Below are 144,179 nucleotides of genomic sequence, written 5' to 3' on the forward strand. Positions count from 1 at the left end.
TTGAGTGAGTCATATGTTTCGTGTGAATTAGAACTTGTCACAAATAGTCATTTCAAGACCGCACGAAGCGTTATATAAGGAAGAAGGTAATATCAAACCCCTCAAACCATTCTCCAAATTACAAAACCCTAAACCAAAACCTTACCACTTTACCCCTCACAAACCGGTAAAATACAACACTGGTCTTTTACCGGAATACCCTAAAGAACTGGAAATGCATTCTTTCAATTTCATTTTCCTTTGCTGCATACATTTCACAAAACCTAGGTTGCCTCCAGAACTTAGGGAGAGAATCTTTCTCTTAAGCAATGAGGTGAGGAAAAAGTGGCGCCAAAACGAATAAAGGCCACCATTATGTGGAGTTTCCAAAAACGCAATGAAAAGAAGAGCAAAAAGGTATGAACGATGCTTAGGATGCGGAAACTGGTCCCACGAAGGAAGATGTAGAAAAAGTCAAACTCAGTCTCAACAAGAATATACCGAACTAATGAGGGTGGGGGATATTAGGCTCAAAGCCGAATGATCCATTAGAGTTGGGAGTTATGTTCAGAGCAGGATTGAGGAAGAACTTATTCACATCCTCGATAAAACTGGTCTTTACGATCTGACCTTAAAAGAGTCACTAGGTTTGTTTAAAAAAATGAGCTTCACAAACGGGAGAAAAAGCTGACCATTGAAGACATCTTAAGATTCCCGAGAAATCAACAGAAGTTGTATTCACCATCCTCATTAACCGAAACCCTTGAACCACCACAAAGCACCCAATCCTGATTCAGACAAAACCAACCCGAATTACCTTCTGATCTATGCAACCCTTCACATAGGTGGAGATTTGAACTTGTTACAAGCTTATTTTTCACAGGTCACATCATGACTAAGAGTGTTCACATACATACATCACAGGTATGATAAGATCTATAAACAGAGTAAGAGTGAACATTGTGAGAACGTGACGTTTTGCATAAACAGAAGCTCATAAAAACAAATCATCTTTTTATATATCACTACATATACTACTATGATTTAAGATTGGTTATATTATTCCCATTTCCTTAGAACTCTTTTGGGGATTTCTGAAGCTATGGTCCTAACTTGCTATTTTAGAGAATATTTATAAGTAGCTTGCTTGAGGACAAGAAAGGTTCAAGTGTGGGGATGTTTGATGTATATAGAAATATACAACTTTTCAACATCAAATAATCTCTAAAAACTGCAACTTCTGTCAAATAACATAGCTCAGAAGGCTACTTATCATAATAAAATGCAAATTCAGGTAATCCCAAGCATCAAACGAAGAAACAAGCAAAAAGACAAAGAAAAACGGAAGAAAACACAAGAAAGACAAGAACCCTCCCCCATGCTCCAAGAAACACGCATCCATGCTTCTGATCACAAGAAAAGACAAACACTGAAGCCAAAAGCACGGGGTCGTGCCTCCTCAACCACGGGGTCGTGGTCACCTTCAGATAAGACAAAATGAATTTAGGCACATCTCAATAAAAATCACAGGGGCGTGCCTCAGAAGCACACCCCCGTGGTGAGTCATCATGTAAGATCTGACAACATGCAATTGGGACACGTGGACATGGGGTCGTACTCCTCCCTCCAGACAGCCTATAAATAGAGGCTTAAGTTGCACTCACTTGGTGTGCTTGAAGTAGATCTCTAAACGGGTTTCTCTTATAAAAACACCCACATTAAACTCATATTGAATATCTTGTGAGGAGTTTGAAGGCTTGAAGCTTATCATCATCATCCATCATCATCAACATCATCATAATCCATCTTCATTAAGAAGGGAGATTCATCCACCTTTGGTTAGCTTGTTTTAATTTAATCATGTGTTTGTTATCATCATCTCTTTTTATATTCATAACAATGCTCATTATGAGCTAAACTCCAATTACCATCTATAATTTATGAAGAAGCTTTGTTTTACTTGATGATTATGTGAAACATGTTGTTTAGATTGGTATAGTACATGGTTATTTTGCTATTATCCATTGACGAAGAAATGTTTTATCACTTTAACTCGATACATCATAGTTGATGATTTATAATCATTCATGTTAACTCATGTTCTTGGAAATTAGAAGTGGTAAAAAGAATACTTTGATACCTTATTCAAGATAAAACATGGATCCTTGTGTTGTACTTAGAAATGATGAGATATAAGCTATGATCTATTTCTCTAGTTTTGATAAATCTGAAATAACATTGTTAACACGATTGCTTAGGTTATCATGCTAGTTAAAGAAATCATATGTAAATGGAATGTGTAATTATAATCTAATTAAATCAACCAAGGGGAGGTTGTGTGAGTTAACAACAACCACTCGAAATTCTTAGGATTGGTATTTGAGAAATCGAAGTCTATCATAATCGTTCTACTATACCAAACTTCTTGTCTACTTAAATTGATATTCTCGTGGAAGTATGACATCAAAAATGCGCATGCTACTTTCTTTTATGTCATAGAATATGTCCACTTAGAAATGAGGGACTATTCTATCATATATTCTTAGGACAAGTTTATCACATATTTATTTATAATCATCAAGGAATAATGGAGTGGATTCTTGATATTAGATGGTAAACCTTCATATAATTGATTACTCACTTAGAAGTTCTCTTCTTGTCACCTATATAATATATATAAGTATTTCCATTTTATAAAAAGTTTAAAATCAACCTCAAAATTGATTAAACCCTCTGATTAAAGTAAGACGAAGATTCATTAAACATTTGTGTCCACGGATCGATACTTGGTTCTTACCAATACTATCCTACATATACGATAGGTACACTTGCCGATTTTGTGTGTGTCTAGTTTTAGTAGAAATCACTTTTATAAATTTAAAACACGATCTTGTGCAAAGCTTAAATCTCCAATCAGCTATAATATTTTAACGCTCCGCACGCACACATCAAAGTTATATGACCTTAGTGTAGAAAGGGTCCTATAACACCGAACATTTATGACTTAACTACAAAGTCATGGAGGAAGCCCACATCCGAGCCCACCAAAGAACCCAAGCCCGAATCTTCCAAACCCGAGTCTCCTAAGCCCGAATCCTTCAAGCACTACAAAAACAACTCTCCCCACTACCGCAACAATAAAAGAAAGTCCAATTCCCAAAACTATGTCTTGGCCCAATCGTAAACCCAACCCACCAAGAAGCCCTACATAGGACCCCACCCATTATGTGATACGTGTAAATTTCACCATTCGCCTAACCTCAAGTGTCGTTAATGCACCCATTGCGATCGATTTGGTCACATCTTTACCACATGTCGTGAACGCCACCAACTTGTCACACCCCGACCAAAGGAGGCGGAACATGTCGGGGCGTAACGTATTGATTGGACTGTAACAACCCTAAAATTAGAGCTAATTCTTTTTTTAAAAAGGGTAGGCTTATTGTTAGATACCGAGCATAATCTTGGTCAAATGGTCAAAGTGTACCGTATGTTAATAATGTTGGCCCGAACCGCCAAAAAAAATAACTAATATAATTATATAGAACACGGGTCCGACCCGAACTGATCAAACAAAAGCGAGACTCGTTTAACCCAAACGAACCCGAACTTGACAATCGAAAAATTATACAAATCATCATCCTATTATTATTTACACTTCACTGGGCATCCAAAATACATGAACTCGAATATCAAACGACTTCTTATATCACCATCCAGTCACCAAACCAAACAAAACGAGCATCGATAAACACTATCTGTGACATGTTATATACATTATGTGAAGCCATGATTTATAATTACTATATTTAAAAATCGGTATCATATTATTTATTTAAATGTTATTATTTGAATGTTGTAAAAAAAATGATAAAGAAAATAATGAAAGATATTATAAGATCTTCAAATCAAATATCAATCCCTGCTCCCCTATCAAAACTATCAATCATCTCTGCCCCAATCAGTGTTCATGCATAACTCCATCCAAGAAATCTTCTGCAACAACATAATCTTTCATCTCATCTATTAATCCCTTGCAATCATCTTGGAATTTCAATTTTGCTCCATACCTTGTTATCATATTGTTCAATCCATAATCCACCATGTTATAAAAAAAAGTCCCATCCCGGAACTCCACTCTTGCTGTCGGATTATCCTCCGAACCGGAGCAACCTCACCTGTGGAAACTGTCCAATAACCTGAAGCTTGAGTCTGTGCTCATCATCTACGCTTAATCAATATTATTCTTCAATGTAAACATTCAAACTCTCTACTCTCTCTTGACGAATCAAACCAGCAGCCCAAGAACACCAAGAAACCCAGCCCAAAGTATTTTGTTTTGCTCACGAATTCAGTTCAAGAACTGGAGTTTAATCCTACTTGTGAAACCCTAAAAAGTTTGAGGTATGGCAGCCCGTATTTGTTATGTTTTGTGTTGACTCTAAGCTTTGCAACCATGTGAAACCCAACCCGTAAACCATAAGAAAACAAATTAATACGTAACCTAAAACTATCATGAAATTCATGTTAAAATCGGATATAACATAATCACGAAGTTAGAATCTATAACAACTAGATCGAAAACTCAAATTTTGAAACCAAACTAACGGGTCACAAACTGAACCATTTAAGTTAATTAATATATCCAGAACATACCGAGAATATGGCCGGGTTGAAACAAAAAAAAATCATACCGAGTGCAGCCCCAGAAGAGATGGCAGTTTATGGACCATTCGGTAACTCGTTTAAGAGTAAATTAGCTTGAAAACCAAACAAATATGTGAGCATGTTAACTTCTGGACACCTAACATTATTCCCATATGTTAAACGCGTTTATTCAAGTCCTAAACCCTTGAAAAATACCAGCTCCAGCTGATAATAATAAACCATGTATTAAAAACCTTTTAAGCCGATACTTTTGTAACTCATTTAATTAAGAAACGAGCCCTGCAACCTAAATATTATTATGACTCCTTTTTACATTCCTAAACATAATATTTTTGTGGTATATAATCTAACCGTAAACTATTCTATGAGAAATATTTCTTTAAAAACCGAACTAGAGGCCAAACGAGCCAAAACCGGGTTCGTACTCGTTAGTACAGCTCTGAAATATTTTTGAAACCAGTGAAGTGTTAGAACAACTTATTTTTCTATACTATTACAGGTCCAAACATACTTGATAGCCAAAAAAATGAGTTTTGTTAGAAATATACCATAAAGGTGCTAACTGGCCCAAACCTAACCGAAGCCACTGTGGGGTTTCAAGCACCCAAATATTAGTATAAAACTTTTAACAAGTCGTTACTATTTGTTAGAACAGGTCCAAACATGTTTTGTGATGAAAATTGAGTATTAGATAAATATTCGTGGCCAAGGGTATTGTTGGAAGTTAACATTAGCCTAGATTAAATAAGACTTAAGAACAAAGGAAACTGATATGACCAAGACCATGAACCTTTTACAATTTCATAATGTGCAACCCTTAATACCGAAGCCAACTTGTAGACGTTCGGTAACTCGTTTAAGTGAAAACTAACTTGAAAACCAACCAGACATGTGGCCTTATTAGCTTCTGAATATTTAACAAAATTTCCAGAATTAAGTTTACACATTAAACTTGGTAAATACCAAACCCAAGAATTAATAATAAATCGAGAACTAAAAATAAACCGAACTGGCAATTTGGTGACACATTCGGTAAGAAATAATCTGTGCAACCAAAGTAATAATATGATATCTTTTTGCAGCACCAAATATAATATTTTAATGATATATGATCTGACCCAAAATCATTTTGCATGAATTGTCGTTTTTAAAACCGAACTAAAACCCGAAATAGCCAAAAACCAGGCTGTTAGCGAAAATGCAGCCATGAACATAATTTTAAAACCCATGAATTTCCAAAACAACTTATTTTTATGTATCATAACAGGTCATAACATGTATGATGACCAAAAGTGGGTATTTGTTAAAAAGGGTATTTTTGGTACTAAATTGTAACAAGTTAAATCGTAAATTCCGGAAAATATGTAGCTGAACTTTTAAAACAGAATATTATAGTTATAAATAGCCAAATATAGGCTATGATATGTTTAAGGGAAAATGGATTTACAAAACGGGCCTGCTTGCAAGCTTAAGAGTTTGTTTCATTTAAAACCGAACGGGGCGGCTTTTAAATACTTAAATGCTTCAAAAATAAAAAAATGAATATTTTTCCAGAAAGTTATAATTGAAATACTTTATTATAAAGTTGTAAATCATTTTCAATACATACAAAATCCTTTTTCTAAAGAATTAGCGTTTAAATGCGACTTCCGGTTAGACCGACGTAACCGAACGAACTTTTTTTTTAAATATAAAGTTATGAAGTTTCTGATTTTTGGCAGCATGTATAAGTCTAAGAAATCATAGTTTGAGTTTTTACTTAATTTACAAAAAACTATCTAAGCCTTTAACTCGGTTTTTGCCAAAATAAACGTTAAACGAAGGTACGAGGACGAAAACCATACAACCTAAAAATTTCTGAGATATCAGACCTGAAAATAACTCATTTTTATGTTATATATAATTATGGAAATGACAAGTTTCAGTTACAAATGTATCCGTTTATTTAAACTATTCTTTTAAGACATTTCATTAAAAACCGACAACACCGTTGATAACCGGTATTGTCAACGTTTGTAAACACAGGACATGGTTGTTTAAATATGTATCATTAGACTTTTGATATCAATGAAATGTATATAAATTCTATGGTCATATGGTAACCCAAAACCTAACTGAAGGCCTGAACTTTCCAAAACTAGAAACTTTATCGAAACCAACCAAGTGAACCGAAGTAACTAAAACTCTTAGAAGCTAAACTATAAACTTAAACATAAGCCATCAATCTATAAACTAGTACAAGTGTAAAATTTCCATAAATGGGTACTTAATTCACCGCGAACCAAACACTCTGGCCGACACTATGAAGTTAACTGGTACCGAAACCCATAATTAGTTTTACATTGTTTTTCCAATAACTTATTGTTAATTAATGTATACTAGGTGTACTTGGTGGTTCATAGCGTAGTTGCAAGCTCGTAGATTATCTTTCATTTACATATATTGCATACGGACTGAGGTGAGTTTCGTGCTGCCCTTTTTACTTAAACTTTTTGGGCTGGATACATGCTGTTTTTACTTACGGTGTGATATTTATCAAGAAGTGTTTTACTGCTAAATTTTTGTCCCAACTTTTACACAATCATTAGCCCTAGGGAATGGGCCGGAGGCTTGTATGGGTAGTACTATTTGGGAGATCCCATGCACAGTGACCCTATGTTGGGTAAACCACATTGAGATTTGCGGATCGTTGCGGCATATAACCTACGTGTTTGATTATTGCTTTTAGCAGGGTGATAGTCCGGGACAGTTTAACTTCTAGTATGAGTTGGGGATACTCATGCTAGATGCAGGTTTGATTGTGGACTTGATTGATGTGCACCATGCTTTATATTTACATACACGCAAACTTGGGCGCTTTTATAAATGAACAGTTTTATGTGTACGTAAGCTAAACTCACGAACTCACCAACTTGTTAGTTGACACTTTTTAGCATGTATTCAGGTACCTTGTGAATAGCGGTTTGGATTAGTATTGTAATGAGTATTACTAAGGATAGAGCCGTTTGTCAAACATAAGCAATAAATTTTAGATGCCAAGAAGATTTGTAGAACCTAACACGGGATTGCAGCAGTGTCAGAGAAGAGATAGTTGTGTAGTTTCACCTTGTTTAAAATACATAGTACAAACATTGTAGCTTATTTTTATTAATGATATTCCGTTGCTTACAATGGTAACAATTTGTCTATAAAATGATCAGGCCCTCATGGCTCGGGTGTGACAGATTGGTATCAGAGCCAAAGGTTTCAGCGAATTAGAATTCATTAGAGATTTCTAAGATTTAACCGAAATGCTTTAAGGATCCCTACCCTTCAAAGACCTTGAACAATTAGGTATATGATAACACTTAAGTTTGATCAATATAACTCTAAGGGTTGGCTATTGGAATTGTCTAGTTCTATGATTTGGCTTATAGAACACTAAGGCATCATCTATAGGATTAACTACTAAGTGATAACCTGATTGATTTGAAGGTGTGCATACATGATAAACTGTCATTTTCTTATGGATACTTGTAAGACCTTTATGCACACGTGATCAGTATTATTGTATATAGGGCACACTAATTTTGATTGGAGCGAGTTATGCTCGAGAGTATCTGCTAATGCCAGAAGGCTACTATATTGATGGAGCGTGTTATGCTCGAGACTATTTGGGGGCTTCGACCCCATTTTTGTGTTAAGTATCTTTTTTTACTTAGCGAAGAAGACTACGTGATGTACCTTTTTTGATATCTATAGAAAGCCATAGATTGAGTAACATAGGAGCCCATATTACATTACTAGGAGTGCCATAAGAGCTTGTTGCTTAGGGAAATAAAAAAAAAACTATAACTATGAACAAAAATTCATATAAAACACCTAATGGGAGAAAACTAGAGTGACCATGCAAGGCAAATTTATAATTATGGGTGATCAACGTAGTTATAAATTTGCATGTGCGCGTGAATTCTGGTAATATTGTTATGGTAACCAACACTCCCAACGAACTATTACAAAATATCATGAATATATATGTACAACAAAAAAAAATGGGCACGCCGATAAAACATAAAAGTTCTTTTGAGTTATCAACAGTGACGGTATGACGGTACCATTCGTTTGGAGCTTAATGAACTCTTCGTCACTTTATCGGTCCCTCTCCTTATCTCCTTAGTGACTTCCGATTGAATGTATTCAAAACTTGCCAAGATGAAATTTCTGCTTCTTTGACACATATGTGTTGGTTGACCTTCCGTCACACACGACTTCTAATCCAACACAACAACCACATCGGGAAGATTTTTAACATTATAATAGACAAGCCTAGCATCTATGGAAACATTGCGACTTGTCAGGAGTGTGGAAGATGTGATTTATTTTTCCTCTATTTTATTAATGTAGGAGACACCTTCCACATATCCTATCGACAACCCATTCAATTGTTGATGCGTCCCTAAACTCTACGGCTACGATCAACAACTTTCAAGGAACTAACCTGACATTCTCCATGTTGAAACCATTCTATTCATGACAGCTACTTCATCTTAACTCATATTATATAATGAGGATGATATTATACATAGGATATAATGGTTAGGACTTGGAAAACTTGATCAAATACAAGTAAGCATCACCAACCTCATTATATACTCTAAAACTATCCTCAACCTATAACTTCTGGTTTATAGCCAAGTTTCCTAACGTTCACACGCCTCGATAATGATAAGCCACCTATATGTCAAACAAACACACCTTACGTGAGAACATTCTGACTTCACCTTCATACACATTAGACACATATAACATGTTCAAAGTTTGTAACATTTGTACATAATCTGCTACTTATGTTACAAAAATTACCCAAGGGGATATACGGGGAATTGTCTTCGATAAGCCACTTATACATAGAACTCAAAACGGCTTATTCTAATGATATTTATAACCGCTAAACAATCCAATAACACTAAGTATTGACTTCTTATGTATTCACTCATGTTAACTCTATCCCAACCATTTCGTGTTAACACTTAGTCTCCGATGATCATTTTCATCAAGGATGGTGTCGCGCCACCGAACCCTCAAAATCAAAAAAAATGAAAATTTGGGTATTACTTCTTTGGAAAACTAATTTCTTAACTTTCACATTGGGAATGTACACCTAATCCTTGGTATTTTTTTTTTTTTGTCATTTCCTTTAACTGTGCGTTTAAAATATGTTCCTTTATTTCAATATCTCTATAGCTATTTCAAAAAAAAGGATTTTTCTACTTTTAACTATTAGATGGTAGTAGGGAACATCTCATGAACCTCATGACACACTACTACCTTGTAGGTTTGAATGTTGAAATCTTAAATTCCCATTTTGTCATAGCAAGATTTATTGATTAACCTATAGTGGTGAGGTAATCCGTATGCAATGATATACTATAAGTGTCTGGAACTTGCTAGCTATTATCCAAACCAAGACTAAGGATCATTCCAAATCGCATTATTTTCATAATTAACCCCGGAAACCTTAACTCTTCTTAGATACATTCTAGCTTTGCTTTATTTCTAAGAGTTTATCTTCATATCCTTATAGGGCCACTAAAATTATCTTGATGTCTTTATGTTAACAACTTTGATTGTAAACTATTTTAATTCTTCAAATTTTGTTAGAGATAACTAAGTTTTTCTTAAAATTTATAAACCAGATATAAAGATTTATTAAAGCTGATCAAAACATTAATGAAATGATTATAGAAGTTCTTTCGGAATTTTGTTAAAATTAAGTAAATTTTTTGGATGATTTACAAATTTAGTGCCGAAGTTTAAATTAACCAAAAGTCTGGTTCTTCTTGTTAAATGTATTACTAGTTGTTTTAATTAGGGTTTTATCCACGTAGTTTGCTAAAGCCCATGGGCCCTTTATGGGTTATAGTTAGGGTTTTACTTGTGTATATATAGGTGGTTCCCCCATTGTATTATTCATACCTTCAAGTAATAAACATTACTTTCACTACAACCATCTTCTTTACATGGTATCAGAGCAACGGCTCTCGATCCAAACCCTAGCCGCCATCTTATCTGTTATAACACTCTCACAGCCGGCCCTATATCTGAATCAAACTCCACCCGGTTTAACTTCTGCCCAGGTCATGAAATCTTTTTTCGACACACTTTTTATCAACACCGCCTCTTCCATCGTAACCACAACCATCCGATTAGCCGACCCTGAAAATCCGACGTTGTTCGGCTGCCGCACGCGCCCCCACACGCCACCCCGAAAACCGCCGCTGCCACCCACGCGCCGCCGCGTGACAGCGCGTGACCCCACCTCCGGTCACCGTTTTTCTTCCAGGTTATTTTTTATTACTTTCCAGACCTTCCTATGCTGTTAGTTTTTCGATCCGGTAATTTTCTGTTTTCTGTTTCAGTTCGAGTGTGTGTATTCGTTCAGTTAAGAAACTATCAGATCCAATGGCTGAGAAAAAGACTTCAGAAAATCAGATTGCTCCAGGTATTATTAATTATTCAGTTGTTCTTTGCATTCCGGTCAAACTTGACTCAAAAAATTGGGGTTCGTGGAGTCTCTTTGTCCAAAAGGGTCTTGAAAGTATGGACAGAGACGACCATCTCACTACACCACCCCCGGACCCGATTACCAAAGAATGGAAAATTGATGATAGCGGAATCCTAATGGACCTATGGAATGTTATGGATACACAAATCCTTACTATTGCTCAAAACTTTTCCACCGTAAAGGAAATGTGGGATCACCTCTCTTCATCCTTTTCGGCTAAAGAGTCTATCTCTCATGATTATTCTGTGGTTCAAGCCTATGGTCGGGCCGAGAAAGGTGATTCTACATTTACCGACTATTTCACACGATTTTGCAAACTCCGAGATGAGCTTCGCACTATGTTTCCACCCACTACTGATTTGAAGATTCAGGAGGAGCGAAACGCCAAGATGGATGTCATGACCTTCATTGCCGGGATATCACCTAAGTATTCAAGCGCCCGACCCCTACTGTTGAGCAACTCCGCTGCTACATCTTCAGTTGCATCAACCTTTCATCTGTTACGGGAAATGTATAGTCCTGGTGCAACTCCACCTCCTACTGATACATCGGCTATGTATACATCTACTGGTAGGGGTACTGGTCGAGGTTCTCATATGACCCACAAAAAGGTATTGGACGGGGCGGTGGTCTTATTTGTCACTATTGCAAGGAACCAGGTCATATGAAATCGGACTACCCGAACCGCCCTCCTGGAAGTCAGCCACCTCCTCGTCCCAAAGCTCGTTTGGCTGCCGCTGGTGAGACTTCAGATCCAACCGCCAATCCCACCTACACAGTTAGCGAAGAAGACTATTGTCGTCTCCAGCAGCTTCTAGCCTCTCAGACTCCTGCTCCTGCTCCTGCTCCTGCTCCTGCTCCATGTGCCAATACGGCCAATTCAGGTACGCTTCCTAATCCTTCTTCATCTTGGATTATTGATTCGGGTTCCACTCATCACATGACTGGAACTCGGGTATTCTGTCCAATCTTAATAAAATTTCCCACCAACCTGTTCGACTGGCTGATGGGTCTTCCTGTCCTGTACTGGGGGTTGGATCCATTAACACCTCGTCCAACCTAAACCTCTCGTCTATTCTAAATGCTCCTAAATTTCCCGATAACATTTGTTCGGTAAGCTAACTTACTAAACAACACAATTGCTCCGCTAAATTTTATCTTACTCACTGTATCTTTCAGGAACTAGGGACGAACCGTCTGATTGGCACAAGTTTTGAATCTGGAGGCCTCTACCGCTTAACCTTCCCGTCAGGTCCTACATGTTCTACAGCAAATGCTTCAGTCAAGGAGGACCACTGTCGGTTAGGTCATCCTCTACAGCGGTTATGAGGAAAATGCGACCAGATTTACCACTTTCGTCTTTTATTTTTCATTGTGAGTCGTGTCAACTTGGTAAACATACCAAGCGTCCCTATCCCCCTAGAGTGTCTAATCGAGTCAGTTTTTGTTTTGAACTTTTGCATTCTGATGTATGGGGTCCTTGCCCTACCAAATCTACATTGGGTTTTGAATATTTTATTAGCTTTATTAATGACTATTCTCGCACCACTTGGATTTATTTGATGAAATATCGTAGTGAGGTTTTTTCCATATTTCGAGAATTTAATGCTTATGTTCAAAACCAATTTAACACCACCATTAAAACTTTCCGATCTGATAATGCATAAGAATATTTTTCCACCGACTTTTCTTCATACTTAAAAAACAACGGCATTATTCATGAATCATCATGTGCATACACATCTCAATAAATTGGTGTGTCCGAAGGCAAAAATCGTCACCTATTGGATGTTGCTCGCACAATCATGATCCAATCACGTGTTCCTCATCGTTTTTGGGGAGATGTTGTTCTCATGGCTGCATATCTGATTAACCGCATGCCCACACCCGTTCTTCATGGTAAAACACCGTTTTCTGTACTATGTCCCAACGGTACTCCATTTCCTCTCGCACCTAAAGTCTTTGGTTGCGTTGCCTATGTTCATGACCATCGTCCGAAAACAATCAAACTTGATCCTCGAGCCCTTCGTTGTATCTTTGTTGGTTACTCACGGGTTCAAAAGGGGTATCGGTGCTATAGCCCATCTCTTCACCGATACTTTACTAGTACCGATGTCACTTTTAATGAGTCCTGTCCTTACTTTCCCGAGTGTTCCACTCCTATTTCTGACCCGTTTCCTGACCTCGATACACCCACATCTCCCTTCCTCCCCACCATTCCTGTGTCGATTCCCTCTACCGATCTAATCTCTACTTATTCTGACCCACCGACAAAATCTCCGCCACTGCTTTTCACGTATGCTAGGCGAGGTAAGGTTCAAACATAAGTGACACTTGATTCACATCCAGGCCACGACCCCGATATACCCTCAGATACTCCGTCTACATCAGAGCAATCCACACCACTCACTAATACATCCTTACCCGATCCGACAACCTCTGATACACCCGTTTATGATCCTCCTGGTGAACCACTACCCGATATACCTATTTCTTTTGGCAAAGAACCCCAGAAATGTACTCGTTACCGGATTCAGGACTATGTTGTCTACACCCACCTATCTCCTGAATCTCATGCGTACACCACTACCCTTGATTCCTACCCAATTCCCAAAAATGTGATGAACGCACTCGCTCACCCAGGATGGCGACAGGCTATGGAAGATGAAATTGGGGCTCTAAAGTCCAATCATATATGGGATCTTGAGACACTTCCTAAGGGGAAGCGTGTTGTTGGTTGTCGTTGGGTGTTTACGGTTAAACTACACCCGTACGGCTCCTTACACCGTTTAAAGGCTCGGTTATTCGCAAAAGGGTATTCTCAGGCATATGGCATTGATTATGATGAAACCTTCTCACCAGTTGCTAAAATGCCACCTGTTCGTATTTGTATCGCTCTTGCTTCCATTAATCATTGGCCGCTCCATCAGCTTGATGTCAAGAACGCCTTTCTTAATGGTGTTCTTGAGGAGGAGGTATATATGGAGCAGCCACCGGGGTTTATTGTTGAGGAGGAGGCCTCGAAAGTTTGCAGACTACGTCGTTCTCTATATGGTCTTAAACAGTCTCCCAGCGCATGGTTTGGTCGATTCTCTAGTGTTGTGGGACAGTTTGGGATGACTCGTAGTGCCTACGATCACTCTGTCTTCTTTAGACACCAGAAAGGAAAGAGATTTATCGTAGTTGTTTATGTGGATGACATTATTATCACAGGTGATGACGAGGCCGGGATCACCGAACTCAAGCAGTTTCTTCAGTCTTAGTTTCAGGTCAGCGACTTAGGTCGATTGAGGTATTTCCTTGGCATAGAAGTATCTCGCTCTCCACAAGGAATACTTCTCTCCCAACGAAAGTATGTCCTTGATATGTTGACTGAATGTGGCTTACTGGATTGTAAACCTGTTGATACTCCAATGCTTCCTACAAAGAAACTTCTCCCAAATGAAGGAGATCCAATGAAAGATCCTAAGCGATACAGACGGTTGGTTGGTAAACTTAATTATTTACCGTCACACGACCGGATATCTCCTTTACTGTCAGTGTTCTGAGCCAATTTATGGCTGCACCATACACCGGTCACTGGGATGCTGCCCTTCGTGTCTTAAGATATCTTAAGACCCACCTAGTTTGGGTATATTATACTCCGATCAGGGTCATTGTCGTGTGGGTGCCTTCACAGAAGAAGGAGATGGTCGGATATCAGGGTTCTCTGATGCAGATTGGGCAGGTTGTCCAATTTCTTGACGATCTACCACCGGATATTATGTATTTGTTGGAGGGAATCTTGTATCATGGAAGAGTAAGAAGCAACACACGATTTCCCGGTCGAGTGCCGAATCAGAGTATAGAGCCATGGTAGATGTAACATGAGAGATGACATGGGTTCGTCGTCTTCTCATAGAGCTCGGGGTTGTTTCTAATGACTTGATGAGGTTATACTGTGATAATCAATCAGCCATTCACATAGCCAAGAATCAAGTATTTCATGAAAGGACAAAACATATTGAGGTCGACTGCCACCTTATCAGAAATCGAGTAGTAGGCACACAAACTGATCCTCCATCCATTCAACCGTTTAATGTGAAGACAAACTTTCAGCTTGCAGACATTCTAACTAAACCGCTCCGAAAAGCTCAGATAGATTTCATTTGTAACAAGTTGGGCATGATTAACATCTACGCTCCAACTTGAGGAGGAGTGTTAAATGTATTACTAGTTGTTTTAATTAGGGTTTTAGCCCATGTAGTTTGCTAAAGCCCATGGGCCCTTTATGGGTTGTAGTTAGGGTTTTACCTGTGTATATAGAAGTGGTTCCCCCATTGTATTATTCATACCTTCAAGTAATAAACATTACTTTCAATACAACCATCTTCTTTACACTTCTTAAACTCTTTTTCCTCATTGGAGTTATCTATTAACTTTTTAATGAAAATGACTTAACGTCTTTATCCACATTTTTTTCCGAGATGACGGTTTAATGACCGTTTCATCCATACATTCCTATTTAAAATGATTTAACGTTATAGACTTTCTGTAAAAACAAGGCACACAAATTATTTTCATAACTTATGAAATTCGTACATACTCTTTATAAATTATTATAAATATAGTATATCTAATAAGTATATTTTCAGAATTAAGTCTATTACACCAGTAGCTGGAAGAAAAAAAACGTGACTAGAATCAACATCCCCGTGATATCTTATTCACTTTGCCTACTAGACAACTTCGTGCGACTTTTCTAAGGCTAAACTAGCCTAAGTGGAGGAAGTTGCTGACACCTATGACGAATCCTCGGTCTAAGTCCAACTCCATGACTTCATCTCTATAAAATTGTTTTCACTCCTATGAGCACACTTCATCTTTCATCCCTTCTAAAGCGTAATGTTATATCTACTAACCTCGTGGTACGAGGTTGGTTCCCAATGGGGCATGAAACCAACCTTAGAAAGTATAATACTATAGTATTGTTTCATTTCTCATTGGAATACATCATATTTTTGTTATATATATATATATATATATATATATATTTGCGTACTCACATCCCTTTTTCCTCATTGAAAACAACGAATTTCATTAGTTTTTGTTTTCAATTTGTATTCTCAAAATGATACTTCTCATAGGGCCGCGAACAACTAAATAGAGTCCATCCTGAAAATCATTGTGAACATCATTAAAATTCTCTTTGCTTCACTTAAATATGCTATACCATATTGAAAACTCTTAGTTTTATTCTATTTTTACTACTTGGAGGAGAATCAAGAACCTAACGATATGTAGCGGTTCGACATGGCGTTCTGTAATACAACCGTTTAAGTTTTTGGGAAGAATACTAATTTCGGCCAATTTCTTAAATTACCTTACTCTTGGTAGAATCCATTCATTGTTTGGACCAAATCCTCGGAATGTGAGATGATATTCTATTAACGCGTCAGAATATAACATTTTCTATATCTGTAAACTCAAAAATTTAGTCTACTGAACAATTCTCGTGACAGACTAAATCACTCATTGAATCTATCCAATTACCCCTTGGAGAAAATCTTGTAATGGAACCTGATATGAGAGTCTACATACCGGTGGAAGCTTGTATACCTACGTTTTAACCACGTCATTCTAATCAGATCTTGAGGAATATAATAAACAGGGCGTCTTCAACTTGATCTTTAATACTTTTCAAAACCTCCTTCTGGGCAATAAAGTGCTCTAGAGACAAATTATTACCTTGTTACTAAACCGTTAAGTTCTTGAATACTGCAACATTACATCTCATTGAAGTCCTTTATTTCCGTATAAGCCAAGATGACAAATCGTATTTCAATTGGTTATTATTAATCCTCTAGTTGACATCCATACTTTATATAGCCTACTGGTAATTTCCTAGTATTAACATACTATTCGACTGCTGACAATTTCTCATACTCTTAGACTTGGTACCGTCTACGCCTTGGTGAAATTAAAGTAACAAGTAATGCAAAAGTATAAAATGAGGAAAACACATATTACCCTCAGGTATATAACCGACGCTGAATTTCGAAGATGAAATTCCTATAAGATGGGAAGACTGTAACAACCCTAAAAATAGAGCTAATTTTTTTTAAAAAAAGGGGAGGCTTATTGTTAGATACCGAGCATAATGTTGGTCAAATGGTCAAAGTGTACCGTATGTTAATAACGTTGGCCCGAACCGCCAAAAAAAATAACTAATATAATTATATAGAACACGGGTCCGACCCGAACTGATCAAACGAAAGCGAGACTCGTTTAACCCAAAAGAACTCGAAATTGACAACTCGAAAAATTATACGAATCATCATCCTATTAATATTTACACTTCACTGGGCATCCAAAATACATGAACTCGAATATCAAACGACTTCTTATATCACCATCCAGTCACCAAACCAAACAAAACGAGCATCGTACTATCTGTGACATGTTATATACATTATGTGAACCCATGATTTATAATTTCTATATTTAAAAATCGGTATCATATTATTTATTTAAATGTTATTATTTGAATGTTGTAAAAAATGATAAAGAAAATAATGAAAGATATTATAAGATCTTCAAATCAAATATCAATCCTTGCTCCCCTATCAAAACTATCAATCATCTCTGCCCCAATCAGTGTTCATGCATAACTCCATCCAAGAAATCTCCTGCAACAACATAATCTTTCATCTCATCTATTAATCCCTTGCAATCATCTTGGAATTTCAATTTTGCTCCATACCTTGTTATCATATGGTTCAATCCATAATCCACTATGTTATAAAAAAGTCCCATCCCGGAACTCCACTCTTGCTGTCGAATTATCCTCCGAACCGGAGTAACCACACCTGTGGAAACTGTCCAATAACCAGAAGCTTGAGTTCGTGCTCATCATCTACGCTTAATCAATATTATTCTTCAATGTACACATTCAAACTCTCTACTCTCTCTTGACGAATCAAACCAGCAGCCCAAGAACACCAAGAAACCCGGCCCAAAGCATTTTGTTTTGCTCACGGATTCAGTTCAAGAACTGGAGTTTAATCCTACTTGTGAAACCCTAAAGAGTTTGAGGTATGGCAGCCCGTATTTGTTATGTTTTGTGTTGATTCTAAGCTTTGCAACCGTGTGAAACCAACCCGTAAACCATAAGAAAACATATTAATACGTAACCTAAAACTATCATGAAATTCATGTTAAAATCGGATATAACATAATCACGAAGTTAGAATCTATAACAACTAGATCGAAAACTCAAATTTTGAAACCAAACTAACGGGTCACAAACTGAACCATTTAAGTTAATTAATATATCCAGAACATACCAAGAATATGGCTGGGTTGAAACAAAAAAAAAATCATACCGAGTGCAGCCCCAGACAGATGGCAGTTTATGGACCATTCGGTAACTCGTTTAAGAGTATATTATCTTGAAAACCAAACAGATATGAGAGCATGTTAACTTCTGGACACCTAACATTATTTCCACAAGTTAAACGCGTTTATTTAAGTCCTAAACCCTTGAAAAATACCAGATCCAGCTGATAATCATAAACCATGTATTAAAAACCTTTTAAGCTGACACTTTTGTAACTCGTTTAATTAAGAAACGAGCCCTGCAACCTAAATATTATTATGACTCCTTTTTACAGTCCTAAACATAATATTTTTGTGGTATATAATCTAACCGTAGACTATTTTATAAGAAATATTTCTTTAAAAACCGAACTAGAGGCCAAACAAGCCAAAACCGGGTTCGTACTCGTTAGTACAGCTCTGAAATATTTTTGAAACCAGTGAAGTGTTAGAACAACTTATTTTTTTATACTATTACAGGTCCTAACATACTTGATAGCCAAAAAAATGAGTTTTGTTAGAAATATACCATAAAGGTGCTAACGGGCCCAAACCGAACCGAAGCCACTGTGGGGTTCCAAGCACCCAAATATTAGTATAAAACTTTTAACAAGTCGTTACCATATGTTAGAACAGGTCCAAACATGTTTTGTGATGAAAATTGAGTATTAGATAAATATTGGTGGCCAAGGGTATTTTTGGAAGTTAACATGAGCCTCGATTAAATAAGAGTTAAGAACAAAGGAAACTGATATGACCAAGACCATGAACCTTTTACAGTTTCACAATGTGCAGCCCTTAAAACCGAAGCCAACTTGTAGACGTCCGGTAACTCGTTTAAGTGAAAACTAACTTGAAAACCAACCCGACATGTGGCCTTATTAGCTTCTGAATATTTAACAAAATTTCCAGAATTAAGTTTACACATTAAAATTGGTAAATACCAAACCCAAGAATTAATAATAAACCAAGAACTAAAAATAAACCGAACAGATATTTTGGTGACACGTTCGATAAGAAATAATCCGTGCAACCAAATTAATAATATGATATCTTTTTACAGCATCAAATATAATATTTTAATGATATATGATCTGACCCAAAATCATTTTGCATGAATTATCGTTTTTAAAACCGAACTAAAACCCGAAATAGCCAAAAACCAGGCTGTTAGCGAAAATGCAGCCATGAACATAACTTTAAAACCGAAGAATTGCCAAGACAACTTATTTTTATGTATCATAACAGGTCATAACATGTATAATGACCAAAAGTCGGTATTTGTTAAAAATGGTATTTTTGGAACTAAATAGTAACAAGTTAAACCGTAAATTCCGGAAAATATGAAGCTGAACTTTTAAAACAGAATATTATAGTTATAAATAGCCAAATATAGGCTATGATATGTTTAAGGGAAAATGGATTTACAAAACGGGCCCGTTTGCAAGCTTAAGAGTTTGTTTCGTTTAAAACCGAGCGGGCCGGCTTTTAAATACTTAAATGCTTCAAAAATATAAAATAAATATTTTTCCAGAAAGTTATACTTGAAATACTTTATTATAAAGCTGTAAATTGTTTTCAATACATAAAACATCCTTTTTGTAAAGAATTCGCGTTTAAATGCGACTTCCGGTTATACCGACGTAACCGAACGAACTTTTTTTTTTAAATATAAAGTTATGAACTTTCTGATTTTTGGCAGCATGTATAAGTCTATGAAATCATAGTTTGAGTTTTTACTTAATTTACAAAAAGCTATCTAAGCCTTTAACTCGGTTTTTGCCAAAATAAACGTTAAACGAAGGTACGAGGACTAAAACCATACAACCCAAAAATTTCTGAGATATCAGACCTGAAAATAACTCATTTTTATGTTATATATAATTATGGAAATGACAAGTTTCAGTTAAAAATGTATCCGTTTATTTAAACTATTCTTTCAAGACATTTCGTTAAAAACCGACAACACCGTTGATAACCGGTATTGTCAACGTTTGTAAACACAGGACATGGTTGTTTAAATATGTATCATTAGACTTTTGATATCAATGAAATGTATATAAATTCTATGGTCATATGGTAACCCGAAACCTAACTGAAGGCCCGAACTTTCCAAAACTAAAAACTTTATCGAAACCAACCAAGTGAACCGAAATAACTAAAACTCTTAGAAGCTAAACTATAAACTTAAACATACGCCATCAATCTATAAACTTGTACAAGTGTAAACTTTCCATAAATGGGTACTTAATTCACCGCGAACCAAACACTCTGGCCGACACTATGAACTTAACTGGTACCGAAACCCATAATAAGTTTTACATTGTTGTCCAATAACTTATTGTTGATTAATGTATCCTAGGCGTACTTGGTGGTTCATAGCGTAGTTGCAAGCTCGTAGATTATCTTTCATTTACATATATTGCATACGAACTGAGGTGAGTTTCGTGTTGCCCTTTTTACTTAAACTTTTTGGGTTGGATACATGCTGGTTTTACTTATGGTGTGATATTTATCAAAAAGTGTTTTACTGCTAAATTTTTGTCCCAACTTTTACACAATCATTAGCCTGAGGGAATGGGTCGGAGGCTTGTATGGGTAGTACTATTTGGGAGACCCCCACGCACAGAGACCCTATTGTTGGGCAAACCACACTGAGATATGCGGATCGTTGTGGCATATAACCTACGTGTTTGATTATTGCTTTTAGCAGGGTGATAGTCCGAGACGGTTTAACTTCTAGTATGAGTTGGGGATACTCATGCTAGATGAAGGTTTGATTTTTGACTTGATTGATGTGCACCATGCTTTATACTTACATACACGCAAACTTGCGCGCTTTTATAAATGAACAGTTTTATGTGTGTGTAAGCTAAACTAACGAACTCACCAACTTTTTAGTTGACACTTTTTAGCATGTATTCAGGTACCTTGTGGATAGCGGTTTGGATTAGCATTGTAATGAGTATTACTAAGGATAGAGCCGTGTGTCAAACATAAGCAATAAAGATTAGATGCCAAGAAGATTTGTAGAACCTAACACGGGATTGCAGCAGTGTCAGAGAAGAGATAGTTGTGTAGTTTCACCTTGTTTAAAATACATAGTACAAACATTGTAGCTTATTTTTATTAATGATATTCCGCTGCTTACAATGGTACCAATTTGTCCTTAAACGATCAGGCCCCCATGGCTTGGGTGTGACATAGACAGTAGCTCAAAAGACACTAATTAAAGCGACAATAATTATTTAATTTCATTAACATTAAACAAGTACACAAATTCAATAATAAACAACAATTACATCATGTTTTGTATTTTAAATAATATCCTAAGGTAAAACTAATTTCTTCGATATTGAACAATGTAAATTACTTGTACCTGTAGCATGTATAAAAATAAAGTTTGTCAACACGAATGTTGGTGAGAGTACATAAGTTTTAGTTGAGATATATATATATAGATAAATCACAATGCATATGTAAATGATGAGTATTACGAATCTTATGAAAATGTAAACAACTAAATAGATGTGGACCTGTTTTTATTGATACGAAATCAAAGTACTTGGGTAAATGTATGATCATACTAGGTGAGGATAGATGAGGATGAGATACCAACCACGAAGCATAAAATAAACAATTAAGCACATAGAGCAAGCAATAATCACATATAAACATATATTGAATTGTGTTTTGAATAGATGTGAAAATAATAATGAGTAATTTAAATAGGGTATACATGCCACCCCCAAAATTTAAAAGATGAAAAGGGAGAATATGTAAACTCACCTTAGATAATAAGCAAATAAATACGTTAAGATTGGTAGAAGAATAAGTGTCGCGCTCGAGAGGTAGCAAAGTCAAATCCTAACAAGTGTAATAACGGGAAAATACTACAAATTAACAAAATGACTAAGAGAGAAACGAAGTATGAACGGGTATTGAGAGTATAGCATATTTTATTTAAAGTTTATGATTAATAAAGGTTACTTATAAATTAATATTGTATAAAATATAATTGTTTATAAAATATTCGTACTTATATTATTAAAGCGATAACAATATATTTATAAAAAAACGTCATTTGTTTATAAATTACTTAGCCAAATTATTATTATTATTATTATTATTATTATTATTATTATTATTATTATTATTATTATTATTATTATTATTATTATTATTATTACTTTCAGGTTTGATTAATCTTTGATGAATAACCATTATTTTTTGTTATAAATAGATATATTAACGGGGAAAGAAGGTTTATTCTTCGATCGTTAATAACTCATTTGTTCGGTTTATTAAACGAACGGTATAAAAAAATATTAATATCATCTTTGTTATATGTATAGTTTTACCTATATATGTATATATATACACACACATATATGAAAGAAAACAATAACCCGAGGTTCGGTTTATTAAAATAATGTTTATTTAACGTTGTAAACAATTAATAAATTAAAAAATTGATAAAAAGAAAGATTAAAAAAAATATAATTCAAAAACCGGGCCTGGGGGACTCGAACCCCTGCCCCAGGCCGGTTCAAGCTTTAAGAACACATGTGCTGGCCATCAGGTCAGCGCCTTAACTTGTTACAACAATAGAACTGGTAATATAAATACACAGTACACAGTTTATGTTCATCCCCAATTCAAACCCTAGATTTTAAATTGGTTTAATTGTTTGATGTTTGTTACAATGGATTTGGGGTTAACGTTACTTGATTAAAAAAACGAATCCAATACATATAAAAATTACCGGAAAATATAACGGATTTAAAGTGTACGGGTCCTAGGTTTCACGTCGTCAAAAACGAATGAATCTCGATCTTACGGTGCTGCTAGGGTGAAATTGGCATAGGGTTTAGGGTGGCGCTTGTGTGAGGATGATGTGGGTGCGTTGAATTGAATTATGAACATGTATATATAGTGTTTTAGGAATCATTTAGGCAGCGGTTCGTAATTAGTGAAATAGCTGTCAATTCGTCATACATTCTATAATTAAAAACGTCGGTATAACGCGTTTAAGGTAAGCAATTGATTTGGCAAGATCAATTTGCCCGAAAATTGAGGAACAAGCAAGGGGGGGTCTACTCAACAGTGATGATGGGGAAAGAAGAAGATGGATTAAAATAATATTTTAAAAATTTTCAGAATGGTCCTTCGGGTTTGGATGGCTAACAAGTTAGGATAGAACATGAAAAGGAGTGATTTTTGCACAAGTTGGATAGTTCTAATATTTTATTAAATAAACGAAACATTTACGAGCGGTGTAATTTAAATAAATGATCAATAACCAACCAAACTAATAACTTATTGGTTTTAATAAATAAACAAACGTCCGGTTAATAATAAACGGTCAAATTTCGGGCTTGAAAAATAACAAATGTTACACAACTAATTATGCAACCATTTACCTCACCTCTTACCTAAACCCAAACTTTACCCTATGCCCAACCGTTTACTCAATCACCCTCAACTATTAGAGCTTGTTACAATTGTGGAGACCCTAGCCATTATCGCAATGCATGGCCAAGACTCGCACTTATGAACCAAATTCAATCCTACCCAAGTCAACCCACTCAATATTAAGCTTACCAAGCCCAAGTAAATCAACTTCAACCAATCCAAGCTCAACCCGTCCAAGCAATTCAAGCCCAACCCATTCAACCAATTCAAGTCAACCAAATCTCAATCAACCAACCTCAAGATAACCAAGCTACTCAAGGTACTAAAGGACAAGTGTGTTACATCAACGGTTCCCAAGTATAAGCCTAACCCTTATGAAGATATGTTATGCAAAAGACGTTTATTTTATTCAGTTCTTTTCATTTAAATCTAATGTATTGACTTAAATCCTCAGTTTTGTTATGAACGAGAAATATGGTTATTTATAATGGTATTCAATCTATCATTTATTCCTATTATGTCGTTTATTGCACTATTTATTATTACACAATTTATTATCATGATTTAAGTGGTCTGGGACCAGTTATTTACTGGGACCATGTGCATGGTGATGTGCATAGTTATCTAATAGTACCGTATTTGTATCGTAAACTACCTATGACCGATTTCCTACAAAGGTTTTGGAAATTGGGACTATGAACATGTGTTGTGCATAGTTATCTAATAGGAGTCACATGTACAAATTTTTTCAATATTTTAATACATGGCTACCCAAACCCTCCAAACTCACCACATTCTCACGGTACTCTTACCCCATCTTATCGATTTTATAATCTTTGTTTCAAACCTCATCTATTATTTTATTCATAAGTCATGTGATTCGTATGCTGTGTGAACCTATTTATTATTACGTGAATTTTGTCGTCATCTCAAGTATTTTCTCTACATCGTTTGTGTAAGTTACTTATATAATTTCAAAATTTCCCTCTATATATTTATTTCATTTTGTTGTTATTACTTTCGATGGTTAACTTCAACTATTTCGTTATTATATTTTTATTTTTTTTATGTTTTTTCTTTCAAAGATTATTTACTAGTTATTTATGGTCATTAAATTTCTTGTATTTATATAAATCCATTGCTCTTTTTCAAATAATCCCATTTAAATATTGATTTAAAAAAAGAGCTTTCTTTTACCTTATTTTCGAACCCGCACAACGGGATGAATTATGTGCATCATGCGACGATCTAAATAATTATGAGTGCACGCATAATTATCAAAGTCCTCGCATGAAACTCATAGTGAATACAGTTGTGTGACATAACTCGGAACCTAGGGTGATTTTGGGTAACAGTACAAATATCGATGTGATAAGGCCATGGTTTATACACCGTTGTTATATCCTATATATAAGTTTCCTTATCATGTTTTCTGTTTGTAGCGTTTTTTGGGTCACTTTAAAGTCTGTGTTATAGTTTTTTATTAAACAAAAAAAAATCTCTTGACACTTAATTTCTTTCCTTATGTTATGATTTTTCTATAATTTCGGGACGAAATTTTCAAAAAGTTGTGAATACTGTAACATTCGTCAAATTTCAAACTCGAAAACCCGACCCACTTTTTTTTACTATAATTATTACCCGGACTATCGTTATTCATCATTAGTTTATTAATCATTTTGATAATAAATTATTACCCGACACTCGTTTTGATTTTGGTTATTATTAAATCGTTATAACTGTTTGACTAGTACGAAAATCACCCCTAATATTTGTTTTTACCACTTCTGTCTCCACACTAAAACATCAAGGACCAATATGCAAATTATAAATATTATTTATTTATTTTCTTTCCCTCTCTTCTTCCCTATCACCGTCGGCCAACAGCCCCCCCCCCCCCCCCTTCTTTCTTGTTTCACAAAACTCGGCATAATCAACGGATTTGACATTACCAAGTTGTTCATTTACCTTATACGATTTGCACCGACGGTCAAATTATAGAAAAACAATAATGAATTGACAGCTAAATCATTAACTTTTGAACCACGGCTTTCTTGATCTCAAAACACTATATAAACACGACTATAATGCAATTCAAAGATACCACATACTCCTTACATCATCACGACACTAAACCCTAACTCAATTTCAATCCACTAAGCCGTAAAGGACCTGGTTGATATCGAGCTCGAGCCGCGGAACCTATTTCATCAATAACCCTTATTACGTAATCAATCCTATTTTAGTTCGTTTTTAAGCGATTAACAGTAACCCCTTATCAGTTTTAATCACCAATGAACAATTGATCTCAATTCAAATCTAGGGTTTATATTTGGGTTAAGGAAGAACAAGACTGTATGTTTATATTTAACTTGTGTCATACAATAAACGAGTTAGATACCTGCCCCAATGGCAGGTGCATGTTTCTTAGTCTTGAACCGGCCTTGGGGTGCGGGTTCGAGTCTCCCAGGCCCGGTTTCGGTTAATTTTTTGTTAATTGTTTTGTTTTTCTTTATTATTATTAACCCTCCATTTTCTTTTAATGATTTAATAATGTATGTATGCTTTATATATATATATATATATACACACATATACATACATAATAAAACCCGTTATCAGTCGTAAACCAAACCTTTATTACTTGTCAAAAATAATTTCCGTAACATATACATAATAGCTTTTATTTATATATATAAATATATGTATATATTTCTTTTCTCAGGGCTTAAAAGTAAGTAATAATAATACTAATAATAATTATAATAATAAAAATATATGTAGAACCTATTTACATAAATATATGTATATATTATAGTACTTTCTTATAAATATATGTATGTATTTATTTTCATTTTCTCAAAATGTAAAAAAACATTAACATCAATAATATTAATATCAATATTAATAATATTAATTATTATTATTATTATTATTATCATAATAATAATAAGTATATTCATTTCAATAATCCCTAGTAGCATTTTTACCCTTAACGAGACACAAATCCGTCATAAGCTTCCTCCTTAATTTTTTTCATTATAATTGTTTAACCTTAATCTCGTTATTAACTCATTAAAAATAGGAATTATTGTCGGTGAACCTCGTGGAACTCAACCGCTTCCATCTTAAATTTTTATTATCTCATTCTCATCAATTCCATACTCTAAGGTGAGTTTACATAACCCTTTTTCCATCTTTTGTATTTTGGGGGTAGCATGTATACCTGTTTCAACTTTACTCATGTTTTACTTATACATTTATTCAAAACATGATTCATTATATGTTTATGTGTGATTATTGCATGCTCTATGATTATGCTATATGTGCTTAAATGTTTATTTTATGTTTGGTGGTGGGTATCCCATCCTCATCTATTGTCATCTAGTATAATCATACATTTCCTCAACTATATTGATTTCGTATCAATAGGAACGGGTCCACATCTATTTACTTGTTTACATTTTCCTAGAAATTGTAATGCTCAGCATTAACATATGAATTGTGGTTTTTATCTATATATATCTCAACTAAAACTTATGTATTCTCACCAACATTCGTGTTGACAAACTCTATTTTTATACATGCTACACGTACAAGTAATTTACATTGTTAAAGATCGAAGAAATTAGTTTTTACCTTAGGATATTACTCAAAATACAAAAGCATGATGTAATTGTTTCTTATTATTAAATTTGTGTACTTGTTTAATGTTAATGAAATTAAATAATTACTGTCACTTTAATTAGTGTCTTTTGAGCTACTGTCCAATCAATACGTTACGCCCCGGCATGTTCCGCTGCCTTTGGTCGGGGTGTGACAGGACCTACCTTGGATCCACAGATTCTCGATAGGGAGATTTTAAAGGTCGAGATGGTTGCCATGACCACCCCTAGATTCAGAGTCATCTGTTGAGATTGTGCGAGACGATCCGAGAGATCGACCTTTCGTTGAGAGCCATCCTCCTTCCTTAGAACTTAAGGATCTACCCGATCATTTGTAGTTTGCATTCCTGGACGAAGAGAGGAAGCTACCTGTCATCATCGCGTATGCCTTGACGGAGGTCGAGAAGTTGAAATTGTTGAAGGTGCTGAAAGCGCACAATGAGGCGATAGCATGGAAGATTATCGACATTAAAGGGATTAATCCCTCGTTCTGCACTCATAAAATCCTCATGGAGGATAATTTCAAATCCGTTAAAAAAAAGTCAGTAAACTCCTTGATGCGGGAATCATTTTTCCCATCATTAATAGCGCATGGGTGAGTCCGGTCCAAGTGGTTTTGAAGAAAGGTGGCATGACTGTCGTCACCAATAAAAGGAACGAGCTTATTCCCACTAGGACTGTAACCGGTTGGAGAGTCTGCATCGACTACTGCATACTGAATGATGCCACTAGGGAATATCACTTTCCTCTACCATTCATTGGTCAGATGCTTGAGCGTTTGGCAGGTCAGCAATACTACTGTTTCCTGGTTGGTTTCTCCGGGTATTTCCAAATCCCGATCTCTCCCGATGATCAGGAGAAAACCACATTCACCTGCCCCTATGGCACATTTGCCTATAAATGTATGCCCTTTGGACTCTGTAACGCTCCAACTACTTTCCAGCGATGTATGGTGGCGATATCTCACGACATGATCGAGGATTCCATGGAGGTTTTCATGGACGATTTTTCTGTCTTCGGTAATTCTTTTGATCATTGTCTCTCCAACCTTGATAGGATGATGGCTCGTTGCGTCGACACCAACCTAGTCCTCAATTGGGAGAAATGTCACTTCATGGTACGCGAGGGGATCGTTCTGGGACATAGGATCTAGAGTGTGGGGATCGAGGTCGATCGAGCTAAAATTGAAACCATTTCTAATCTTCCCCCGCCCACTTCTGTGATATCCATCTGTAGCTTCTTAGGTCATGCAGGTTTCTATCGCTGGTTCATTAAAAAAATAACACTTTTTAATATTCTAGTAGCCCTTTATTTGTTATATATAATAATACAATACAATATGTACACCATATGTGTATTTAAACAAGAATTATAAGCTTAATCCAACATGAGACAATAGCGTTAAGATTTTGTTCTAAAACCCGTAAACCGAGCTTTAATTTCCTCATAGTCCGGTAGTTTAGGATGAACATGTCTCGTTCGAGGTTTAGGTTCCTCAACCGCTACCGATATCACACGTGGCAAAGCACCATTCTTTCTCCGTCGTTTTTCAACATTTGGATGAACCGAAACATTCTCCTCGTTCTCTTTGTTGCCATCATGTACTTGTTTATCATTTGTTGGGGAATCATGAACAATGTCGGAGTTTGTTCCCTTTTTGTTGGGATCGTTTCTCACGTAAGGCGCCCAATAGTTGAAGAATGACCTTGATTTGTTTGAATCATCGGAAGAAGTTGAACTTCCATTGGAACTTGTACTTATTTCTCGGCTTCTCGTCGAGTGTAGACTTGAGGTTCTTGACAAATAATTCCAAAGTCGCCGACGCATACTTTCTGCTTGCTTTTGGAGATCAGCGTCTGATTCATCTTTTTTATGAGCATTGTTGTCATCGTTTATTGTTTCTTGGATGTCGATCCTCCACCCATTTTCATGTTCGGGCCCGCGGAAGTCTTTGTTTTGATTACCGGCTCTTATGGACCAGTCCTACCGGGAAAAAAACATCAAATGTTAAAAGCTAGATAAATTGAGTTCGACAAGGTCTAAAATCAAATTATCATAATATCATTGACCTAATGTGTACTCCACACCTTTTAACTCCCAACACAAAATATAATGTCATTTTTTTTGTCTTATGCAATTTTGTATTATCTAATATGATTTAGTTACATTAGAATCACCATTAAAGTTTTTCAATATATAATAATTCCTTATTATCTAAAATGATATAACTATATTAAAATCATTATCACCATTGATAAACATCTGTTATCAATTACGCTCTAAATGTGTTTTACTAGTGAATAATTTAATAAACGTTTTATTTAAGAAATTAGTGTATTGTCAAAAATAGAGTATTACGACTCTAAAAATGTGTTGCGGTGTGAAGAATTAGAAACACAAGGTACAGAGGTACACAACACCTTTAATTATGTTTAAATAAGTTCCATTATTGAAATAATACAATTTCTAATAGAAAATCAAAGCAACTAGAAAAGCATGTAAGATGAATACATAACAACACAAATCACATTTTTCATGTTACAAGCATCTCTAGAAAAATAATTTTTCTATTTAACCTCAGTTATTTATATTTATTTACTTATCAACGGTAACTCACACACCTCTCAACGTACATGTAAATTTACACCATTTAACCAATAATAGGATTTGAACTCTTACCATTTTAAAGAGGACCTCAGTTCAACAACTTGGTACTGTTGGGCCACGTGCCCTTTCGATAATTATTTTTATTAATAATCAAGTCTCACCAATTTACAACTAGAATACAATGTTTTCATGATCAAAAGAGTAATTGCACCATATGATCTACCGATCTAACTAATACGTCTCTTCTAGGTTCAAAACCATGGCAAAAAAACAATTAGAACTTACACGATGAGATGAAAACGGTTTGTATAATCTAGTATCTAATGACTCGGGGTCCCATTCTACACCATGTTCTTGAGCTATCTCTTGCATCAGTCGAATTTTCATTTCCTTTGTCGGACGACCAGGATTCAACATATCGATAAACTGAAAGACATAAAACATTTTTTTTGTTTTTAGATTAACCCTATATATAAACCATGTTTTAAATCTTAACCAGAATCGACCTCTTTGTTGACGTTATATTTAAACGTTTTCTCGTATCTCTCCGAAAATAAGGTTCTAAGTTTACGTAGTTCTGGCAAATCACCAAATCTTGCAGCCGCGTATATCAAAGACGAAATCGCTTCCTTGCATTCCTCCGGACATTCACTATGAATGAAAAGAATTGGGTTTGTGGTTTTAAAGTGCAAAATAAGAGCCAAACTGCATCGATTAATAACCGAGTAATTGATTAACGAATGTGTTTTTTCTTACCTTTGGTCGTTTATTGTTGTTAGTTGGTCTAAGATGAGTGTGCAATATCGCCCAACAAAATCATAGCATAGTGTTCTATTTTGGTCGAGATATAGCCTCCCAGCCTGTTTTCATCAAATGCTAAGGGTTACCCAAAGGATATATAGCTAACCATGTTTAGAGTCAAGATTTGATATAACCGGTCCTTGTCTTGGAGAACAAAAGAAAAGCATTGTATATAACTAGACTCGGATTGGACCAGGACTAGGTCGTGGTCCAGTCCAAATTTGATTCAGTTTTATTATATGTTTAAATAATTTAGACCGTAGTTTTGATAAACAATGGTCTTTTTCTAATCAAATGTTTAAATTAGAACAAATAAAAATAAACAAAAATCATTCAAGAAATAATTACCCTTCTATATGCTTCAGAATCGTGACCGATTCTCAAAAGCTCGGCAATATCACTCCTTAAAAACTTTTGCATTGCATCTCGCCTTCTCTTGATGATCTCGATTCGCATCAATGTATGACCGATGTTTAGTTTGCTAATGTATAACACATGCACAATCAAATATGTATTATATTCATGACTTACTTATGTTATTTTAATAACAAACTAACAATTTTGAACCAAAAACAAAAATTTGATTTAAACAATATAAATCAGCCTGCCTCGTTTGGTTTGTCATTTCCTGAAACCAAAATCAATTAAACCGGACCGTAAAAATCAAAATCCATCAAATAAATACTTGCCATTTCGTGTCGAACTTGCGTTTGAACCATGCCTCAAACATGTTTGCGAAGAACTTCATGAGTCTTTAAATCGATGACTTCCGGGTGGGAATGATAGTTTCCGGTGAGAAGAGAAGGAAAGTTGAAGTTGTTTGAATCGGACTCAAGTTAAAGAAACAAATTGCACACGGAGAAGAAAGGAAGCTTTGCAATGAGCAACAAATATCAAATGAAGCAAAGAATATATATATAATCGGTAAATTATATGGAATTCCTTAACACATTCGCATATTGCGTCAATATAAAATATGGGTTTGTAAAACTATTTCTTTGTGATAGTGAATGACTATTTAAAACAACGGGAACACAAGTTATGGCAAACGTAGGTTTATTTATAAAAATATTTTATATAAAAAATATCACAGGTTCTGGCTTCTTAAGAATTTGTTTTGGTTTAAATCCATTTTGATCTGAATCAAACAAAGGGTTTTTTATAACACAAAATGTTTCAGTCCAAATTCATATTGGCCAGAACCTATTTTAATCCCGATCCAAAGTAGGGATCTAAATGACGAAAGTTGCTCGAGATAAACATGCTAAAAATTTGAATCGAGTTGAGTTTTAACGAGCTTGAGCCTCCATTAATGGAGCTTACTTTATAAACGAGTTTGAGTCTAAATTTCACTTATCGAGTTTGATTAGGCTCGCGGGTCTAAACAAACCTGCTATTTATATATAATTTTATATATTTTATATAATAGTTATTATTATATATAAAATTATGCTAAAACTAAGTTATCAATATATTATATGTTATATATAAACCTAATAATAATTATAAATTATAAAAACAAATCAATAATTTAACAAAAAAAAATCAGGCTTAATCGAAAAGTTGCTCATAAGCCAAATCAAGTTATTAGAAAATTGATAGAATTGGCTCATTGAGTCAAGTTCGAGTATGGACGAGCTTGAAGCTCGTCATAAAATAGCTTGCCCTCTTTAGAGCATTATAGAGCTAAAATTTTGTTTTGTTTGGGAGAGTATGAATCTCACAAATATGATGATGAAAAATCTAATCGATATTATTATTTGTTTTGAAATAAGTATAATATTATGTTATGTGCTGTAAATATGGTTGAAGTGGTAACCATTTCATGGATAAAAAGCCAAAATATATTTTATTTTTTACCGTCAAAGTAACAACTTTTCATCATATTTTCTGTATTTTTTTAGATCTCTTAACATTATTTTGCATATTAGAAACAACACATTTTTTATTTTATTTTTATCATAAAAGTCCTTTAAATGTAGAAAAAACAAAACCTCGGTCGGATGAAATAATGAAAACATTATTTTACAAATTATGATAATAACAATAATAAAAGTCATTTGTTTATAACTTCTTAAGGAGCCGAGCCTGTGTCAAACTCGAGTTTAATAAAAACAAGTACACTATTCATGAGCCTAGTTCGAGCTTAAAAAAGAAAAGCTTTAATAAGCCGAGCTTGAGCATTAGAAAAAAAAAGCTCGAAACGAGCTATGCTCTAGCTTTAGAAAAAAAAGCTTGAAACAAGTCAAGCTCGTGCTTTAGAAAAATAAGTCAAAACAACCCAAACTCGAGCTTTAGAAACATTGCTCAAAATGAGCCTAGTCGAGCTAGTTCGGCTTATTTACACCCACCCATATGAATATGTAAAATTCATAATTGGTTTAGAATTTAACACGTGGAGGAAATTTAATATGCAAAATACTTTAATGGACTTTTTGTACAACATCTAAATTGTTATAAGAGTGTCGGTAAGACACTTGCAAGTGGTGGATGACATTTTCAAACCAATTATATGCATATGTCTCCCTAATAGTATTTTCGAATAGTATTTTTAGTATTATAAATATTGTGTGATTGTAAGTAACGTTGACATCCAGTAGAATTGAGAATCTCATATTTCTTTACTCTCTTTTCTTAGTTATAATAAAGTTCAATTATCGCTTCAATAATCTTGTTATTAGAGCTAATATTATAACACGTTGTCAGCACGAGCCGCTTATATCCTAATCAAGAAAGGTAATAGACACAAAGGTATCTACATAAGCATCATAAACACTTCTTTAATTATGTACATTGAAAATATATCTATGCATATACATATACTAAGTAATAACAATAATGTGTATAAACATTGTTATTAAAATTTGATAATCATTCTAATTTTTATATGCACACTAATATATCATTTAAAAGTTAGATTTATTTACACTAATAATTTTATTCTTATTATTATGCATAATAATTATATATTTTATAAAATAAACTGTATTTATTATCTTATTTATTATCTTACTTTAAAATAATTAATATTATATATATATTCACACACACACATACAAACGGTAATGTTACCGTTATAAAACGGTAATATAGCCGTTGTAAAACGGTTATAAATTATCACTATAAATAACCAATTATTAACCCCATTTCATTTACAACAAACATTCTTCTTATTAAATTTATCCAAGATAAAGTTTTCAAAATGATTCACCCGGTTTTGCTGTTGGTCACTATAATGCTTATACTACTTCTCATTCTAATTTCAATCTGCCATCTAAAGATTTCGGCATTTTCTTTTTCTTTTATATGTTTATAGCTCTACCAATGTATTGTATCACATTGTTGATTGATATATATGGATTCTAATATTTATCTTATTATTTGCTCTATTATGTTTAGCAACAAAATGTCAAATATAGCAAAACTCGAATTCCCTGCACTCAACATTTCTGAAGAATATTATATGTCTTGGACAGCAAATGTCAAAAGACATTTAAAATCTATGGATGTGTTAGAAACAATCCAAGAATACAATGATTGCTCTGACCAGGATAAAGCAAGAGCTGATGTTTTCATCCATAAACATATTGATGAATTACTACAGCATGAGTATTTTAATTATGATAACCCATATATGATATGGGAAGATTTGAAAAGCAGATTCGGTCATCTAAGGGAAGTTTTACTTCCTACTTCTAGAGATGAATGGAACAGTCTTAGGTTCCAAGATTTTAAGAGGGTAAATGATTACACCTCTGCTTTATACCGAATTTGCTCAAAGCTAGAATTTTGTGGGTATCCCGTAACAGAGGAAGAAAAGTTAGAGAAAACTTTCTCCACGTTTCATGCATCAAACATAAACTTGCAAACACATTATCGTTTGCAGAATTTTAGGAGATACTCTGATCTAAATGAATTGCTCCTTGTAGCAGAGAAAAATAATGAATTATTGATGAAAAATCATCAATCTCGTCCCACGGGTTCATTAGCAATACCAGAAGCACATGTTGCTCACAAAAGTTCTCATAAAAATTCTGGTCATAAATGGAAACAAAGTTGAGGACGAGGTCGTAGACGTGGCCGTGGTCATTTTGACAAAAGACATTTTAATGATCGTAAGCTTTCATTCAAATGGAACAATAATTCTTACGGTCGTGGTCGTGGTCGTAACCAGAGAGCCAATAATTATCATGTCCCACACAATACCAATTCCAACCGCCAAAATAAATGGAATGAAGCTGGTAGGTCCGAAAACAATGGCACTTCATGTTTTAGATGTGGAAGTACAAATCACTGGGCAAAGGCTTGTCGCACAGCTCCACATCTGTGTGAACTGTACCAAGCCTCTCTAAAAGGAAAAGAGAAAGAAGTGAACCATGTTGATAACTTTAATAATATCAATGCTGAGCTGAGCGTTGAAGAATTTGAGGTGAAACTTTGAAACAAAGTTGCTTGACTACTATAATTAGATGCAATTATTAAGTGTGTTCTCATTATCTTTAATTATGTAGTTCCTCTTTCATGTACTACTTGTGTTTCAATTAAATAAAGTTCTTATTAAAATATCATATGTCTTCGTTATACACTTATTATTTTTTCTTAATATTTTTCAAGATTTAAAATGAAAATCACCGGAGCACAAGATTAAACAAATGAAGAAGATATATGTATAGCGGATAGTGGAGCCACGCATACTATACTTAGATCTAAAAAATATTTTTATAAACTGAAACCAACAAAAGGGATCATCAATACAATATCAGGTCCTACAAACTTGATAGAAGGAGTGGGAAAAGCTAATTTAGCATTACCAAATGGTACAAAGCTCAAAATAGAAAATGCTTTATTTTCCCCAAAATCAACAAGAAATTTGTTGAGTTTCAGAAACATATATCATAATAGATATGATACTCAGTCAAGGACTGTTAGTAATGAAAAATATTTGCATATCATAAGCAAAGATCAAATATTGGAAAAATTGCCAATGCTCCATTCTGGTTTGCATTATACATATATAAATGTGCCTCAAGCACATATGGCAGTCAAAGAAAATTGTTGCGATTCTGGTATCATAAACTTATGGCATGACAGATTAGGCCATCCAGGATCCACAATGATGAAAAGGATCATTGAAAATACACATGGGCATCCACTGAAAGGTCAAAAGATCCACAAAATAGATAAAATGCCTCAATGTACATCTTGTTCTCTTGGAAAATTAATTACAAGGCCTTCGCCATTAAAAGTCGATAAAGAAACACCAATGTTTCTTGAAAGAATTCAAGGTGACATATGTGAACCAATTCATCCACCATGTGGACCATTTAGATACTCCATGGTCTTAATAGACGCATCCAGCAGATGGTCTAATATCTCTTTATTATCGACTCGTAATGTTGCTCTTGCAAAATTTCTTGCTCAAATTATCAAATTACGTGCACATTTTCCGGATTATACCATTAAAAGAGTAAGGCTTGATAATACGGGAGAATTTACATCACATGCTTTTGATGATTATTGCATGTCTGTGGGGATTTTTGTAGAACACCCTGTTGCTCATGTACACACACAAAATGGCTTAGCCGAGTCGTTGATCAAACGCCTAAAGCTAATAGCTAGACCATTAATAATGAGGACATAACTCCCTGTTTCTATTTGGGGTCATGCAATTATGCATGCTGGATCATTAATCCGTGTGAGACCAAGTGCAAATAATAAATACTCTCCCACACAACTTGTTTCTGGAAATGAGCCAAATATCTCTCATCTTAGAATTTTTGGGTGTGCTGTGTATGTTCCTATTGCACCGCCACAACGCACAAAAATGGGTCCCCAAAGAAGGTTGGGAATATATGTTGGATATGAAACGTCTTCCATCATAAGATACCTTGAACCTTTAACAGGTGATGTATTTACAACACGTTTTGCTGATTGCCATTTTAACGAGACAATGTTCCCGGCATTAAGGGGAGAAATGAAAAAGCAAGAAAGAGATATATCATGGTGTGTGCCATCATTGTTACACCTAGACCCAAGATCAAAACAAAGTGAGACAGAGGTCCAAAAAATAATACATCTACAAGAAATTGCAAATCAGTTACCTGATGCATTTACTGATATAAACAGGGTCACAAAATCTCATATACCAGCTGCTAATGCTCCAGCTCGAGTTGAGATTCCAAGCAAGCAAAACCATAATAATGCACCTCATGAATCTCAAAAACGTTTAAAACGTGGAAGGCCAATCGGTTCAAAGGATAAAAATCCTCGAAAAAGAAAGGGTTCTGAGAAGGATACTGACCCTAAGGAAGGAATGATTGACAAAACCTTCCCTCAGGAAAGAATAAATGATATAACATTTCCTCAGGAAGAAATAAATAATTCCAATAAAGAATTGTCAATAAACTATGGTAAATCACATATAATGTGGGATCGAGATGAAATGGAAAATATTGATGATATATTTTCTTATTCTGTGGCAAGCGATATCATGGAAGAAAATGATGACCCTGAACCAAAATCTGTAGATGATTGTAAAAATCGACAAGATTGGAACAAATGGAAAGATGCTATGCAAGCTGAATTAAACTCACTAAACAATCAAAAGGTTTTTGGACCTATTGTCAGTACACCAAAGTCAATGAAACCTGTAGGATATAAATGGGTTTTTGTGAGAAAACGAAATGAGAAAAATGAAGTTACAAGATATAAAGCAAGACTTGTAGCTCAAGGTTTTTCTCAGAGGCCAGGAATTGACTATGAAGAAACGTATTCTCCTGTTATGGATGCTATTACGTTTAGATATTTAATCAGCTTAGCAGTCTCTAAAAAGTTAGAGATGCGTTTTATGGATGTTGTCACAGCTTACTTGTATGGATCACTAGATGTGACATCTATATGAAAATTCCCGAAGGATTTAAACTCCCCGAAGCAATAAGCTCAAAGCCTAAGGAAATGTATTCCATCAAATTACAAAGATCCTTGTATGGACTGAAACAATCTGGAAGGATGTGGTACAATCGTTTGAGTGATTATTTGATAAGCAAAGGATACACAAATAATCTTATTTGTCCATGTGTCTTCATCAAGAAGACAACATCAGGATATGTGATCATAGCTGTGTATGTTGATGATCTAAATTTAATTGGGACACAAAAAGAAATTAATGAAGCAATTGCTCTTTTAAAGAAAGAATTCGAAATGAAAGATATTGGAAAAAACCAAATATTGTCTTGGTTTACAAATTGAGCATATGCATAATGGGATACTTGTGCATCAGTCAAATTATACTGAGAAACTCTTAAAACGTTCCAATATGGACAAAGCAAATCCTTTAAGCACACCGATGGTTGTTAGATCACTCAATGTTGACAATGATCCATTTCGTCCTTGCGAAGATAATGAAGAGATTCTTGGTCCCGAAGTACCATACCTCAGTGCAATTGGAGCACTTATGTATCTTACTAACTGTACAAGACCTGACATTTCTTTTGCAGTTAATTTATTGGCAAGATTCAGTTCATCCCCTACTAAAAGACATTGGAATGGCATTAAACATATTTTTCGGTATTTAAAAGGAACTGCTGATTTAGGTTTATTTTATCCTAACGATTCAAAAGAAGGGTTAGTTGGTTATGCAGATGCAGGTTATTTATCTGATCCCCATAAAGCAAAATCTCAAACTGGATACATATTTAAGAATGGAGGAACTGCGATTTCATGGCGTTCTCAGAAACAAACACTCATTGCAACATCTTCAAATTATGAAGTCCTTGCATTGCATGAAGCTTCAAGAGAATGTGTATGGTTAAGATCTATGTCACGACACATATTAATTTCTTGTGGACTAGAGAAAGATCGAATTCCAACTCCTATCTATGAAGATAATGCAGCTTGTGTCTCGCAAATGAAGGAAGGGTATATCAAAAGTGACTGAACAAAGCATATACCACCAAGATACATTGAGTATACTCGAGACCTTATTAAAGACAATCAGGTTGAGATGAGATATGTCCAGTCCAGCAACAACTTAGCTGATCTTTTCACAAAAGCACTTCCCACAGCAACATTCAGGAAACATGTTCATGATATTGCCATGTGCGGACAATGTAACGACCTGCAATATGAGGGGGGGCTATATACTGCACTATTTTTCCTTTAGCTAAAGTTTTTCCCATTGGGTTTTTCTTTAGCAAGGTTTTTAATGAGGTGGTACTTCAAGACCCCGAAGTTTTGAAAAGGTGTCATCCAAGGGGGGTGTTATAAGAGTGTCGGTAAGACACTTGCAAGTGGTGGATGACATTTTCAAACCAATTATATGCATATGTCTCCCTAATAGTATTTTCGAATAGTATTTTTAGTATTATAAATATTGTGTGATTGTAAGTAACGTTGACATCCAGTAGAATTGAGAATCTCATATTTCTTTACTCTCTTTTCTTAGTTATAATAAAGTTCAATTATCACTTCAATAATCTTGTTATTAGAGCTAATATTATAACATAAATTATGATTATGCCCATCAAACTTGTGAACAATAAGAACAGTAACCCAATGAACCTAGGGGTGTTGAAAGTCGGATATCAGGATTTTTGGATATCCGAACTTCGTATATTCGGACCTTTTGGATAATGGAATTATTATACGAATCCGAAATTTCGAATATCCGATCGGATAATGAACCGGGTATCCTAAATATCAAAAAAATATAACAATTATAAAAATATATCCGAAAATTTTCAAAATCACTATCTGAATCCAAAAATTCGGATATATGAATTTTTAGATAAAATTCGGATTCGAATTTTCAATTAATTTCATATACGAATTTGGATTTTTGTTTAAACACTCATAAATGAACCTACATTATTGCTCACATCTATACATACTATTAAAGCAAAATGAGGTTTCCACTTGTCAACATTCTAACCCCTCCACCTCAATGCCATGTCACCATTGCCTTTCTTACTAATGCAAACTCATCCACTAACATATATTTAAACCATAACATTTTTTAATTTTTTACCCTAATCATATTTTTCTCTCTTTCTCTAATACTCGGATCTTCTTTCATGCTTTCCCATATTCCGGCCAATCCAAATCTATATTTTTATTAATCATTTTCCGGTAAGTTTCTATTATATATTAAACTTCCGATTCCGATTGTTTATATATGTATTTCCGGCAATATTATATCTTCTTCCAGTTATTGTTTCTTCTAATCTTTTATTTTTATTTTCACTTTTAACTGATTTTATTAAAATCAGTTTAGGTTGTAAATAAAGAACGGGGATGTCTATAATATTTGGACGTGTTTACATTTTTCCGGTATGTATTGCCGGTAATTTTTTCCGGTTATGTGTTATACTTGTAACAATGATTGTTTTATATTTGTTGTATTTTTTTATTTTTCGTATTCTTTTGTTTGACATGTTGTTAATCCATGTTGTGGGTTAATCAAAATCGAAGATTTCATGGTTAAAAATATTTTTTATTTTTCGGTAAGACATTCAATTTTTCCGGTTACAAATTAAAAATCAAATGTTCCATAATATCAACATTAATATTCTACTTTATAATTTCAGGTCAATGCCAAGACTAATAGATCCTCATTTCTCTTGAAATTCTACAAAAAAATCCGACATTCCATGGTCATTCTCACAATATCGTTTTTTCGGTAACACCTTTGTAAATTTTTCCGTTATTAATTATAATTCAAAAATCCATAAAATCAATATTAATATTCGATTATATTATTTCAGGTTATTGTCTCACTCATATTATCTAATTTCAAGGATTGATGATGACTTTATAAGATGTATTTTTTTATATCGATGTATATTTATTTTTTGAATAGTCATGTATATTCATTCTCATTAATTTGTTCATATATATCGGAGATGTATTTTTTTCCGGCGTGTGTTAATAAAATACATATTTAATTATCCCATTAATACAAATTATTTAGTTTGACTTTCCTTAATTGTTTAAATAACCTAATTAACATCATAATTATCTCATAATTTGACTTTCTATAATTGCTTAAATAACTTTCCTTATTGTTATTTATATACTTTAATTATCACATAATAATTATCACATAATTTATATACTTTAATTATACATAATTTACATAATAATAAGTTCTCATAAATTTGAATTTCTAATTAATGTCCATAATAATGGTTTGACCAACATTTACATGGAATATATATCAACATGTTTCCGATTTACAAGTTACCGTTCATACTGTTACAAATTCAAAATTCGTTCTAAATGTTAAAACAACTCATAACTTCAATTCTTTATTTTTGTTTACCGTAATAGTATTTAGTTTTAGTATATCATAAAAAAATTAATTTGAAATTAATTATCCATAATTTACATAATAATAAGTTCTCTAAAATTAATGGTCCAAATCGGTAGATAATAATAAGTTTACTAATTTACATAAATAAGTAAATGAAGGTCTCGAATTTCTCTATGGTATTGCTCTACATTTTTGGTACATTATTTAAATTTGAATTTCTATTTATTCTCGATAATAATTGTTTGTCAAACATAATTGTTTATATATATGTATGACTAACATAAGTAACTAATTTATACCAAATTCAATGCTTTGAATTTGGTAATTATAAACATTTTTGGTATATGATTAACCATTAATTTATAATTATGGTCCATATTAATAAAAATGATTTGATTAAAATATATTATTTATATATATTTAAATTTTGACTATATTGTTACACTTAAACAACTTAATCTAATTGTGTTTATAAAGGTTAATAAGTTAAGGACCGTATACAATATATACAATATACATTTAAATTTTTACTATAGTGTTAAGGACCGTCATAAATTACAAAAATATCTCATTCACATTATGTTTAATTTAGACATTATTAAAATTATACTTTACAAGTTCGTTATTATTTATATTTATCTTATAGAATTATATTCTAATATATATATTCTAATATTATATTCTAACAAGTTTGTTATTATTTACAATAATTTACAATAGTTGTCAAATGTTAGAGATGTGTTTATAATTTACAATATTTACAATAAGTAATTTTAATTTATTTCCCCCAATTCAAATTAACTTTCCGGCAATTGTATGCATATTTGGTATATTATTTAGGCTTTATTTTATAATAAAGATAATTAATAATTATTTGGCTATAATTTTCAACCTTTATATGAACTTTACAAAAATAAGTTATAGACTTTAAAGTAACAAATCGAAATTTAAAATTATCTTCCAATCTATGTCAATTTTAAATCCAATATTATAATCTCTACAACTACTACGAATTATTTCGTACTTTCGTTTTAAATATTACTCGGGTCTGAAATATATTGTTAGTTCAAATACTATCATTTGGAACCATATTGAACTATGACCCGTGTTTGAAAAAAATTAGGTATATATTTTGCAAGTTCTTATGTTATTGTTTTTATATTTTCAACAGTGTGTAACACTGGCTCTAATATAGATATCAATAATAACAATTATTTATTCCCATAAGGAAAAATTAAGTATGTATTTTACAAGTTCTTATGTTATTGTTTTTATATATTTTTTTTCGTAAAATAACTATTTGTGAACATGGAATGTTTTCAAAATTTATTCATATTATTCCCATAAGGAAAAAGAGTTTTCTAAATAATTCGGTCAGAAAGTCACAACTTCTCAAAATGTGGCATTTAAAGGACAAAATATTACCAAATGTAATGAGGATTGACATTAACTTTTGTAATTATCTATATTTTATTAGTAAAAGAAATTATCTCTATTTTATTTTTTTTCAAATTAACCAATTTGATTTTAATTTTTGTAACTATTTCTAAATTAGTAGTATTAATCAGTAAAACTAGAACTGATTTGATTTTAATTTTGTGATATGTCATTAACCTTTGTAATTATCTTTATATTATTTAGTAAAAATAACATAACACAAGTTTATTGTTTTAATATATTTTTATTATTCATAAAATTTAGCCATAACCTTCAATTTAATATATGTAACTTCAAAGTTTAATTAGAAAAAATTTAATAAGAAAATGTACATTTATATAATTCCGTTTTTAAATAATATCTTTAATTTATGCTTAATATATATAACATATTTTAACCTATTTTAAATTCAGAATTTGACCAATCTTTCAATAAAGTTTTAAAGGCTTTAATACTTTCCATAATTTTAAACCAATTTCAAAATCTTTCCATAATTTTTTGAAGTTTTCAAATTAACCGATTTGATTTTCATTTTTGTATTTTTTTTAATTAACATATTAGTAGAATTAATTAGTATATTTATTCAAATTCGGTTTTTGAGCAATGCTAAAAGTCAAACTGTATAACATATTTATCTAAATTTCATATAAATGGTGAGAATCAGAATTTGATATATATATATATATATATATGTTATTTTTGATATTTAGAAATAAATATATTAATAGATTTAGTTGAATGTGACATTAAAATCAAAATAACTTTAAATATTTAGTAATGCTTATTAAAAATATTATTTTTATTTAAAAAATGAATATTGAAAAATTATGATATCTTATAATTCATGTAAAATTATCATTTATTAATAAGTACAACATTTGCATTTCATTAAATTTATATGATGTTACATATATATTATGTTTTTAAATATGTTCCACCGTATGTAACACGGGTACTATCCTAACTTATGTTTAATATGTGTGTTTTTTTAATATGATAGTGAAAAAATGTTATGATTTTGTTGATCAGTTTGTTGCATTTTTTTTAAAAAAAAAGCATATGAATTTTTAAGATTATAGTTATAAAGTTATGTTAAATTTTATGATTTTCTAAAATATTTTTTTATAAAATTTTATAATTGTCTATATTTATATGGTAATTGTTACATTCACACATTTTGTTTCTAGTTTTACATAATCCTCTAGATATTAATTTTAAATAAACTCATTATAACATACATTAACATTTTCGTTTCATACTTAATCAGATTGCATGGTTTGCTTTGTTTTTCAAGTTCTAAAGCAAAATGCTTTTGTTTTTTGATGGAAATTTTTGAAGTTCATGTTGGGATAATACGATTTAACATTTTCATGACTTTGCTAATATAAACAAGTTTGTGTAACTATTAACTTTTTATGTAGACAATCTTACTCTTTAATATTTTGGTTAGACCAACCTAATGTTAAATATTTGTTTTCTCCAATATGTTATTTATTATTATATGTATTCAATAATTATTTAACATAATTTATCCACAAAAGAGTTATAAAAAATGGATGAGAAAGCTTTGGCTAATTCCTGAATGATATATATTATCAATCAACTATATGTCGAACACACTTGAATGAAAATATACATGTTATTGAATACTGATAAAGACTTTATTTTAAAGATCAATTAACTATAGTATTATGAAAGACTAAATTTAGGTTTTTGATTGTCATAATAGTTTGTTTTATAACATAATTCTATAATATACTTATAAAAAGAAATGTCTTATATATTGTTTATCTTTTAACATTGATGTGTAATAAATGTTAAAATTGATGTGTAAACAAACACGAGTATTATCTTAGAGTAATAAACATTACAGTTATTAATGTGTAATAAATGTCTTAGATATAGTTTATCTTTTGAATCAACATTGAGATAGAAATTTTGTTGAATCAACATTGTAGAATTGTTTTATTGATTTGGAGACTAATTTTCTTTGTTTGCTTATTATTGTACTGATGGTATAAGTTATAAAATATTTTAACTTTTCATTTATCTTTGTTAGTTTTTGTATGTTTTTGTATTTGATTTAAATAAGTTATGATGTCTTATAATTCATGTAAAAGTATCATTTCTTTATAAGTAAAACATTTGCATTCCATTAAATCTATATGATGTTACATATATATTACGTTTTAAATATGTTTCACCGTGTGTAACACGGGTACTATCCTAAATCAATATTAGAATCTAATGATATGTTTCTTTTAGGAGATTTGAATCATTTGAAGCTTGCTAATGTTAGAAAAGAAATGACACATTTGAATTTGAAAAATAAAGTTAGTGAGAAGGTAAAATGGTTGTTAGAGTGTGAGAACTATGAGTCAAATTTTGATGATCTTCTAAACTCTTTGGAATCTGAAGATTAAATTTAAGGTAACACTTATTCAATAACTTAGTTATGTATTTGATTACTCTAAATTTTTTACTTTCATTGTTTACTTTGTGTTTTCTGTTTAAGTTATTAGTTTAGTTCATAACTAGAAACTTTCAAAAACGTACAATAAACTTCCATAATCGTTTATTTTGTTTGTCAGGTTGTGAATGTAATTTGATTTTTTTGGTGAAATTTTGAAGAAGTTGATGGTTGGTAAATTTGACTCCGACATGTTTAGATCTTCTTTTGGTCAATCCTTTTTATGTGTATATTTAGTTTGTTTTAGTATTAAGCTTGTATTAGGACGATCTGAATAATCAATAGTTTGGTTACTAAGTTATGTTTATTATGTGTGTTTGTTTAATATGACAGTGAAAAAATATTATGATTTTGATGACCAGTTTGTTTCCTTTTTTTTAAAAAATGCATCTGAATTCTTAAGATTGCGGTTATAAAGTTATGTTAAATTTTATGATTTTTTAAATGTTTTCTTGTGAAATTTTATGGTTGTCTATATTTTTATGGTAATAATTACATTCACATATTTTGTTTTTAGTTTTACATAATCTTCTAGATATTAATGTTAACGTAAACTCATTATAGCATACATTAACATTTTAGTTTAATACTTAATCAGGTTGGTATGTTAAACACTGGTTGAAATTAGATAATACAGTTTAATACAGTTTAAAAACTAATCGGGGACTCGATTAGACAAAAAATTTTGAAGTTCATACTAGGATAATATTGTTTAAATATTTTCATGACTTTACTAATATAGACAAGTTTGCATAACTATTAACTTTTTATGTAAACAATGCTACTCTCTAATATTTTGTTTAGGTCATCTTAATGTTAATATATGGTTATCTACTTATGAAAATTTATGGTTGTCTATATTGATTTTGTTATTTATCTATTTTCAACCCGTGTGTAACACGGGTACTATCCTAATTAACAAAATAAAAAAAATGCATTGACCAAAAAGGAGACAAATTAAAAATTCTCAAGATTCGGTCAAAATTTAATCATCTTCTTTTATTCTAGTCGGGATCTTTCACTATGGGAATCATCTTTCTTTAGCAAACAAGTCTTTTTATTTTTAATTTGTAGCCTGGCTTGTTCTTTTATTTTTGTATACGGGTTGATAATGATCCTCTTTTTCTGGTTCTTATTATCAATCAACTCAAGTTGAGTGGGAGTATATAAATAAGCTCCAAATACGTAAGCAGCTGACTTTGTGCAAATTTTATTAGTGATATTAAGGCTTTAGAACGGAGAAAATAGCAACTTGTCGATATGTCATATGTTCGAGTGGTTAAGGAGACAGACTCGAAATCTGTTGGGCTTTGCCTGCGCAGGTTCGAATCCTGCTGTCGATGAGAACATTTTTCATTTTCTTTTCTTTAATTTATATTCATTTTTGTCAATAATGATAATAATATCAACATAATTTCCTTTGTATATTAAAATAGTAAAGGTCAAACTGAAGTTCGCATTGGACATGTTACATATGCAGACAATTTAGCAAACCTACTTTAAAGTTTGAAGTACCGTATTAAAGATTGATTGTGAAATTTTATACGACAATGTGTAAATTTTGCGAAAATGGTGGTAGTATTTTAATACAAAGTAATTGTTTGATTTAGGCAAGTTTTATGAAAATCACGTAACAATTCGATTCATATTTGTTGATTTGGGCTTCTTTTTTGAACCAACAACAAAGTTCGACCACCTGGGTACACCAATTGGTAAAAGGCCACCCACCCGCAATCTCATAAAGCACTAGACACTGGTGATCCTGTCCGCCATCAACTCCAGGGAAAATCACAGCACGAAGGCCCATCATAACAAAACATATGGCTCGCACACGATACGATATTTTGTAATGAACCGATGACCTCGCCCGAAAAAAGGTAACGTTGCATATAATAAAGAAAATATAACAAAGTTAATGTAACATTGTAAAAAAATATATATAGTAATATTAGTTTCATGTTTAAAATTCTGTTAGTAACATGCACCCCACGTTCCCTCCATTCCTCTTCCAACAACCATTATTTTCAATCTTTCCAAAACACACAAACCAAACCATCATATTATCAATTCCCATTTTCTATTTCTCAATTTTCTTCCATTTTCATCGTCTTCATTCATTCTGCTCGAAATCAGAAACAGTTCGAGCAATTGAATATTAGAAATGGCCGAGGATCATTTAGACGCGAATGCTGAGCTAGACCCTGAATTAGAGTCTATATATGCAGGTGCATTACATTGTTCTTCGACTTCATTTTGAATTCAACGTGTATGGATATTTATATATTATTATGAATGTTAATTTGTAGATATGGAAATGATGAAGGAAAGATTTGCAAAGTTGTTATTAGGTGAGGACATGTCAGGTGGAGGAAAAGGTGTTTCCTCGGCTTTAGCATTATCCAATGCCATCACCAATCTTGCCGGTAATTAAGCGGGCTTTCTTTCCTTTTCCATATTGGTTTTCTTACAAATTATCAGACCCTTTTAGGTTTAGTAACCATGGCCAACTAACAAAACTCGGTTCAAAATTAGAATCTATAACCAAACCATTAGCTTCTCATTTGATCCGTTTATTTCACTTGTTCAACAGCTTCTGCATTTGGAGAAATCTTGCGTTTAGAACCGTTGCCAGCTGAGAGTAAAGCCAGGTGGCAAAAAGAAATCGATTGGATGGTGGCAGTGACCGATCACATTGTTGAATTTGTGCCTTCAAAGCAAAATACTAATGGCGTGATAATGGAGGTCACAATTAGTATCTTTATTTTCCTGCATCTGTTCTATTTCATAATTTTAATTCAAAACTATAAATCTAACCATGTGATTATAACAGATTATGATTACAAGGCAACGGAGCGATGTGAATGTCAACGTACCAGCCCTAAAGAAGCTTGATGGAATGCTTATGGTAAGAAATCACCATTTACTTATACTCCATGTCAGATTCAACAATGTTAATCACCATTTTGTTCTTTTGACTTTTAGTCACTAACCCTTATTCTTACACATTCATTCACAATTAGATCAACAGTGTTAATCACCATTTTGAATTAACTTTCTAAGGCAAATATGTGCTAAATGGTGATTCAGTGGTACAATGTACATATTGTTTGCAAGCATGGTCATTAAACTTAGGGTTTCGTTTTGGACATTTTTATGTCATAAAATTGACTGAAAATAACAAAATTCTCCTAAGTTTTGCGACTAAACTGGCACGCCAATGTATATATTGACCAATGTGGAACATTATTTACAAGTATGTTTGTATAACTTTATGACTTTTATGGTAGTTCATATGGTTAAATCCTAGTGATTGCACCTTACACTGACATTCATGAATTTCACCTCAGGCAATTCTAATACACTTTATGATTCTTTGTGTGAACATAGACATGTTTAGATAATTTTAGAGATCAAAGCGAATTCACTTACGCTTCCAAAGACGAAGTCGGATCAAAATCAAGTAGAAGAAGGGAAGGAGATAAACGGCCGACTCCACAAGTTCCTCCGGGCGGTCTATCTGATGTTACAAGAAATTGGTTACAGTTTCAGAAAGACTTAGCGAACCAAGTACTCAAAGCAGCCATGGCTATGAATGCTCACATTCTTACGGAGATAGAAATCCCCGAAAATTACATAGATACTCTCCCAAAGGTAAACATATAGGATACTGTTTATAAAAAAACAAACATTTCATTCATTTTTAAATGTTCATGTGGCATACTGACATAGTATGAGTTGATCATCATTGATGCATTTTATGACAGAATGGACGCGCAAGCTTAGGAGACTCGATTTATAAAAATATTACGGTGGATCATTTTGATCCAGACAACTTCCTTGCGGCTATGGACTTATCTTCAGAGCAAAAAATTCTTGATTTAAAGAACAAAATGGAGGCATCTGTTATAATATGGAGACGGAAAATGACAAATAAAGATGGAAAATCCGGTTGGGGTTCAGGTGTGAGTATAGAGAAAAGAGAGCAATTTGAAGATAGAGCGGAAACGATATTACTTATCTTAAAATGCCGTTACCCTGGTATTTCTCAATCCGCATTAGATGCCTGCAAAGTCGAACATAATGAAGTAAGAATACTTCATATTCCTATTTGAATATATTTCTACATGCTTTATGTTTTTTTTATGAAAATACTATAGGTGACCGTTTTAACCTACTCGGTCACATCAAGTTTCAACTCCGATTTTTCCATTTTGCCATCTCTTGAAACAAACCATACAAACTTACGAGTTGCTGAATTTACAGGATGTTGGTCATGCGGTTCTTGAGAGCTATTCAAGAATACTAGAAAGCTTAGCGAACAAAGTGATGTCACGAATTGAAGACGTGATGCGTGCAGACAGTCTTGCGCGGAATCCTTCAGGAGATCTAAAAAGAAACTCTCTAAAAGATACAGCATCAGGAAAGTTTCCGGATGCAAAAGAAGAATTAGAAAAACTTAACAATGCGAACGCCCCAACTTCTATGACGTTATCCGAGTTCATAAGTTGGTCTTCAGGACAAGAATCAAATGAAACCGCAACACTAGCAAAGCAAACATCGGCTACAAACAGTAAGAAACATTCCTACTTAGAAAGGCTCGAGATGTTAGGGGGAAGAAGTCCATCGACTCGCCAGTGACCAAGATTTATGTTAGCAAGTGAAGCTATAGAAATGAAGTTTCATGTGTAAATATTCGTAACTACATTGAGTCTGTAATTTTGTCACGTGTAAATATAGGAAATACAAAAGTACTAATTCCAAGTAAGTGTTAATCTTGTACAACATAATTTGTTAGTAAAAATATATGGTTATTTCAAATATCTTTCATTGTACTAATAATCAATGCTTTTAGAACCACATTGACTGATCGAATTGGGGACTGTTTACACAACTGATACGTTGAGTACTTATACAACCTACACAACATAAGGTTTAGAGATGGCGGCTATGTCTTAGAAACTTTCCGAAGTAAAAATTGGCAAATTTATCCATTTGCTTACAAACAATTAAGTCGATTTGGATTGTTTTTTATCTTCGTTGAGTCAAATGGGTTGGCTTGGCTATATAAGTAACAAGTGGGGACGAGTAGGCTAGATTCGGAAAACGATTACAAATGCAAGATTCACATGGAAAGTCAAACTTTTGTGTAACTCCATGATTCCATGGGGAGAGGAGATTAAACAAGCCATGCATAAAACTGAAAATTCAAGGGAAAGGTGTGTTTGTGTGGAATGTTGCTGGGCTCATCTAGTACTACCACAGTTTACTTTGACAAATGTTTCGTACAGACACAATCACAAGTTGGGGATGTAGCTCAAATGGTAGAGCGCTCGCTTTGCATGCGAGAGGCACGGGGTTTGATCCCGCGCATCTCCAAGTCAGTAATTTTTTAAACTTGTATACTTTTATCCAAATCTTAGAAGACATTTGAAATCTAAACTATCTTATACATGTTTGGCCATCAGTTAATGTATTATGTAGGTTAGATTAGATTAATCTAACTTGGGCCTGTTGTCAACTTGTTATAATTGTAGGTGTTGTCATGATAGATAGATAGCAGTAGCACTGAGCTTTGAGTTCACCAAAGAAAACATCCCAAATGCAGGTATAAGGCCAAAGAAAGTAAGGGCAGGCTAAGTGGCTAACGAATCAAACAAACGCCCATTAGGCTCAAGGATTATGTATGTGTGTAATGAGTAACCAAATAGAATAACTAATCAGCTATTTAAAGTTGAAACCAAAAACATGATAAATATGGAGATGCGGGGGATCGAACCCCGTGCCTCTCGCATGCAAAGCGAGCGCTCTACCATTTGAGCTACATCCCCGATTTTGAAAACCAAACATCACTAATATATGTAATATGTTACATAAAAATTGTTATTTTCTAGTTTCTACATACCCTTTGAAAGCGAACACACACTAATTTTGTTATAATTTCAGTAATAAATGGCCAATTTGATATACAATCTACTATCACTTTCTCCCCTATTCTGTTTCCGTAGTTGAACAACCAACTTATTCTTTTTCTAATCACTCCTTAAGTAGTGGAACATTAACTTCTAGCATTCTTGATGACATTGCATTTATTTGATAAATGACAAACAAAATATATCAAGTTTTTTTTTTGAACATATATATAATATATAATACAAAATTACAAAGTGATTATTTTACAACGGCTATATTAAGATGTAATGAAGTTGTTTATATGCAAATAAGTATGGTTAGGAAATCGGTCTTGAATAATGAGTTCCAAATACCAAACAAGAATACTTAGTCAAAAATTACGGTCATAGACAAGCGTTTGAATTTTTCGGATTGTTCATCATCATTTTTTAGGTTCATAATATATTTTTATTGGATAGTAGTGGTCTATCATTTTTAGTCTATTTATGTTTATGGTACGGATGTCAAGTAAATAAATTCGGAAAACTTGTCAAAAAGGAGGTGTTAGTTCATGATGTGTGCTTCGCATCAATAGTCATGTAGTGTTAATGTAAAAACAAAGAAAATGATATTTTAGACTCTTTAATAGGAAATTGGTCTTGTTGAATGAGTTCCAAATACCAAACGAGAATACTTAGTCGAAACTACGGTCATAGGTAAGCGTTTAAATGTTTTGGATTTTGCATCGTCATTTTACAATGAAAACACAGGTTCCGAATATTTTTTTAGTGGATAGTAGTCTATCGTTTTTTAGTCTATTAATTTTTATGGTACGAATATCTCGTAAATAAAGCTAGAAAGATCGTCAAAAAGGAGATGTTAGTCAATTATGTGTACTTTGCATCAACAGTCATGTAGTGGTAATATAAAAACAAAGCAAATGGTGTGGCTGATTACCGGAGAAAAATAGGAAAAGAAATTGCCCATCTACGTCATCAACTAATTTAGCAAAAGTCATATATTTAGACTCTTTAATTGTCATTTTCATTACTTTGTGGTGTGGCTGATTACCGGAGAAAAATAGGAAAAGAAATTGCCCATCTACGTCATCAACTAATTTAGCAAAAGTCATATATTTGTCTTTTGTAAGTTTGGCTTGTGGGATTCTTGTCATATGGATTTAATGATTTCTAATCTACTTTCTTTTAAAATAGCAACTTTTGTATTACAAAGACGGAAGTTTTAGCAATAGCCAGAACCCCAAAACAACTTTACAATGTAACAATAAATCAAGAAAAGTAAAAATTGCATAAATTTCTCTTGTTGATAGGGGTCATTAGCTCTACTTTTTATCCAAAAAAAGCACAATATTCTTTTTTCTTAATTATGATATGTACGGCTGTGTTCTGTATTGTTGAAAAATTAGATTTTTTCAAGTTTTTCAAATATACACCAACATGTTGCTTTAAGCATCACACCCATCATCTTCTTTTTCTTCTTACCCCTAGGGGCGTTAACCATGTCAGGTTGGTGGGTTATGGGTTATGGGTTGGCGGGTTGAAATGTGCAACCCGAACTCAACCCATATTATTATTCGTGTCATATATTTCAACCCTGACGCGTATACACATAAATTTAGGACAACCCGTACCGACCTGTTTAACCCATTTGTGAGAAAGAAAAATTAAAAACAAAATTGATATAATTTACGGTGCGTAGAGTAAATTAGTAACACGATTTTTGTAATTATTAAAAGCATTGAAAATGAACTGAAAATAATAAGTGTATATATGAAAATTTGAAAACCAAAAAAACACAAATAAAAATATAATTATAGTTTTTTTTTTAAATACAACATCAGCATGCGATTGTACGCTTTGTATGTTTGATGCAAATTCGAAAGAATGGGAGAAAAAGGTTGATTTGATGATCATTTGTTTTCTTGCTAGGGTTAGCATGTGCTTCCCTTTTAGTGATTTCATGTCAACATTTGATCAAACAAATTCATATTAAATATAAAAAGTCTTTTACCTCTGCACTTAGATATGTAGCAAAATTGGTTTCATTTTAAGCTTCATCAATGGAATTGAGCTTAGTGTAAACGAGCTCGAGTCAACTAGTCAGGGGCAATCATATATGAGCTTAGTGTAAACAAGTTTGAAAACAAGCTTTGAAGATATATGAACCCGAATCCAAACGAATTCGACCAGTCAATTAAAAGAGACATATGATATCCCTAGGATTATGCTACTGCACTACACACACAATTCAAGAGTTCCCTAAGAACTGGTTGAGACGGATATATAGTATGCATGCTAGTCAGTTATGTTTAGATGCAGCACGCTTTGAGAACAAACAACCCGTTTATATTTAGACTCTTTAAGACGAACAACCCGTTTATCTTATAGAGTAAATTCTGTTTGACATTTTGTAGATGTTTAACATATTCACCTGATTTGTTTTGTTTGGCGATTTGTTAGCTAAAAACCTTTTGCTTTAACTGCTTAACATGTCACAAATAGGTTTACATAAATACTCAGATTGTCTTTTGATCCAACTGTAGACCATATTGGCTTGTCAGCATAGAGAAATGCCTTCTATTTATAGGCTAGTAAGCACTGCTTGACTCAATAATCGACAAAAGCCACGTTTTGATTGATTTTGACATATCTTGCTGACAGGGGCAATGATACATACCATATTAAATTGAGATAGTCCGTCTCAACGCTATTTAAGAACTTAAGACTGGCTTAGACAACCTCATAATCAAAGAAGCCACATTTTGATTGATTATGACACTTCTTGCTGACAGGGGCGGTGATACAGACCATATAAATATGAGATGGTTCGTCTCAACACTAGTTAAGAACTTACGACTGGCTTAGACAACCTCATAATCAAAAGAAGCCACGTTTTGATTGATTTTGACACCTCTTGCTGACAGGGGCGGTGATACAGACCATATCAATATGAGATGGTTTGTCTCAACACTAGTTATGAACTTACGAGGCTTAGACAACCTCATAATCGAAATAAGCCACGTTTTGATTTATTTTGACACCTCTTGCTAACAGGGGAGGTGATACAGACCATATCAAAATGAGATGGTCCGTCTCAACACCAGTTAAGAACTTAAGACTGGCTTAGACAATCCCATCTCAAAATGGCAGGAGGGTGAGACGTTCTAGCTAAAAAGGAAACTAAATATCTAGGTCACATTTATGACGACCTGTCTTGTCTGAACCTTGAGACGATCTGTCTAATCTGAAATTTGCCCATTTATAGATTAGACCTGGACTTTAAGTTTGATGAAATGACAAATTGGCCTTTTAATTTTCAAAATTGGCAAAAATAGCACGGGAGTTTTCAAATTGTTATAATGCATTTATTCTTACCTCTCATGCATCTTTCTATGGTTTAAAGTTTGACTTTTGTCGCTAATACTACATTGTTTCATTTCATTGTTAAAAGTTGTGATGACTTTTATAAATACATTTGTTCTTACCTCTCAACATATATGTATTATCATTGGTCTGACCTAACATGCAATACAAAAATTAAATATAATATATATAGTAGAAATTCTATAAAATAATACACTTAGAACCATCAAAATTTATTAATTAAAAGAGTTATTAATTAATCGATAAATTAATAATTATTAATTTATATATTGAAAGCGTTATTGGAATTAATAAAGATGATATCGATGAAGAAGATGATGAAAGTTCTATAATGGAGCCCCCTTCGCGAAAGAAGCTATTAAAGCGAAAATCACATTGAACAATTTCTTGTTGAGCTATGAGAAAACAACACCAGAAGTTCTTACCATGCTAAGGAAAATTAGAGACGAGGTTCAAGGGGAAATTGATTTCAACAAAAAACAAAGACAACTGAGTCAATTTTCAAGAAACATTCATATTTCATATAATATGCTATATATAAGGAATTATTAATTTATATTTTATATGGGGTCTAAAGAAATTATCAAAAATGTATTATCTTATAATTTTAGTGAATTATTAATTTAGCACCCTATGCCCGAGTCGGGATCGGCAAAAAATATTATCTTAGAGAGTTTATTAAATAATCGAGTATTAATTTATCGAGTTTCTACTGAATGTAGCTCTCAAAATTACATATACATATTTCATACGAGGTATATACATGTAGCTTATACGTTAAATAGATGTAACTTCATAAGCTACATATTTATTTTATTATTAATTTGCCTTTGTTCTTTTTTTTTTTATTTCTAAGCTCATAATAATTTTTTTTAAGAAATTGATTGATTAGTCGTAATTTTATCCAGTTTCTCAAATCTATTTAGTTTTCTCATGATTCATTCACTATAAGGGTTTGTTTGTTATGATATAATGGAATGGACAATGAAATGGAATGAATGTGGTAATGGAATGGACAAATGAATGGAATAGGTTATTACCATTTTAATGAAATGTTTGGTTACCACATGAGAATGAAATGATTACTTTGCGTAGTTTGGTATGTAGGAAAAAAGGAAAAAATAAAATTAAAACGGTAGTGAGTGGCGGTGGCGGTGGGAGGTAGGTAGCGGTAATGGCATTGGTGGGCGGTGATGGGGGGTGGTGGTTGGTGGTGGTGGGGTGGGTGGTGAGTGATGAGAGATAATGGTGGTTGGTGGTGGTGTTGGGGTGGGTGGTGGCGGGGTAGCGGTGGTGGGAGTGGGCGGTGAGTGGTGGTGGTGAGGGGCAGGGGTGACGATCGATGGTGGCGGCGAGCGGGTGGTGGTGGTGGGCGGTTGGCACTAATGGCGATGGTTGGTGGCGGTGGGTGGTGGTGGCGGTAACGGTGGTGGTGAACGGCTGTGGTGGTGGTTGGTGGCAGTGGCGGTGGTGGTGATGGGTGGTTAATGTTGATGGTGATGGGTGGTTAATGTTGATGATGGTGGGTGGTGGTGGTAGGAGGACGGCGGAGGTGATGTAGGGTGAAAGAGGGAAGGAATGAAAAAAAACATGGGGGGTATAGATGGAATGAAATTGAGGTGTTTTAAAGGGAATGGAATGGACTAGGTAATGAGTTATTTCATTCATTTGATTAACCAAACACGCTTTTCTCCATTCCCTCACAATTCATGCAATCCGCCCACCATTCATGCATTCCAAACGCTATCTAATAGTATTTAGATAAATATAGATATAACTACTTACACTCATGATAAAAACTCAATATAAATGTTATATTATATATGTAACTATGAAAAGATAAAATACCCAATCAATATAGACATATCCAATAAAAATTGCCTACAAACGCTCACTGGGCACCAAATGAGCCCAACATGCCTATAAAGATGACATGTGCCTCAACTAGCGTAACTGATTGCCTAAACTATAATAAGTAGGCTAGATAGTTATCTTGATTGACAAAGCTACAGAGCCCGATTGGGTATGGCGAAACACCTTCCTAGCCTGACAGACTCTAGGCTAGCAAGGTGCCTTGTCATGGCCCGTCAAGTTACGTTATAGCCCTGTTAGTCAAGACATCTGTCTAGCCTACTTATCTAAGTTAAGGCAACCGGTCAGCCTAACTAGGACACATATCATCAACATGTGCGAAGTCAATTTTGAAAGGAAGATTTGTTTTGGTGTCTGTGGAGCTGATGTTAGCAAATGCTATTTGATATGCATATATTGATTAGATAATTGTTTCAATGTCTTATTTATAAAATTTTGGTCAAACTTGTTTGTTTTAATAATTTTTGCATATAAAACTTGAATATGTATTAGTCGGATTTGGAGCTAGGGTGAGTATTAACCACACTGAACCAAAAACCAATGAAACCGAATCAAAATTAACAAAAAAAAAAAAATCGAACCGAACCATTATTTGAACCAAACCATTCATATTTTCACATACTTCAAGCTTTTATACCTTCATTTTATGTATTTCACATTTTATTCATCTATTTATATTTCCATTTCTTGTACTTCTAAGTAAAACTTTTAGTCCACATTTGATTTTGGCTATTAATCGAACAAAACTAAACCGAATAAATCGAACCAACTAACCGACCAATTAATTCGATTGAGATCAATAAATGAACCAAGCCGAGCCAAAGTATACACACCCCTGCCTGCTTGGAGCAACATCAAACCGGGTTAAATCAGTCCGCTAGGTTACACCCTGTATTCAAATGCTGATTCGAATTCATGCCACACCAAAACTAATCACCACCATCGTTAGTTCTCATCATCTTCCTTTGATTTCTCATCTCCAATGCCGATTATTACATCACTCGCACGTCCACCTCACCAATCGGTCACCATTAGACTACCAATCAATCCTCAAAACCTTCATTGCCCGAAGAGCTATTCAACCAGCCAGACAGCTTCACGCACATCTTTTCATTACTGGGTTAGCTTACAACACCATTCTAGCCACTAAGCTTGTTGATTTATACTGTTCCTGTAATTACTTATCCAATGCCCACCAACTGTTTGATAAAATTCCCAAACGAAATGTCTTTCTTTGGAATGTCTTAATCCGCGCGTATGCGTGGAACGGCCCGTATAATGCTGCGGTTTCGTTGTATTATAGAATGATTGATCATGGGATTGTGCCTGATAATTTTACTTTCCCGTTTGTTCTCAAAGCGTGTTCGAATTTGAGCGCGATTGATGTCGGTCGGGATGTTCATGAACATGTGGTGAGGACCGGGTGGGAGAGGGATGTGTTTGTGGGGGCTGCGTTGATTGATATGTATGCGAAATGTGGTGATGTCGGTAGTGCACGCCAGGTGTTTGATAAAATACCTGAACGAGATGTTGTTATGTGGAACTCTATGCTGGCTGCGTACGCGCAAAACGGGCACCCGGAGGATTGTTTGTATTTATGTGGTGAGATGGCTAAATGCTTGGTGAGACCGACTGTTGCGACTCTTGTTACTGCTATCTCGTCGGCTGCTGACATGGCGGCACCGGTTCAAGGCAGAGAGCTTCATGGGTATAGCTGGAGACAAGGGTTTGTGGTTCAAGATAAAGTCAAAACCGCGCTAGTTGACATGTATGCGAAAAGTGGGTCGGTTAAAGTAGCAAGGAGCCTTTTCGACATGTTAATGGAAAAACGGGTGGTTTCTTGGAATGCTATGATCACGGGTTATGCAATGCATGGGTATGCGATGGAAGCACACGAGTTGTTTGATAAAATGACTTGTGAAACACACCCGGATCATATAACTTTTGTGGGTGTTCTCTCGGCTTGTAATCATGGTGGTTTACTTAATAAAGGGAAGGAGTTATGTAACTTAATGATACATGAATACAAGATAACACCTACTGTTCAACATTATTCATCTATGGTTGATCTAATTGGACATTATGGTCGTTTAGAAGAAGCTTATAATATGATAAAAAACATGACCATTAAACCCGATTCTGGCATATGGGGTGCATTGTTAAACTCATGTAAGATACATGGAAATGTGGAGTTAGGTGAACTTGCATTAGAGAAACTTATAGAACTAGAACCCGATGAAGCTGGAAATTATGTGATTATGTCGAATATTTATGCTCAAGCGGGAAAATGGGAGGGGGTCGCAAAGATTCGCGAATTAATGACTAATAAAAAACTTAAAAAAGAAGTTGCGTGTAGTTGGATTGAGGTGAATAACAAAGTGCACGCCTTTCTTTCGGGTGACACATCTCATCCGATGTGTGATGAGATAGATGACGAGTTGAAACGAATTGAAAAGTTGATGATTGAAGCGGGATATGTCCCGAATGTTACACCTGTGTTTCATGATGTTGATGATGATGAAAAGATGAAAATGGTGTGTAGACATAGTGAACGATTGGCGATTGCGTTTGGGCTTATCACTACGCGCCCGAAGAGTAGACTTTTGATAACGAAGAATCTTCGGGTTTGTGAGGATTGCCACGTGGCGATTAAGTTTATATCGAAGATTACTGAGAGGGAGATTGTGTTTAGAGATGTTAATCGGTACCATCATTTTAAAGATGGTTTGTGTTCTTGTGGGGATTATTGGTAAGTTATTATTTTTACTATTATTATTAGTTTCTTTTTTTGCATTTTTGATATACACATTTGGAACCAAGTGGCAAGTACTTGTTTTGCTAGATCATTTTTGTAAGACGACTGTAACGTATAATTTGATATTTATTTAAAAAAAGATGTTTGATTGTTAGTTGGTGCCTCCTTTCTATAAAGGCAAATACAAGAACATTTTATAAAAGATTACAACAGCATCTTACTTTATATCTATGTTTGAGATGACACTTACAAGTCGAGCCCGAGCAGAGCTTGAGTGCGAAACTCTATTAACAGGTTGCGTTCGAGTTTTAGAGATAGAACTTGAAACAAGCTTGAGTTCAAACTCTTGTAATGAAACGGGCCGGACTCAGAGTGTAGGTTGGCTCATTTAAGCCCCTATGTTTGAGATGACATTTACAAAGGTAAAATATACTAGGATTTGGGACATTATTTTCAATATATATATATATTTGTAAAATAAGCAATTTATTGCCCTGCAAGAACCGTCCCTGTACTTTAACAGGGGTTTTGGCACATCTCAAGTTCCATTCCAATGGAGGTTTCCCTCACTACAATTACACAATTTCTCAATATGGCCTAGAAAATTCAAAAATCTGAGCAAATTCATCAAGGTTATTTGCATTGCTTTTCGACCCTCATGAGCTTCAACCAAAATCCAACATATGGGTGAGTTTTCCTCTTTCATCTAGTTTTATTGCATATAATTATGATGAATTTGAGCGTATGTTTTGTATGATTGTATCGATTTGAAGCTGATTTTCATGTGCATAAATGGTTAATTATGTAAGATAGATATGATCATGTGTTTTGTGAGTAGTTATTGATTTGTGCAAATGTAATTAATTGGCTGCTATAAATATATCTTTAGCTTTGGCAAATGTTAGGGTTTGTTTGGGATTTTACCAATTAAACAGCTTGATGAGCCAAATGTTTGAAGATCGAGTCTACACGGAAATGCGTAAACACGCGGGTTCATTATATGCGTAAACATGTAACTTATTTCACCTAATTAAACATAAGCACTTTTGCTTGTCTAAACACTCAAAAAGTGTCGCTAGTTACAGTAATATTTAGGTTTTGCATTTTTCACCGTTACTTTTGTCTTTCATTTTGCAAAAGTTGAATGCCCTTGTTTGTATTAGCGGTATACGAGCTAGGACTTATGCAAACATGATACCCTTTATCGGATACAACCCCCCCTCATGTGTGTGTTGGTGGGGTGTGTGGGTGTGTGTGTTGGGTTTGGGGGGGGGGGTTGCGTGTGACTAGAGGTCTTCTAACAAATACTGTGAAGGTAAAAGAGAAATTACTGATATTGATTATATAAGTACGCGTATGCAGACTATTAACCAAGGACCCTAAACAGGCTTAGTTAACAGGCCTAGCGGCTAACCCTAGTTAACATTTGTGCATATATATGTTTCCCCCATTTACATTGGTGATACCTAAATCTTCAGTTCCTCTTGTGAGAAAAGGTAAATTTAAATCTCTCCGATCTGGTCATCGTTTAGTGATCTTTAGTTTAATTAAGGTACTTATCGTTAATTAATCGATCTGATCATCGTTTAGTGATCTTTAGTTTAATTAAGGTACTTATCGTTTATTAATCGATTAAGTTGATCAAGAATGGAAGGTTTATCAATGAAGTCCTTTGTATAAAGAATTATGCCCGCAGGAATCGATTCGTTAGTTTTATACAATTACTTGTTCCCATTATTATGTGGTGTTTTGGATATGATGGTATTGATATATAAGCTCGTGTGATCGTATAGCTTAATGATGTTTCAAAAATCACCCAAATGCATTTGATTTTGTTTATATCTAATATTGATCGCTTTTTTCCCCACTTACACTCTAGGGTTTTCAAGCTTCTAATCGTTCAGGCGAACCGTTGTGTATTTGTTGCATCAGATGGATTCTCTTGATATGGTTAAAGGCGGCGAATTTAGCTTACGGTATGTGTGGATTAATATTAACATCTTTAGCATGTTTTAGTTTATATTTGCTTATATATAAATTTGTAGATTTGGTACTAGTTTAACATTTCTTGGTATCCCTTGAAACCCTAGCTTGAGAATTATGACTATCTTAAATCATATATGATTTCATGGATCCAACTTGTTAAGTCTTTATTAATGGGTTATACTTGTATGGATATGGGTCAATTCGGGCTGTTATTACTGGCCAAACCAAAACGGGTGGGTCGAACGGGTTAAAAAGGTCAAAATTCATATGTTCAAATGGTTATTTTGTCCTAAATTATTCTATTTAAAAAAGAATATATACTATTATTTTAGTAATATAGTTTTGTAATTATCTTTAATACAATCAAAACTATTTACAAAATTGAAAGTACCTGTTTTGATCCGAATCCATTTTAACTCGATTATTCTGCCACATATACTGATTAGGGAATATAAATAACAAGGGACCTTTGTATCAAATACAAGAAAGCTTGCAATTCTTTGTAATTTGGTATGTTTCAAGAAAAACCTAAATTGCAACTATATATTTTTTACAGATTCTAATTTTTAGTTGAAAATACAGGAGTTATGTTGCTAGCATTTGCAAGGATGACCCGAGAAAATGTTGGGCCTTTCAAGAATTAATTGACTATCACGAGTTCAGGTGTCTGGAAGGAAGCACTCCTAGACGTAAGTTTTAAAAGTCAGTTTTGAAGTGAACATTATATATATGTGTGTATATATATAAGAACTTCAAGATCACTTAACAATCAATCATTTTATTTATCTATCTATATATTTTATACATATAATATTATTTGAGGTTTGTTTTGCCATTTATTGTATGTAATTTTGTGGTTACCTATTAGTATATTACCTGTATGTAATCACAAAGCTACATATAATAAGTGGCAGAACTATCCTCTAATAATATTATATATATAAATTGATTGGTTGTTGGGAGTTCTTGAAGGTCTTTAATGTTTTGTAGTTCCAGAGAGATCCAACCCCTATATATATATTTCTTAATGCTGATTTTTAGTTTGCATGTGGTTTTTTGACAGCTACGGAAGTACAAAGCAATCCAAAGGGAAAAGAGGTTGTTTCTGAAAATCCAGCAGGTATATGAATAGATTTTGAGATATGGGGTCTAATCTGTAAAAAGTGGGACGGTTGAATAATGGGTTAAAACATTTAATTTTAGTGTGCAGGTCAAACGGGTCGGTCAGTACTGATCCTTAACACTTTTTTGTTCATTTTTTTTAATATTGTAAGTAGTTAATGTGCCAAATATGATTGTGCACTCTACATTACTAAAATAAAACAGAGTTAGGACATTTCAAGCATCGGAATACACTTTATATGTCTTTTGACCCGTTTGACCGGTTTGATAGAAATAAATTTTTACTTTGTTTAACATGTTACCCATTATATATTTGTTTTTTATGCTGACTTTCAGTTACCCTGTATGGTTTCTTGACAGCACCAAATGCTCAAAATAAGAGAGGTCGAAAGGGAAACGGGAGTGGATCTGAAAATCCTGCAGGTATATGAATAGATTTTGGGAGATGGGGTCTAATCGGTAAATAACGGGACTCTTGAATCATGAGTCAAAACATGTAACTTATATTTACTTTTTGTTCATTTCTTTTAGAGCTGTAGGCAGCTAATGTATCAAATATGACTGAACACTAAATTACCAAAATAAAACGAGTTAGGACATTTTTAACTTTAAGCATTGGAATACACTTTAGGCGTCTTCTGACCTGTTTGAACCGTTTGGTATGTTTTACATATAGTTAATAACTCAATATTCATTTTTCTTTTTTTTTTCCCTCGTTTTGTTAATACGTTAGTTAGCTAATATGTTAAATATAATCATGATATCTGTATTACCAAAGTTTATGATATAATTTTTTTGAAATAAAACAATTTGGGACATTGGAAGCAGCATTACACTAGGTGGCATTTGACATATTTGACCCGTTGCTGTTTTATCTGTTTCATTGTTAGCTAGTTTTGTTTCTCTTCGTATTTTACCTTTTTTGACCCATTACCAATTGAATATAATCTGAATTGCAATACTGTTCTGTTCATCTTTTGTAGTATTAAGTAACTACTGTATTAAATACAATTATGAAACCAATATTACTTGATTTAGGACAAATGGTGGCCCCTTTGACCTGTTTGACCTGTTTTGATGGTAGCCATCTCTCTCTTTTTGTATATGTTTTATGTGCTTGACCCATTGACCTGAATTGACCTGTTTGCAGCCCCTAATGTTGAAACTTGTGGAGCGGGAGGAAACGCCAATGATATTGATGTTGAAGAAGATTCAGATTATCATCTCACCGTTGGAGAGTTTGCCAGCAAAGTAAAGGCCCTTAACATTAAAAAGAATAAGAAGAAACGAAAAGCACTGGAAGTTGAAGGACCAAGACTTTTTGTGGGTGAACCACGGCCTACTGTTTCATTTGGCGATCTTGAGCTGCTTAGTTCGGTGGCCGTGAGCATGATGCTTGAGCCTGCGGCAGAATTTGGTGGGGCCAATGTTCAGGCTCCTGAAGAGCCACGTCCTGATGTTTCTTCTGGCGGGCTCCAGCCGCTTGGTTTAAGGTCCAGAATGCATGCGCCTGGGGTGGGAACTAATGGGGCCAGAGTTCAGGCTCCTGTAACGGGCCCGGAGGGGCCACGTGAACATGAGGTGATGGTGTGTAGGGTGAGCAGGAACCCTGCTGAATTTAGCACAGAAATTGCTAAATTGTTTTTGAGAAGCTTGTGAAGTTTGATGAAGTTAGCACACAAGATGCAGTTTGTGAAGTTTTAATAACTTAGGTATTGTGGCTTGTTATGCATTGAATATTGCTTATTTGCTTTTGTGACTGGTGGTTTGGATTATGTGATGCAAATCTGGTTGTTTTTCTCTTTATCTTTTAATCTTGTTTTATCTGTTCCTGTAGTGTATCTCACAACTACTACTATTTTAAGCACCTTTTGTTCTGCTGTTTTTTATCCATCTGACCTGTGTGACATCCCTCATTCCAAGCTCAAATTGACCTGTTTCTGTACAAATGGGTTGCAATTGGTTTCTGCAAGCTAAGAAATCCCCTCTATAAGGGGCTTCACTGTAATGGTTTGACGATCCGGAAATCAGTAAAAACTTATTCTACTTTAAGAATTGTGTCTCTGTATTTTTTATTGCTTTCGCTCTGCATCACGTAACCTGTTTAGCCTACCAATTGATGCTTATTAATTTGACTAGGGTTTTGTATACATCTTGTTGACTACTACGTCAGGGACCAAAAATAGTTGTTTTTCTTTCGGGGCAATTATGAAACAGTTATAAACCAAGAGGACTAAACGTGTTATTTTCATCTATTTACAACTTAATATAGACAATCAAAGTTAAAGATTTAACAAGTAACTGTCATCAATTACAAAATACAATAATTGTTAAAGATTTAACGGTCAATAGCTCAAATTCGCATTCTAGCTTTTTGAGTAGATTCATTTGGAACCATGTGCTAAGTGCTTTGTTTTGTAGACGAATGTACCTTTCGATTCAACATGTAGTTTAATTAAAGATGTTTGATTACATGTTGCTGCCCGGAAAGATCGAGCTTGGAAATCTATTAACAAGTTGTGTCCGAATTTTAGCCATATAGATAGAAACGAACTCGAGCTTGCACTCACGCTCCTGTAAATTAAACGGGTCGAACTCGAGCTTAGACCCTAATCAACACTTTCAAAGAAAGGTTAATTGACTTCACTTAGAGGTGAAGTTTATAGTCACTGTATATAAATTCGTAAAGATGATCATATGTTAATAATTAGTTAGGATACAAATATGCTAGATTTATATGGGATACAAAAAGAGTTGACTAGCGAGCCATAGGTAGGAAGTGCGCGAAAGCTACCGTTTCTAGAGTTTTGAAGCTAGAACTAATAAACATGTATATTATTTATCCGCCTTAATAATGTTAAAATAGAAAAAAGTTACCCATTTATCCATCTATTATAAAATAATAAATGATAACAAAGTCCGGTCATCCAGTACACCTATTGACAAAAGGTCAGCCATACGTGCAATCACACACATAGCTAGTGACGTGGCTTGTCGCCAATTTAAAGGGAAATCCGTCAATCGAAGGCCCAAATCTTCTTGCTCACGCACAAGAACAAGACTTGAACATACTGTGTATTTGTAAAATAATAATAATAATAATAATAATAATAATAATAATAATAATAAACAATCCCCTTGAAGAAGTGAAGTGTGGATGGAGGTTTAAACACACAGTTTCCATTAATATTCAAAAGTCTGTATAAACATACATCTTCAACCAAGATCCAACATATACATAATGATATATGTGGGGCGGTGAGTTTTTCATCTCGTTTCATTGTTTAATATTACTATGATTATGAAATTAAGCCTATATTATGTACGATTTCATGCTCAATTATGTGCATAAATGCTTAATTATCAACACAACATCTCGTCTTTCGGGTTCTGATTTGTTGAATCATCAATTTACACAGTTTATTTGTTCATTTGGGCCAAAAAGTTTTAAACTTTACGATTATTTAGGCCTGTAAGATAGATATGATCATGTGCTTTCTGAAGAATGAATCTCATGGATTTGTGCAAATGCAATATATTGGATTTTATAAACATTTATTTACTTTTGGTAAATGTTTGTTAGGGTTTGTTTGGGATTTTGCCAATTTAATCGAGCCAAATGCTTCAAGACCGAGTCTACATGGAAATGTGCAGGCGCACGGGTTCATGCTCAATCATGCGTATCTGGAGTGCCTCGACGATTAAGGAAAGGTGTGTGCCATAAGAAATTTTACTTTCTCGTTGCGAGTCTGTGACGTTATGCTTGTATTAAACATCTATCTTACTTGAAACAACTTATTTCATTATATGCGTAAGCTTGTAACTTTGAATCCACCAAAAGTAATCACTTTGAAATGACTAATAGCAGATATGCATAAGTACTTTTGCTCGTCTAAATACTCAAAAAGTGTTTATTGGTTAATATTTTGGTTTTGAAAATTCTCACCGATTCCGTGTTTTTCATTTGCAAGAGTTGAGTTCCCTTGTTGTATTAGTGGGCTTTAAATGAGTCGAGCCAGCGTGGGTTCGAGCTCGAAATTAGACGAGGCATATCTCGGCTCAGCTTGAGCTCGAAGTTAAACGAGCCTAAGAGGGAGCCAAGCTTGGCTAAAGTCGGTTTCATATCATGTTTTTTAGCTAGCTTTATTCGAGCTTCTATTGAGCGAGCTACAAGCCGCGAGCTTTTTGAACAACCCTTTAGTGGTTCATGAACTAGGACTTAGGACTTATGCAAACATGAAAAATATACACATGCATTGATAGAAAAACCAAGGACCCTAACAGGCTTAGTTAATGGGCCGAGCGGCTAACCCTAATTAACATTTGTGCATTTATATGCTTCCAACATTCGCATCGGTGATATCTGAATCTTCAACATATCCTCTTGTGAGAAACTGAGAACTTAGATCTCTCCGTCCGGTCTTCGTTTAGTGATCTTCGTTACAATTAAGGTATTTATCGTTAATCAATCGACTAAGTTGATCAAGAATGGAAGGTTGATCAATGAAGTCCCTTGTATAACGGATTATGCGCGCAGTAATCGATTCGTTAGTTTTATACAATTTATGATCCTATTATTATGTTGTGTTGTTGGATACAATGGTTTTGATATATAAGTTTGTGTGATCGTATAACTCAATGATGTTTTGAAAATCACCCAAATGCATCTGATTTTGCTCATATCTAATGTTGATCTCTTTTTCCCCCAATTCCACCAGGGTTTTCAAGCTTCGAATCGTTAAGCCGGATCTTTGTAGTTTTTGTTGCATCAAATGGCACACGGCAACTTTACTCTGCGGTACGTGTGGATTTAAATTAGCATCGTTACCATGTTTTAGTTTGTCTTTGTTTACATCTAAACTTGTAGATTCTATACTAATTGCACATTTCTTGGTGTTCCTTGGAACCCTAGCTTGAGAGTTGTGACAACCTCATCTTGGGTAGTGGGTGTGGGGGTGGATAAATATCTAAAAAATTCCAAGTTGTATCTTAAATCATATATGTTTTCATGGATCCAAATATTTTAAGATTTTGTTAATGGGGCCAAACGGGTTAAAAAGGTTATTATTGGCCAATGCCAAAACAGGTCAAACGGGCTTAAAAGGTCATAATTCATATGTTCAAATGGTTCCTATGTTTTAAATTTTTTCTCTTTAAAAATATATATATACTATTATTTTAGTGATATAGTTTTCTAACTATATTTATTACAATAACTATTTACAAGTTCAAACTACCCGTTTTGATCTGAACTCATTTTGATTTGATTATTTTGCCACATGTACTGATAAGGGAGGATAAATAACAATGGACCTTTATATCAGATATAGGAAAGCTTGCAATTCTTCATATGATCCAAGAGAAACCTAAATCACAATTATATAATTTTACAAAGATTCTCATGTTTAATTGAAAATACAGTGGCTATCTTGCTGACATGCGGGAGGAGGATCCAAGACGCTGTTGGCCCTTCCAGTCAATGGTAGACTACCATGAGTTCAGACATATATTAGAGAGCACTCCTGCACGTAAGTGTTAAAAGTCAGTTTTTATATTGAGCATTATGCTTACATAAGAATTTTAAGATTAAGAACTCTTTAAAAATCAGTCGTTTTACATTTAATATTATTTGAGGGTAGTTTTGTCATTTGTTATGTGTAATTTTATGGTTACATATATGTGATTGGTTGTTATACATATGTGTAATTTGGTTATTACGCATGTAAACTTATGTAATCAGAAAATTACATGTAATAAATGACAAAACTCTCTCAAGTAATATTATATGTATGAATTAAATAAATGAAATGATTGGTTGTTGGGAGTTCTTGTTGATCTTAAATTTTCTGGAGTTCTAAAGAGATCCAAACCCTATATATGTGTGTGTGTGTGTTTGTTGATGCTAATTTTCAGCTTCTCTGTGTTTTTATGACAGCAACAAATGCTCAAATAAATCAAGAGGGAAGTGTGGGCGGATCTACAAGTCTTGCAGGTATATAAATACATTTCATGTCCCCACCGTGTAGCTCAGTTGGTTAAGGGGGCGTAGGACTTGGAACAATAAATGCATTTCGTATATGGAGTCATCTGTTAAAAATAGGACGGTTGAATAATGGGTCAAACATGTAATTTTAATACTATAAGTACTAAGTAGCTAATGTATCAAACATGTTGTGAACACTACATTACTAATATAAAACCGAGTTAGGACATTATAAGCATTCTGATGTACTTTAGGCGGCTTTTGACCTGCTTGACTGACCCATTTGATATGTTTCACTTTTTAATTTGTTTAGCATGTTACCCATTATATAATGTTTGTTGGTGCTGATTTTTAGTTTCCCTGTGGTTTCACTTGCAATTAAACCCGATTTTATTAATCCTATTAAGTCTGGTTGTTAAACCCATCTGCGTGCCCCTCACGTGAGGGGCAATTTTGTCCTTTTTCTCCTCAAATAAACCCTAGTCCTAATTCGCAATCCCCCTCACATGAGGGGCTGAGGTATATTTGGGGAAAAAGGACAAAACTACCCCTCATGTGAAGGGCACGCAGATGGGCTTAATGACCATACTTAACGAGATTACTTAATTCGGGTTTAATTGCAAGTGAAATGAAACCACAGGGACGAAAATCGCAAATTTGAAACTATTGGACTAAAACCACAGATTTGGACAAACCACAGAGACGAAAACACGAAAACCACAGTTCACTCTTTTTTTAATACTATTAATAGCTAATGAAATCAAATATGATTGTGAACGCTACATTATGAAAATAAAACGAGCTAATACATTTTAAGCATTGGAATGCACATTAGGCGGCTTTTGACCATTTTGATAAATTTTGGTCCCTTTGACCTGTTTCATTGGGAACTATTACTCTCTTTTTTAGATGTTTTATGTGTTTGACCTAATGTTGAATCTTTTGATGTTGATGAAGATTCAGATGATGATATCACCCTTGGAGAATGGTTAAAACGAAAGGGCCTTAAAGTCCAGGCCTCGAATATAGTATCGGCTAAGCCGCATCATGCAGATTCATCTAGCGGACTTAAGCCGCCTAGTTCGGTGTTTGTGATGACTGAGGTGATGGTTGGAGTTCCTGGGGCTGGAGTTCAGGCTCCCACAATGGCCCTGGCTGAGCCACGGTCCGCGAGTTTATTCAGCGGACTTGAGCTGCTTAGTTCGGTGGCCTTGAGGCCTGAGCCTGAGGAGGGAGTCGGTGGGGCCAGTGTTCAGGCTCCTGAAGAGCCAAGACCTGATGGTTCTTCTGTCGGCCTCCAGCCGCTTGGTTTAAGGTCCAGAATGCATGAGCCTGTTCAAGGATTTGGTGGGGCCAGAGTTCAGGCTCCCGAAACGGCCCCAGCTAGGCCACGTGAACGTGAGGTGATGGTGTGTAGGGTGAGCAGGAACCCTGCTGAATTTAGCACAGAAATTTCTAATTTGTTTTTGAGAAGCTTGTAAAGTTTTATGAATTACAACATAAAAACTTTGTGACTCAAATTTCATGGATTTTAATAGTTCTGAAAACTTAGGTATTGTGGCTTGAAATATACATTGAATATTGCTTTTGTGAGTGGTGGTTGGGAATATGTGATGCAAATCTGGTTGCTTTTTTATATTTTCTTATTTATTTCTGTTCTGGAATTTTTTTTCTTCTAAAATGATGGTATTTTTACAGTCAAACTTTGACTTTTTGGTTTAAATTATTGGTTTATACTTGATAAATTGCAGTTTTATATATACAATCAAAGTTTAAGATTTAACAAATAAATGCCATCAATAACAAAATACAGTCAATGTTGAAGATTTAACAGTCAACAGCTCAAATTTGCATTTTAGCTTCTTGAGGCTTCGTTTTCGCCCGAATTGGTAACTTCCTCACTCGTTACAACCGTTTGATCTACACACGGACCGTAAGTTCCTACTACATACAACATGATACAAGAAGTTTATGAAACTCATTATAGCAAGAAGCCAATAATAGTTATCATAACGACCCTTATTAATATTAGTAGAAATCCAACCCTCTTCCTCCTCTCCTTTTGTTAAACTATCCACAGTGCTTAGTAAAACACTAGCCAACAGGCTCGCGATAGCCAACCCGAGCAAGTAAAGAGCCGATGCAATACTCGACATACTTTTAGGAAACTCAGAATAATAAAACTCAGTTTGACCGATTATGTTCAATGCGTCTGCCAACCCGTTTAGCACATTTTGTGGAATGAGCCACAATGCCGACATGTTTATAACCGCTCGAGAATCGTTTAAAAATCCGCTTTCAATCGCTTTGTTTTTCCTTACGTGTTCCACAAGTCCTGCAGTCACCATCGAGACTATTGAAAAACAAAGGCCCGCCCCAATTCTTAACTTTGCACTTATATATACAGGTTCTCCCTTCATTTTTGATAATAACGGGAGGATAACGCGGTCGTATAGAATAACCCAAACCATAATTGTTATGATTAGGAAGAAGCCGAATGAGGCAGCCGGGATTTCAAACTTTGACGTGATGTGCCGGTCCATGGTTTGAGCTTGGAGAACAGGAGATGTGCTTTGGTTCATGGCCACGGACAACATGATATTTGAAGACCATAATGGGATTACTTTGATAAGTGTTTTCAGCTCTTCGACTTGATCTACCGTGCATATGTTCCATGGACCGTTAGCGGCTTCTTTGTTCATATCTTCGGGTTTTGGAGGGATGCATGCTTTATTCAAAAACCTAAGGGAAAAAAGGATGTGATGGTTACTAAAGAGGTAGCAAAATGGGTGTCAAACTGTCATGTTTTGTATGTGTTGGGCTGGGTTGACCTGGCCCACTATATATACAAAGGCTGTAGACTTGTGTTGAATAATCTAAGACGGGTCAGGGTCAAAAGGGATCCTTTTCGTTCGGGTCAGGTTGATTCCGAACAAAAGTTTTTAACTTTTTTTGTAATTACGTGTCAAATATGATTAAAATTCAGAAAGTAATCGATTTTAGCGCAATCTGTTTAAAATGATCAAGGATGTGCTATGCATCAAAATATACTCATGAACAGTTTTGACTCGTTTAAAGGTTTCTTATTAGGCAAAAAGAAAATGATTATTATTACTCAGTTCGTTAATATGATTAAAATAACAAAATAACTAAAACGATCTAAGAAGTTGCATGCATTAAAAATAAATTTTGACCATTTAACATAAAATGCATCCCAAAATGACCCGGCCCGTTAGTAAACGGGTCAAAATGATTAACATAGTACCTCAAGGTATTTGTAGGTGTAGTAACCTTTGCATGATCTCCATTATACCACAGCCCATCACCTGAATCCGGTACAGTAAGCTTTCTATGATTCCAGGCCACAAATATCACTTGACAAAAGCTGGTAAACACGCTTTTTTCGACCTTTACTTTGTAATAGAGCGGATAAGCTGCCACAAAAAAGATAGTAGCCAAGAACATGAGAACAACGGGGACCCCAAACCCAACTCTCCATCCATGATGATCTTGAATATAAACAATGCCCGTAAATGCAACCATGACTGCCATAATGGCGGTCGCATAATACCACCCAAAGAAGCTCCCCAACGCCCTCTCCCTCTCGCTCTTTGGATTGGCCTTGCGGTGTACTTGGTCCGCCCCGAATGCTAAAGAACACGGGTGGACCCCGGCTCCTCCAATGGAGATCAAAGCAAAAGCCGAAAAAAGGAGTGTGTATTGAATGGGAGTCGGTGAATCACACGAATGAGGCACCCGAGCATTGCAAGGAGGAGGTCTTGCACCTCGGATCATCGTTTTTAACCATAGAAGGACCATTCCCTACAAACAATAGAAACCACTCGTGAGCTAGTTGAGATGGGCTTGTTAAAAGATCGAATGAAGCTTAAATGAGCTTGTGCCTAAGCCTAAAAATAAGTTTGTTCGATATCGATAAACAATCCAAGCTTCGTATATTGAGCTTGGCTAGGCACACGAATTTAAGCGAATCAATTATTTATATGATTTTAATAACTTTCATTTAATATAATAGCAACAAAACAAACGTGCCCAGTAGAATCCTACCAACCACTTGTAGTGTTTGGAAAGGATGGGACAAGACACTAATAATACTAACATATATTACATAATCAAAATCACTAAATAGCATATATTATCTTATATAGGTATAAAAAAATATTGTAATTATTTATAACAATAACTACATATTGTCTCAAGAGCCGTGTAAGTTTTTGAATATAGAGCTCAAAACGAGTCGAACTAAATGATAGAATTGTTTATGAAAAAAAAAAGAATGATACAATAAGACTGAAGACTGAACCGAGAAAAATGGTGAGGAAGCGGCCGAGAAGGGAATCAGAGAGAAAAGCGCCAATGACCGGTAGGAAATTCGTGGCAGCCGACCATTTTAACTGGACATTTGCACCCTCGACGAAACCCATGTGGTATTCGTTCATCAGGTATTTGATCATGTTAGGATGTATCCCATAGCTTGCCACTTTCTCAAATGATTCATTAGCTGTTTCCGTAAATAGTAACAAACGAGCACGTTTAATACAAAAATTGATATCAGGCACATTATCGTAAGAATCACATAGTGTATTTGTACGTGACAATCGCATTGGGAATTAGATTAAAAGAGTTGAATAAATGGTTACATAATCGTCATATATCACTATTAAAAAAGGAGCAGGCAGATGTTTTCTTTTAAAAATTGGTTCTGTAATGAACATGAGTGTGCGTGCATGTTGTAAGTAACATGTACCTAGGATGAATGGCATGGTTCTTATTCCACCCTTTTGCATTCCTGAAGACTCTTCTTCTTGCTTCATTTCACCTTCTTCTTCTGTCAAAGACCCTTCCATTTCTCGCACTCTAATTATCAACAACTCTCGTATATGATATGTGTAATTTTCTTTCTTCTATAAAAACCAACTTCTTTAAAGTATCCAAATCCACTCGATGAGTAACGGGCATTGTGCCCATTGATCAGGTATAAAAAAGCATCATCAATCATAAAGTGATGCTTTTACATTAATCATATGGACAATTGGGTCGGTATTTATAGATAGACAAACTTATGATGTTGCATTTTCATTTGAATTGTACACGACAGATAAACTTCATCTTTCGTGTCATATATAATTGACATGGACAGCAAACGGTATAAATATGTTTATAATGTGACAAAAGTAAAAAAACATGGTGTTAGCTTGGATTTGCTAAAAACAGAATCATACTTTTGTAGCATTTTTCTTTTTCCAATATGACCACGTGATAGTGTTTTCAAATTTAGAACCACCAAAAGTGATTGCATCAATACATCTGATAACATAGCATTTCTTATCGAACCAAGTCTTTAAACAATTTATAAATTTGTTCGGAGCAAGCATGCTTGCGTGTCATTTACAAATTTATACAAGGGGCTGGACAAGTTATTTAGACTCGCGAGCATAATATATAAATTTTGATTTATGAAGCCTGGACTCGAGCCAATTAATCAAATAAGCTTAAGTTAGTTTTATCTCGAGTGGCGTCTCTTTGGTGGTGGGGTGAAGTGGCAAATAGAGCTGCTGAAACGAAGTGAGGATGCCATAGTAAAAAGGACCAAGATTGTGACGAACCGAACCCAAATCAAGCTTAACTCGCATGAAATTATTATTTTACGTACGTTTTTAAAAATAAAGGATTACAAAAAAAAAAAAGAAGGAAAAAAATCGTCGACAGCAGGATTCGAACCTGCGCAGGCAAAGCCCAACAGATTTCGAGTCTGTCTCCTTAACCACTCGGACATATCGACTTTTGTTGTATTACCGAAACTAACATGTTAATACATAGTTGGCAGGATGTAGGTTTTCATTTTCAAAACATTAATCGAGCATAAAACATGTCAAATACTCGTGAACAATTCGAGATAGCCTTGTTAAATGCTCGAAACGAGACGAGCTTAAAAAAAGTCTGCAACTTCACCTCCCGAACTTAACTAGGGTCTCAAACCAAAACAAGCCTTAACTTAAATAATTATAATCATAAATAGATTCTATAATGTGAATATGATCATTTTATATATATAACTAATGAACGAGCTTGAGCCTAAACAAGCTTTAAGCGGGATTTGCTTACACATTTATATACGTTTAAGATTATTCAAATTTCATTCAACCCATTTGGCTCATTTCGTTATTGCCCAATCTTTTAGGTTTTCCAACCTTACAAATTAAAATATAAAGATAATCCAAATCGCCATGTTTAGTTTATAATTAAATGTGTCTAATTTTGGCAACTCTAAACACGAAATCATATCGGCTACCAAGAAAGATCCCCAAAACGAATTTAAACTCATCCTAATAATATCTGATATAGAAAACTAACAAAAAAATCCATAGAACAAACAAGCGTATAACATCAACGCAGCACGTGTATATCATCAAGAAAATGGCCTAAAAACAACTTAAAAGTCCACAAATCCACATAACTATGACTTTTTCTCAGATATCTGAACATATACCATTTGAGTATACCCATTAAACACAGATGGCTCAAGCCTAGATAGCCCAAGCCTTTGAAACAACCGAAACCTTCCATCTTTTCCACAATCGGGCTAGGTGCACGGGCCGGGTCGTACCTCGTTTGATGAGTCAGTGACGGGCCTGCGACAGGTGGCAGTTCCCAGTAAACATCAAGTATTGATTCTACGAACCTACTGTTTTGGAAATGTTGTGTGTATGATATTGGTTTATTTGTGTGATTAAAATCATCGCGCATGTAACCTCTAACTCCCCACCATGATTCCCCAGGCCCGCATAGTTCTGGAGTGTCTACCGCTTTTTCCCAGAACCTTTTTCTTACTGATCTTACCCTTGCTTCATCGCTGTCTTCAAAGCAGCTGTGCCCGCCTCCTGGAGAAAATGATCATGTTAATAGGGGCAATCTAGGGATTTCATAAGTCTTCTAAAGCTTTTCTTCTCTGTTTTTTTTAAATCTAATTAATTAGAAAATATATAAATCTGCCTATGAAAACTCTAACATCAAAAATACACATTTAAAATACACTCAAAACTTGCATAATATCTTATTTACCAAACCACAAAATAGATATCAAATATACCATTATACCCAAAATCTAAATACTTGAAATTTCAGTAAATACAACTTCTGATATGACCATTATACCCTTCTCTTTCAGTTTTTCTCTTTGGACTGCAAACTCTCATATCCTAATGTAAGTTTTAAGGGAAGGATATAAATGTCATAAATTTGAAAATGAGTATGACTTTTGTTGGGTAAATATGATATTATAGCTTATACCAAGTTTTAGGAAATATATGAAATTACCCCATGTAATAATCTGACCCTTTGGAAGTAACTATACAGAAGATTTTGTAAGTTTATATTTTCACAGATACTTACAGGAACGTTATATGATAAGAATAACAATATTATTTATATAGTAATCTAAGTTGTTGAAATTAAATATGTTGGAGATGCCAATCTGTCATTAACAAATATTACTGTTGACCCATTGCATACATTACCATTGCAATTAATAAAATATTTATGACTTGAAATTAAAACTTTTGGTAACTAAAAAATTGAACATTAAACCTGCATCTAATATTGGTCATTATGAAATCAGAAACTCCAAACAAAATTTATAAAACTGGTCCATTTTCATCCAAGCCCGTTTAACCAACCCGCCCATTTTGTCATCTCCATAAAACAAAGAATCGACGATTGAGCAAAATCATAAGTATCTTAAAAAATGGATTTGCAATGCAAAAGGAGAAATCCAGAATGTAAAAACCGAGAGAAAGTAGAGTTAGTTAACTAACCTTGAATGTAAAACTGATCACATATCTGTCTCAAGGAATAATGATCTCCAGTTCCTGTATCATAGTTATCTTCAAAAACAAGGTTTGAGAAACCAGCTTTCAATGCCTGCTTTAATCTGTAAGGAAAACATGAATCAAAAGAAACAAACATACATTAGCACAAAACTATGATATTACAGAATATCAGTAAAAATATAACTTTTTGAACAAAATAAATTAGAAGGTGCAATGCATTAAATGTTCACTTTGACAAATTTCGACCTGTTTGACCCATTCATAGGTAAATGGACCAAAATTTCCCATTTGTCCGTTAGAGATATAAAACAACCTGAATCAATCTTTTCATAAGTACACAGGCCGAAATTTTCCCACATCTAACATAAACCAAAACAAAAACTAAGAGGTTTTAAAATTACCAAATTAACCCATTTCAAAAACGTCGGTCAATCATCGAGTATAATTGTTAAACAAATGACAACCAACCTCAGTGCATCGTTATTCTGTTATTAAGCCAACTTATTATCTATAAAAGAAGTTTCAGAAATTTGGACAAAAGTTGTTTCAAGGCAACCTAATTCAACCCATCTATATATTTGCTAGTTGAGGATGTCATAATTGTTGGGTTCGTAGGCCTTGTTGGCCCGGTTTATTATATGAAGTCAAAAGAGGAGACGGGTGTGGGCGGTCGGGCCCAAGCCCGGCCCGGTTTAGATTTCTTGCATAATAATTTACTAACCCTAGTTCAGTCTCTATATAAACAACATTATGTACTTGTAATATTTGGTTACTCAATAAAGATATACCTAGTTGCCACCCGTGGACGTAGGTCAGTTTAGACCGAACCACGTTAAATCCTCGTGTTCGTTTATTGCTTTCGTGTCGTGTTCGGTTCGTGCGTGCGTTTAATCCTAACAAGTGGTATCAGAGCTTAGGTTCAGATCACGCGAAGAACACGTTGAACCAGCCGAGTCGCCGCCAAACCATCCAGCCGCCGCCACCCTACTGCGCTAGGGTTCCGCCGCTGCTCCGTGCTACAGTACCGCGCCGCCGCTACAGTACCGCGCCGCCGCTACAGTACCGCGCCGCCGCTACAGTACCGCCGCCGCTGATTAGGGTTCCGCAGCTGCTGGTTCGTTTTTTCTGATCAGTTTCGGTTTAGCAAAGTACGAGCTAAGAACAGTTGAATCGATTCCTATTTTCATTGAAGAACAGTTTTAAGTCAGAAGAAGCGTTAAAGAAACGGAGAACCAGTGCCAACCGCGTTTGTCAGGTTTTATCGTTTCGGTTAAAGTTTCTGTTTTCTGATTTACAGTTCGTTATTCCGCTGCACGTTTAAAATAGGTTGATTGTTTAACAGAGTTCAGTTGAACAGCCGTTAAGTTCAGGCTCGTGCCATTGTTGTGTCTGTCTCTGTTTTTATCCAGTTTTTCGTTTTAGTCATTGTTATGGCAGAAGACGGAAAGTTTTCGATACAGAAGTTTGACGGACAGAAGTTCGGTTGGTGGAAGATGCAGATTGAGGCACTACTTTGTCAGAAAGACTTGGATGTAGTGTTTGAGGATGAAAAACCAGAAAAGTTGTCAGAAGCAGATTGGAAGAAGTTAGACAAGAAAGCTAGGGCTTGTATTACATTGTCGTTGTCGGAAGATGTGGCGTTTAACGTCATGAAAGAAACCACAGCCCGTGGTATGATGGACGCACTATCCAACATGTATGAGAAGCCTTCGGTAGCGAATAAGGTCTATCTTATCAGAGAGCTAGTGACAACTCGAATGAAAGAGGGTGGGTCAGTTACAACTCATATCAATAATCTTAATTCGATCTTGTCCCGCTTAGTGTCAGTTGACATTAAGTTTGATGATGAAGTTCAAGGCCTCTTGTTATTATCCTCTTTGCCCGACAGTTGGTCGCAAACAGTGACTGCAGTTTGTAGTTCGTCTACAAATATTACTTTCGATGGGATTCGAGATCTGATTCTGGGAGAAGATTCAAGACGCAGAAGTTCAGGTGAATCATCAGGCAATATGCTAGTCACAGAAGGTAGAGGTAGGGGAAAACAGCGAGGCAGTGGGAGCAGGAAGAGGAGTCAGTCTAAGACTCGTAAGGATATTGAATGTTGGGGTTGTAAAGAGAAAGGACACTTCAGGAATCAGTGTCCGAATGGTAAGAAAGAGGTGAACGTTACAGAAGACGACACAGATGACGGGGTCAGTAGTGATGAGGCTTTGGTTTGTAGTGTTGAGAGTAGCGTTGATGCTTGGGTGATGGATTCTGGTGCATCGTTTCATGCCACTCACTGTAGTGAAACGATGAAGAATCTTAAATTTGGGGATTTTGGAAAGGTTCGACTAGCGAATGATGATATTTTAGAGGTTACGGGTATGGGAGACGTTGGTTTGATAACTTCAGCCGGTACTTCTTGGACTTTGAAAGACGTGAGGGTTATTCCAAGTTTGAAGAAACGTTTGATTTCAGTTGGGCAGTTGGATGACCAAGGGCACGATGTTAAGTTCGGGAATGGGCAGTGGAAAGTAGTCAAAGGGAATCTTGTGGTTGCTCGTGGCAAGAAAATGGGTTCGTTGTATATGGTCGATATGTCACCGAAAGGAGTGGATCCAGTTTTGGTGAAAGACAAAATCCGGTTCACAGAATCTCGTGGGCAGAAGAAGGTTCGTTTTGCAAGTAACAAACCCAGAGCCAAAGTGAAGATTCAGGATGAACGAGCTAGGAAGGTTAAATCAGTTGGGGGACATCGTGACAGTGGGAGCACAGATCGTGTTTCAGTTACAGTTCCAGGTCGACAGTGGATTAAGAAAACCAGTATTCCAGCTGAAAAAGTCTCTCCAATGAATTACTTGCTGAATATGGAGAGTGTTTGTTCTCAGGTTATCTCAGGATCCGGTAGTTCGTTACAGTGGGAGCCGGTAGGGACAGAGAACGGGTCAGGGGCAGTTTCAGCCGTGACTGACGTGTTGGAGCTCCGGGGAGCTTCAACGGGCCTTCAGGTTAATTGATGAGAAGGCGGTGGCAACTAGAAGAAGTTTAATGTTCAGATTACAGAAGTACAATCAGGAGTGCAGACGAGAGTACTCAAGGCCTCCGAGTGGGAGATTGTTGGGTTCGTAGGCCTTGTTGGCCCGGTTTATTATATGAAGTCAAAAGAGGAGACGGGTGTGGGCGGTCGGGCCCAAGCCCGGCCCGGTTTAGATTTCTTGCATAATAATTTACTAACCCTAGTTCAGTCTCTATATAAACAACATTATGTACTTGTAATATTTGGTCACTCAATAAAGATATACCTAGTTGCCACCCGTGGACGTAGGTCAGTTTAGACCGAACCACGTTAAATCCTCGTGTTCGTTTATTGCTTTCGTGTCGTGTTCGGTTCGTGCGTGCGTTTAATCCTAACAATAATTACCTTTTCAATTCGCTTTGATGATCATCAAAAAATATAAGAACTCGACTCAAATCAGTAACACCGTGTTTCTTCATCACAGTCCCCCAATCAATACTCCCAAAATCAATAAAATCTTTTTCCAGCAAAATATGTGCAGTTCCCATCAACATATGCTGCCCCCTTTTTAAGATACTTTTCAGGATGACGTGGCGTGATTGAGATAATCTGGGTGTTTGGCATTGCTTGTCTCAATACCCACGTGGAATGCCCCTTGAAAGCCCCACTTTCAATCATTAAGTCTGGTTTCAGCCATCGAGTGATAAACCAGAGCCCAAAACTGTGATCAAAACCCATCCCATACATGTTATTCTTAATGGGTCGGGTTTCATATATTGGTACAAATTCTTCAAGACCTTAGAGCAAATCTTTAGATGTCCACTCGACGGTTTTTCCGTGTTTCGATCTGCCTTTTAAAAAGGATGTAAAATTAAAAGCATGCAGATTATGAGAACTTATTCAGTTTTGCAGTCAAATCTAGTCTTCAAAACAATGCCGTAAAATAATCAACTAAAGTATATACTCGTATAACTACTGCTTGTGACCACCGTTTAGTGTTTACTACATAATAATCAAGAATAGAGCTCAAAAAGAAACAAGCGGTACCAAAACCTAAAGATACACAAGGTGACAAAAAATACAAGTAAAATCAATAGATTTTAAGATGATCAACATATGATTATCTACATTGTTCCTTTATGGTGCTGATATGCAGCAGAGTACACATGAGAAACTTGAAATGCTACAATGAAAACCGAAGAGGCATATTACTTATCAAAGTTTGAGCTTCCAGGATTACTGCATCTTAGAACTGGCTCCCATAAACAACTAGTGATATCACCTTTTAACTAAAATTCAAGTTCAATTGATAATGAAGATTGTGCATAACACACCATTAGAAGTCTAAATTCAATCCTAAACCTTACTTTCCATACTCCTAATAAGCTCATGAATCAACCTTCCATAGTTCCACATCCTTCCAACCAACTTGAATCAGTTCAGTTAAAACCGACTATACATTTCTATCATTTAGCTTTTAAACTTAATAACTTCACACTTTCAACTTAACTTAAACTTAAGTCTAGAGATAAAATGATATCTAATCACACACACATTACATTCACATTTTACGGCCTGCAATACAACCTAATTATACGCATATTAGTACTTGTAATCTTAATAAATCAACCAATAACTAGAGTGAAATTCTTCTTCTTCTTCTTCTTCTTCTTCTTCTTCTTCTTCGGTGTGAGCTCCTCTGCGCATTGACAGCACTCTGTCCAGCATCTTATCTTTCTCTCACTGCTGCTGCACTACACTACACTACACTACACTACACTTTCTTTCTTATGAAATCATAAACACGGTCGGGTATTCGTTTCTTATCTTACTGTATGTATGACGCCCTGCTTGCGGTGCGCACATATAATGTATATATGTGTGAACCCTTGGGTGGGCAAAAGTAAAATTGCACTAATTTTGACGTTATTTTACTAATCACGTGAAAATAACGTTAAAAGTGGCGGAAGGTTAATCAGGCATCATGTGGTGGCGTTGATAGCCGAAAGACAAGGGCACATGCACCAATCAGCCGGTGTCCCGATGATTGAGTGTTATGTGTCTTATGTCCAAGGCTTGATTCAAAACTACTATCGAGCCGGGGGTCTCACCGGAAGCAGCCTCTCTATCCCTATGGGATAGAGGTAAGACTGTCTACATCTTACCCTCCTCAGACCCTACCATAGCATTGCTATTGGTGGGATATACTGAGTACGATGATATCTTACTGTATGTATGCTATAGGTAGTATTAATTGTAGCAATTAAAAGAGAGATTGTAGACAATAAAGGTGTGATATGGTCACACGGTCAAAAGGATATCGATATACTATACTATGTTTTATATCAATTGAAAACTGTACATGTTATGAAAATACGGTTAATGTTGTTTAGATGGAATTTGTTTGATTTGGTTTATCACGGTACCGCCACTCAAATGACTTATGATTTCAAACAAATACTATATTGGATACAACTGTTTTTTTCAACAAAAAAAATATTAAACACGCATGTATTTTCATTTAAGTCAAATTCAGTGATATATAAGTGTGTCAAAGCCGTATATTATCTATATTTAGAGGGTGAAAATGAAACTTAAAAAAAATATTTCCGTAAGGGGTGTGCATGGTGTAGTTCGGTGCGATTATGGGCTAAAACTGAACAAAAAAACCAAAGTTTTGGCTTTTAGTTTTTTCAAAACTGTTTGTATTCAATTTTTTAGGTTTTGGGTTTTCAGTTTTTGAGTTCAATTCGATTTTGCTAATCGGGCTAGTATTTTTTCCGGTCAAACTGTCAAAGAAACTTGACCCACGTATTTTGAAATTGGGCTTAATATTTTTTAAAAAATAAATTATTAATACAATATTGTACATTTGATCTACATTACTAAGAACTAATACAAGATACTTACATGTAAGATGATCTAATCTCATCCAAATCAACAAAATAGAACCAATTAACGCAAAAAATAAAACTAATATCCATGTTTATAAAATATAAATGATTCATAATCGGTTTTTCACAAAACACAAAATCAAACCAAAGCCAATATTGGTATTTTTAGTTTTTTCGCCTTCAAGTCTTTTTTTTTGTTTCGTGCGCACCCCTAATTTTCCTGAATTCCCACTTACATTTGAAATTAATAGTGTAACACCCCAACTCGGATGGGCTAATGCGGCACTATAACTGTGGTTCAAAAACAAAAGAAATTCCAAACAATAACTATATATAGTAATCTTATGTCACACCCTGACTTAGAACTTTGAAGTGTGACCAATAGTTAGTACATGTTTTGTAAATATAATAGAGTTGCGGGCTGTTTACCGGAAGACTTTGTTTAAAACAAAATACTTATTTATTTCTAAAACTTCTCGGATATTAAATACCCTAGTGTTTGATTTACTATTCCTGTTTAATTTGTTTACATTATTTTAATAATTGAAAACTGAGTCATCTTCATATAGCGAGCATTTGACTCTATGAGTTACCCTAAACTTGATTCCTTGAAATGTGGGGAAAATACGTTAGCGATTTGCTGGTGAATCGTTAACTTTAAAAACATTTAACAAATCTTTATTTGACATGATATGTTTCTTGAACAAACTCAGCAGGAACATCCCTTTTTTCCTGGGATTTGTATCACTTGACATACACACAATTCAAAGGTTCTCTGAGTCACGTAGCCCTTTGGAGAACAGGTTATAACTGCTTGTTCAGTTATGTTTGGATCCATACATATGCGTACTCGGCCTGAGTTGCTTTATTTTCTATTTAGTATGCTAGAGATCATGTAATCTCATATAAACATTTGACTGAATTTTTAAGATAAACAACCAATTTATCTGTTTGACTGACTGTAAAAGGTTTGTATTCACATGTGATTGTCTGTTCTGAATGATGTGGTGATCTCGTTTGAAAACCTTTGTGAATGAATAATGTTTAACCTATAATAAAATAGGTTTACATAAATACTCGATCGTCTCTTGATCCGGCTACAGACCTTTAGTCTGGTTTTGATGACTTTAAACCTTGATAGATCATTTGTTTGAATAAAATATTTAAACATGTAGTCTTTTGGTTTATTTACAAATCATGTGCTATGTTTCTTCTTCATGAAGGAACATTCATGTTAGATTTCTTCTTCAAGAAGAAACATCAATTTGACTATAATCCTTGTTTGGAAACTCTTACGTTTCTTAATCATGAAGAAACATTATTTTGACTATACCCCTTGCATGTAAAAACTTATGTTTCTTAATTAGGAACAAACAATATATTGACTATAACCTTTGTATATGTGATGTATAAGAATTTTATACACCACTAAAATATCGCCAATTAAGCGTAATATCGGAAAATATATTAGAATAAATAACCACTAATGCTTATAATTTCTATTGGTAGGTAAATATAGCCCTAAGGAATAAAAAAGAGTTGGTAATAGGGCTGTAAACGAACCGATCAGACACGAACAAGGCCTTGTTCATGTTCGTTTGTTAAGAAAATATTGTGTTCACGAAAGGTTCACGAAAACTTACCGAACCAGATTTTATGTTCGTGTTCGTTCATTAAGAATATTAATGTGTTAATGAATGGTTCATGAACACAAATAAAATCGGTAGATGCTAGAGAATAAGACCGATGTTCATCAATGTGAATATTGAAGCCCATAAATGAATCGAATGAACGAGAACAAGGGCATATTCGTGTTCATTCATTTAACTTTATAATTAATTGAACAAATATTTATGTTCATGTGCGTTTATTTAAAAATGGACATTTGTGTTCGTTTATGTTCGTGTGTTTAAAATCTAAACAAACATAACTAAACAAAGATAAAAGAACATAAATAAACAGATAATGAACCAATGTGAATGAACACAAACAAACATAAATAGACTTAAATATGAAATCAGATAAATGAACACAAATTAACAAATATAAAACCTTTAAGAAAATGATATATCTAGATAATATTTAGTTATTTTCTATTAATACATAAACGAACGTTCATGAACATAAATGAACGAACAGAACATGTGTTCATGTTCGTTCATTTAATTAAACGAACACAAATTTTGTGTTCATGTTCGTTTACTTATTAAATAAACGAACATAAACGAACTTCCCGCCGAACGGTTCACGAACAGTTCATCGAACGTTCGGTTCGTTTACAGGCCTAGCTGGTATATGAAGAAAAATGGATATAGAAGGTGTAAAAAGACTCAACGCACCCCATGATGATCAAGACATGGTCATGTTAACTTTAACACACCCATGTTATCAAGAACAAGAGGAAAAGACAAAATACAAGGTTCTGAATCAAAACACGGTCGTGCCTTCCCAAAACATGACCATGCGTTAAGTACAAGAAAAAATGACAAAATTGGATGAGATTTGGACTGTTGTGGACCCAACACAGTCATACCTTGCTTAACACGGCCGTGTTAACCCATGTTGTACGAACTAATGATGAAACATTTAATGCAGCAAGACAAAAAAAAAGTTAACCACGATCGTGTTATACTCAACACGGTCGAGTTAAGGGCACACAGACAACCTATAAATTGAATGCTCATTTTCTTTACTCAATACACCTTCCAACCTCATTTACTCCACTTCAACCACCTCTTTTCACCACTATTAATAAATGAATTAATCTCATCCATCCAACCCTTGAACATTAAGTCACACCCCAAAACACGGCCTAGGAGTGTGACGGCTATGTTGGTACCACAAGTGTAATAAATCATAGTTATGTTCAGTTAGCGGAAGACTTGTAAAACTTGTGGATTTAAGTTGTAAATATTTACATAAACAAAAGTTGGGGATTTAAAAGATTCCCGAGCATTACTTGTTTAAATTACAACAACCACTACCATTTATATATTAAAGTTTTATACAAAAGATCCGAGCCATCGGATTTATATATAGCACTTCGACACTCCAAGTGCTAATCTTGTTCACCTGCAAAATGTAAAGAAAATACGTCAGCAACGAATGCTGGTGAACACGCTGACGCTAAAATATTTTCTTTTACTTTATTACTCCTCGATACTACGCCTGCCTCGGCCAAACGTGGCTACAGAATAACAAAGTTAAATAAGACATTTATAAATTCAAGTCTCTACTCTAGGTCACCTCAGCAAACACCGCAACGTTTGACTTAGTTAAGTACCCGTAAATATACACAAAGATCGTACTTCCCGCGGGAAAGCGTCCTACGATCAGGGTGGTGCGATGTGCCAGTCGCGTAGTACCACCTATGAAAGGATCCAGACATACGTATACCATAGCCTGAGGTCTAGATTTATACTTTCATTTATAATGGTTTTAGGAACACGTAGTTCCTTGTAAACAATTTTCATATAACATGTTTGACTCGTTTGAAAACAGTTTTTAAAAGTTTGGGGGGCGTATTCACCTTATATCTTTGGGATCGGCTTCACTCACCGTCCGAGGGTCTTTCCCTTTTTATCTCGCACCTATAGTACGAGTATAAACATTTGTTAGTCGGATATACAATCCGGCTTAAGACCTTTAGTTTTATTTTATATCTTTACCTCGATGAACCTTTAGTTCGTGTATTTCTTTTACTTGAAAACCATTAGTTTAAAAATAAATTATAAACCTTTAGTTTATATAAAAACCCGACATTTCTTCTTCTCAAAGAAACGTATTCTTTTTCTTTTATTATTTAAGAATACTCATTATTACTTAAATAATAATTTCATAATAAAGAATATAATCATATATACTTACACACATATATATTTGTCAATTCATATTCTTATTTCTTTTCTTTATTATGATTGTATTTCTTTTCTTTTATCGATGTATCGAGTATAACCTCGACTTAAGGCTTAAGCCTTTAATATAATATTATATTAATATTCATTTGTCGTTACGCCTAACCTTGTTGGCGTTTAGAAACTCTAGGAACTCGAGCAGCACTTCGACGCCCCTTAACTTTATCGATCAACTTGGACACGCCAATGGCAACACCAATCTTCGAGAATTGTCAACACGCCTTTTGAAAACAAACACCTTCCTTGGTCGTATGTGGGTGGAGGGTGGCACGCACTTCGAGGAAACGTCGATACACAAACGAGGAAATCGGGCACGCTTATCGAGGTGGATTAAGGGAACGTTTTTCGAGGTTTAGTGAGATGTTAGAGAGAGATAAGAGAACTGAGTTTGGTGTGTGAAAAATGAGAACCCGGACCTTGCTATTTATAGACAAATTTTTGGATCCCATCGCGGTACGCGATGGGATCCTAGACACCCGAGTCTAACGATACCATCGTCACCCTTGACTAGGGAGTCAATGGTATCGTTACGTTTTTCGTCGGAGATTTGGTTTTCATTGATTGCTTGAGTTTGCGCGGATTTGATTTGTTCAAAGAGGTCGATTTGGAGTTCTAGGCCCAACGCTCGAACTATTTTGGGCTTTTCATGCTCTTTACGTCTTAAGGCATCAGCCACAACGTTGGCTTTGCCTTTTTGATAGACAATCTCACAATCATAGTCGTTGAGAGTCTCCATCCAGCGTCGTCGATGCATATTGAGCTCTTTTTGATCAAAGATATGCTTTAAGCTCTTATGATCGATGTACACGGTAAATCTTACTCCATAGAGATAATGCCTCCATATCTTAAGTGCAAAGATTATGGCGCCTAACTCTAGATCGTGAGTCGTGTAGTTCTTTTCGTGCACCTTAAGTTGACGAGAGGCGTAAGCGATTACTTTCTTGCGTTGCATTAGTACACATCCCAAGTCGGGGTGAGATGCATCACTAAATACAACAAAGTCTTCAGTACCTTCTGGCAAGGCCTATATAGATGCTTGAGTGAGCTTTTGTTTGAGTATATCGAACGCCTCTTGTTGCTTTGTTCCCCATTCATACTTGATGTTCTTGCGAGTTAAAGAGGTTAGGGGAACAGCGATTCGGGAAAAGTTTTCAATGAACCTACGGAATAGCTGGCCAAACCTAGGAAACTTCTGACCTCGGTTGGTGATTTTGGAGTCTCCCACTTAGAGATAGCTTCAATCTTAGCAGAATCGACTTGAATACCATTGACGTTGATGATGTGACCAAGAAATTGCACCTCATGCAACCAGAACTCGCATTTAAAGAACTTGGCTTACAACTTCCCGGTTCTAAGAATTTCAAGCAACGTTCGGAGATGGACTTCATGATGGGCCTTGGACTTAGAATAAATAAGTATGTCGTCGGTGAATACGATCACAAATTTATCTAAGTAAGGCTTACAAATTCGGTTCATCATGTCCATGAACGCGGCTGGTGCATTAGTAAGTCCAAACGGCATAACCGTGAACTCATAATGTCCATACCTTGTTCGGAACGCGGTCTTTGGAATATCCTCGGATTGGACTTTAAGTTGGTGACAGCCAGAATGAAGATCGATTTTTGAAAAGAAACTAGCACCTTGAAGTTGGTCGAAAAGATCATCAATACGAGGGAGTGGATATCGGTTCTTAATTGTGATTTTGTTCAACGTATGATAATCGATACACATACGCATGGAACCATCCTTCTTCTTGACAAACAGGATTGGCGCTCCCCAAGGTGACGAACTTGGTCGGATGAAACCTTTCTCCATGAGCTCTTCGAGTTGTTTCTTTAATTCTTTCATCTCAGTCGGAGCAAGGCGATATGGCGCTTTGGCGATCGGAGCGGTACCAGGAATAAGATCGATCCTAAACTCTACTTCACGGTCGGGAGGAATTCCGGGAAGTTCATCAGGAAAAACATCAGAAAATTCGGAGACTATAGGTACATCTTTTATCTCCTTTGGCTTTGACTCTTCAGTAACGTAGGCCATGAATTCTAAGCATCCTTGGTTTAAACATTTGTTAGCCCTAATCATGGAAATTATGCTAACTTGGCCAGCGTCTTTGTCCCCTTCAATTCGAATTGTTCGTTTATCGGGGACTTGTAGTTCAATGGTTTTGCTATTGCAGATGATACGAGCATGGTTATCGGATAACCGATCCATACCAAGTACAATATCAAAACCAGCCAGTCTCATGGGTAACAGACAAATAGGTAGTATATAACCAGCTAGAAGAATTTTTCCGTTTTCAATGACTTCGGAGATCTTAACGATTTCGCCACTAGCAGTCTCGACGCTTAGAGTTTTATCTAATTTGGTTAAAGTTTCGTTTAATAGACTACAAAAGCTATAATCTATAAAACTCAAATTGGCACCCGAATCAAATAAAACTCTAGCATAGGTGTCGTTGACTAGAAACGTACCGGTAATGGTTTCCGGCAGGTCAGCGGCTTTCTTTGTGTCGAGTACGAAGACTCGAGTGTTTCCTTTCCTATCCTTGCCACTTCCACCCGCACCACCGGTCGCGGGTTTGTTCTTTGGGCATTCAAAACTCAAGTGTCCCATCTCCTTGCAGTTGAAGCAAGTCATCTTTTTCTTCCAACAATTAGCAGCATCATGACCCGGTCATTGACAATTTTCACACACTTTTATGGACGGAGCGAAATTCCGTCGACCCTTGTGATATCTTCTACATGTCTTGCATGGCGTAGCGTTCGAATCGAATCGGCTTTGATTTACACCTTGCCTTTGAATCGATTGTTTCCTCCAGTCCTTCTATGGTCGTTAGTTGACACAACCTTCTTATCCTCCTCCTTGTTGCGGACCATGCCGCCCATCAAATAACCAGCTAACTCCATTGCGGAGTCGGCGGTTTGTGGTAAGTGTGACCTTACCATGTCGCGGATTTCCCGAGGCAGTCCCCAAATATACCTCGTAAATTTGCTGGATTCAGGATTCACCAGCTGGAGAACCAGGCGACAATACTCGTGAAACTTGGTGTTGTATTTACGAAGGTTTGTCCCCACGACCTTAAGATTCAGAAATTTGGTTTGGATTTGGTCGGTCTCATGCATGGGACAAAACTTTCCCATCAACAGTGTCTTAAACTCTTCCCAGCTCAAGTTGTACATTGCCTCTCTCCCTTTACTCATCAACATTGTATTCCACCACTCGAGCGCCTCTCCGTTAAACATAAGGGCAGAGTATTAAATTTTCTCCTCATCGGAACATTTTCTCGTGATCACGATCGTCTCCACCTCCTTAAGCCATCTCACGGTTGTGATGGCTCCTTTGTCACCATGGAACTCTTTCGGTCCATAGTATTTGAAATCTTTAAACGAACACCCACAAATTTTAAGTTTCTTGAACTCTTGCCTAACTCTACCATCGGCGTCAGACTCATGGACACTTTCTTCCCTATGCGAAGGTCTAGATCGAGGTTTAGAAATAGATTTTCGGGAAGGATTGACCGAACGAGAGTGTTTCAAATTTCGAGATTGAGACCTAGCCATGGACTCTTCTCTCACCGCATCTTTAATCATCTTTTGTATTTTAGTCATATATTTTTTGGGAATTTCTTCCTCTTGATTACCCAAGGGGTCTTTCCCCTTAACTTTTCTCATTTCTTGCTCTTTTCGAGCATTCTCGTTGTTATTACTTTGTTCAGACATGTTTCTTTTCTTTTCAATTTATATCTGAAATTCAAACAACGTTTTCTTTTATTAAACATAATATTTTATTATACATTCCTATATATATATATCACAAAGGATATATATATATATATATATATATATATATATTATTCCACATTATAAACATGTATATATATATCGTTCCAAAGATATATATATACTTATCATCCTATCTTTATTCTTAAGAACATTTCAACTTCTTGATACATACATCACACATATCATAAATGTTTATATTACACACACATCTTCATTTACCACCATCTTCAATCTTTAAAAACTTCTTCACCACCCTTGTCAGCTTGTTACACTTATGAAGAAGCTTCTCTCCCATCTTCTTCTTCTTCTTCTTCTTCTTCTTCTTCTTCTTCTTTCTTCCTCGGCTACCTTCTTCCTCCAATCGTCGGTTTCGTGCAAAGCGTGATCCAAATGTTCTTCATACGATTTCGGAACCTTGTCGGGGTATCCATATTGTGGAGGTGGGTCACGGTAACCCAATGTCACCATCTCGTAGTGATTCCTCGGTTCAGGATACGGGACCTCAGTCATGTCGGATGTAAGGTAGAAGAAAGTCTTAGCAGCCATGTTTTGTTCTCGGATCTCATCAGCTTGCTCTTGAATCGAGGGAATTTCTCCTTGGAATGGTGGGAAGCTTGACGAAGCTTGGTTCCTGAGTTGCTCCAGATATTAAACATACGGATCGACGGAACCGTAGCTTGGGTTTAGGGAAGTGAGTGATCCATCCATTGATGTCTCATTGGGATTATCGGGATGCTTTTCTTCCGGTTCTTCCTCAGGATCCTCTTCTTCTTCGGGGTCCTCTTCTTCTTCGGGATCCTCCTCCTCTTCGGGTTCTTCTTCTTCTGGTTCATCTTCCTCCATGGGTTGTGTAGTTTCATTCAACATTGATGGAATTTTGAAACTTTCGTAGGGCATCATTACCCTCATCTTGGGCTTGCGGGACGGCCCTTCGCCATTGTTGGGTTGCGAGTTGACTTCATTCATGGTGGAGCTTCCAGTAAGCCACCTTCGTGGGACAGAGTGGAACTGCATCTAGTCAGAGGATGGGGATCTTGGTTCTTCTTTTATGGGTCGGTTTGAGAGGAAGGCATAGGACGGATGTGGGTTTGGTAGGTATCCAGTCGGGTAGTACTGTGGTACTTGTGGTGGTTGGTAAGTAGGAATCTCCGAGGGATGGTATGTCGGTACTTCATAGGGTTGATACATAGGTATGGTTGGTGGATGGTAGCTTGAGTGTCCTGGTGGTCCAATTCCTTGTCTTGGTGGACTATCGGCAACGTCTATTGGATAGTTTCGGCTTTCGGGGTAGTACACAGGTTTGGTCAAATCTTGTTCCACATATTGGTCAAAGTATGCTTCGTAGTAACCATCACTCATGTTGTCTTCGAGAAAAGGTTCGGCTATCCCGGCCTCTTTTGCTTCTCGCACATATTTTTCCATCCACCTTTTGAACGACATCTAACATTTATCGGTGGTTTTAGAATGTGGAGGGAAAGAAAAGGTTACCAACCTATATTATCCCTAAAACAAGTAATCAATTATTTCCTATACTTGGATTGAAGCTTGGGTATTGTTTTATGATACCCAATTCGCTAAGATCGATGGCTCTGATACCAACGCTTATCACACCCCAAAACACGGCCTAGGAGTGTGACGGCTATGTTGGTACCACAAGTGTAATAAATCATAGTTACGTTCAATTAGCGGAAGACTTGTAAAACTTGTGGATTTAAGTTGTAAATATTTACATAAACAAAAGTCGGGGATTTAAAAGATTCCCGAGCTAAGTTTAAAGATTACTTGTTTACATTACCAAAACCACCACCATTTATATATTAAAGTTTTATACAAAAGATCCGAGCCATCGGATTTATATATAGCACTTCGACACTCCAAGTGCGAATCTTGTTCACCTGCAAAATGTAAAGAAAATACGTCAGCAACGAATGCTGGTGAACACGCTGACGCTAAAATATTTTCTTTTACTTTATTACTCCTCGAGACTACGCCTGCCTCGACCCAACGTGGCTTAGGAATAACAAAGTTAAATAACACATTTATAAATTCAAGCCTCTACTCTAGGTCACCTCAGCAAACACCGCAGCGTTTGACTTAGTTAAGTACCCGTAAATATACACAAAGATCGTACTTCCCGCGGGAAAGAGTCCTACGATCAGGGTGGTGCGATGTGCCAATCGCGTAGTACCACCTATGAAAGGATCCAGACATACGTATACCACAGACTGAGGGCTAGGTTTATACTTTCATTTATAATGGTTTTAGGAACACGTAGTTCCTTGTAAACAATTTTCATATAACATGTTTGACTCGTTTGAAAACAGATTATAAAATTTTGGGGGCGTATTCACCTTACCTCTTTGGGATCAGCTTCACTCACCGTCCGAGGGTCTTTCCTTTTTTATCTCGCACCTTTAGTACGAGTATAAACATTTGTTAGTCGGATATACAATCCGGCTTAAGACCTTTAGTCTTATTTGATATCTTTACCTCGATGAACCTTTAGTTCATGTATTTCTTTTACTTGAAAACCTTTAGTTTAAAAGTAAATTATAAACCTTTTGTTTATATAAAAACCCGACGTTTCTTCTTCTCAAATAAACGTATTCTTTTTCTTTTATTATTTAAGAATACTCATTATTACTTAAATAATAATTTCATAATAAAGAATATAATCATATATACTTACACACATATATATTTGTCAATTAATATTCTTATTTCTTTTTTTATTATGATTGTATTTCTTTTCTTTTATCGAGGTATCGAGTATAACCTCGACTTAAGGCTTAAGCGTTTAATATAATATTATATTAATATTCATTTGTCGTTACGCCTAACCTTGTTGGAGTTTATAAACTCTAGGAACTCGAGCAGCACTTCGACGTCCCTTAACTTTCTCGATCAACTTGGAAACGCCAATGACAACACCAATCTTCGAGAATTGTCAACACGCCTTTCGAAAACAAACACCTTCCTTGGTCGTATGTGGGTGGAGGGTGGCACGCACTTTGATGTGTGAAAATATATATATAAATAAAACACAAGTCGCAACTAAGCTTTAAAAACCAAACAATCTATCCTAGTTCACACAAACGGCAAGTGTACCGATCGCGTATAGCACAGATGAGGAAAGTCCGGATATCGAACTCGAAGACACGTGAAAACGTTTATAATCACTAAACTCTAAACAAGACTCACCAAAATATTTAATTTATTTATTTTAGAATTGACTTAACTACTTAACTTAACTGAATGAAAACTTTTAACCAAACTTCGGAAACTTTGACTGCAGTGATAAAAACGTCTACCTAGGTAAGAATCATATTGAAGGAGATTACAAGACAATGGATTGAAAACTCACACGACACCGGTTTTAAAGGATAGCACAACTAAGGTTCGCTCAAGAAGGTCAGATCACCTCTCGGTCTCACTAACAAACTCTAACTTATTTTAGTTGATTTTAAGAATAAACCGGGAAAACAAATTATTAACGTGTTCTAATGACGACTCACCTCTCGGTCTCACCGACACACTAGCCTAATGGAAACGAATACTACGCAACCAAGGATAGAGGAACAATTCAACTTAACTTAAACTAGACCAACTAATCGCTCAAACACCCAAACCCGACAAGAACAAAACCCGCTCTCGCGCGATCTTAATTCTAACAAGTAAAAGTAATGAGACGAGTTTACTTCTTATCACCTCTCGGTCTCTAAGAAAGTGTTTCACAACTGATTTTATCTAATTAATTTACCCACTTGTCCCTACGGTTGTACTTCCCGCAAATAAACCCTAAACACAAAGTAAAGAGCCTTAAACATGCAACAACTAATCAAAACCGATTCAATTAATTAAAGCACGAGGTTATTAGGTATAATCAAACAAAACACAGCCACTAAACACAATCTAATTTACTGTTAAATCAAACTTTACATTAACAATTTAAGCCATGATCATTAACAATCCATATTACTAGTCAAAACCTAACAATATTCATCAAACCTAGGTAGAACAAACAAGATTAGCTACTCATTAAGTTTGGACAGCCCTTAACATTCAAGTAAAACATCATAAACATCAACATAAACATAATCAAACTCATTCAAGATCCAAGAATAACTAAATCAAAGTCAAACAATCAATTACTTGCAAAACAATCCAAAGAAAAAGATCAATTCAACTAGTTAGGGTTCTTGAACAAAAAACAAAGTTTATGAATGATTACTTAGGGTTTATGAGCTGAGATTATGAATGTATATGATGCCTAGCAGCTGCACAAGACTCTCCTTGGTGTTCTTCTTCCTCTCCAGCCGTCACAACAGCCACAGTCGTTGTAGTATAGTGGTAAGTATTCCCGCCTGTCACGCGGGTGACCCGGGTTCGTTCCCCGGCAACGGCGCCAAAAACTTGGTGTGTGTCTAACGATGCTCTCACAACTAAGCTTTAAATTTATTAAACGAAATTCCTAAAGAAGCCACACAAAACCGGCAAGTGTACCGATCACTAATAGTATAGGACTAAGGAAGTCCGAGTGTCGAACACAAGGACACGTGAACACGTATCTAATACTTAACCTTAAATAAGACTCACCTAAGAATAATATATTTTAAATTGATTTTTATATTATTAAATACTTAACCTAACTTAATTTAATTAACTTAAAAGACTTAATTTAACTTAACTAAACTCTTAACAAAACTTGGAAACTTAACTGCAATCGGAGAAAACGTCTACCAAGGTAAGAATCATATTGAAGGTATAATAAGATAATGGATTGAGGATTCTCACGACACCGATTCCTAAGGATGACACAACTATGGTTCACTCAAGAAAGCTAGATCACCTCTCAGTCTCACTAACAAACTCTAACTTACACTTAGTTGATTTTAAGAACAAACCGAGAAACGAATTGTTAAAGTGCTCTAATGTCGACTCTCCTCTCGGTCTCACCGACACACTACCCTAATGGAGACGAATACTACGCAACCAAGGATAGAGGAACAATTTAGTTTAACTTATACTAGAACAACTAATCGCTCAAAACCCAAACCCGACAAGAACAAAACCCGCTCTCGCGCGATCTTAATTCTAACAAGTAAAAGTAATGAGACGAGTTTACTTCTTATCACCTCTCGGTCTCTAAGAAAGTGTTTCACAACTGATTTTATCTAATTAATTTACCCACTTATCCCTACGGTTGTACTTCCCGCAAATAAACCCTAAACACGAAGTAAAGAGCCTTAAACATGCAACAACTAATCAAAACCGATTCAATTAATTAAAGCACGAGGTTATTAGGTATAATCAAACAAAACACAGCCACTAAACACAATCTAATTTACTGTTAAATCAAATTTTACATTAACAATTTAAGCCATGATCATTAACAATCCATATTACTAGTCAAAACCTAACAATATTCATCAAACCTAGGTAGAACAAACAAGATTAGCTACTCATTAAGTTTGGACAGACCTTAACATTCAAGTAAAACATCATAAACATCAACATAAACATAATCAAACTCATTCAAGATCCAAGAATAACTAAATCAAAGTCAAACAATCAATTACTTGCAAAACAATCCAAAGAAAAAGATCAATTCAACTAGTTAGGGTTCTTGAACAAAAAACAAAGTTTATGAACGATTACTTAGGGTTTATGAGCTGAGATTATGAATGTATATGATGCCTAGCAGCTGCACAAGACTCTCCTTGGTGTTCTTCTTCCTCTCCAGCCGTCACAACAGCCACCACAGCCGCCACAAGTTCTTTTTTTTCTCTTCCTTTGCTGCTGCCGATCGCAACCTTGTAGGAGTTAGGGTTCTTTTTATAATTTCGGTTTTAGGGCTGGATAATGGCAGAAAATTAAGTTAATTAACTTAATATAATATCATGTAAGGCTTCTAACTTGTGGGCTTGGGTTGGGCCTTGAGTTGTAGTTTTGAAACTTGACCAAAAAGGCCCCTAGAATCTTCCAACTTAACTCTTTTTTCACCATCTTTCATAAACCTACAATTAACATTTAAACTTTGTAAATTATTGCATTTAACCCCCAATACTTTCATAAAATAAACAACTAAGCATAAAAACCATGATAAAATCATAAGGAAAGTAAGTGTGTTTTACAACACATTACACTTCGAGGAAACGTCGGTACACAAACGAGGGAATCGGGCACGCTTATCGAGGTGGATCGAGGGCACGTTTTTCGAGGTTTAGTGAGATGTTAGAGAGAGATAAGAGAACTGATTTTGGTGTGTGCAAAATGAGAACCCGGACCTTGCTATTTATAGACAAATTTTTGGATCCCATCGCGGTACGCGATGGGCTCCTAGACACCCGTCGCGTAGCACGACGTAGGTTTGGCCAGTCACCACGTAGGTCTGCCACGTGGCGATACGTGGCAGACGTCCATGTGGCGGCGGACAGTGCCACCGTGTGCCACATGGCACACGTGTCACAACGTGTTAGACCACGTCATCGCGATACGCGATGACGTTGGTCAACAGCGATCGCGTATTGCTGTTGAAACCTTCCAGAACGTTTGACCAAGCCCCATCGCGATACGCGATGGGCTTGTCTTTTGTCCCGTCGTGTATCGCGAGAGGACAAGAAAATCAGAATTTTCATTTTAACCATTAAGTTTGAAATTTGGCAAATTTTAGTCCCTTGGCTTTGGAATGTTTACATTTTGAACTTGAAATTTTCTCGATGTTACATCCTCCCCACCTTGAAACAAATCTCGTACTCGAGATTGCTTTACAAAAAAAATGGGGGTATTTCCTTCTCATTTTCGATTCGAGTTTCCAAGTATATTCGGGCCCTCTACGTGAGTCCCATTTTACTTTCACAATTTTCAACGTCCTTATTTTTAATTTCTTTGTTTTCGAATCTTCTATTTGAATTGGATGTTCTACAAATTTTAAATTTTCATTTATTTCAACGTCTTTTAACGACATAGCTAAAGATTCATCGGTCAAGCATTTACGCAGATTCGAAATATGGAATACATCGTGTATCCCTTGCATTTCCTCGGGCAGTTGCAAACGGTATGCAACAGTGCCGATTCGTTCAAGTACCTCAAAAGGTCCGACGAATCGAGGACTCAACTTCCCTTTCTTACCGAAGCGAACAACGCCTCTCCAAGGTGAGACTTTTAATAACACTTTGTCACCAACATTAAATTCTAACGCTTACGACGAACATCGGCGTAAATCTTTTGGCGATCACGTGCCGTCTTAAGTCGTTCTAGGATTTGAAGGATTTTGTCGGTTGTTTCTTGGACTATCTCAGGTCCAGATAATTGATTATCTCCGGTTTCAGACCAGCACACGGGCGTTCTGCACTTTCGACCATATAACGCCTCGAATGGTGCGGCTTGTATACTTGTGTGATAGCTATTATTGTACGAGAATTCCATTAGGGGTAAGTGGTCCCAACTTCCACCTAAGTCGATCACACAAGAGCGAGGCATGTCTTCCAACGTTTGAATCGTCCTTTCGCTTTGCCCATCGGTTTGTGGATGATAGGCGGTGCTAAGGTTTAGTTTGGTACCAAGTACTTATTGGAAGCTTTTCCAAAAATGAGACGTAAAACGACTGTCTCGATCAGAGATTATAGACAGCGGTACTCCATGCAAAGCAACGATGGTGTTTACATAGATACGCGCTAATCTATCCATAGAGTATGACTCATTGATGGGTATGAAGTGTGCAGACTTTGTTAATCGATCCACAATCACCCAAATAGCATTGTGTTGTCGATTTGTCTTTGGGAGTTTAGTGATGAAATCCATAGTGATTAACTCCCACTTCCATACGGGAAGTTCGGGTTGCTGAAGCAATCCCGAAGGCTTTTGGTGTTCAGCCTTGACTTTCAAGCATGTTAAACATTTCGCCACATGCGAAGCGACATCCCTTTCCATCCCATTCCACCAACTTGAGGGTATGGTACATTTTGTCTCTCCCGGGATGCATCATGTACTTGAATTTGTGAGCTTCATTCAAAATTTTCTCACGCAAGCCTCCAACGATTGGTACCCAAATTCTATTACCGAGTCTAAGGATACCATCATCACCCTTGAGTAGCGAGTCAATGGTACCGTTACGTTTTTCGTTGAAGATTTGGTTTTCATTGATTGCTTGAGTTTGCGCGGATTTTATTTGTTCAAGAGGTCGATTTGGAGTTCTAGGCGCAACGCTCGAACTATTTTGGGCTTTTCATGCTCTTTACGACTTAAGGCATCAGCCACAACGTTGGCTTTGCCTTCATGATAGACAATCTCACAATCATAGTCGTTGAGAGTCTCCATCCAGCGTCGTCGATGCATATTGAGCTCTTTTTGATCAAACATATGCTTTAAGCTCTTATGATCGGTGTACACGGTAAATCTTACTCCATAGAGATAATGCCTCCATATCTTAAGTGCAAAGATTATGGCGCCTAACTCTAGATCGTGAGTCGTGTAGTTCTTTTCGTGCACCTTAAGTTGACGAGAGGCGTAAGCGATTACTTTCTTGCGTTGCATTAGTACACATCCCAAGTCGGGGTGAGATGCATCACTAAATACAACAAAGTCTTCAGTACCTTCTGGCAAGGCCTATATAGGTGCTTGAGTGAGCTTTTGTTTGAGTATATCGAACGCCTCTTGTTGCTTTGTTCCCCATTCATACTTGATGTTCTTGCGAGTTAAAGAGGTTAGGGGAACAGCGATTCGGGAAAAGTTTTCAATGAACCTACGGAATAGCCGGCCAAACCTAGGAAACTTCTGACCTCGGTTGGTGATTTTGGAGTCTCCCACTTAGAGATAGCTTCAATCTTAGCAGAATCGACTTGAATACCATTGACGTTGATGATGTGACCAAGAAATTGCACCTCATGCAACCAGAACTCGCATTTAAAGAACTTGGCTTACAACTTCTCGGTTCTAAGAATTTCAAGAAACGTTCGGAGATGGACTTCATGATGGGCCTTGGACTTAGAATAAATAAGTATGTCGTCGGTGAATACGATCACAAATTTATCTAAGTAAGGCTTACAAATTCGGTTCATCATGTCCATGAACGCGGCTGGTGCATTAGTAAGTCTAAACGGCAAAACCGTGAACTCATAATGTCCATACCTTGTTCGGAACGCGGTCTTTGGAATATCCTCGGATTGGACTTTAAGTTGGTGATAGCCGGAACGAAGATCGATTTTTGAAAAGAAACTAGCACCTTGAAGTTGGTCAAAAAGATCATCAATACGAGGGAGCGGATATCGGTTCTTAATTGTGACTTTGTTCAACGCATGATAATCGATACACATACGCATGGAACCATCCTTCTTCTTGAAAAACAGGATTGGCGCTTCCCAAGGTGATGAACTTGGTCGGATGAAACCTTTCTCCATGAGCTCATCGAGTTGTTTCTTTAATTCTTTCATCTCAGTCGGAGCAAGGCGATATGGCGCTTTGGCGATCGGAGCGCTACCAGGAATAAGATCGAGCATGGTTATCGGATAACCGATCCATACGAAGTACAATATCAAAACCAGCCAGTCTCATGGGTAACAGACAAATAGGTAGTATATAACCAGCTAGAAGAATTTTTCCGTTTTCAAGGACTTCGGAAATCTTAACGATTTCGCCATTAGAAGTCTCGACGCTTAGAGTTTTATCTAATTTGGTTAAAGTTTCGTTTAATAGACTACAAAAGCTATAATCTATAAAACTTAAATTCACACCCGAATCAAATAAAACTCTAGCATAGGTGTCATTGACTAGAAACGTACCGGTAATGGTTTCCGGCAGGTCAGCGGCTTTCTTTGTGTCGAGTACGAAGACTCGAGCGTTTCCTTTCCTATCCTTGCCACTTCCACCCGAACCACCGGTCACGGGTTCAGGATACGGGACCTCAGTCATGTCGGATGTAAGGTAGAAGAAAGTCTTAGCAGCCATGTTTTGTTCTCGGATCTCATCAGCTTGCTCTTGAATCGAAGGAATTTTTTCTTGGAATGGTGGGAAGCTTGATGAAGCTTGGTTCCTGAGTTGCTCCAGATATTAAACATACGGATCGACGGAACCGTAGCTTGGGCTTTGGGAAGTGAGTGATCCATCCATTGATGTCTCATTGGGATTATCGGGATGCTTTTCTTCCGGTTCTTCCCCAGGATCCTCCTCTTCTTCGGGGTCCTCTTCTTCTTCGGGATCCTCCTCCTCTTTGGTTTCTTCTTCTTCCTCTGGTTCATCTTCCTCCATGGGTTGTGTTGTTTCATTCACCATTGATGGAATTTTGAAACTTTTGTAGGGCATCATAACCCTCATCTGGGCTTGCGGGACGGCCCTTCACCATTGTTGGGTTGCGAGTTGACTTCGTTCATGGTGGAGCTTCCAGTAAGCCACCTTCGTGGGTCAGAGTGGAACTTTATCCAGTCAGAGGATGGGGATATTGGTTCTTCTTTTATGGGTCGGTTTGAGAGGAAGGCATAGGACGGATGTGGGTTTGGTAGGTATCCAGTCGGGTAGTACTGTGGTACTTGTGGTGGTTGGTAAGTAGGAATCTCCGAGGGATGGTACGTCGGTACTTCAGAGGGTTGATACATAGGTATGGTTGGTGGATGGTAGCTTGAGTGTCTTGGTGGTCCAATTCCTTGTCTTGGTGGACAATCGGCAAAGTCTATTGGATAGTTTCGGCTTTCGGGGTAGTACACAGGTTTGGTCAAATCGTGTTCCACATCTTGGTCAAAGTATGCTTCGTAGTAACCATCACTCATGTTGTATTCGAGAAAAGGTTCGGATATCCCAGCCTCTTTTGCTTCTCGCAAATATTTTTCCATCCAACTTTTGAACGACATCTAACATTTATCGGTGGTTTTAGAATGTGGAGGGAAAGAAAAGTTTACCAACCTATATTATCCCTAAAACAAGTAATCAATTATTTCCTATACTTGGATCGAAGCTTGTGTATTGTTTTATGATACCCAATTCGCTAAGATCGATGGCTCTGATACCAACGCTTGCCACACCCCAAAAAACGGCCTAGGAGTGTGACAACTATGTTGGTACCACAAGTGTAATAAATCATAGTTACGTTCAATTAGCGGAAGACTTGTAAAACTTGTGGATTTAAGTTGTAAATATTTACATAAACAAAAGTCGGGGATTTAAAAGATTCCCGAGCTAAGTTTAAAGATTACTTGTTTACATTACCAAAACCACCACTATTTATATATTAAAGTTTTATACAAAAGATCCGAACCATCGGATTTATATATAGAACTTCGACACTCCAAGTGCTAATCTTGTTCACATGCAAAATGTAAAGAAAATACGTCAGCAACGAATGCTGGTGAACACGCTGATGCTAAAATATTTTCTTTTACTTTATTACTCCTCGAGACTACGCCTGCCTCGGCCCAAAGTGGCTTAGGAATAACAAAGTTAAATAACACATTAATAAATTCAAGCCTCTACTCTAGGTCACCTCAGCAAACACTGCAGCGTTTGACTTAGTTAAGTACCCGTAAATATACACAAAGATCAGGGTGGTGCGATGTGCCCATCGCGTAGTACCACCTATAAAAGGATCCAGACATACGTATACCACAGCCTGAGGGCTAGGTTTATACTTTCATTTATAATGGTTTTAGGAACACGTAGTTCCTTGTAAACAATTTTCATATAACATGTTTGACTCGTTTGAATACAGTTTATAAAAGTTTGGGGGCGTATTCACCTTATCTCTTTGGGATCAGCTTCACTCACCGTCCGAGGGTCTTTCCCTTTTATCTCTCACCTATAATACGAGTATAAACATTTGTTAGTAGGATATACAATCCGGCTTAAGACGTTTAGTCTTATTTTATATCTTTACCTCGATGAACCTTTAGTTCATGTATTTCTTTTACTTGAAAACCGTTAGTTTAAAAGTAAATTATAAACCTTTAGTTTATATAAAAATCCGACGTTTCTTCTTCTCAAAGAAATGTATTCTTTTTCTTTTATTATTTAAGAATACTCATTATTACTTAAATAATAATTTCATAATAAAGAATATAATCATATACTTACACAAATATATATTTGTCAATTCATATTCTTATTTCTTTTCTTTAATATGATTGTATTTCTTTTCTTTTATCGAGGTATCGAGTATAACCTCAACTTAAGGCTTAAGCCTTTAATATAATATTATATTATATTCATTTGTCGTTACGCCTATCCTTGTTAGCGTTTAGAAACTCTAGGAACTCGAGCAGCACTTCGACGCCGCTTCACTTTCTCGATCAACTTGAACACGCCAATGACAACACCAATCTTCGAGAATTGTCAACACGCCTTTCGAAAACAAACACCTTCCTTGGTCGTATGTGTGTGGAGGGTGGCACACACTTCGAGGAAATGTCGATACACAAACGAGGGAATCGGGCACGCTTATCGAGGTGGATCGAGGGCACATTTTTCGAGGTTTAGTGAGATGTTAGAGAGAGATAAGAGAACTGATTTTGTTGTGTGCAAAATGTGAACCCGGAACTTGCTATTTATAGACAAATTTTTGAATCCCATCGCGGTACGCGATGGGCTCCTAGACACCCATCGCGTAGCGCGACGTAGGTCTGGCCAGTCACCACTTAGGTTTGCCACGTGGCGACACGTGGCAGACGTGTTGCCACGTGGTGACACGTGGCGGCGTACAGTACCACCATGTGCCACGTAGCACACATGTCAGACCACGTCATCGCGATACGCAATGACGTTGGTTAACAGCGATCGCGTATCGCTGTTGACACCTTCCAGAACGTTTGACCAAGCCCCATCGCAATACGCGATGGGATTTTCTTTTGTCCCGTCGCGTATCGCGAGAGGACAAGGAAATCAGAATTTTCATTTTAACCCTCAAGTTTGAAATTTGGCAAATTTTAGTCCCTTGGCTTTGGAAAGTTTACATTTTGAATTCGAAATTTTCTCGATGTTACAATTAAGGAGATTAAGCTCTTGGAAGAAGTCATTAGAATCAAAGATTAGTCATCCAAATTGGTTAGATTGTTTCAATTTGATCGTGCTTGTATCTACTACTTTGATGGTTAACATTATGTTTATTATTGGCTACACTTTCCTAGTATAATCTTGGTTTATAATGAATTTTAATTAAAGTTTAATGATGATAGTTAACATGTGATTGGTTTATATTAAGTAATGGTTATGTTGCAATTATCACTTGATGATAAATGTTAAAATACTCTTAAAAGATACTCCAAGTGCCAAGCTTAACTATAAGCTGAGAAATTGATAGTCTTGCGAAGCCTTGGTTAAACATAAAATAGACACCAAGTTTTTGGCGTTGTTGCCAGAACACACGGTGAAGTTTCACAAACAATCCAAGTATTTATTAAACCTTGTTTATAGTGTGTATATTTAAAAACTTATAAAAAAAGCCCAAAATAGTTTTCTATCTTCTTTATTTTCCAATTTTTGATTTAGTTTTTATTTTTAAGCTTTATTATCTAGTTGATAAGTTGCTTACTTTAACTTAGCTTTAGTTGTGCCTTTAGATCTTTTTACTCTCTTAGTGTATGACCTCTATATCTACTCCCGACCTCATTTCACCACTTTGCGAACCTGAATGTTACTTTCACCAAAGAAAACGCACTCAGGCGTGTAAAGCAACCAAAGATGTTAAGGACGAACAAGAGGAGGTACATTGACCAAGGATAACCAAGAAGAACCTATGATGGCGGAGCTAAACAACGAACTAAACATGAGCCAATATGGCAAGCTGACACACGACAACTATGGAAATAACGTTGCACCATCCGAAATGCTTCAAAACTATGAGATCAAATCTAGTATCATTCATATGATCTAAAACTCTATTCAATTTCAAGGCCTTCTCGACGAATATCCCTTGTCTCATATTTCCCGATTTCTTCGAATTTATGGAACTTTCGAAATACAAGGATGCTCCGAAGATCAAATTAGACTAACTCTTTCCATTTTCGCTCCAAGGCCAGACCTTGGAATGGCTTGAATCTTTATCATCTGGTACCATCACCACTTGGGACCAGATGGTAAAGAAATTCCTTCTAAAATACTTTCCACCCGACAAAACTGCCAAGTATCGCGCCATCATTACCGGATTCCGGAAGGATGAAGACGAGTCACTACACGCAGCATGGGAGAGATACAAGAGACTTGTTAGACGATGTCTGCACCATGGATTAATAAATGGCTTCAAGTGAAAACCTTATTCGACGCTCAAACTAGCCAAAACAAACAAGCAATTGATTAGGTCACTGGTGGAGATCTCGGAACCAAATCACCAAATGAGGCATTCGAGATCTTAGAAAAAGTTGCAAAGAAAAGCTTTGCCTATAATCCACCTTGATCAACTAGATCACACAAATTCATTCACCATGTTGACAACAGTAGCTTTAACTCTGCACAATTCGAGGCCCTCTCGAAGAAATTTGAACATCTTTAGCCTGAGTTGGTCAAAGAAAAGGTGAAGTGTAACAGGTGTGGGGGAGATCACAAGGTCAAATACTTCCAAAGTATGACCATTGAAGAATGTGATTTCATAGGCCGACAACATAACATGTATGGCAACTCTTACAACCCTGGTTGGGGAAACCATCCAAACTTCAGCTGGAGGGATGGAGCCAACAATCAAGCTCCACCTGGCTTTGACAAAAGACCTGTTGGGATACATTTTTGGTTTAAGCTTTATAGTCGTTTTCAGTTTGTTGTTTTGGGTATTCGGTTTAGCTTTTTGTGATTGGTTTAGTTTGTACCGAGAACCAATGTGGGTTCTCGGTGGGCTATTTGTAATGGGTTGGGCTAGGTTGTTGGTCACCAAACCCCTATATATATATATATATCAATGTATAGTTTAGGGTTTGTGGTTGGTTTTTAGCATTGTAATCGGCTGGTTTATAAAGCCTTAATACTTGACGTTATACAAGTGTGCTTTGAAGGTTGATCTTTGTGTGTTCCTTTTAATTGTCTTGAATCAATCTATTGTCTGGATTCCACACTAACAATAGATCAAGTTTGATATTATATTGTAAAGATCTTGGTTATTGGACTTAAAATTGGTATCAGAGCCTTTGACCCATTAAAGGCTCGGGTTTTAATATCATTCGATTCAAGTGATTGCTTGGAATTTTGGATTTGTGTTGATCAACTTTCTGGAACTGCTCTTGGATCTCCTTCGTGCTTTTAGATACTTTAAAAAAGGGAATAATATAATCTAAAAATTTTGAAAATAAACTTTTTCCTTTAATTTAAGGGATTAACTCTGATCAACTTAGTTCTCGGTCAAACTTCGTACTCGGTCAATAAAGGTATTTGGTCAACTATAATCCAGCTTCTCGGGTTGATTTAGTATTAAACAAATCATTTAAAGTTACAATTTTCGGTTGACTAAAGATTCAGTGTTCTCGGTCAACTTTTGGGTTTTCGGTGTTTTCTTGGGTTTTCGGTCAACTCTCTGTTCAAGCTACTGCTCCTGTTACATGTGGTTACTTTTGGTTTCCTTTTACAACTAAATGGAAAATCAAAATTCACAAGTGACAAATCTTCACCAGGAGTTGAATTCGATAATGGGGATAACCACTCGCATTCCTCAACATCTATCATCCGAGGGGTTTCCTAAGTGGAAGTTCTGGTTCGAAAAGTATGAGAAGATGAAGAATGCTAAAGTGTGGAGAAGTATCATGTGGGGCCCAGTCGTGATTACCTATGAGATGGATAATGAGTAGAAGACGGCTGATCCAAATCCTTTTGACGTTTTCACCGATGCTGACTTTAAGAAGATCGAGGAGGATGACAGAGCCCTCGCTACGTTAACCATGGCTCTGTCTTCTGAAATTGCTCAGGGATTTCGGGAGGTCAAGTCAGCAAAGGAACTGTGGGAATCCTTGATAGAGGTATATGGGGGAATGAGGATATGAAGCAGAGTAGATAGGATCTACTTCGTCAGCGATTCAAAATGATTATTCACATTCTTGGTGAATCCTTGGAAGTTCAACTTCAGAGGTTTGTCACCCTGGTCACTGAGATGCGTACTATAAATATCGAGCAGACATTGATCGAGGTGAACAAGAAGTTGCAAAATTCTCTCTCACAAAGCTAGGATATGAACGTCTCTGTGATTAAGAAAACTAAGGATTTAGCTAGACTTACTCTATCTGAGGTTATGGCTGTTATAAAGTCATGTGATATGGATGACAAGAAGAGGGCTATCAATCATACTAGTTCTTATAACAATGCTGGTTATGGAACTTCAACCAATAATGCCTTTGCTGCTCAGGAGGATTTCTCGATGTTTAGATCCTCACTTAACCAAGCCTCTTCTTCACCCATGTACCATCAGTCTAAACCCACTTACAATCCTCCACTAAATTCTTGCTCAAGTTCTAGCTCATCTGCCAAACCCTCACCACCCCAGGTTCCAGCAATCTCAAAGGAAACTGAGGAAAATATCGCCCTTATGGCTGGATTTATGAACTGTTACAATGCTTTCCTATCTGGTGATCTCATGCCACTAGATATGATCGATGAACTAGACCAGATCCATCCAGAGGATGTATAGGAGATGGATATTTTCTGGCAGATAGCAACGACCGTCTTTAGAGCCAAGAACTTCACCAACCACACATGCAAAAACAATTGGAGCATGACTGGTGAAAAAAAGGTTGGGTTTAACAAGACCAAACTCAGGTGTTACAACTGTCACGAGCCGGGTCACTTTGCTCGTGAATGCACTAATACTTCTGTGGGAGCCAACACTAAAAAAGGTTGGGTTTAACAAGACCAAACTAAGGTGTTACAATTGTCACGAGCCGGGTCACTTTGCTCGTGAATGCACTAAAACTTCTGTGGGAGCTAACACTAAAAGGGCTATGGTACCTGTTGGCAATGCCGGGGGAGCGGGTCCATCGAACGAGAAGGAGATGGTAGTTCACAATTTCAGTTGGGATGATTAGCTAAAGGCATTGAATCTAGGTCTTATGGCAAACCAGGTTGCGAATCTGGCACAGATTGAGGATGTTGCAAAGGGAGATGATGAAGAAGAGATAAATGCTGAAGAAGGGGCTACTGAAAAAGTAAATGAAGCTGAGGATATGGTGAATGAACTACCGTTCGCCTTCATGGTATCTACTACTCCTAGCACCAAAGATGTAAGTTCTAACCTATGCTCTCAAGCATGTATTAATAAGGTAGAACTTTATCGTATTCATAATAATAACCTTGTTAGAGAAACAGAGGATGTAAAAAGGGAGAACTTCACCCTTAAGAAAACAAATAAGTTGTATAAAGAATAGATAGAAGCACAAACTCTTGATATAAATAAACTTAAAGAAGAACTGAGTGTTAAAAGTTGTGTTTATTTAGATGCTAAACATAAAATTGCTCAATTAACTGCTGAACTAGATGTGTTAATTTTTTTTTGAAAATGTTGATTTTAGTTTAAAAAAAATTGATATATCTAGCAAGGTAGTCGAAAAAATGATTTAAAAACAACTTAAATGGAATGATAAGAAGGGTGAAGGTATTGGTTTTGACAGTGTTCCTCCTCTATATAATCATAACTATACAAGTCTTCCTCTGACCCCATAGGAGGAGGAAAGGGAATAATACTTGCAGTATGGGAAACCTGCTGTTCAACAATCAGCAAGTACTAATGGGCTCAAATCTGTTGAGCCGGTCAATAATCAAGTGAACGCTACTAATGCTTCTACTTCATGTGCAAATGAAGTAATAATTGAGGACTGGACGGATGATGAAGATGATTGTCTAAACTTAAATAAAAATACTCAGTTGAAAACTGATACATTTGTTTCTGTTGCTACTGATAACTGTGTAGGCTCTGTTTTTAAGAGCGGTGATGTTTGTCTGGTTAAAACTTATAATAATTCTGCTTTTGTTAATTTGGTTGATAATAACTCGTCTAATAAACCAGTTATTGGAAAATATAAACCACCCAAGTTTGTGAAAAAAGGTCACTCTTGTGACTGTACCTCTAAAAATGCACATAAGTATGTGAAAACCAAACAACACAAATCACATTTGGTATCAGCACCAGGATTTCCCCAAAACAGTTTCCTCTTGAAGAAACAGAGTTGTTACAATTGTGGGACTCCTGGTCACATAGCCAGAAACTGTTTGTTTAGTCCATACATTCCTTATTATGGACAAAGATGGAGGAATATGCCTCAGAAAAGGTCTTTAAAACGAAACCCTTTCAAGGCACATTCCTCAGAGGGTGATTGGAATGCCAACAAGACCAAAACGTAGGTTTAAGAGACAAAAAAAAAATCCGATTTATTTGTGAAACCCACTCACAGGCACATTTTGGAAAATAAACCGAAATGAAGTTCCAATAAATCACGGAAACCAAAACAAAAAAAATTGTGGTTGCTGAGATTGAGAAGGGAACTCCCATCTGTTTAAGCAACAACATTCTCAAACCGGATTACAGATGGTTGCCTAAAAATCCTATTGTCAATAAACCCAAATCTACTGCTATTTCATCATACTCCAAAGATAAGCAAGATATGACTTGGCAGTAGATAACACGTGTAGATGAATCGGGAATGCCCAGCATGACCATGGACTGTGTACCCAAAACTAACAAATCCTACGACGCGCACTGTGCGGGAACAGTGTAACATCGTGAAAATATCGGGTCAAAATTTTCAAGTTTTAAAGTCCAGGGACTATAAATGAAAATTCTGCTTTTCCCGTCTGATCGCGATACGCGATCTCTCAGGAACCAACGTCATCGCGTATCACGATTACGTGGTCTAACAGCGTGACACGTGACCCGCCACGTGTCACAAGGTGGCACCATGTCTTGCCACGTGTCACCATCTGGCACCGTGTCCGCCACGTGGCAAACCTACCTGTGAGTCATCATAGATACGTCGCGATACGCGACGGCTATGTCTTGATCCATAGCGTATCGCGACGGGGACCCGAGATAGCCTATAAATAGAGGGCTTCTGCCCTCATTCTCATTCACACCAATTCACTCTCTCTAAATTACTTTCTCACTCTAGAATTTACCTCGTAAAGCGTGCCACCAACACTCCTTGTTTTGTGTGCCAAAAAACCGATATTATACCTAGTAAACCTTGCCGATCCTGAGGATGTCTTGAAGTACGTGCTGACCTGAGACGACCCGACGACTATACATTGAAGAACGTGCTACACCGAGACAAGACGGCAACCCGTCTCGAAGTGCGTGCCGACAAGTTTTGAAGACCAGTGAACCTCGTTTTATGTGATGGAAGATGTTGATCAAGATTCTCGATATACGTGCAAGCGTCAAAGTGCTGCTCGAGAGTCTAGAAAATTATAAGTCAAGTAAGGTAGGGGTAATGCCCAAATAAAATATTAATAAAATATTAATAAAACATTAAAAGGCCTAGACCTTAGTTGATGGTATGCTCGATACCTCGAAAATAAACAAAAGAAAGTAAAGCAAAGAAATTATATAAAGATAAAGATATGAATATAACTACTTGTTATAGATAAAGTGAAATTATTATGATCTTAGATAATAATAAAAGAAAAGAAATAAAAGAAAAATAAATGAAATAATCTTTATTAATAAATAAAGATAAAAATATTATTTAAAAGTATTTTAAATAAGTAAATGAATATATATACAGTTTATATTATTAATATAAACTAAATGATGTATATATATAAAAGAAAACATGTCGGACTAAATGTCCGAACATAAGAATAAAAGATACATGATTTGAACTATAGGTTAAAACATATTAGAAAAATGAAAAGTATTTTTGAACTAAAGGTTCAATAAGAAAAGAACGAGGTAAAGAATATGCAAACAAGACTAAAGGTCTTAAGCCAGATAATTGATCTGGTAATAACAATTAGTTAATACTTGTACTATAGGTCCGAGATAACAAAGAAAGAAACGTCGATAAGTGAAGTGAAGCTGAATCGTCAACAAGGTGAATACGCCCCAAAACTTTTATAACTTGATAAATCGAGTCAAATTAAAATTGATTACATGTGAATTATGTATCCCTAAGACGTTATAAACAATAAGTAAACGTTGGCCCTAAAGCTGTTGTATACGTTGTTTGGATCCTTACATATGTGGTAAAAAGTTGGTGGGCACACGGCACCACACCTGGTCATAACCTCCGCCATGATGGGCCAGACCTAAGTTACGTCCGAGTGAGACTGACCATGTGTATACTATGGTACCTAAGTAATGTCGAACGCTGCGGTTTTTGCTGAGCGGGTCGAGTTGAACTTAAAGTTTATAATTTGAATTTTGTTTTCAACTTAATTATTCCTAACCCACGATGGGCCGAGGCCTAAGTTATGTCTTGAGGGGTAATTGAGTAAATAAAAATATTTTCGCGTCAGCGTGTTCACCAGCATATAGCTAACGTATTTTTCTAACATTTCAGGAAATTACAGTATTAAGAATTAGTGTCATTCATGAAGTAGATGTTCGCAAGGTAGAGATAGCTCATTGTTTAAATTATTAAAATAACATGCTAAATTAAACAAAGGTTTATAAAACAAAAAATACTTGGGTATTTATTACCCGAGAAGCTTTTTCAAAAAAAATAATTTATATTTTTTATATATAATGATTTCAAAGTGTATAAATATTTTATTTTAAATAATAAAAAGTCTTCCGCTAAAATAAACTCTGATAATTTTACCAAACCGGTACCAACTGTTGGTCACACGCCTAGGCCCTAAGTCAGGGTGTGACAGGTTGGTGTCAGAGCCATCGATCTTAACGAATTAGGTATTCATTTATACCTAGGCTTTGATCAAGTGATATATAAAAATTTTATTTCAAGATATTATAGGTTTAGTAAAGTTTAATATAACAATATCAAAATTATGACAATATAAAAAGGGTTAAGCATAAGATATAACGAGTACGGATAAGATAAGAACGCCTTTCTACCTAATAAATAATGTGAAAATATCCGACTACCATCCGACTAAAGGAACACGTCAACTTTCGACAGAAAAGGAAGAAGAAAATACGAATTTAAGCTATATCCCAAAGTTTACTATATGAATAGTAAAGGGGTTACAACAAACAAAGACAAATGAAAAATACTTGAAACATGATCAAGTAAAATAAACCCATTAGTAGAAAATTCATTAGGGAAAATACCCTAAAAAGATATAAATAAAGATCCTCATTCATGATGAACAAGTAAACATGAATTATAAATAAAAATACAAAGAATAAAACAAATGATTCACCCAAATTATAGCAATAAGATTTTCTAAACCATTTAATAATAGAAAATCTTGCGCAATACAAGATAGGTTTTGATTCCCTTAAATATTAAACATATCTATGGATTTTTGTAGTATGTCAAAAGAAGAAAATATAAAAGGAAACTCTTCCAAAGAAGTTAAAAGTGAGAGGAACATTAGAAATAAGGAAATGAATGACCAATATAGAAACAAAGTTCAGGAAATGATTAATGAAGCTGTGGCTCCGATAATGAAGATACTTAATAACCCTAGATAATTAGGATCAAGAAAAAGGACTCAAAGGGAGCCTGATTCTTCAAAAGAAAGTTGTAACCAATTTAGTATGAGTACGACTTAAAGAATAAGAATAGCAAGAAACCTAAACTTCATCCAGAATATATTTTTGAGAGTTTCGAAGCCAATAAACCTAAGAAGTTCCGTGGAAATGAAAATACCATATCTACCTTGAAGTGGCTGAAGGAGCAATAGTCAATCTTAAGCAATATTACTTGCACAAGTAAACAAGCCATTTGATGTTCTTCACAAATGTTCAAAGATAAAGCTCTTGAGTGGTAGAGAATCTTACTTCAAGTTAAAGGAAATGAAGCAATGTACGATTTAAGTTGGGAAGAATTTAAAGATCTTATTCTACAGAAATATCGCCTAAATTCACTAGACCCATGTGTGAAAACTGTGGAAAAAGGCATCAAGGAAAATGTAAGAAGAAAATCAACATAGTCATGTGTACTTTCTGTAAGAGAAAAGATCATTCAGAGAATAACTGTAGAAGGAAAACGGCTACATGTTTCATATGTGGAGAAAAAGGACATATCAAGTACGATTGTCCGGAAAATGGAACAAGTAGGAGCAAAGATGAAGAGAATAACTTTGGAACACTTACGACGAATATATGAAGAAATGTCAAGACAATAAAACAAAGACAAGAGTAGGTCAAAGGAATGTTAACTCTTATAATAGCTATTACTCTAGTTAAACTCTTGTAACCCGCTTACAAACTCGTTATAAATGAGAGATTTTATAACGATGAATGGGTATTTAAGTCCCTAATATATATAAAGAATATATTAGCATATAGATCGTGTCTGTACACAAGAATGCTATTATTTATTCAAGTTTAGAAACTTTTAAGAACATCTATCATGAACAGAGGAATGAATATAAAGAAAAGAATTGATTAAATTAGACATAACAATATTATTCCTTAAAGTAGATAGAAACTAAGAAAGAATCAAAAGGACGATCGATAGAAGGAAACTATCAAAATCATGAAGGGTAGGATTTTGCAAAAATATATTCGATAGACTCATCATCATCATCATCATCATCATCATCGTACTCAGTATATCCCACCAATAGCAATGCTATGGTAGGGTCTGAGGAGGGTAAGATGTAGACAGCCTTACCTCTATCCCATAGGGATATAGAGACTGCTTCCGGTGAGACCCCCGGCTCGATAGTAGTTTTGCATCATGCCTTGGACATAAGGCACATAGCACTCAATCATCGGGACACCGGCTGATTGGTGCATGTGCCCTTGTCTTTCGGCTATCAATGCCACCACATGATGCCTGATTAACCTTCCGCCACTTTTAACGTTATTTTCATGAGATTAGTAAAATAATGTCAAAATTAGTGCAATTTTACTTTTGCCCACCTGAGGGTTCACACATATATACATTATATGCGCGCACCGCAAGCAGGGCGTCTATATTCGATAGACTGAATTCGAGAAATATCTAGTTAACATTAGTAAATATTTAGAATACTGGAGGTAAGGTAAATAATTAAACACAAATTGGCCACTGTGTTTAGCGATTTACAATTACTTATAATATTCTAAACTATAAACTTATTATATAATCCAAAGATATAGAACTAAAAAAAGAGATATACTACACTTAGAAGTATTAATAAAAAATCAAACAAGATAGCCATAGAAAGAGGCTATCTATTCCCGATCAAATCACGGAAATATATTTACAAAAAGGATTGCATAATTACATAAAGAGTGGATGTAACATAAGATGGTATAGCATTAGACTATCTATTTAAGATAGTAGAGAATGCTAAGAGAAAACCACTGAGTCTGAAGATTTTTATTACCCATAAACCGTAGAATAAGAAGACCTGGAGAATTTGAACATTTGAGTTTTAGAAATTTAAAACTTTAAGTAAACATAAACAAAGCGAAATCAAGAAAACTCAGGAGTAATTAATCAACAAAAACCAAATCTCCGAAGAGAAATGTTATGACACAATTGACTTGTTAGTCAAGGGAGATGACGATATCCTTAGACTCGGAAACTGAAATTGGATACCGATAATTGGAAAGCTACGTGAAACGATAATGAACAGAACTCATAAGTACATGATGGACTCAGAAAGTGATAAAACATACCACAACCTTAGATCAAATTATTGATAGAACGACATGAAAAAGATATCGCTTCATACGTAACGAAATGTCTAATATATTTACAAGTTAAAACCAAACACTAGAAACCTTCAGGACTACTCTAAATAACCCGAACTCCCCATGTGGAAGTGGGTAATGATAACCATGGACTACATTACAAAGCTTTCCAAGACTACATGCCAAACAATGCAAGATGGGTTATTATAGATAGACTAACAAAGTTTGCCCATTTTTTCTCACAATTAACAAGACATACTCAATGGATAGATTTGCGCGTATTTATATGAACAACATCGTGTCCCTACACGGTGTACTCAAAAAATATTCTGATAAAGACATTCCTCAGTAGACGTTCCTCAGTAATATCATCATGACTCTCGAAGTCATGCGCGGTAGCAATACCAAACCAAATACGACGAGTAGTGGGGTCCTGAGCTAAGCCTTGGCTAAACCTTGAAAATCTTAATGCCATAATGCCTTTCAAATCCTCCTAGCCATTATCCTACTGCAATAATTCTTGCTAAGAAGAACGCCCATGTCGTGGCAATTCCACCCAGAAGGTAATGGGTTACTCCTACAGCACGTCCTTGTACAATACTTAAAGGCTCTCGGCTGGGTAGCAGGAGCAACTTTTAATTTATTATGAGCCCAAACGATGGATTCAATAAGTTCTTGCCAATAACCACGTCCACTGAATAAAAACATTAAACTAAAAGCCCATACAAAATGAGCACCTAGGAAAAAAAGGCCATATGCGGATAATGAAGAACCATAAGACTGAATTACCTGGGATATCCATAATCTCTGATCGAGATAATCGATTTACATCCCATTATTGGGATACTTTCCAACAAGCGTTAGGAACTCGATTGAACTTTAGCATTGCCTACCATCCCCAAACAGATGGACAAAGTGGAAGTTTGGATAGACTTAAGACTGAATTATGTCGAACGTTTTGGCTTGAACAATCCAAACGTTCAAGGTTATGCTCCGAGCAAGTATGATAGACTTAAGTGGAAGTTTGGATAATTATTTTCCCCTAATGGAATTCTCGTATAATAATAGCATTCAAGCCTCACCATATGAGACGTTATATGAACATAAAAGCCAAAACGCCCGTGCGACTCAAGGTGGCGTGAGATCGCCAAAAGAGTTACGCCGATGTCCGTCGTAAGCCGTTAGAATTTAATGTAGGTAATAGAGTCTTATTAAAAGTTTTGCCTTAGAAAGTTGTTATTCGCTTCGGTAAGAAAGAAAAACTTAGTGCACGTTTGAAGGACAATTTGAAATACTCGAGTGAATCGGTGCTGTCACATACCGTCTGCGACTACCCGAAGAAATGAAAGGGATACACGATATATTCCACGTCTCTAATATGCGAAAATGTCTAACCGGTGAATCTTTATCGATGCCCTTAAAAAATATTGAAATAAATGAAAATCTGAAATTCATAAAACAACCCATACAAATCGAAGATTCTAAAACAAAGAAACTTAAGAGATGAACATTAAAATTGGTCAAAGTAAAGTAGGACTCACGAAGAGGTCCCGAGTGTACTTAGTTAGGAACTTGAATCCGAAAATGAAGAAAAAGTACCCCCACTTATTCTAAGAAGCAAATCTCGAGAACGAGATTCATTACAAGGTGGGGAGGATGTAACATCGTGAAAATATCGGGTCAAAATTTTCAAGTTTTAAAGTCTAGGGACTAAAAATGAAAATTATGTTTTTCCCGTCTAAACGCGATACGAGATCGCTCAGGAACCAACATCATCGCGTATCGCGATGACATGGTCTGACAACGTGACACGTGTCCTGCCACGTGTCACCACGTGGCACCGCATCAGCCACGTGGCAAACCTACCTGTGAGTCATCATAACTACGTCGCGAGACGAAACGGGTATGTCTTGGCCCATCGCGTATCGCGACGGGGACCCGAGACAACCTATAAATAGAGGGCTCCAGCCCTCATTCTCATTCACACAAATTCACTCTCTCTCTAAATTGCTTTCTCACTCTAGAATTTACCTCGTAAAGCGTGCCACTGACTCTCCTCTTTTTTCGTGCCAAAAACCCGACAATATAGTTCGTAAACCTTGCCGATCCTGAGGATGTCTTGAAGTACGTGCCAACCTGAGACGACCCGACGACTATACATTGAAGAACGTGTCACACCGAGACAAGACGGCATCCTGCCTTGAAGTGCGTGCCGATAAGTTTTGAAGACCGGTGAACCTCGTTTTACGTGAAGGAAGGTGTTGATCAAGATTCTCGATATATGTGCAAGCGTCGAAGTGCTTCCCGAGAGTCTAGAAAATAATAAGCCAAGTAAGGTAGGGGTAATGCCCAAATAAAGTATTAATAAAATATTAAAAGGCTTAGACCTTAGTCGAGAGTATGCTTGATACCTCGAAAATAAACAAAAGAAAGTAAAGCAAAGAAATTTTATAAAGATAAAGAATTGAATATAACTACTTGTTGTAGATAAAGTGAAATTATTATGATCTTAGATAATAATAAAAAAAATAAATAAATAAAAGAAAAATAAATGAAGTAATCTTTGTTAATAAATAAAGATAAAAATATTATTTAAAAGTATTTTAAATAAGTAAGTGAATATATATACTGTTTATATAATTAATATAAACTAAATGATGTGTGTGTGTGTGTGTATATATATATAGGTATACGTTTTGGAAAACGTAGATTTTAGAAAAGAAAACATGTCGGACTAAAGGTCCGAACATAAGAATAAAAGATACATGATTTGAACTAAATGTTCAAACATGTTAGAAAAAGAAAAGTATTTTTGAACTGAAGGTTCAATAAGAAAAGAACGAGGTAAAGAATATGCAAACAAGACTAAAGGTCTTATGCTAGATAATTGACCTGGTAATAACAATTAGTTATACATAGGTCCGACATAACAAAGAAAGAAACATCGATCAGTGAAGTGAAGCTGAATCGTCAACAAGGTGAATACGCCCCAAATCTTTTATAACTTGATAAATCGAGTCAAATTAAAACTGATTACAAGGGAATTACGTATCCCTAAAACGTTATAAAAAATAAGTAAACGTTCGCCCTTAAGCTGTTGTATACGTTGTTTGGATCCTTACATATGTGGTAAAAAGTCGGTGGGCACACCGCACCACACCTGGTCATGACCTCCGCCACGACGGGCCGGACCTAAGTTACGTCCGAGTGAGACTGACCATGTGTATACTATGGTACCTAAGTAATGTCGAACGCTGCAGTGTTTGCTGAGCGGGTCGAGTTGAACTTAAATTATATAATTTGAATTATGTTTTCAACTTAAATATTCCTATGCCACGATGGGCCGATACCTAAGTTACGTCTTAAAGGGGTAATTGAGTAAATAAAAATATTTTCGCGTCAGCGTGTTCACCATCATTTAGCTGACGTATTTTTCTAACATTTCATGAAATTACAGTATTAAAAATTAGAGCCATTCATGAAGTAGATGTTTGCAAGGTAGAGATAGCTCATTGTTTAAATTATAAAAATAACATGCTAAATTAGACAAAGGTTTATAAATAAAAAATACTTGGCTATTTATTACCCGAGAAGCTTTTCAAACAATAGAATTTATATTTTATATATAATGATTTCAAAATGTATAAATATTTTATTTTAAGTAATAAAAATCTTCCGCTAAAATAAACTCTGATAATTTTACAAAACCGGTATCAACTCTAGGTCACACGCCTAGGCCCTAAGTCTGGGTGTGATAAACAGTTATGGAGGAATATTATCAGACCCTGGTTTGTTGATAGTGGCTGTTACAGGCACACGGCATGAGACATCTCTCAGTTGCATGACATTCAAAATATTAATGGAGGGTGTGTGTCCTCTGAGAGAAGTGTAGGTTCCTGGACGGATCGTACACGGGATATCGCTATCTACGCAGGTGCGGAATCCCTGTGTGGGTAGATACGAGCGTAGAATACGTAAAACACGAACACACGATACAAACGAAACCACGTTATATTATAACTCGAACCACGTCTATTACAGACACTTGACACGTGAAACAACTATCACAGCTATATCGAACTCTGAAACAAACTCTCTAAAAACCGAACGTAAAACAGTAACCCGTAGGTTACTTAAATACACGACAACTTCGCCTCAGGCGAAGTTGTCAATAACTTCGCTCGTTGAACAAGTTCGCCTAGGCGAACTTGTCAACAACTTCGCTCGGTTAACAAGTTCGCCTAAGCGAACTTGTCAACAACTTCGCTGTTACACAAACAATTACATAATCAATATTACAGACTCGATTACAGACTTTATACATATGAACTACTGACATCTATGTACCAACAGACTCCCCCTTGGCAGTAGCTTCATATCTTGATCTTTCAGCTCTTGTCTTGTAATCCTGTATCTTCATGCGTGCACTCCTTCTCTAACACACACCGTGACTACTCGCTGATATTTCCTTGCTTCATCCTTCCAAGCAGGAATATAGAATATCTTCTTTTCGTTCAACGCTTGCAAATCAGCTTTCGATAAGTTAACAAGATGCATCGGGTCATACACCCTCAGCACTTCTTGTTCATCTTCGTCTTCCATCACAGCTTCAGCAGTCTGGCAATCAACGTACCACCATTTTAGATTCTTCAACACATCTTGAGGCATATTCTTCATTGGAACCTCCTTGATGCATCGGATCGGCTTGTACTTCATCACCATCCATGGCTTGCCATCTGCTCTCAATCCCCTCTCTGTATCTTCCACTAACTTCCCTTTCTGAGGCTTCAGAAGTTCAAACTTTTTATCTTTTACGCCTTCTTTCCACACAATCTTCTCAATCATTCTCGCCATATTGTTGTCACTTCTGTTTATCAGGCCTAATCTGCCCAAATCTTTCACCTCGCATTCCGGCAACGTGTTGAAAGATCTCAACATTCTCCTGAAGTATTGAATGCCATCATAACGTTTTACCACAAATAACTTGATCTGTTCATCATAAATCCAACAGATGATTCCCTTCTTCGCCTCAGCATAGCCTTTAATGTTATAGCTCTTCTTGAACATGGCTGGAACAGCAGGCTTCTTGGTCTTGATAAACCAATGAGCACAGCCTTCCTTCCACCTAGGCTGCTCCTCCCACTCAGTAGTCTCATCCATCTCAGCCCTCACATCGGCTTTCTCAACCTCAGGGATCTCGTGCTCGACATTTTCTTCAACAATCTCCCCTTCTTCTATCACATCTTCTACCACAATTTCTGCACCAATCTTTTCAATCTCACTGATTGGCAGAACATCTTCATCAAATAACACATCGTCGCTGAACATGTCATCATCAAGTTCCTTCAGCGCATCGATCACGTCATCCTCCACCATCACTACATCATCACCACCAGCCGCTTCGGTAGACTCCCCCTCAGCTGTGGAAGCCCCAAGAGCTTGAGAGGTTCTTGGCAGCTCACCACCTGCACCTTCCGGTGCATTGGGATCATCGTCTTGGTCTTTTCGACGCTTGGTCCTCAACTCATCACCTCTACAGCTCATCTCCCCCTGAGATGCCAAGAACGCTTTCAAGGCATCTATGATTTTCCCGTGCTCAGCCAGGAGGGATGCCTGCAGTTGATTTGCTTCCACTAGGCTTTGAATAGTCTTTGACTGCTCAGCTACAATCCGCTCTAGTGAAGCTATCCGTTCCGAGTCTGAAGAGGGCGTGTCCGCAGGTGGTACCGTACCCGATACTCCTGCAGTAGTGGTGACCGTAGACTCAACAAATCGTGCTACTACCACCGATGGAGTAAACGTTGGAGGTGGTAGAGACACAATTGCTGGAGCCGACGTCTGGACGGCCGTGACCGATGGAATATCAGCCGACGATGTGGCCACTACGGGAACAACCGTAGCGCTTGTACTCGATACCTGCACAGAGGTAGGAACAAGGGACATACCAGACAAGGCAGGTGGAGCAAAACGTGCAAACCTTGAAGTCTCTCCGGCTCCCACAACCATACCTGTCGTTTCCCTACGTGAACGCTTTCTTACTAGCCGCACAGCTTCTTCTTCATCATCTTCCTCGTCGTCATCGTCAACAATTCTCTTCTGTTTCCCAACCGTTCTCTCATGTGTTACCATCATCTGTCTTGCCTCTTCCATCACATCATCAAAATCAGCTTGTGGACCCGATACTGGAATATTCTCAAGTGGATCAAATCGGTCCATATCAAACAACCCTTGCTCGCCGAACATGGCGTCAAGATCAATCTCAGAAGCTGGCACAGCAGCAGATACAGCAGTAGATACAGCAGGCGCAGCTGATACAGCCTGGGGTGCTACCGCCTGTTGTTGTCTTGGGTCCCTAAACTCGTCCCCTGCCGCAGGCACATACTCCGGGTTTATAAGATACCCAAAAAGCGGAGTATGCCTGGGACGCAGCTCAGGCTTGCTTCGTGCGCTGGAAGTGCGACACTGAGCAAAGATACGTTTCGTCACACATTCCACGTATCGAATAGGGCGTCTTTGAGGTAGCGACGGAGCCACATGATTTAAAATCATCTGTAGGAATCGTGGATACATTGTAAACCGCTCACGCGCCACAGCCCTCCTCTGACGATCGATCTCGTAAAAGATCATCTGACTAAAAGAATATCTTTTATTGTAAGTCAGGGCAGTCATAGCAGACTGCATCGTCGCACCCATTCCATCAGTGCCCGCCTTCCGTCCTGACATACATACTATCATGACGTGCATTAGGAAGCGCCACTGGTCTAATAAAAATCCTTTCCTTCGCTGTGTATCCCCTAAGAGACCTGAATACCCCATCCTTAGGAACGCGCCATCACGAAAAGGAGCAACAAACTCCGTTGGGTCATCTCTTGTTTCTTCTCCAAATTGCAACGCCACCCGTATGTGTTCAGAGGAAAACTGAACAACTTGACCATTAACGGTGGCTCGCATCACCGGGGGCTCAACCCGGCAATCATACTCTACCGTCTGCCAAAAGTCTTCAATATTCGGTAGTGAAATAGGCAGGGTAGTTGTGATAGCGTGAAATATTCTTGAGCGCAGGAGAAAAGTAATAATCTCCCTGTAGTCTTCCACGCCCTTTGCATCTGGGTCAAGTGTTATGAACTGGTTATGGGCTGGAAAGAACTGTCTTTGATCATCACCGTCATCACCTGCACCTCCAACAGCAGCCATATCTGCACAAAACGAACCAAGTTAGATAAACGTTTAAGTTGTACACAAGTTCGCTTGATTACCAGTAGCGAAGTTGTGGTCAAACCCGTATAGGCGAAGTTATAGATGAGGCGAAGTTGGGAACAACTTCGCTTCATCTTTAAGTTCGTCTAATTAATTTTAAGTAAAAAGGTCTGGGCGAAGTTAGTGATAACTTCGCCTCTTCACAACATCGCCTCAGGCGAAGATAAGGGTTAGGCGAAATTAAGCCTTAGGCGAAGTTGCGGATAACTTCGCCTCAGGCGAAATTAAGCCCCAAGCGAAGTTGCGTATAACTTCGCCTAAACCCTAACTTCGCCTGAACTGAATCAGCGACTGTTACGATTCCAATCACCGGAAATCCGGTGATTTCGGCTAAGTTCGACGATCAAGGACATCAAAACACATGATATTAAGGATGTTTAGATGAGAAGGATGTCCATGCACACGTTAACACAAGTTTTGAAAGTTTCGATTTTGAAGGTCCGACGACCCGATGTCTCGAACCGGGTAAAAACGACCATGAAAGAACATGTTTGTGAGGTATATCGACAACACGTACCCTCAACTGATAATAGAAACTGGAAACGAAGATCGAAATCGGAAAAAGATGATAAGTTCGCCGGAAAAGCTCTGATTAAGTTCGCTGGATTTTTTGAAAATAATGAATGTCACTGCAGGTTCCTGAACGCGGATCGTACACGGGAAATCTCTAACAACGCAGGTGCGGAATCCCTGCGTATATAGGTACGAGTGTAGATATTGTAGAGATTGAATACACGAACAATGAACACGAGCTATAAGGTAAACACGTTATATTGAATAACTAAACACGTGACAGTAGGTCACTGTTACAGAGAACAAAACGAAACAAAGCGTAACCAAAAACCCTAACTCACGTTCTCTTCTGTTTCGGCTGAAACAGTGTATTTAAACACGACAACTTCGCCACTGGCGAAGTTGTCAGTAACCTCGCTAAATCAGCAAGTTCGCCATAGCGAACTTGCTGATAACTTCGCTAGTTTACAAAACAAAACATAAACAAACCATTAACTATATTACAGACTCGATAACAAATACTAGACTATGAACTACTGACAAACATGTACCAACAGACTCCCCCTTGGCAGTAGCTTCATATCTTGATCTCTGAGTCTTGTAATCTTGCACTTTCACGCGTGCGTCCCTTCTCTCACACAAACCGACACAACTCCTTGATATTTCCTCGCTTGATCCTTCCAAGCAGGAATGTAGAAGATCTTCTTGTTGTTCAGCACTTCCAGATCAGCCTGCGATAGATTAACAAGATGCATCGGGTCATAAACCCGAAGAACTTCTTGTTCGTCCTCATCTTCCATAACCGCCTCAGCTGTCTCGCAATCCACATACCACCATTTCAGATCTGTTAGGACATTCTTGGGCATGACTCTCATTGGTACTTCCTTCAGATGTCGGACTGGTTTATACTTCATAACCATCCATGGTTTTCCGTCAGCCCTCATTCCCCTATCTTTATCTTCTATCAATCTTCCTTTCTGAGGCTTTAGCAGTTCAAACTTTTTGTCTTTGATGGCTTCTTTCCAGACGATCTTTTCAATAATTCTCGCCATATTATCGTTACTTCTGTTAATTAGCCCCAGTCTTGCTAACTCTTTCACCTCGCATTCCGGTAGGGAGTTTAGAGATCTCAATAATCTTTTAAAGTATTGAATGCCGTCGTACCTTTTGATCACAAATAATTTCAACTCTTTGTCGTACAACCAGCATATAATACCTTTCTTCGACTCTGCATAGCCCTTTATATTATACGTCTTTCTAAACATTGTTGGCACTGCAGGCTTCTTAGTTTTAACAAACCATTGAGCACACCCTTCTTTCCAATTTGGTTGCTCCTCCCATACCGTATCATCTACCACATTCTCATCTCCCAAATCTGCTCTTTCAACAGCTGGAATCTCATGTTCCACTGCATCATCCACGATCTCTCCTTCTTCCAACACATTCACCACATCAATATTTTCTCCAATCCTTTCAATTTCCTCCACGGGCAACACATCATCGTCATCATCATTCACAAAGTCATCAACCTCCTCCTCATCTAACTCCTTCAAAGCATCGATGACGTCTTCAACATCAGCATCGTCATCAACATCCACAACATCATCACCCGCTGCATCAGTTGACTCCCCCTCAGCTGTGGAAGCCCCAAGATCCTGAGAGGTTCTTGGCAGCTCACCACCTGCACCCGAAGGTGCATTGGGATCATCGTCATGATCTTGTCGTCTCTTTGTCCTCAACTCATCGCCCCTGCAAGTCGTCTCCCCCTGAGATGCCAAGAATTCCTTGAAGGCATCGATAGTTCGTCCGTGTTCTACCAGGAGGGCGGCTTGGATTTGATTGGCTTCCACCAGGCGGTCAATGGTCTTCGATTGTACAGCAACAATACGCTCCAGCGAAGCAATCCGTTCAGAGTCTGAAGCAGGCGTTGGAGTTGGTGGAAAAGTAGCAGCTGAAGTGACCGCAGGTGGTACACTAGGTAACCCTGCAGTTGTTGTAATTGTTGAGTCGACGAAGCGTGCAACTACCACCGGGGGATCAACCAGTTGGGGTGGTAGCGACCCAACTGCTGGTGCCGACGCCTCGACCGTAGTAACCTGTGCAGTAGTAGGCAATAGAGACATACCTGACAAGGCAGGCGGAGCAAATCGTACGAACCTTGAAGTCTCCCCCGCTCCAGTGACCATACCTTGTCGTTCTCGACGTGAGCGTTTCAGCACAAGTCGGACTGCCTCTTCCTCATCTTCATCATCTTCATCCTCATCCACAGCCCTCGGTCGCTTACCCGATATCCTCTCCCGAGTCACCAACAACCGTCTGGCCTCAGCAAATGTTTCATCCAGCTCGGTTTCAGCTACCGAAGTAGCCGCTGAGGTAGTACCCAAAATCTGAGAACCCGAGAGATCCATATCGAACAGACCGTGTCCACTGAAGGCAGCATCCAGATCAATGTTTGCAGCAGCAGACACAGCCTGCGATGAAGTAGCTGGCACAGCAGCAGAAGTGACAACAGGCGCAGCTGATACAGCATGAGGTGCTGCCGCCTGATGTGGTTGGGGATCCCTGAACTCATCCCCGCCTGCATGGACATACTCTGGGTTAATTAGATACCCGAAAAGAGGAGTATGCCTGGGACGACGCTCAGGGTTGCTCCGAGCGCTTGACGTCCTGCACTGAGCGAAGATACGCTTAGTGACACACTCAACGAATCGTATCGGGCGCCTTTGCGGTAGAGACGGAGCAATGTGATTGATAATCATCTGCAAGAAGCGCGGATACATAGTGAATCGCTCGCGCGCCGCAGCCCGTATTTGGCGATCAATCTCATAGAATATCATCTGACTAAATGAGTATCTGCGATTATAAGTCAGCGCAAGCATAGCCGATTGCATCGTTGCCCCCATTCCGTCTGTCCCTCCCTTCCTGCCGGACATGCAAACAATCAACACATGCATCAAGAACCGCCATTGGTCCAGCAGAAAGCCTTTCCTCCTTTGTGAGTCCCCCAGCGGACCCGAATAACCCATTCTCAAATATGCTCCATCACGGAAAGGAGCTGTGAATTCCGTAGGGTCATCTCTGGTTTCTGCACCGAACTGCAGAGCCAACCGTATATCCTCAGAAGAGAATTGTATGTTTTGGCCATTTACGGTTGCTCGTATCACCGAAGGCTCAGCCCTGCAATCAAGGTAAGCTGTCTTCCAGAAGTCCGCAATGTTTGGCAGGGAGATGGGCAGTGTTGTCGTTAAAGCATGAAATATCCTTGATCGCTGGAGAAATGTGATAATCTCCCTGAAATCATCTAAGCCTCGTGCATCTGGATCTAAGGTGATATATTGGTTGTGGGATGGAAAGAATTGTCGTTGGTCATCACCGTCATTACCACCAGTTCCTCCAACAGCAGCCATATCTGCACCAAACAAGACAAGTTAGAGAGCAGTAGTGTATTCCACAAGTTCGCATAGAACCAAGTGCGAAGTTGTGAGGTAACCAGTACAGGCGAAGTTAAGGGTGAGGCGAAGTTGGAGACAACTTCGCTTCGTCCTTAAGTTCGTCTGAAAACTGATAAGGCATTTGAAATAGGCGAAGTTAAATTCTTGGCGAAGTTACGGTTAACATCGCCACTGGAGAACTTAAGCCGAGGGCGAAGTTGGGGACAACTTCGTCATTGGCGAACTTCAGCCACTGGCGAAGTTGAGGATAACTTCGCCAAAACCTTAACTTCGCCAGAACCAGAACCAGCGACTGTTCAGATTCAATCGATTTTGTCCGATGATTTTCGGACAAAATCGATGATTTATAAGTGAAGAACAACATATTTCAAAGGATTTGAGACGTAAGGCTCGTCCATGATCACGTAACAAAGGGTCGGAAAAACTTGGTTTTGAAAGACCGACGATCCAAGGTCTCGAACCGGGTAAACTATTACGAACGAGAGAGGTAAGATACAAGTGATAACACATACCACAAGAATAATAGTAACAAGAAACACAAGATCGAAAAGACGATTGAGTATAAAGATCGCCGAAGGATTTGAGGTTTTATGTTCGCCGGAAGATTTATGAAAGAGCTACAGTGTTGAAACAGAACATATATAGGGCGGAGTTGTGTCTGGCGAAGTTACGAATAACTTCGCCATGGCGAAGTTAAGCACAACTTCGCCAAATTCAACAACTTCGCCAAATTCAACAACTTCGCCAGTAACTACAAAATCAGCCCTTTAAGTTTGAAAAATTTGTCATTTAACCTTGGAAGCTTCCAAAAAGAGTTATAACTAAAATGGTCATGTCCAAGTAACCAGTCAAAATTAATACAACTTAAAAAATAGGAAAAACTTATTTTACGAAACAAGGGATCAAATTTCAGTCTAGTCAGGGGACCACCATGTTTTAGAAAAGATCCTAACAGGAATCATACTAACTACGTGACTGTCACTTGGATCCGTGTTTGGCTGTATTATGACATAGAGAAGCAGGTTATAAGCATGTAATAACTTAAATGGTTTTCATTGTTTCTGTGATACGGATTAAGGTTCAGTTAAGCTCAAAAATTTAAGTTGGCAACAACTCAGAGGTAATGATGCCTTCTATCTATTCTCAAAGCGTATTTGGCTATACCCAAGTCACCCCGAATTGACTTCGACCCATAGTGTCTGATTAACTTGTAGATACTCGTTGTCTGCTTCCCGTTTTCTTCTTACTCCAAACTTGAGAAATCTTGAGAAGTGTCGGTTCTCGTGTTTATTGTCACTACTTCTCATAAGTACATTTTTTTTTTTTTTTTTTTTTTTTTTTTTTTTTTTTTTTTTTTTTTTTTTTTTTAATCACACATAAGAGTTTTCATCGGAGTACTAAACTACTGCAAGTCCCGAATCTGGATCACTGCAGTGTCTTGAAATGCTTTCTTCGCGGGAATCAGAACACTCACGGGCTCGTGTATGACTGGGTAGTTGCTTTTCTGCCTATCCTTCGAAAAGATATGTATGAAGACATGCAAAACTCTTAAGGAGTTTCCACATTAAATTCGAGTAAATTTAGGTTAGTATCACATACACTTTTACGCACCATTAAAATTACCATGACATACAATGACTGTTCTAAAGCCTTTTAAGCTTAATAACTTCACTAGTTAGGCACACATAGTCAGTATATATATCATTTTCCAAGGGTGGATCAATTTTCTTTTAAACACAGCAAAGAACTTCTTACGAAGTAATAGACTTGAAAAGTAATTTCATTTCCCAAAATAAAGTTTTGAATTCAATTGCCCCAATCATGTCAAAGTCATCAGGTAAACGGCTATCCTGAAGATCCATTGGATCAGCTGGACCGACCACATGCAAGTATGTGTCCTTCTTACTAAGAATGACCGACTAATTTTCAGCAACTGAAAGAAAAACATGTCAACACTGCCCCAGTTACTTTCAGTCTTCCGGTTAATGGCTATCCTCATTTCCTAAGTCGAAAACAAGGACCAAAACATATCCGAGGAGATGTCCATCAAACCGAGGTAACCGACTAATTTTAAGCAATAAAGACTCATTTTTTTTTTTTTTTTTTTTTTTTTTTAAATCAAAAACAAAGACATGGTTACTCGGGATTGATCATCCCATTTAGTTCAATTAGGTTTTGAAATCTGGATTTATCAAACGCTTTTGTAAACAAGTCAGCAAAATTTTCAAGTGTATCAACTTTTTCGATCTTGATCAGTTTCTTCTCAGCACAATCCCGTATGAAGTGATGACGAATGTCAATATGCTTAGTTTTACTGTGCTTCACGGGATTGTTAATTACTGAGATGGCGGCAGTGTTATCAATTAAAATAGGAGTGAGTAAGAAATTCAGACCATAGTCGCGCAATTGTTGCTGAATCCATAAAACCTGAGAGCAGCAGTTGGATGCTGCCATGTATTCAGCTTCGCAAGTTGAAATTGCGACTGATGTCTGTTTCTTGCACTGCCAGGAAACTAATCTTCCTCCAAGAAACTGACAGCCTCCTGTTGTTGACTTCCGACTCTGATTACAACCTCCATAATCAGAATCAGTATATGCCACCAGTTCAACGTCTCCTCCCTTTGGGTACCACAATCCTAGTTTCGGCTTGCCCTTGAGATACCGCAAAATCCTCTTCACACCTTTCATGTGAGATTCCTTTGGGTTTGCCTGAAAGCGAGCACAAAGACAAACAGAAAACATTATATCAGGCCTAGAAGCAGTTAAATACATTAAAGAACCTATTATCGCCCGATACAGAGTAGGGTCCACATCTGCATCACCATCTGATTCAGCTCCCAATTTGTGATTGACGCAGATTGGAGTGTCATATGGAGAACTGTCCTCCATCTTGAATCTTTTCAGCACATCATGAACATACTTTGTTTGATGAATGAACATTCCATCTTTCTTCTGATCAACCTGCAATCCTAGAAAGAAAGTTAGTTCACCCATAGCACTCATCTCGAATCGTTTCTTCATGACAGCCTCAAAATCTTGACACATGGATACTCTTGATGCAGCAAAAATGATGTCATCCACGTAGACTTGAACCAGTAAGAAGTCACATCCTTCTCTCTTCACAAACAGCGTACTGTCGATCAAACCCCTTTCAAAACCATTTTCCAGCAAGTAGTCCGATAACGTTGAATACCAGGCACGAGGTGCCTGATGTAAACCATATAACGCCTTGCTCAACCTGTATACATGATCAGGAAAGTCTGGGTCAGGAAAACCCGGTGGTTGCTCAACATACACAACCTCGTCAACTTTCCCGTTAAGAAACGCACTCTTTACATCCAACTGAAACACCTTCATCTTTTTGAAAGCAGCAAACGCCAAAAACAATCGAATCGCTTCTAACCGGGCAACAGGAGCGAAAACCTCATTGTAGTCAATACCCTCTTGCTGATTAAAACCTTTAACAACCAGCCTCGCCTTATTTCTCACAATAATCCCCTTTTCATCTCTCTTGCACTTGAACACCCATTTCGTGCCTATAGCGTGCACATTCTTTGGTTTTTCGACCAAAGTCCAAACTTCCATTTTCCCGAACTGAGCCAACTCTTCTTGCATAGCTTCGACCCACGAGCTGTCCTTCAAAGCCATTTGATAATTTTTCGGTTCAATTTGGCTTATAAAGCAGGAGTACAAACATTCATTCATTATACCTGTTTCTTTTATGCTTGAATAAACACAGGTGTGCTCATTCAGGCTACTTCTGGTTTGTACACCCGAGGACACATCACCTATAACATTCTCCAAAGGGTGATCTTTGTGAATTCTCGTGGTCGGAACAGCACCGACATGTAAATTGTCTTCCAAGTTTGAAGAGATCTCATCTATGGTAGTTTCAGGCTGAGAGTGAAAAGGATTAATAAACTCATCTTCAGTTGAGGCCGCAGGGGTATCGATAGGGTTTGATGTGGAAGGCTGAGATTTTTCTGTCATCTGATGTTGCACTAGCTCCTCTTCCTCATCAAATATCATCTTCGTCACAACTCTTTCGTCTTCTTCAGCAATTTCCAAATTAGGTACGTTAAACGACTTAAACAGTTTAACATAGTCAAAAAGCTCAGCAGGTCCATTGCTTGGTTTTGGCGGTTGATAACTAGTAATGTCGGTGTTACAAACCACCTCCACCTTGCAAGTTGTCGTATTGAAGACCCGTCTGTTGGGAGTCCCAACAACATAACCGACTAGAATTCCCTCATCGGCTACTTCACCAAATTTCGAGTTAGTCTTCAAAATCGAACAAGGAGACCCAAAAGGTTCAAGACCACACAAGTTGGGCTTCCTTCCGTGCATAAGCTCGTAACAAGTTTTTCCAAGTCTCTTAACGGTTAACACCCGATTCAGAACATAGCAGGCTGTAGCAACTGCTTCAGCCCAGAACATCACAGGAAGCTTTGAGTCGGCCAGCATAGTTCTGGCTCCTTCAATCAACGTTCGGTTCTTCCTTTCAGCTACTCCGTTCTGTTGTGGAGTATACGGAGCGCTATATTGATGCTCAATACCCTTCTGAAGACAAAAGATTTCCATCTCAAAGTTCTTGAACTCTGTCCCATTGTCGCTTCTGATGAATTTAACTGATTTACTCATGACGTTCTCGACTTTTGTAATTAGATTCTTCACCATCTGAGTCGTCTCGTCTTTCGTTTTCAGAAAATATACCCACGAGTATCGTGAGTAATCATCAGTTATCACCAAGCAGTAAGAAGTACCGCCTAGACTTTGTACATTCACCGGACCGAAGAGATCCATATGAAGTAGTTCTAGAGTACCAGCAATTGAGTTGATCGTCTTGGTGAGATGGCTTTTCTTGTGTTGTTTTCCCTTCTTGCACGCTATGCATTTATCTTCAAAGTTAAAACTCTTTAAGGGAACACCCATCACAAGCCCATTTTTGACAATGAAGTTCATCTTACGAAGATGAATATGTCCCATTCTCCTGTGCCATAACTCTGATTCTGATTCGCTTGCCTTTGTCATTAAACAGGATTCTCTGGTGGCCATTTCAGTAGACCTCATATCCATCACGTATGTATTCGTTTCACGTGGAGCTTTCATTACTATCCATTCTTCTGGTATATGAAAACCAGGCTTCAATACAATTGCTTCATTCTTAGTGAAATGGACAGTATATTCTTTATCACAGATCTGCGACACACTCAGCAGATTGTGCTTTAATTCCTCCACAAAATTTACATTTTCAAGTGTCATTCTCCCATTCGACACTGTTCCTCTTCCAGTTATTCTTCCTCCGCTTTCACCAGCAAAACTAACTCTAGCTCCCTGAACAGGTTTTAAATCTTGCAACAAGTGTTTGTTGCCAGTCATGTGCCGGGAACAGCCGCTATCTACAATCCAAAGATTGTTGGCAGCCCTGTTCAACTGTTCCTGCACAATAAAACAATGAGTTAGAATCTTGGGACCCAAGACCAGTTGGTCTTGGATCGATACATCCCGTACCCTGGCTTTCTCAAGTTAGCGTCAGGATAATTTCTGTACGTCCTGTTAGGGAATCTCCCTGCAGATTGAGTGTAATGCCTTCCAAACCTTTGAGAATAGAAAGTGTTATTTCTTGTGGTTTGGTTGTAAAAATGAGGTTGGTTTTTATGAAAACTTGAATTCGTTACATTTTGGCAATTTTTAAAGTTTTCATTTTTAGCTGGAATAAAATGACGCTTATTCTCATTTTTATTTGGCTTCACATCTCTAAATCTCGGTTTCAAAGGACAATCTGCAACAAGATGTCCTAACCTGTTACATCTAAAGCAACATCTACTCTCCATTTTCTTGTCAAATGTTGGTTTGGATGTAGAGGTAGTATTACCAGCCGTTCGTCTCACATAAGGTGGGACGTACGGATTGAGTGGAGAACTCTTTTTAGAAACTTTATCATTATCTCCACTGGTGGGTAATTCTACCTTTTCTTTTGTCTGACCAGATTCGGACAACATATCCGAATCTGATGAGACTGGACTTGATACAGAAATATTCACACTAGAAACAGGCGAACTTGTTTCGCCACAGCTAACACTTGGTTTGACACTAGTAATTCTAATTGGGGTTGACTGAGCAATCTCAAAATCAACAGATTTCTGAACACTTGGATTATAAGTGTAATTATGGTTAAAGGGTGGTGGAACCTCGTGGTATCCGATTCCTGCCCTCTTTGCAGAGGTACTTGGATCACTCACAAGGTGATCAAGGATAGCCGAGGAGTTTCTGAACTGCTCAAGTTTGCGGTTCAGTTCCACCACCTTTACCTGGTGGTCAGCAATCTGTTTATCTCTATCAGCAATCAATTTTGTCTTTTCTTCCAAAACCTCATAACTAAGATCAATAATTTCTATTTTCTCAGCAAGTTTAGTTTTAAGACTTTTAATGTCTTTTTCACAAGCCTTTATCTTAACTTTATAACTGTTTTCTCTTGCTTTAATGAAATGGTGATCTTCTTTAACAGTTTTAAACTCAGCATCTAATTTGACATACTGATCAGTTATATTGGTTAGTTGCTCAGTCAAATTTTCACAATTAGCACAAATAATTTTGGGACATACCTTGGATCTACCATCCTGATCGTTCGCCATGAAAGCAGTTTCTTCTTCATTTGCTTTCTTCTCTCCATCAACCTTCTCAACTTCTACAGCTTCAGTCTCAGCCATGTGTGCTTGTTCACCCAAACCACTTGAGTGTTGGTTCCAGTTGTATTCTCCTGCCTCTCTAGTTAACATGGCATTGATCTCGCAGTTAATTCCAGAGTGTTGGTTAGGCCTAACTTGTCCCCGTTCAACTCTCTCATTCCTACATTCCCTAGCAAAGTGCCCGAACTGTTGACAATTGTAGCACCTTACTTTTGATTTGTCAAATCCAGGCCTACCACCAACAAACTTTCTTCCTGTTTTGTTCATAAAACGTTTTACCCGTCTCACGATCATTGCCATTTGCCATTGCAAATCCATTTCTTCCAAATCGTCAGCATCAATCTGGTCATAATCCTCATCAAGAACGGCAGGGTCCACAATCTTCCCCTGGATATAATTCTCGTATGAAGCAATAAATGAAGCGTAGACTGCAAACTGCTCTTCAGCAGATTTTACACTCATAGGCATCTTGGTGTAATTATTGCTTGTGGGACCAGCTGAATAACCACTTGTAGAGGATTGAGGCTTTGAAGCACTAGATCCTCCAGCAACAAAACATACGTCCCCATTTGAGTTCACAGAAACATTTCCTTCATGTGCAGAGTCAGAACCTGACTCCCCCTTCGAATAAAATGCAGCAGATTCAGGCCTTGAACTTGAGCCTGAGTTAACTTTAGCACCATACATACCAGGGTCTTGTATCTGGTCTGTGGGTGTCTCCTTTCGAACCATATTTAGCTCATACGTTCTGAGCTTGTTCACTGCAGTTTCTAAGTCACAGTTAGGAAAGTCTTTGTCTTCCCTCATTAACACGGTATACATTTCCCACTTCGGTGGGAGAGCATCTAGAAGCTTTTCAACGATCTCCTCCTCTCGATAGGCAATTGAATAGTTGCTAAGCTCTGTCATTAAGTGATAGTATCGGGTGATAATATCATCTAAGGATTCATTCTTCAAATATTTGAAGACGGAGAATTGGGTTTTTAAAAGTTTAATTTTTGAGGCACGTATACCCACGTTCCCCTCGAATCTGTTTTCCAGAGCATCCCAGAGCTCTCTTGCAGAAGTGTACTTTCGGAATGTATGAAGAACTTCTTGAGGTAGTGCCATAGTAATAGCAGCATGGGCCTTACTCTCAGCCTCATACATTTTCTTCTCCTCGTCATCCATCTTACTGTACTTCTTCACCACATCACGTCCTTCGTATTGCATGGTTGGAGGTACATATCCATCCTGCATGCACACCCACATCTTGGCGTCCTGATATTTGATATACTGGATGAACCTGTCCTTCCATGCCACGAAGTCCGTTCCCTTCATCAACCTCGGGGCCTTAGTGGCTGACCCCGCCTCTACCTCCATCTTGACTAAATCTGAGATGTTAATCGCGGACATCCTTGCGAAAACCTGAAAAACCTGAAAAACACAAAAAAAAAAAAAAAAAATATTAAAAAAAAAAAATATTAAAACAGCCAGGCGAAGTTGACTTTAGGCGAAGTTGACTTTAGGCGAAGTTATAGCCAGGCGAAGTTATGAACAGGCGAAGTTATGAACAGCCAGGCGAAGTTATGGCCAGGTGAAGTTAGCAGCCAGGTGAAGTTAAAAAAAAAAAAAAAATATTAAAACAGCTCAGATGGCGAAGTTAAGAATAACTTCGCTGGAAGTTAACTTCGCTGAACAAGAACTTCGCTAGATCTTAAATTCGCTTGACTTGGCGAAGTTAAGAATAACTTCGCTTAGAATGAGCGAACTTAGGATGTAAGCGAAGTTGGGTGGTAAGCGAAGTTACGGATAACTTCGCTTTGGCGAACTTATGAAGTAAGCGAAGTTGTGGTTAACTTCGCTAATCCTTATATCTTCGCCGAAACCCTAATCTCCAGTGACGGCAACTTCGCCTGAATTCAGCAACTTCGCCCGATGAACGCGAAGAACAGTTCAGATCTGAAACTCGGATTTTAACGAGAATTTTGAAGGTTTAAAGGCTTAAACACACTGGTAGGTAGCTAGAATGAATAAACACACCAAAAACTCGTCCCGGTAACACCCGAAATGAAACGAAATCTACACCCGCGTGAAATCCCGAACCTCACAATCGAGCCGATGGCTCTGATACCAATTGCAGGTTCCTGAACGCGGATCGTACACGGGAAATCTCTAACAACGCAGGTGCGGAATCCCTGCGTATATAGGTACGAGTGTAGATATTGTAGAGATTGAATACACGAACAATGAACACGAGCTATAAGGTAAACACGTTATATTGAATAACTAAACACGTGACAGTAGGTCACTGTTACAGAGAACAAAACGAAACAAAGCGTAACCAAAAACCCTAACTCACGTTCTCTTCTGTTTCGGCTGAAACAGTGTATTTAAACACGACAACTTCGCCACTGGCGAAGTTGTCAGTAACCTCGCTAAATCAGCAAGTTCGCCATAGCGAACTTGCTGATAACTTCGCTAGTTTACAAAACAAAACATAAACAAACCATTAACTATATTACAGACTCGATAACAAATACTAGACTATGAACTACTGACAAACATGTACCAACAGTCACTGTTTAAAAAATCCTTATATAGGGTCAGTGAAGTTCAGGCGAAGTTACGGATAACTTCGCCTAGGCGAAGTTAAGCACAAGTTCGCCTGATTCAACTACTTCGCCTATAATTTCAAAATCAAACCTTTAAGTTTGAACATTTTGCAATTAACATTTGAAACTTCCAAAAAGAGTTAAACAAAAATGATCATGTCTAAGTAACCAGTTATAAAATAATACAACTACAAAAATAGGAAAAACTTATAAATATTTTAACGAATAAGGGATCAAATTTCAGTCTTGTCAGGGACACCACGTTTCAGAAAAGATCCTAACAGGAATCACACTAACTACGTGACTGTTACATAGATCCGTGTTTAGCTGTATTATGACATATAGAGACAGGTTGTAAGCAGGTAATATACTTAAGATGGTTTTCATCGTTTCTGTGATACGAGTTAGGTTCAATTAATCCTTAAAATTTAAGTGGGCAACAACTCAGAAATATTGATGCCTCCTATCTATCCTCAAAGCGTATTTGGCTTTCCCCAAGTCACCCCGAATTGACTTCAACCCATAGTGTCTGATTAACTTGTATGTACTCTCTTTCTGGTTCCCGTTCTTCTTCTTACTCTAAGATAGAGAAGTCTTGATTTTATGATCACTAATATGTTACAATAACTCCAAATTTTTTTTTTTTTTTTTACGAACATAGACTTCAAAGTAGAAATTAACTGCAAGTCCCGAATCTGGATCACTGCAGTGCCTTGAAACGCTTTCTTCACGGTAATCAGAACACACATGGGCTCGTGTATGACTGGGTAATCGCTTTTTTGCCTATCCTTCGAAAAGATATATATGAAGACACGCAAAACTCTTAAGGAGTTTCCACGTAAAATCAAGTAAAATTAGTTTGTATCACATCTACTTTTACGCACCATAAAAAGTTACCATGACATACAATGATTGTCCTAAAGCCTTTTAAGCCTAATAACTTCACTAGTTAAGCACACACAATCAGTATATATATCATTTTCCAAGGTTAGATCAATTTTCCGTTTAACATAGCTAACGAACTTCTTACGAAGTAACAGACTTGAAAAGTAATTTCATTTCCCTTTAAAAAACTTTTGACTTCAATCGCCCCGATCACGTGAAAGCCTTCAGGTAAACGGCAATCCTGAAGATCCAATGGATCAACTGGACCGACCACATACAAGTATGTGTCCTTCTAACTAAGTATGACCGACTAATTTTCAGCGACAGAAAGAAAACACATCATAACCGCCCCGGTCACTTTCAGTCGTCTGGCTAATGGCGACCCTCATTCTCTACAAGTAGAAACGAGGACCAAAACATATCCGAGGATATGTCCATCAAACTGAGGTAACCGACTAATTTTAAGCAATAGTGACGTTTTTTTTTTTTTTTTTTTTTTTTTTTTTTTTTTTTTTTTAAATAAACACAAAAACATGGTTACTCGGGATTGATCATCCCGTTCAGCTCAATTAGGTTTTGAGATCTGGATTTATCAAACGCTTTTGTAAATAAATCAGCGAAATTTTCTAGCGCATCAACCTTTTCGACCTTAATCAGTTTCTTCTCAGCACAATCCCGTATGAAATGATGACGAATGTCAATATGTTTAGTTTTACTATGTTTCACGGGATTGTTAATTACTGAGATGGCAGCAGTGTTATCAATTAAAATAGGAGTGAGTAAGAAATTCAGACCATAGTCGCGCAATTGTTGCTGAATCCACAAAACCTGAGAACAGCAGTTGGATGCTGCCATATATTCAGCTTCGCACGTTGAGATTGCGACTGACGTCTGTTTCTTGCACTGCCATGAAACTAATCTTCCACCGAGAAACTGACATCCTCCTGTTGTCGACTTCCGACTCTGATTGCACCCTCCATAATCAGAATCCGTATAAGTAACCAGTTCCACGTCTCCTCCCTTCGGGTACCACAACCCTAGCTTCGGCTTGCCTTTGAGATACCGCAAAATCCTCTTCACACCCTTCATGTGAGATTCCTTTGGGTTTGCCTGAAAACGAGCACAAAGACAAACAGCAAACATTATATCAGGCCTAGAAGCAGTTAAATACATCAAAGAACCTATTATAGCCCGATACTGAGTTGGGTCCACATCTGCGTCACCGTCTACTTCAGCTCCTAACTTGTGGTTGACGCAAATTGGAGTGTCAAATGGAGAAGAGTCCTCCATCTTGAAGCGCTTGAGGACATCATGAACATATTTTGTTTGATGAATGAACATCCCATCCTTCTTTTGATCAACCTGCAATCCTAAAAAGAACGTTAGTTCACCCATAGCACTCATCTCGAATCTTTTCTTCATAACGGCCTCAAAATCCTGACACATGGAGACTCTTGATGCAGCAAATATGATGTCATCCACGTAGACTTGAACTAGCAGGAAGTCACTTCCTTCTCTCTTCACAAACAAAGTACTGTCGATCAAACCCCTTTCAAAACCATTCTCTAGCAAGTAGTCCGATAACGTTGAATACCAGGCACGGGGTGCCTGATGTAATCCATACAGCGCCTTGCTCAACTTGTATACATGATCAGGAAAGTCTGGGTCAGGAAAACCCGGAGGTTGCTCAACATACACAACCTCATCAACTTTCCCATTGAGGAACGCACTCTTCACGTCCAACTGAAACACTTTCATTTTCTTAAAAGCAGCAAACGCCAAAAACAATCTAATCGCTTCCAACCTGGCCACCGGAGCGAACACTTCATTATAATCTATCCCCTCTTGCTGATTGAAACCTTTAACGACCAGTCTCGCCTTGTTTCTTATTATAATCCCCTTTTCATCTCTCTTGCACTTAAACACCCACTTTGTGCCTATCGCATGCACATTTCTTGGTTTTTCAACCAAAGTCCAAACTTCCATCTTCTTAAATTGAGCCAACTTTTCTTGCATGGCCTCGACCCACGAGCTGTCCTTAAGAGCCATTTGATAATTTTTCGGTTCAATCTGGCTAATAAAGCATGAGTACAAACATTCGTTCATTATACCCGTTTCCTTAATGCTTGTATAAACACAGGTGTGCTCATTCAAGCTACTTCTGGTTTGTACACCGGAGGACACATCACCTATAACATTCTCCAGAGGGTGATCTTTGTGAATTCTCGTGGTCGGCACAGCTCCGACATGCAAATTATCTTCTAAATTAGTAGAGAGCTCATCAATGGTTGTTTCTGGCTGAGAGTGAAAAGGATTGATAAAATCTTCTTCAGGAGAGACAGCAGGGGAACCGATAGAATTTGATGAGGAAGGTTGACAATCATCAAATAGCTGTCTATGTGCCAAATTTTCCTCCTCATCTAGAATCATCTTCGTAGCAACCCGTTCTTCTTCTTCTGTACGAACCAAATTAGGTATGTTAAAAGACTTGAAGAGCCTATCATAGTCGAAAATCCCAGGAGGTCCGATGCTCGGTCTTGGCGATCTGTAACTCGTAATGTCGGTGTTACATACCACTTCAACCTTGCTGTTTGTTGTATTAAAGACACGCCTGTTGGGAGTCCCAACTTCATAGCCGACTAAGATTCCTTCATCGGCTGCTTCACCAAACTTTGAATGTGCCTTTAAAATTGAACACGGGGACCCGAAAGCTTCAAGTCCACACAAATTGGGCTTTCTTCCATGCATCAGCTCATAGCATGTTTTATTTAGTCTTTTTACCGTTAACACTCTATTCAGGACATAGCAAGCTGTAGAAACAGCTTCAGCCCAGAACACCACCGGAAGCTTCGAATCAGCCAGCATCGTCCTGGCTCCTTCAATTAAAGTTCTATTCTTCCTTTCAGCCACTCCATTCTGTTGCGGAGTATACGGAGCGCTGAATTGGTGTTCAATCCCTCTTGACAGACAGAAGATCTCCATTTCAAAATTTTTAAACTCGGAACCATTGTCACTTCTGATGAACTTCACTCGTTTATCCATAATGTTCTCAACTTTGGTAATCAGATTCTTCACCAGTTGAGCCGTTTCGTCCTTTGATTTCAGGAAGTATACCCACGAGTATCGTGAGTAATCATCAGTGATCACCAAGCAATAAGTTGTACCACCTAGACTTCTTACATTCACAGGACCGAAGAGATCCATGTGAAGCAGCTCTAGTGTACTAGCAATTGAGTTTACTTTCTTGGCGAGATGGGACTTCTTGTGCTGCTTTCCCTTTTTGCATGCAAGACATTTGTCTTCAAAATTGAAACTTTTTAAGGGAACACCCAACACAAGCCCATGTCTGACAATATGGTTCATCTTCCGAAGATGAATGTGCCCCATTCTCCTGTGCCACAGTTCAGATTCCGTTTCGCTTGCTTTCGTCAAAAGGCACGACTCTTCCGTTGACATCTCAGTTGAACTTAAATCCATCATATAAGTATTTCGATCACGTGGAGCCTTCATTACTATCCACTCCTCTGGTATTTGAAAACCAGGCTTCAACACAATCGCATCAGTCTTCGTGAAGTGTACGGTATAATCTTTATCACAAATCTGCGACACACTCAGCAGATTGTGCTTTAGCTCTTCAACAAAGTTTACCTTTTCTAACGTCATCTTCCCGTCAGTTACCGTACCCCTTCCAGTTATTCTGCCACCACTCTCACCGGCAAAACTGACTCTTGCTCCCTGAACAGGTTTTAAATCTTGTAACAAATTCTTGTTACCAGTCATGTGCCGGGAACAGCCGCTGTCCACAACCCAAAGATTCTTGGACGCCCTGTTCAACTGTTCCTGCACAAACAAAAGAGATTATTAAAATTTGGGGACCCAAGACCTCTTGGTCTTGGGTCGACTAACCTTCTTATCAGAACTCACACACCTTGACTGACCATAGTTAGCATTAGGAAAATTTTCACGAGTCCTAACAGGATACCTCCTTGGAGACTGATAGTGAGGCCAACCAAACCGACGATCATTAATAGAATCAAAAGAATTATAGCATTTGGTTTGGTTATTAGTGGTATAAAAACGAGATGTGTTTCTTTGAAAACCTGTATTATATTTCAAATTTGAATGGTTTTCATTTAAACGATTTCCAGAAACCTTAGTCTCAGTTTTCGACGGCCTCACCTCTCTGAAACGCTGCTTCAGAGGGCAATCAGCAACAAGGTGCCCTGTTTGATTACATCTAAAACAACATCTATATTCAGCTTTCTTTTCAGCAGATGTTTTAGATGTGGAGGCAGTATTACCACCCGTATGTCTCACATAAGGTGGGACATATGGGTTGAGTGGAGTACTCTTTTGAGTTGATTTAACCTTTTCTCCACTAGTGGGTAATACTTCCTTCTCTTTTGTCTTACCCGACTCGGATGACTTATCCGAATCAGATGAGACTGGACTTGAAATTTTAATTTTTGAGACAGGCGAACTTGTTTCGCCTTTACTAACTTCCGGTACTTTACCAGTTTCCTTAGCAGTACCTGTCTGATCAGCTACAAAATTAACAGATTCATGAACACTAGGATTGAAAGTATAATTATGGTTATATGGTGGTGGAACCTCATGGTAACCAATTCCTCCCCTCTTAGGTAAGGAACCTTGATCACTGACGAGGCGATCAAGAATAGCAGAGGAATTCCGGAATTGCTCCAGTTTCCTATTTAGTTCCACCACTTTTACCTGGTGGTCAGCAATCTGTTTTTCTTTTTCAGCGATTAATTTGGTTTTCTCTTCTAAAACCTCGTAGCTTAGATCGATCACATCAATTTTTTCAGCTAATTTTGTTTTTAAACTTTTAACGTCCTTTTCACACGCTTTAATTTTTATTCTATAATTATTTTCTCTTGTCTTTGTAAAATGATGATCTTCTTTCAAGGTTTTAAATTCGGCATCCAATTTATCATACTGATCAGTAATTGTTGCAAGCTGTTCAGACAAGTTTTCACACTTAGTACAGATAGGTTTAGTACATACCTCGGTGTTCTGATCATCAGCCATGAAGGCTTTTTCATTTTCTGCAGCTTTCACACATTCTTCAGCTGCAACCTTCGCCATGTGAGCTTGCTCAAAGAGTTCTCCAGAGAACATATTCCAGTTGTATTCACCAGCATCAGACATCATGGCTCTATTCCCATTGTTATTTCCACTTTGCTGTGTAGTCCTCCCCTGACTACGTTCTACCCGTGCATTAGTGCAATCTTTTGCAAAGTGTCCATTCTGTTGGCAATTGTAACACCTCACCCTTGACTTGTCAAATCCTGGCTTTCCACCTACGAACTTTCTGCCAGTCTTCTTCATGAAACGCTTCACTCTTCTGACTATCATCGCCATCTGCCACTGCAGATCCATCTCCTCCAGATCATCAGGATCGATCTGGTCATAGTCTTCTTCCAAAACAGCAGGGTCCACAATCTTTCCTTGTATGTAGTTCTCGTAAGAAACAATAAAAGATGCATAGACAGCAAACTGCTCTTCAGCAGATTTGACACTCATTGGCATCTTGGAATAGTTATTGCTTAAAGCACTGGGAGAGAAACTACTTGTGGATGCTTGAGGTTTCGAAGCACTTGATCCTCCAGCAACGAAGCAAACATCACCGTTCATGTTTACTGACACATTTCCTTCATGAGAAGAGTTAGAACCAGACTCTCCTTTGGAGTAGTAAGCAGCAGATTCAGACTTCGAACTTGAGCCTGAGTTAACTTTGGCACCATACATACCAGGGTCTTGAATCTGATCTGTTGGTGTCTCTTTACGAACCATATTAAGCTCAAAGGTTCTGAGCTTATTTACTGCAGTCTCCAAATCATAATTAGGAAAGTCTCTGTCTTCCCTCATTAGAACAGTGTACATTTCCCACTTCGGTGGGAGAGCATCGAGAAGCTTCTCAACTATTTCCTCTTCTCTATAAGCAATCGAATAGTTGTTCAGCTCTGTCATTAGATGATAATATCGGGTGATAATATCATCGAGCGATTCGTTCTTCAAAAACTTGAAAACAGAGAACTGGGTCTTTAACAGCTTAATCTTCGAGGCACGAATACCCACGTTCCCTTCGAATCTATTCTCAAGAGCATCCCAAAGCTCTCGTGCAGAAGTGTACTTCCGGAATTTATGGAGAATCTCTTGAGGAAGAGCCATAGTAATTGCAGCATGGGCCTTGCTCTCGGCCTCGTACATCTTCTTCTCTTCTTCCTCCATCTTGCTGTACTTCTTTATTACATCCCGACCTTCGTATTCCATCGTCGGTGGAATATATCCATCCTGGATGCACACCCACATCTTTGCATCCTGGTATTTAATATACTGAATGAATCTATCTTTCCACGCTACAAAGTCGGTTCCTTTGATCAACCTTGGGGCCTTAGTAGCCGACCCCGCTTCAACTTCCATTTTGACTAACTCTGAGGTGTTAATTGACGACATCTTCACGAAAACAAAAAAAAACCCGAAAATTCAAAAATTCTTCCAAACAGTACTATAGGCGAAGTTAAGGCTAACTTCGCTTAAGTGTTAACTTCGCTGGAAAATTCTTAAATTCGCGTGACTTGGCGAAGTTGAGAATAACTTCGCTTAAGGTAAGCGAACTTACCTTAAGCGAAGTTGAGGATAACTTCGCTTAGGCGAACTTATGAGGTAGGCGAAGTTGTGGATAACTTCGCTTAGCCTTATATCTTCGCCGAAACCCTACTTCCAGTGATGGCAACTTCGCCTGAAGAACAGCAACTTCGCCCGAAGAACACTGAAAATATTCAGATCTGTTTTCGACGATTTAGCAGTTTCCGGTCGGTGTAATGGCTTGAATAAGACTGTATAAGGTGAGTATAACACAATCCCAACGAAAACGTGTCCCGCGAATAGGTCAAACGAGACGTTTTCTACACCCGCGTGAAATCCTGAACCTCACAATCGAGCCTAAAGCTCTGATACCAATTGTAGGTTCCTGGACGGATCGTACACGGGATATCGCTATCTACGCAGGTGCGGAATCCCTGCGTGGGTAGATACGAGCGTAGAATACGTAAAACACGAACACACGATACAAACGAAACCACGTTATATTATAACTCGAACCACGTCTATTACAGACACTTGACACGTGAAACAACTATCACAGCTATATCGAACTCCGAAACAAACTCTTTAAAAACCGAACGTAAAACAGTAACCCGTAGGTTACTTAAATACACGACAACTTCGCCTCAGGCGAAGTTGTCAATAACTTCGCTCGTTGAACAAGTTCGCCTAGGCGAACTTGTCAACAACTTCGCTTGGTTAACAAGGTCGCCTAAGCGAACTTGTCAACAACTTCGCTGTTACACAAACAATTACATAATCAATATTACAGACTCGATTACAGACTTTATACATATGAACTACTGACATCTATGTACCAACAAGAAGAGAAAGAGGAATTATCACACAAATGGGTACTGTAAGTAAAAGCGTGTTAAGGTTTGAAAAGGTGAATTATGTTCCAGAATTGAAACACAGTCTGCTGTGTATCTCAGATATGTGATAAAGGTTTTTCAACTCACTTCACCAATAAAGAATGCTTGATTTCAAAACCTGGTATTGTAATACCAGACGAATAGGTTTTAGTAAAGTCTGAAATAAAAGATAATGCTTATGTGATCGACATGAATCAAAATATTCCAAATAAAATAACTTGTTTATTTTCAAAAGTGTCGGAACATAATGCAATGTTGTGGCATCGTCGTCTTAGTCACGCTAATGTGAAAAATCATAATCGTCTTGCTAAAAACGACATTGTTCAGGGTTTACCAGTAAAAGATTTTATAACGATTGAAAAATGTGTGTCTTGTGCTCAGGGTAAACATCATCGTAAACCCCACAAGCCCAAGATGGTAAATTCAATTGATGATTTGTTTCAATTGGTTCATATGGATCTGTTTGGTCTCGTAAATGTTCTGAGTATTTCACGAAACTCTTACTGTCTTGTTATTACAGATGATTACTCACATTTTACTTGGGTTTTCTTTTTGTCAAATAAGAATGAAACTGTAGAACTTATTAAGAGATTCGTGGTGTTGATGGAGAATCAGACCAACAAGCGTGTGAAGGGCATTCGTTGTGACAACGGTACTGAACTCAAGAATGCCATTCTAGATTTATTCTATGCAGAAAGGGGAGTTCAACGACAATGCAATGCTACTCGAACACTTCAATAAAATGGTGTTTCTAAGTGGAGAAATCGAGCATTGAGTGAAGCCGCCCGCACAATGCTGTGTGATTCCAAACTACCTAAGTTCTTTTGGGTCGAGGCTATTAATACAAATTTTTATGTACAGAACATAGTGCTAATCAACAAGCAACATATGAAGACACCTTTTGAGCTACTTTACGGCCACAAGCCTATAGTTGCTCGCTTTTGTGTTTCTGATGTCCTTGCACTCTGCTGCATCTAGAGTCCACTCCAAAGTTTGATTCTAAAGCGGATGATTGCTATTTCGTGGGATATGCTGGCCACACTGCGTATCGGGTCTACAATAAAATTTCCAAGAAGATCCTGGAATCATATGACGTGCGTTGGTTAGAGGAAAATGAAACTGATGCAAGGGTTGGACCTGACTGGCTATTCGATTACACTGAATTATTCAAACCATTCTATGTTTTTCAAGAAGAAGTCACATATACAATTAACGGTATGGTTACCATTGGTGAAGAAGAAGAAGTTACCGTCGGTTCTGGTAAATCCCCGGTGCCAAGTATTGATCTGTCGGGTATGTATGATGAAGCTTAACTTTCCTCGTTTTCAGCTCTAGTTTAGGAATCGGTTCCTGTTACAGAGATGACATCGTTATCGCCGAATGAGCCTGAGACACAAACAAATCATATTGATTCCTCTGCCGATGAAACCTCCGTATGAAAACTATATGGAGATTCGTTCTTTCCTGATCCAATTCCGAATGATTATATGGCGAGTAATTCACACTCGCACAGGTCTTCAACTTCAGGGTTGGGAGGTTCCAGTTTGGGAAGAGAAGGAAACTTCTCTAATCTGGCTCACTGTATTAGTACCAGTTAATCAGGTTCTTCCCAGTGTTTAACGCAATCATCCAATTGAAAAAATCATAGGTTCAATTGAGGCCGGAGTTCAAACAAGAAGTCAAAGTGGGAATATTAATCAATGTCTTTATTCTTGCTTCATATCTGAAATTGAATCGAGAGGGATTGACATGGCATTTTAAGAAACCAGTTGGGTTGACGCCATGCATGAAGAATTAACCCATTTTGAAAAGTTGAATGTATGGAAATTGGTCAAGTTGCCCGAAGGTAAGAAGTCACTTGAAACGAGGTGGGGTTTTCGCAACAAGCAAGATGA

General features: G+C 36.8%; 2 protein-coding genes, 4 non-coding genes and 3 pseudogenes across 9 annotated transcripts; 5 read left to right on the top strand and 4 right to left on the bottom strand.

Moving 5' to 3' along the window:
• Window positions 1-46,505: 46,505 nt before the first annotated feature.
• Window positions 46,506-46,594, top strand: TRNAS-CGA (transfer RNA serine (anticodon CGA)). The gene has a single exon. It is a non-coding gene; the product is annotated as a tRNA-Ser (tRNA).
• An 818-nt stretch (window positions 46,595-47,412) lies between these two features.
• Window positions 47,413-49,889, top strand: LOC143543170 (rop guanine nucleotide exchange factor 12-like). Its single transcript, XM_077035552.1, has 7 exons — window positions 47,413-47,476; window positions 47,558-47,674; window positions 47,842-47,993; window positions 48,082-48,156; window positions 48,639-48,902; window positions 49,016-49,336; window positions 49,515-49,889. The coding sequence occupies exons 1-7, from the start codon at window positions 47,413-47,415 to the stop codon at window positions 49,887-49,889; spliced, it is 1,368 nt and encodes a 455-aa protein (XP_076891667.1).
• A 1,117-nt stretch (window positions 49,890-51,006) lies between these two features.
• Window positions 51,007-51,079, bottom strand: TRNAA-UGC (transfer RNA alanine (anticodon UGC)). The gene has a single exon. It is a non-coding gene; the product is annotated as a tRNA-Ala (tRNA).
• A 6,230-nt stretch (window positions 51,080-57,309) lies between these two features.
• LOC143543164 (pentatricopeptide repeat-containing protein At4g21065 pseudogene) lies at window positions 57,310-59,179 on the top strand (annotated as a pseudogene).
• A 501-nt stretch (window positions 59,180-59,680) lies between these two features.
• Window positions 59,681-64,242, top strand: LOC143543165 (uncharacterized). Of its 2 annotated transcripts, XM_077035548.1 has the most exons (6): window positions 59,681-59,858; window positions 61,051-61,147; window positions 61,740-61,846; window positions 62,221-62,277; window positions 62,616-62,702; window positions 63,430-64,242. In XM_077035548.1, exons 2-6 carry the CDS (start codon window positions 61,104-61,106, stop codon window positions 63,936-63,938), a joined length of 804 nt encoding a protein of 267 aa, XP_076891663.1. In that variant the 5' UTR covers window positions 59,681-59,858; window positions 61,051-61,103; the 3' UTR covers window positions 63,939-64,242. The 2 variants fall into 2 exon arrangements, with proteins under 2 accessions (XP_076891663.1, XP_076891662.1); XM_077035547.1 differs by lacking the exon at window positions 59,681-59,858 and having other exon boundaries at window positions 60,578-61,147.
• A 5,875-nt stretch (window positions 64,243-70,117) lies between these two features.
• Window positions 70,118-72,884, bottom strand: LOC143543171 (protein NRT1/ PTR FAMILY 1.2 pseudogene; annotated as a pseudogene). The gene is made up of 3 exons (XR_013137030.1): window positions 72,564-72,884; window positions 71,528-72,084; window positions 70,118-71,004 (listed from the first exon to the last, which is right to left on the bottom strand). The product of XR_013137030.1 is annotated as a protein NRT1/ PTR FAMILY 1.2 pseudogene (transcript).
• A 1,096-nt stretch (window positions 72,885-73,980) lies between these two features.
• Window positions 73,981-74,062, bottom strand: TRNAS-CGA (transfer RNA serine (anticodon CGA)). Its single transcript has one exon. It is a non-coding gene; the product is annotated as a tRNA-Ser (tRNA).
• A 524-nt stretch (window positions 74,063-74,586) lies between these two features.
• LOC143543172 (uncharacterized) lies at window positions 74,587-80,835 on the bottom strand (annotated as a pseudogene). Its single transcript, XR_013137031.1, has 4 exons — window positions 80,745-80,835; window positions 79,513-79,958; window positions 76,095-76,210; window positions 74,587-75,161 (listed from the first exon to the last, which is right to left on the bottom strand). The product of XR_013137031.1 is annotated as an uncharacterized LOC143543172 (transcript).
• Window positions 80,836-94,030: 13,195 nt separating this feature from the next.
• On the top strand, window positions 94,031-94,102 carry TRNAD-GUC (transfer RNA aspartic acid (anticodon GUC)). The gene has a single exon. It is a non-coding gene; the product is annotated as a tRNA-Asp (tRNA).
• The last annotated feature ends 50,077 nt before the right edge of the window (window positions 94,103-144,179 follow it).

This window comes from Bidens hawaiensis, unplaced genomic scaffold (assembly GCF_021521415.1).
Source record: "Bidens hawaiensis isolate Kalapana, Puna unplaced genomic scaffold, B.hawaiensis_p1.1 tig00013076_1, whole genome shotgun sequence".
Taxonomy (NCBI): domain Eukaryota; kingdom Viridiplantae; phylum Streptophyta; class Magnoliopsida; order Asterales; family Asteraceae; genus Bidens; species Bidens hawaiensis.

What these genes read in the sequence shown, in the direction of transcription:
- LOC143543165 (XM_077035548.1), top strand. Translation starts at nt 61,104, where the DNA reads ATGGATTCTCTTGATATGGTTAAAGGCGGCGAATTTAGCTTACG. An exon ending in GGAAGGAAGCACTCCTAGAC is followed by an intron (nt 61,847 to 62,220) that starts GTAAGTTTTAAA and finishes GTTTTTTGACAG; the next exon opens with CTACGGAAGTACAAAGCAAT. An exon ending in TGTTTCTGAAAATCCAGCAG is followed by an intron (nt 62,278 to 62,615) that starts GTATATGAATAG and finishes GCTGACTTTCAG; the next exon opens with TTACCCTGTATGGTTTCTTG.
- LOC143543170 (XM_077035552.1), top strand. Translation starts at nt 47,413, where the DNA reads ATGGCCGAGGATCATTTAGACGCGAATGCTGAGCTAGACCCTGAATTA. An exon ending in TGCCATCACCAATCTTGCCG is followed by an intron (nt 47,675 to 47,841) that starts GTAATTAAGCGG and finishes CTTGTTCAACAG; the next exon opens with CTTCTGCATTTGGAGAAATC. An exon ending in GCAAAGTCGAACATAATGAA is followed by an intron (nt 49,337 to 49,514) that starts GTAAGAATACTT and finishes CTGAATTTACAG; the next exon opens with GATGTTGGTCATGCGGTTCT.